Consider the following 144,179-nt stretch of genomic DNA (forward strand, 5'->3'; position numbering starts at 1 on the left):
TTCTTGGAGTAGATGAGTATATCATCGAGGTAAACAACGACGAATTTATCCAAATACTCCATGAAGATTGAGTTCATTAACCGAGAAAAGGTGGCTGGAGCGTTGGTTAAACCGAAGGACATGACGGTGTACTCGTATTGGCCATAACGAGTAACAAAGGCCGTTTTAGGAATGTCCCCGTTTCTGATTTTGATTTGATGGTAGCCCAACCTCAAATCCATTTTGGAGAAGACTGAGGATCCAGCGAGCTGATCATACAGGTCGTTGATCCTAGGGAGCGGATATTTGTTCTTGATTGTGACCAAATTGACAGGTCGATAATCTACAACCATCCGGTCCGTACCATCCTTCTTCTTGACGAAGAGGACGGGGCAAGCCCACGGAGATGAACTAGGTCGGATGAAACCCTTTTTCAAGGACTCATCGAGTTGTTTCTTAAGCTCGGCTAGTTCTAGTGGTGCCATCTTATAGGGTCTTCTAGCAATCGGGACGGTTCCTGGAATGAGGTCTATTACGAACTCCACATCCCTGTCAGGTGGAACACCTGGCAATTCCTCTGGGAAGACATCCGGGAAGTCACGGACTACCGGGACGTCCTCAAGGTCTGGCAAAGGGCTGACGTTAAGAGAATATAACCATCGCTTGGCTATTCGGGTCAAGACATTGACTATCTTGCCCGAAGGATGAGTGAGTTGAACAGTCCTAGAGAAGCAATCAATTTTGGCATGATGAGCTGACATCCAGTCCATACCCAAAATGATATTAATATCTGAAGATTTGAGAGCTATCAAAGACGCAAGGAAAACAAGTTTGTCGACTTGGATTTTATTTCCATAACTTACCCTGGAGGTTTGCCATCTAGAACCGGGAGTAGAAATTTCCATAGTGGATGGCATGTCACAGAATGCGGTGTTATGCAAACGAGCATAGTTCTCGGATATAAATGAATGAGAGGCTCCTGTATCAAAAAGAACAGATGCCGGGTGGCAATTAACAAGGAGCGTACCGAGAACGACATTGGGATCCTCTTGAGCTTCTTCGGCAGAGATACAGTTGACATGGCCACGTGTAGCGGTGGCCGGCTTGGCGTGGAACACTTTCCCTGTCGGCTTGCCACGGCCAACAGCTTTAGCAGGTTGGTTGGGGTTGGTCTGGGGACACTCACGCATATAGTGGCCAGATTCCCCACACTTGAAACAAGTCACGGAACTGGTACGTGGAGGAGCACTGTTGGTTGGACCACCATAGGGCTTGGCTGGTGCAGACTGTTGAACGGGGCGAGGCGCCTGGAAGGATGGCCTCGGTGTGAACCTGGGTGGCAGGGCAGTGTTGGGCACCCACACGCGGCGCTTCTGAGGACCAGCACCGGATGAGGAACCCACGTCACGGCCATGCTTGCGTGTTGCGTCATAATCAGTCTGACCAGTCTCAGCACTGATGGCCTTGTTAACAAGCTTCTGAAAAGATGTGCACTCATGCAGACGGAGGTCGCGGTGAAGCTCAGGACTAAGCCCCTTATGGAACCTTGCTTGCTTCTTGGCATCGGTAGAAACTTCCTCAGTGGCATATCGTGTGAGGTTACCGAACTCCCTGTTGTAAGCATCCACAGAGAGTCGGCCCTGAGTGAAACTGCAAAATTCCTCACGTTTACGGTCCATGAGACCCTCCGGAATGTGATGTTCACGGAAAGCCTCGCTGAATTCAGCCCAAGTAGTGACATGGCCCGCTGGGCGCATAGCTCCATAATTCTCCCACCAGAGACTGGCGGGGCCTTCAAGATGATATGCAGCAAAGGTGACCTTGTCAGCCTCAGCTACCAGCGCGGAACGCAGTTTGTGAGAAATACTGCGAAGCCAGTCATCAGCGTCGAGAGGCTTGACGGAGTGGTGGAACGTGGGTGGATGTAACTTGATGAAATCACTGAGTGACACCACGTTAGTCCTCTGATGGTGTGCTGTGTTCTGTTCAATACGCTCCAACAAACGGTTGGTCTCCCGCTTGTTTCTTTCGGCTTCCATCATAACCTCGGCTAGGGAAGGAGGATGAGGCAGATTTGCATTCCTGACTTCACTGCCTTCGGCCTGCTCTTGGGGAGCAGGGTTAGTGCGCGTGTTGACCATCCTAGGTAAACAAGACAATGATTTAGTCAGAATGATAAAATCCCGACATAGGACACAGAATGTAAGGAATAACTCGGAATGCAAGATGATCATCGGTATGACATGGTAGATACAGAAACTGCTTCTTTATTCCATCGTCATACACACCATACAAGGTTTAGTACAAGACCAAACAAGGCACTATTATGGTGAAAAGAAGATTACATCTCATCGGAGGCATCCCAAGCTCCTATACATTATTTTTCTACACCTCCGGAAGGCGGTACAAACTAGGTCATATCCCACGAGTCACGCAGGACGATAGACGACATAGCTGGTACGAACTAGTGATACTACCACTAACTCAGACCGATCCGTAGTAGTTCTCGTAGAAGTCACCTCCATAGCCTGGAAGCTCAACATGATCATCCGGGAACAGACGATCTCGCGGAGCTTGTGGACCATAGGGACTAGGATGAGGTCTTGGACCAACAGACGGTGGCCTGCGGGGACCACGAGGTGGGGTGATGCCTCCTACATCACGCCAACCCATCACGTCTGGCGGAGCAGATCTCACAGGATAGAGATCGCGCATATCCGAATATCTAGCTTGCACCGCCGGTGCAAACCGAGTCAACGTGGCCCAATGGTCAGCACGGGTATTGAAAAGCTCTAGCCTCAAGGCCCGATTTTCACGGTCCTTATCCTCGAGCATCTCAGCAGTGGTGCGAGTCCGTGAATCCTCCTGAGTGGGGTCAGCATAGATAGCCTGGAGATACCCTTGTGCTCCCGGAAGTGATCCTGGCATATACCGGAAATCAGAGTCCCGAAATAGGCCAGACCTGACTCGCATGATGGTCATCATAGAGTAGGCGGCGTCCTGCACCGCCATCTCAATAGTAACCCCGAGTCCATAGGAGCAGTGAAGGGGCTCGGTGGATCCAGGATAGGATGGAAATATCCTGACAGTGCAGAGATACTGGCTTTGATTAAAGTCTCGGAATTGCTCTTCGACCGTGTACTCAGGATACCAACGGTATCCAGCCTCAGTCATTACCCTGACCAACATGGCAGTATGGCCGGGTACATCTAGGCATCGAGTCAGGCGAACCACTTGATTGAGGTCGCGAGTGGCCATCTGAAAGCACAACCATAATGCAAAGGCATTAGAATTTCTAGCAAAATTTCGGCAGCATAACAGCTGTAAATGCTCAAAAAGGATTTTGAGACATTTAACAAAGGATTTCATGCACACTCAACATCATCATATCAAAGTTCTGAGTCCATCCTAACAACATGATGTGGTAGTAGAACTGTACTAGGCTTGTATCCATCCAACCTATAAGGTACTACTGATTAGTAACACGTGAACCTGATAGAGAGAATAGATCCTAATTCCTTAACCCCCGGTGGAAGAATAGACTGACTCAGATCAGAATGTCATAAGATAAAAGAGTAAAAGAGCCTTACGTTCCAACCCACAAACAATTCCCCTACATATAACTAAAGAACTTCTAGACTCAACATCGACCAGTTTGGCTTGCAGAACCTACAGGCAGTCCGGCTCTGATACCAACGCTGTCAGGACCCCGACTCGATGTCACATCGATCTAGCTTGTAACACCTCATATCACTTTGCGGCCTCACGCACGGTATCCCCACGGGTGTTGCCTTACCTTTTCCCGGGACCGTTTGCGCCTTTTGGCTCACGTATATGATAGTGTCGCTAGCATCCATATGATAAGGAGCCCGGGCTGACATGACTAGTTGTAAACCCAAAGTGGCGCAGACTTACAGGGACAGGCATCCATGACCCAGCTTCGAACGTGTCGGTCATCAGCATGTGGGTCCGGGCTGTAGCACTGGGCTAGCAAGACTCCGGTAAACCGGGCTGTAGCGGGCTAACAGGACTCCGGTACTCAATGCATGACATTTCCCCGAAGGGACAGACACAGGAACGAAGAAGGACACATGCCGGCCAGCCTAAGTGTTCCAGAGCAGTAGCAAGCTACCATGGCTCAGCGGTAACACTAGGAGACATTTCCCGGTAAGAGAGGCTACTAAATATAAACAACTAGATAGTCAGATCCCACACATACCAAGCATTTCAACATCATACACACAATATGCTCGATATGTGCAAATACAACATGGCATCACAACATGACTCTACGACACAAGTACTTTATTTAAGGCTCAAAGAGCCATACATAGCATACACATAGGTACGGGTCACACGACCCAGCATTCAAGTCATTCAGTCATACAAACCAGCAGCGGAAGTAGCTTGTCTGGGTACAGACAACTAGTAAAATAAAAGAGGCTTGGAAAGCCTAGCTATACTATGTGGTCCTTCACAAGCTCAGGATCACCACCTGGGCCTTGGCCTACTCATTGATGTCAACGTCTACGAAGAACCCATCAGAAGGGGTTGCAGCGTCTTCTGTAAAAATGTAAATTATAGCAACATGAGTACAAAGGTACTCAACAAGACTTACATCAGATCCTACATACATGCACATTATCAAGAAGGGTTGGTGGAGTTATTGCAGCAAGCCAGCTTTGACTCTTGGCTAGGCTATCCTACGAGACTCCAACTTGAAATGGTTTTGCGTACACGAGTCCACTACTCACCACTTCAATACACTACCGAGGATCCACCTCCGTCTTCCTACGGAAGAGCCACCCTCGGCACTCACACTTATCTTGAGGCTTTTAGTAGTTTCCATTTACTTGTCTATGAACTGTATAGGCGACCAAGTAGTCCTTTACCGCGGACGCGGCTATTCGAATAGATCATGATAACCCTGCAGGGGTGTACTTCTTCATACATGTTTCCACCACTTAGCGTCTGCACACGACATGTGCTCGGCAGACTTCAAGCGAAAGCCGACGTGGGTGTAGACCACGACCTACCTAAACACCTAAGTCTCTAGTCCAGGTTTATCGCCTATCCAGGTTCCATCCGCAGGGAGTCCGGCCGAGGCTTCCCATACGGCCCCGAACAATGTGAACAGGGTTCCCGAGATACCTAACGGGTATTCAGTACACCCTGCCACGTACCTACCGCATCACAGCCCACCCCTACGATCAGCGCTGTCCACGGCCTCCAGTAGGCTACAAACACCAGAAACTACTTGCAACTCCTGGACAGAGAGCTAGGGTGAATAAGAAGTCGAGCGGGGTCATATTTCAGGGCCTAATGCATGGTAGTAGCTGTATCTTAAATCACACATACAGATCTTAGTGCTTAAGGTCGGCTTCAATGAAACACCCACCATGTACTCCTACATGGCCTCTCATTGATACCTTTACCAAATCGTGTTCACCACACCACTCTCATTACCGAGATAATCATTTCACTCTAGCCCATCACCCAGATGAACCAGACCTGACACGACTCTAATCATAGCAGGCATAGCAAGGTAGGAACAACACATACATATGGCTCAATCAACTCCTACACATGCTAGTGGGTTTCATCTAGTTACTGTGGCAATGACAGGTCATGCAGAGGAAATGGGTTCAACTACCGTAGCACACAGCAGTTTGAAACGCGTTGTCTTAATGAAGTAAAAGAGAGCAGGAGCGAGAACATGGGATTGTATCGATATGATCAAATGGTTGGTTGCTTGCCTGATGGTTCGATGCACTGATACGGTTCTTCGTTAGGGTAATCACGGTACTCCTCGGAGGCAGAACCTGCCGCAAGAACACCGATACACAACCATCACCAAACAATGTGCAACAATATGATGCATGCATGAAACATGGCAATATGAGTGTGTTGGGCTAATGCAACTAAGACCAGAAGGGTTTGAACCAATTTGAATCAAAGATTCAAATTTCAAACTCAAACATGGCCCTTTAAAGTGTTTTTCCTTGTTCTGCATTAAACATCAGGTTAACTTGTTTAATCATGCATGAAAATAGTACAGATGGATAGATTGGATTTTTCTGATCATTTTTCATATATAATTTGTCTGATTTGGAGTTACAGAATAAAAGTTATGAATTTCTGAAGTTTAAACTATATTCTGGAATTTCCTATATTAGATTAATTCCAGAAAATCAATTACCGCGTCAGTCTGACGTCAGTGTGACGTCAGCAGGTCAACGGGACACGTCCGGGTCAAACCTAACAGTGGGTCCCGCGTGTCAGTGTGATTAGATTAGTTAAAGTTTAATTAAAACTAAACCTGTTTAATTAACAGGGCTGGGCCCCACCTGTCATTGACTCAGGAGAGTGAACCAGGGCCCACCCGTGGTCAAACCCAGGTCGGCTGCACCGGCGTTTAGCCGCCGGCGAGCCCGACGCGGCGGCGGAAGTGGTTTTGGCCGTTTCGGCCACCAAATAGGTCGCGGAGACCACCGGAGTGGAGCTGAGGACGAGCCGCAACTCTTGGTGGAGTCCGTTGGGGTCGGGGTGGCCGGAGTTGGCGCCGGCGACGACTTTGGCGGCCACCGGGGTTCGGCCGAAGTCGAACTTGACGCAAGAGGGGTCGGTGAGGTGCGGGGAGTAGCTAGCTAGGTGCTACGTGACGCGGTGAGCATGATGGACACCGTGGAGTGGTCGGAGGGTGACCGGGAGCACGTCGGCGACGAGCTCCGCGGCGGTGGGTGCGGTTGAGCTCCGGGAGGTCGCTACATGGCTCGGGAGCAAGAAAAGAAGAGAGGGGAAGATGGCTAAACTCACGGGGAGTTCGACGAGGCCCTTGGTGCGGCCGGGGACGGACCGGAGCGACGACGGTGTTGAAGGGGATCTCCGGCGACGGCGGTTCGGTCGAGGTCGATGCAGTGGGCTCGGGCCTTGCGAGCGCTCGGGGCTCGGCTTGCTCGAAGGAGAGGAGGGTAGCGGAGCTCCTGGACACAGCGGCACGGCGTGGGGTCGATGGAGGGCGTGGCTACGGCGAGGGGGTGGCGGCGATGGCGTCGGCCATGGCAGGGGAGCACGAGAGAGAGGGGTTGGGGGAGAATGGAGGTGTCCTGCGGGTTCACGGTGCTGCGTGGAGCTCATCCATCCAGCCCCGAGGCGAGGAGGTGGAGCAGGGCGGCAGCCAGCTGCGTGGCGCGCGCTGCGGTCGCCGTCGGGCACCTGCCTGCCTGCCTGGCCGGCAAGCAGCTCACTAGAGCGGCGCTGGGCTGGGCCGGCAGGTGGGCCGGGTGCTGGGCCGCCAGGTAAGGTTTTCTATTTTCTCTGTTTTCTGCTTTTTTTTAATACTTCTGCAACTTTGTTGAATTAATAAAAATACTTAGGCAACTCCTAAAATCACCAAACTACTCCTGGTCCATAGTTGGATTATTTCCAACATGAAACATTTTAGTTTGGAGATATTTGAGCATTTAAATACTTTATATAATTTTAAATGCCCAAATTCAAATATTTATGATTTAATTCACAAACCCTAAGATGGCCTAGGAAAATGTGCATCACTTTTGGCAGAGGTTCTGAACCAAGACAAAAATAATGGGCATTTTAGAAGGGCATTTCAGGTTCATTGAAAAAGTTTTTAGTAAACCCTAGTTGGTTTCAGAGGGGACTGGGGGTTCTGTCATCCCCATTTCAGGTTTCTGATGAAAGAATAAACATGATGCAACACTCTAATGCATGACTAGCTAGGGTGTGACAGTAATAGTGACATAGACGAGTGCCGGTGTACAAAAGTAGGGGCTCTCCTTTTGCACCCCATTACTTGTGCGCGGGCAGTCAGCGCCACGCCCACGGCCGCACTAAGCAGAGCAGAGGAGGGATGCCGGAGCACAAGATAGCAAGAGCAATGCCAAGACCAGGGGCGCAAAGAGAGCAAGATGGCGAGGTGGACTCCCCCGGCAAGACTCTTGCCGAGGTGGTTTCCGCGGCCCTGGCAAGATCCTTGCCGGGGCAACTTGCCTGATGCTAGCAGAGCGCGCCACCCTTGAGCCAAAGGGTTTCCGACGCCATCGACCACACTAGAACCAAGGCTCGGGAGGCACCTCCGTGGTGGCATGCAGATCTTTGTACAGATCATAAATACACCAGATCAGATGAGAACCAGAAGATGACGATCCTTGGCGAGATCCTTGCTAAGGAAATCCACGAGAACCCCAACAAGATCCTTGCCGGGGACGACCGCGGTGCTGCAGCAGGACCCTTGCCGGGCCCTCGGCAAGACCCTTGCCGAGGACGTCTGCGGGGCCGCAGCCAGGCCCACGCCAGCCAAGACTCCACCGCCGCTCCCATGCAGCTGCCAGCTCGACCAGCTGGACAGGCATCTGTGTGGCAGCGCGCGGCCTCTACACCAACTCAGCAAGCACCTGCATTGTGGCATGCAGATCTTTGTGAAGGCTCCACCACTGCTCCAGCCCAGCAGCTAGCCAACGTGGTGCTACAACGCCTCCTCATTTTGGACGTGCATCGGAGCCAGGTGAGGCAATGACAGCTGGGATGAGCTTCTTTGCCGTCCCCAATAAAGCAAGAGGGGCACGTTGGCAGCTGATACGTCTCCAACATATCTATAATTTTTGATTGCTCCATGCTATTATGTTATCTGTTTTGGATGTTAATGGCCTTTATTTTACACTTTTATATCATTTTTGGGACTAACCTACTAATCGGAGGCCCAGCCCAAATTGCTATTTCTTTGCCTATTTTAGAGTTTCGCCCAAAAGTAATATCAAACGGAGTCCAAACGGAATGAAACCTTCGGGAACGTGATTTTCTCAATGAATGTGATCCAGGAGACTTGGTGTGGGCGTCAAGAAACAATCGAGGAGGCCACGAGGTAGGGGGGCGCGCCTACCCCCCTTGGGCACGCCCTCCACCCTCGTGGGCCCCTTGTTGGTCCACCGACCTACTTCTTCCTCCTATATATCCACGTACCCCCACCAAACATCCAAGAGCACCACGAAAACCTAATTCCATCGCCGCAACCTTCTGTACCCGAGAGATCCCATCTTGGGGCCTTTTCCAGAGCTCTGCCGGAGGGGGCATTGATCACGGAGGGCCTCTACATCAACTCCATGGCCTCTCCGGTGATGTGTGACTAGTTTACTTTAGACCTTCAGGTCCATAGTTATTAGCTAGATGGCTTCTTCTCTCTCTTTGGATCTCAATACAAAGTTCTCCTCGATCTTCTTGGAGATCTATTCGACGTAATCTTGTTTTGTGGTGTGTTTGTCGAGATCCGATGAATTGTGGGTTTATGATCAAGTTTATCTATGAACAATATTTGATTCTCCTCTGAATTCTTTTATGTATGATTAGTTTATCTTTGCAATTCTCTTCCAATTATCAGTTTGGTTTGGCCTACTAGATTGATCTTTCTTGCAATGGGAGAAGTGCTTAGCTTTGGGTTCAATCTTGCGGTGCTCGATCCCAGTGATAGAAAGGGAAAATACACGTATTGTATTGTTGCCATTGAGGATAAAAAGATGGGGTTTATATCATATTGCATGAGTTTATCCCTCTACATCATGTCATCTTGCTTAAGGTGTTACTCTGTTCTTATGAACTTAATACTCTAGATGCATGCTGGATAGCGGTCGATGTGTGCAGTACTAGTAGTAGATGCAAAATCATTTTGGTCTACTTGTCTCGGACGTGTTGCCTATATACATGATCATACCTAGATATTCTCATAACTATGCTCAATTCTATCGATTGCTCGACAGTAATTCGTTTACCCACCATAATACTTATGCTCTTGAGAGAAGCAAGTAGTGAAACATATGGCCCCCGGGTCTATCTTCCATCATATTAATCTTCCAACACTTAGTTATTTCTATTGCCGTTTATTTTACTTTGCATCTTTATTTCTCTTTATCATAAAGATACCAAAAATATTATATTATCATACCTATCAGATCTCATTCTCGTAAGTGACCGTGAAGGGATTGACAACCCCTTTATCACGTTGGTTGCGAGGTTCTTATTTGTTTGTGTAGGTGTGTGGGACTCGAGTGTGATCTCCTACTGGATTGATACCTTGGTTCTCAAAATTTGAAGGAAATACTTACGCTACTTTACTGCATCACCCTTTCCTCTTCAAGGGAAAACCAATGCAGTGCTCAAGAGGTAGCAAGAAGGATTTCTGGCGCCGTTGCCGGGGAGATTCGCGCCAAGTTAAGTCAATATTTGACTCCCGACAACGAGCCATTTCTAGTGCCGTTGTCGGGGAGTCTACTCACAAGTCAAGACATACCAAGTACCCATCACAAACTCTTATCCCTTGCATTACATTATTTTCCATTTGCCTCTCTTTTTCCTCTCCCCCACATCACCCTTGCCGTTTTATTCGCCCTCTCTTTTCTGTTCGCCTCCCTCTTTCTTTTGCTCCTCGCACTTTCTACCGTTATGTCTGAAATTGGGGAAATTATTGTGGATATGGACAATAATAATAACATGGAAAATTCTGATGCTCTTGCTGAAGAACCCCCTATCTTACATACAAAAAATTCTGAATCAGTATGGTAATATTATTGGAAAAGGAGTTATCCAAGATTTCTTTACCTGTGCTAGTGCTTTGCCTTTTATGGGTAGTTCTATTCTTCATAGAACTAGTAGTCTTGCGGACGCTATCGCCATGCTTCTAGTTGAACTTGAAAGGCCATTTATGCACATGCATCCTTGCATACAAAGGATTTTCCTAGAATTTTCTAATATTAAGCATTCTTCTGTTAAGCGTGCCACTACTATATTTTTTGCTCATGGTTTCAGATTTATAATAAAAGAGTCCAAATAAATCTTTGCACACTATAGGGTGGACGCTGGCCGTCCTCTCATAGAGACAGTCCTCTTTGATCAAGAGGAAATAATGCGCTTTAAATCTCTAGACTTTGTTGCTTTTAATGAGAACCTTAGAAAAAAGGTTCCTACCAATGTTCTAGTTGATAGAATTTCCAAACTTAATAATGATTTTGCTATTCGAAATAATGAGCTAGGATATTCTCTCGAGTATAGGCTTATGAAGTTTTGTCAAAAGAATGCTTATAATGATGAATTGGTTGTGCAATATGAAGGGCCAAAGGAGGAACCTATAGCTCCCAAAATTGATCTTGGGGACTTCTGTCCCATTAAACTTAGCCCTTTTGATTACTTTTTCTTGCCTCAAAGAAAACTTGCTGCTGAACATAGAGAATATGAAATGAGTTTTCATGATCTATCCTATTATTATGGCAATATCTAGATCTATCTTCGCTTTTATGCCTAGCTAGGGGCGTTAAACGATAGAGCTTGTTGGGAGGCAACCCAATTTTATTTTTATTCCTTGCTTTTTGCTCCTGTTTAGTAATAAATAATTTATCTAGCCTCTATTTTGGTTGTGTTTTTTGTGTTTAATTAGTGTTTGTGCCAAGTAGAACTGTTGGGAAGACTTGGGGAAAGTCTTGTTGATCTTGCTATAAAAAATAGAAACTTTAGCGCTCACAAGAATTGCTGCCATTTTTATTTGGAGAGTTCTATTTAGTTAATTCGTTTTGGAGATGATTAATAAATAAATTCCTCACGTCCAGAAATTTATTTTAGAATTTTTGGGGTTCCATAATTTGGCGTTATCTACAGATTACCACAAACTGTTCTGTTTTTGATAGATTCTGTTTTTCGTGTGTTGTTTGCTTATTTTGATGAATCTATGGCTAGTAAAAGAGTTTATAAACCATAGAGAAGTTGCAATATAGTAGGTAACGCCAATATAAATCAAGATTGAGTTCATTATAGTACCTTGAAGTGGTGTTTTGTTTTCTTTCGCTAACGGAGCTCACGAGATTTTCTATTTAAGTTTTGTGTTGTGAAGTTTTCAAGTTTTGGGTAAAGATTTGATGGATTATGGAACAAGGAGTGGCAAGAGCCAAAGCTTGGGGATGCCCATGGCACCCCAAGGTAAAAATCAAGGACACCAAAAAGCCTAAGCTTGGGGATGCCCCGGAAGGCATCCCCTCTTTCGTCTTCGTCCATCGGTAACTTTACTTGGAGCTATATTTTTATTCACCACATGATATGTGTTGGAGCGTCTTGTATGATTTGATTCATTGCTTTTAGTTTACCACAATCATCCTTGCTGTACACACATTTTGAGAGAGACTCACATGATTTGAAATTTATTAGAATACTCTATGTGCTTCACTTATATCTTTTGAGCTATATAGTTTTTGCTCTAGTTCTTCACTTATATCTTTTAGAGCACGGCGGTGGTTTTATTTTATAGAAATAATTGATCTCTCATGCTTCAGTTATATTATTTTGAGAGTCCTTTAGAACAACATAGAAATTTTCTTTTAGGAATAATATAAAAACATTCATAGAAGTGCATTGAATACTATGAGAAGTCTGATACTTGATAATTGTTTTGAGATATGGAGATGGTGATATTAGAGTCATGCTAGTTGAGTACTTGTGAATTTGAGAAATACTTGTGTTGAAGTTTGTGATTCCCGTAGCATGCACGTATGGTGAACCGTTATGTGATGAAGTCGGAGCATGATTTATTTATTGACTAGCAAAAGAGCCCGTGCATTGCAACAGGAGAGAAAACATAACACACGCTCTTAACTCAACAACCATCACTCAAGACCACAATAGGCCCATCTCCTTTATTTTTGCGAGGCATCATATTTGTGTTGCCGCTTATCCTCCTCACCCTCGCCGGTGATGGCCTCGGTGTTCACACAAAACAAGAAAAAATGTGTGTTGAATATGGTTAATCCTAAGGCGTCTCTCTCTCCCTCTCTCCTTCATCTCTATCTCTCTCCTTCCTCTCTCTCTCTCTCTCGCTCGCTCGCTTTGTCTCACTCTCGCAATGAGAAATCTATTGTTTTCCCCTGCGACATTTTTCAGAGGTATGCATGTGTAGTTATCGATGTTTTCTTTTCTGGACATGGTTATAATGGGGTGTTTATTTGCAATCCGGATCGCCATCGGTATAAAAAAACGAATCTTGCGCTATAAATTATAAGTTTGCTTCCATAACAATATTTTAAAAATATTTAACATGTAAAATTAACATCATATTTAGATTCCACATATTTTTCTAATAAAATTTCATATATAATATGTTAAAATCGAAGTTATGGTTTAAAAGATACAGATAATTTAGAAAATCATTTGGTTTGACTCAAATATTCATATTCTACATATTTTTCTAATCAAATTTCATATATAACATGTTCATATCGGAGTTATGGTTTAAAAGATATGGATGATTTTAAAAGGCATTTGTTTGACTTAAATATGATCCATAGATTAATTACCTAAAACATCAGGGGGGTTTCGAAAAATGTAAAATAATGGTTCGGGTGTGACTTAAATCCGGACGGCGGGTTGATTTCAAGAAAATACAGGGACTTTTGTATAAAATATGAAAATAACGTCGTTTTAACTTAACACATGACAACGGGTTGAATTCTCTGAAATAGCGGGACTTTTCTGAAAAATGCCATGACGAACGAAAGAAACCGAGTTTGCTTTATTATTAGTTAAAGATTGTCTTCCTTATGAGTGGCGGTTGGGGACAAGCGATGGTCTTTTCCTACCAATCTATCCCCCTAGGAGCATGCGTGTAATACTTTGTTTCGATAACTAATAGATTTTTGCAATAAGTATGTGAGTTCTTTATGACTAATTTTTGAGTCCGTGGATTATACGCACTCTCACCCTTCCACCATTGCTAGCCTCTCTAGTATCACACAACTTTCGTCGGTACCATAAACCCACCATATACCTTCCTCAAAACAGCCACCATACCTACCTATTATGGCATTTCCATAGCCATTCCGAGATATATTGCCATGCAACTTTCCATCGTTCCGTTATTATGACGCGCTTCATCATTGTCATATTGCTTGCATGATCATGTAGTTGACATCGTTGGCAAAGCCACCGTTCATAATTCTTCATACATGTCACTCATGCATCATTGCACATCCCGGTACAACGCCGGAGGCATTCACATAGAGTCATATTTTGTTCTAAGTATTGAGTTGTAATTCTTGAGTTGCAAGTAAATAAAGAGTGATGACCATCATTATTAGAGCATTGTCCCAAGTGAGGAAAGGATGATGGAGACTATGATTCCCCCACAAGTCGGGATGAGACTCCGGATGACAAAAAGAAGGCCCAAATAAAAAAATGAGAGAAAAAGAGAGAAGGGCCAGTGCTACTATCCTTTTTCCACACGTGTGCTTCAAAGTAGCACCATGATCTTCATGATAGAGAGTCTCCTATGATATCACTTTCATATACTAGTGGGAAATTTTCATTATAGAACTTGGCTTGTATATTCCAATGATGGGCTTCCTCAAAATGCCCTAGGTCTTCATGAGCAAGCGAGTTGGATGCACACCCACTTAGTTTCTTTTGTTGAGCTTTCATATACTTATAGCTCTAGTGCATCCGTTGCATGGCAATCCCTACTCACTCACATCGATATCTATTGATGGGCATCTCCATAGACCGTTGATACGCCTAGTTGATGTGAGACTATCTTCTCTCTTTTTGTCTTCTCCACAACCACCATTCTATTCCACCCTATAGTGCTATATCCATGGCTCACGCTCATTTATTGCGTGAACATTGAAAAAGCTTGAGAACATCAAAAGTATGAAACAATTGCTTGGCTTGTCATTGGGGTTGTGCATGATTTAAATATTTTGTGTGGTGAAGATGGAGCATAGCCAGACTATATGATTTTGTAGGGATAACTTCCTTTGGCCATGTTATTTTGAGAAGACATAATTGCTTAGTTAGTATGCTTGAAGTATTATTATTTTTATGTCAATATTAAACTTTTATATTGAATCCTTCGGATCTGAACATTCATGCCACAATAAAGAAAATTTATATTGAGAAATATATTAGAAAGCATTCCACATCAAAAATTCTTTTTTTATCATTCACCTACTCGAGGACGAGCAGGAATTAAGCTTGGGGATGCTTGATACGTCTCCAACATATCTATAATTTTTGATTGCTCCATGCTATTATATTATCTGTTTTGTATGTTAATGGGCTTTATTTTACACTTCTATATCATTTTTTGGACTAACCTACTAACCGCTGGAGGCCCAGCCCAAATTGTTGTTTTTTTTGCCTATTTTAGAGTTTCGCCGAAAAGGAATATCAAACGGAGTCCAAACAGAATGAAACCTTTGGGAACATGATTTTCTCAACGAACGTGATCTAGGAGACTTGGAGTGGGCGTCAAGGAACAATCAAGGAGGCCACGAGGCAGGGGGCGCGCCTAGCCCATGGGCGCGCTCTCCACCCTCGTGGGCCCCTCGTTGCTCCACCGACCTACTTCTTCCTCCTATATATATCCACATACCCCCCAAACATCCAGGAGCACCATGAAAACCTAATTCCACCACCGCAACCTTTTGTACCCGAAATATCCCATCTTGGGGCCTTTTCCGGAGCTCCGCCGGAGGGGGCATTGATCACGGAGGGCCTCTACATGAACTCCATGGCCTCTCCGGTGATGTGTGAGTAGTTTACTTCAGACCTTCGGGTCCATAGTTATTAGCTAGATGGCTTCTTCTCTCTCTTTGGATATCAATACAAAGTTCTCCTCAATCTTCTTGGAGATCTTTTCGATGTAATCTTCTTTTGCGGTGTGTTTGTCGATTTCTGATGAATTGTGGGTTTATGATCAGGTTTATCTATGAACAATATTTGATTCTCCTCTGAATTCTTTTATGTATGATTGGTTTATCTTTGCAAGTCTCTTCAAATTATCAGTTTGGTTTGGCCTACTAGATTGATCTTTCTTGCAATGGGAGAAGTGCTTAGCTTTGGGTTCAATCTTGCGGTGCTCGGTCCCGGTGATAGAAAGGGAAACGACACGTATTGTATTGTTGCCATTGAGGATAAAAAGATGGGGATTATATCGTATTGCATGAGTTTATCCCTCTACATCATGTCATCTTGCTTAAGGCCTTACTCTGTTCTTATGAACTTAATACTCTAGATGCATGCTGGATAGCGGTCGATGTGTGGAGTAATAGTAGTAGATGCAGAATGCCTATATACATGATCATACCTAGATATTCTCACAACTATGCTCAATTCTATCAATTGCTCGACGGTAATTCGTTTACCCACCGTAATACTTATGCTCTTGAGAGAATCCACTAGTGAAACCTATGGCCCCCGGGTCTATCTTCCATCATATTAATCTTCCAACACTTAGTTATTTCTATTGCCGTTTATTTTACTTTGCATCTTTATTTCTCTTTATCATAAAAATACCAAAAATCTTATCTTATCATATCTATCAGATCTCTCTCTCGTAAGTGACCGTGAAGGGATTAACAACCCCTTTATTGCGTTGGTTGCGAGGTTCTTATTTGTTTGTGTAGGTGTGTGGGACTCGAGCGTGATCTCCTACTAGATTGATACATTGGTTCTCAAAAACTGAGGGAAATACTTACGCTACTTTACTGCATCACCCTTTCCTCTTCAAGGGAAAACCAACGCAATGCTCAAGAGGTAGCAGCAGCGCATTAAATGTGTTTGTCCGACGATGCCAGAGGATAGACTCTGCCACTGTATACCTTTCTACCTCCTGCTGTGCCACTGTGGCGACCCCTTTTGTCTATAAAAGGAGGCCCGAGGCGTACTGGAGAGGGATTAGGATCTTTTGTACTAGAGAGACATCGCAACTAGTTCAAGAACACAAGAACACTCAAATATACATCAAAGCAGGACTAGGGTTTTTCGCATCTCCGCGGCCCGAACCTGGGTAAATGATTTGCGTGCTAATCGCCAGACCTGCTCTTTGCACAACCCTGTGCCTGCCAACTGTAGAAGGGATCCCAGTGACTCCATAGGTGTCGTTTCCCACCAACATCTCTGGCGCGCCAGGTAGGGGGTGCGCAGTTGTGAAAAATCCAGTCTAGCAGTTAGTTTAGCAGTTCTTCATTAGCATGGCTCCCAAGAAGAAGATGATCACAGCGATCGGTTCGTTGGGGGCCGAACGACCCGTACCAGCGCGAGCGAGTGGTGGGGCGTCCATGGACGGAAGCTGAGGCGTGGCCCGTGAACACCTGCATCGCTCTGGCATCCAAAGCCTGGCGAGCGGCATCGTTCGTGCGCGAGACGACGTGCCGCACGCCACCAAATCCAAAGACGGAGCCGGGCCCCCCGCAGGCGGCGTAGGGCCCTCCAGGGGCGGTACGTCGACTTTTGAGGCACCTACACCGGCGCCCGCGACGCGCTCCTCCCAGGTTGCAGACGAGGAGCAGCGTCACCACGCTGGTGACCCTGGGTGCCGCCATGGGAAGAGTCACGTGCATCATCCGTGGGACGTAGAAGGTCAGCATGCACGCCGAGACACTGGCAAAAACGGCACGCGGCCGCTAGGCTGTGATAGAGCTCCTTCTAATGTGGTTAGGAGTCGGAGCGCGTCACGGTCCACGCAGCTTTCACCGCCACCCACACCAGCAGAAGCTTTGGTGTGCACGCAGTTGCTCGTCGACTTTCCTCCTGCTGCGGAAAAGCTCGATGAGTGGAGAGCCACCATCCGGAGCCTCATTGGCGTTGCCAACAAAGATAGGCCGCAACCAGCGGGGCCCTCAGGCCGGCGCTCCGTCGAGCCACCACGTGCCAAAGGCGGAAGGATTGGAGGTGTTGCGGACATGGTGCACTCTCCTCCCCCACGTCGATCGCCGCGGGTGCCGGTCCGCCGTGATGACGCTTGTGATAATATATCCATAGCGTCGTTCGACCCACGGACCCACCGCGATCAGCACCAAGTTCTTCGGGTGCGAGCCCGTGAGGACGCTCGAACCACCATCGAGCGCCGGCGCCACGCATGCCACCAATCAGATCGGCGGGCGGGGCCCACTATGGACCACCCAACACCGGGAGGCTCTGGCGACCTACCCTACAAGGTGGGTTGCTCGGCCTTTACCCGTGAGCTGCGGCAGTTCCAGTGGCCCTCCCACCGCACATTCAAGCCCGATGTCGGCGAGAAGTAAAACGGCAAGACACACCCGTCGGAGTTCCTCGGCATCTACACCATCGCGATGCAAGCTGCTGGAGCCCACGACGACAAGGTGCTTAGCAATTACTTCTTGTTGGTGCTTAAACCCAATGTTATGTCGTTGTTGATGCACTTGCCGGCGGATTCAATTTCTTCTTGGTCGGACTTGTGCCATGAGTTCGTTGGTGCCTTCACCGGAGGCCACCAAGCTCATGGCCAGGCAAGCGATTTGCATATCATCCCCCCAGATGGAAGGTGAAACCCTGCGCAAGTACATACAGAGGTTTAGCCGGGTGCAGTACAACATCCCAAATGTTCATCTCGCCGCCGTGATCAGCCCATTTCATTAGAATGTGCGCAACCGCAAGATGCGTGAAGAGCTAGCGATGAACAAGGTTAAAGATGTGGCCGAACTTTATGTTCTGGCCGATAGGTACGCTCGAGCTGAAGAGGGGAGGAAGTACCCTGTCGAGGACGCCGGCACGGAAACCGACTCCACAAATGAAGGCACAACCACCCTGACGAACAAGGGCCGACACCATAACAGGAAGCGCAAGGGCAAGACCGTGCTTGCCATCGAGGGATCCGAGGACACCGGCACTACCAAGAAGGCCAAGGCAGACGACCCCGACAAGGAAATTGCAGGGTGCGCCGCTTGCCAGGCCTTGGCGGCTGCCGACAAGCCAGGGAGCTCCGACAAGCAATATTGCAAGATCCACCGCACCAAGGGCCACGACCTCCAGAACTTCTGGCAAGTCGAGCTGCTTGTTGCGAAGCAAGAAGCCGAGTATGAGAGGCGGGACAAGGAGAAGGGCCGGGATGGTGCCGAGGGATTTGGCAAGAAGCATGGTGGCCAAGGAGGTCGCCGTGGAAAGGATAACCAGCAAGAGAGGCCCGCTCGGGGCCGCGACAAGGAGCAAGGAGACGATGATCATGACAAAGACGACAAGTCCGGCGAGCATGAGTTCCAGAAGGCTACAGAGGCCATGTGCGTCGACGGTGGCACCTCGCTGCACACCTCTCACCGCCGGCTCAAGCAGTGAGCGCATGAGATCACAATAGTGGAACCATTGGTCGATGCTCAGAAGCCGCTGAAGTGGTCCAGCATGCCTATCATTTGACACGGAGGACCACCTTGATGGCACAACTACGGTCGGGTGTTTGCCATTGTTGGTCTCGCCAACAATACGCAACATCAAGGTGACGAAGATGCTAGTTGACGGCAGGGCCGGTCTGAACTTGATCTCGCCCGTTGTGATCAAAAGGCTGCAAATTCCTGATGGAGACCTTGAAGAGACGGGCACGTTTTAAGGGGTCAACCCGGGGAGGAGTCAGCCGAAGGGTAAGGTCACGCTGCCCGTGACGTTTGGAGGTGAGTTAAACTACATGACATTGAGGTTTTTTTAATGTAGCCGAGATCCCCTTACCCTACAATGGGATTCTCGGCCGCCGGGCACTAGCCAAGTTCATGGCGGCATCGCATTACGCCTACAATACACTGAACATGCCTTGGCGAATGACCATGATGTCTACTACACAACCTTCTTCTTGTAGACGTTGTTGGGCCTCCAAGTGCAGAGGTTTGTAGGACAGTAGCAAATTTCCCTCAAGTGGATGACCTAAGGTTTATCAATCCGTAGGAGGCGTAGGATGAAGATGATCTCTCTCAAGCAACCCTGCAACCAAATAACAAAGAGTCTCTTGTGTCCCCAACACACCCAATAGAATGGTAAATTGTATAGGTGCACTAGTTCGGCGAAGAGATGGTGATACAAGTGGTATATGGATGGTAGATAAAGGTTTTTGTAATCTGAAAGTATAAAAACAGCAAGGTAACTAATGATAAAAGTGAGCGTAAACGGCATTGCAATGCTTGGAAACAAGGCCTAGGGTTCATACTTTCACTAGTGCAAGTTCCCTCAACAATAATAACATAATTGGATCATATAACTATCCCTCAACATGCAACAAAGAGTCACTCCAAAGTCACTAATAGCAGAGAACAAACGAAGAGATTATGGTAGGGTACGAAACCACCGCAAAGTTATCCTTTCTGATCGATCTATTCAAGAGTCCGTAGTAAAATAACACAAAGCTATTCTTTCCGTTCAATCTATCATAGAGTTCTTACTAGAATAACACCTTAAGACACAAATCAACCAAAACCCTAATGTCACCTAGATACTCCAATGTTACCTCAAGTATCCGTGGGTATGATTATACGATATGCATCACAAAATCTCAGATTCATCTATTCAACCAACACAAAGAACTTCAAAGAGTGCCCCAAAGTTTCTACCGGAGAGTCAAGACGAAAACGTATGCCAACCCCTATATATAGGTTCATGGGCGGAACCCGCAAGTTGATCACCAAAACATACATCAAGTGGATCAATAGAATACCCCATTGTCACCACGGGTATCCCACGCAATACATACATCAAGTGTTCTCAAATCCTTAAAGACTCAATCCGATAAGATAACTTCAAAGGGAAAAAATTCAATCCATTACAAGAGAGTAGAGGGGGGAGAAAACATCATAAGATCCAACTATAGTAGCAAAGCTCGCGATACATCAAGATCGTATCACCTCAAGAACACGAGAGAGAGAGAGAGATCAAACACATAGCTACTGGTACATACCCTCAGCCCCGAGGGAGAACTACTCCCTCCTCGTCATGGAGAGCATCGGGATGATGAAGATGGCCACCGGAGAGGAATTCCCCCCTTTAGCAGGGTGCCGGAACGGGTCTAGATTGGTTTTTGGTGGCTACGGAGGCTTCTGGCGGCGGAACTCCCGATCTATTGTGCTCCCCGAAGTTTTTAGGGTATATGGATATATATAGGAGGAAGAAGTACGTCGGTGGATCTCCGGGCTGTCCACGAGGCAGGGGGCGTGCTCCCCACCCTCGTGGGCAGCCCGGGACTCTACTGGTCCATCTCCGATACTCCGTGGGCTTCTTCTGGTCCAAAAATAAGTATCTTGAATTTTCAGGTCAATTGGACTTCGTTTGATTTTCCTTTTCTGCGATACTCTAAAACAAGGAAAAAAATAGAAACTGGCACTGGGCTCTGGGTTAATAAGTTAGTCCCAAAAATAATATAAAAGTGTATAACAAATCCCATAAAACATCCAAAACAGATAATATAATAGCATGTAACAATAAAAAATTATTGATACGTTGGAGACGTATCAGCATCCCCAAGCTTAATTCCTGCACGTCCTCGAGTAGGTAAATGATAAAAACAGAATTTTTGATGTGGAATGCTACCTAACATATTTATCAATGTAATTTTCTTTCTTGTGGCAAGAATATTCAGATCCATAAGATTCAAGACAAAAGTTTAATATTGACATAAAAATAATAATACTTCAAGCATACTAACAAAGCAATCATGTCTTCTCAAAATAACATGGCCAAAGAAAGCTATCCCTAGAAAATCATATAGTCTGGCTATGCTCTATCTTCACCACACAAAGTATTTAAATCATGCACAACCCCGATGACAATCCAAGCAATTGTTTCATACTTCTGATGTTCTCAAACTTTTTAAATGTTCATGCAATACATGAGCGTGAGCCATGGACATAACACTATATGTGGAATAGAATGGTGGTTGTGGAGAAGACAAAAAAAGAGAAGATATCTCACATCAACTAGGCGTATCAATGGGCTATGGAGATGCCCATTAATAGACATCAATGTGAGTGAGTAGAGATTGCCATGCAACGGATGCACTAGAGCTATAAGTGTATGGAAGCTCAAAAAGAAACTAAGTGGGTGTGCATCCAAGTCGCTTGCTCACGAAGACCTAGGGCATTTTGAGGAAGCCCATCATTGGAATATAAGCCAAGTTATATAATGAAAGATTCCCACTAGTATAAGAAAGTGACAACATAAGAGACTATCTATAATGAAGATCATGGTGCTACTTTGAAGCACAAGTGTGGTAAAAGGATAGTAGCATTGTCCCTTCTCTCTTTTTCTCTCATTTTTTTATTTAGGCCTTTTCTCCTTTTTTATGGCCTTTTTTTATTTAGTCCGGAGTCTCATCCTGACTTGTGGGGGAATCATAGTCTCCATCATCCTTTCCTCACTAGGACAATGCCCTAATAATGATGATCATCACACTTTTATTTACTTACAACTCAAGAATTACAACTCGATACTTAGAACAAAATATGACTCTATATGAATGCCTCCGGTGGTGTACCGGGATGTGCAATGAATCAAGAGTGACATGTATGGAAGAATTATGAACAGTGGCTTTGCCACAAATACAATGTCAACTACATGATCATGCAAAGCAATATGACAATGATGAAGCGTGTCATAATAAATGGAGTGGTGGAAAGTTGCATGGCAGTATATCTCGGAATGGCTATGGAAATGCCATAATAGGTAGGTATGGTGGCTGTTTTGAGGAAGTTATATGGTGGGTTTATGGTACCGGCGAAAGTTGCGCGGTACTAGAGAGGCTATCAATGATGGATGGGTGAGAGTGCGTATAATCCATGGACTCAACATTAGTCATAAAGAACTCACATACTTATTGAAAAAATCTATTAGTTATCGAAACAAAGTACTACGCGCATGCTCCTAGGGGTATAGATTGGTAGGAAAAGACCATCGCTCGTCCCCGACCGCCACTCATAAGGAAGACAATCAATAATTAAATCATGCTCCGACTCCATCACATAACGGTTCACCATACATGCATGCTACGTGAATCACAAACTTTAACAAAAAAATTTCTCAAATTCACTACTACTCAACTAGCATGACTCTAATATCACCATCTCCATATCTTAAAAAAATCATCAAGTATCAAACTTCTCATAGTATTCAATGCACTTATATGAAAGTTTTTATTATATCCCTCTTGGATGCCCATCATATTAGGACTAAATACATAACCAAAGAAAACTACCATGCTATTTAGAGACTATCAAAATAATATAAGTGACTCATGAGAGTTCATCTATTTCTACAAAATAAAACCACCAATGTCGTGGTTTTGTCACGGCAGATGTCCTAGAAAAAGGACTTAGTCGTGGAGCCATCGCTACGGGTTAGCTTGAAGGGGTTAAAGCAGACACAAGGACGCAAGAGAGTTTATACTAGTTCGGCCCCTTCAATGAAGGTAAAAGCCTACTTCTAGTTATGATGGAATTGATGGGTGTTTCGATGACTAGGGAGCGAATAAGCTTCGCCTATGTCTCGAGTCGTTGTCTGTCGTCCTTGAACCGCCGCTGGGTCATCCCCTTATATACATGGGTGACGCCTGCCGGTTCAGAGAGTCCCAACACCGGTTCATACTCGTATCCGGGTTGGTCTCTCCTAGTTCCTAACTCATATTACAAGTATGTGCACAAAGCTGATGTACGGCTACAGGTTGTAAACCTACTACGGGCCCTGGGCCTTTATTTGCCTCTTTGGGCTTTAACACCTTTGAACTACTGATGGAGTTAAACCGACCTAGGTAGGCCGGTTTATGCCCAGTAGTAATATCCCCAACATTAGGCCCCAGATTGATTTGAACATGTCAATCCTTAGCAAAAATCTTCGTCTTCAACATCTTCTTGTAGTTGTTGAACCGCCGTGACGTCATCTTCTCTGTTTGCTGTAAACCGGTGTGACATCATATGTCATAAAGAAAACATCCATGATATCTTCTTGTCTAATAGATTCGCAATGACCGAGGTGATCGCCCTACTTCCAAAATCTGCGGTCCCTTGATTCCCGCACCTGACACATGTCCTCTGCCTTATAAATAGGCCCGAAGGGTCATTTCTTTTCTTCCCTTCGTGTCGTTCCTCTTCGTCTTCCTCGCGTCGCCAGTCTCAGAGCTCCGCCGCCGCCGTCGTCTTCTGCATCACCCTTGGCCGCTGCATCAACTTGAACGCGCCAGAAAGCCGCGGCGACCTTCCATGTTTTCCTCAGCTCTGGTAGGTCTTCTGTTCTTCTCAATATAGATCTGATCTAGGGCTTCGTGTTCTTGCGGTGTTCATCACTTGTTCATACTCATGTATTAGCTCCTGGATGCACATGTAAACCCTTGCTTTGTGTAGCGGTAACTTTCAGTATCCGCCGCTAGTTTCCTGCCCAAAACCATAGATCTCACATATACTTCTGCTCATTGATTCAATACTGTTCTGCTTTGATCTTTGACTATTTTTCTTATTTTCTGAACTTGCTTCAGATCCAATGCCGTAATAAGATCTTGTGAAACCTATTTCTGCATAATTAACCATCCGCAATCTTAATTGCTTCAATGTTTAGGTCAGGCGGTTTAACCTTATAGAAAATTTTCCAAACCGGTATATGCCATTAGTCCCCTTGTTGAACCGCCAGATGTAGGTTGCTTCATGAAACTCCGGTTTAGATAGGGATGTTTCCGGTTTAACATTGTACATACCAGTGCATTTTAATCAATGCATTTTTGAACCGGGATCTTTTACCTTGTAGATTCCGTCATGGCCAAGCAAGTGTATGAGTGCAATTGGGTTCCTTCTCGCGTCACAGAGGCTGAACTGGACGATTTAGTCCTGATTGGTGCTTTAGGCAGTAAGGATACAATCCATTGGAGGGCTCCTGGCAAAGAATGCCCTCCCTCACCTCGAGAAGGAGAGGTTGTTGTTTTCGTAGATCACTTAGCCCGGGGCTTTAAGCCGCCCGGTTCTAAATTTTGCCGGGATGTCTTAGCCGATTTCCAGCTCCATCCACAAGATACTGGCCCCAACTCTATTACAAATATGTGTCACTTCCAAGTGCTCTGTGAAGCGTTCTTTCAAGAGGAGCCCACAGTGGAACTGTTCAGAGACCTATTCCATCTAAACCGTCATACTGAATTTACGGACGGCTCCAATACGGAGTTGGGTGGTGTGGCGATTCAGAAAAGGAAAGAGGTCACATACCCTCACGCAAAACTGCATAGCCACCCCAAAGAATGGAATCAGACATGGTTCTACTGCAAGGACACCTCCCCTGCTGGTGAGAATCCCTTGCCTGGCTTTCGACCGGAGCGGCTCAGCAACACACACCCTTCTCCACAAAGATTAACTGCACAGGAGAGAAGTAAATATGCTCCTCAGTTATCAAAGCTCAGAGCTTTTATGGCCAACGGTTTAACAGGGGTTGATCTTGCTCGCTGTTGGATATCATGGAGCATACTGCCTCTTAGTCTGCGCTTCGGTTTGATGTGCTAGTATACTGATCGTGTTGATGACCCACTGTGACACTCAAGACTCCGGCTCTCTGGTGAAGAAATCACAGAGGCTGTGCGTAAGATACTGAATGAACCGGAACACATCTACGCCAGAACCGGCCTGCTTCCCTTCTGTGCCACCAACAAACCGCCAGCTGTAAGACTTTGACTTTTCCCTTTACCGAATCTGTTATTGATATGTCTGGTCATTGTTTTTAATATCAGTGTCTGCATAATCAGGGCGATGATCCGTTTTGGAGCAAAAAACTGCCGCAGGAGAAGCCAGAAAAACCAGACAAACCGGAAAGAGCAGCCCGGCAAAAGACTAAAGCTGTGAAGAAGACTGCCCATAGGAAAAGAACCACCGCCTCTTCTAATCCGGCTCCTAACGTTGAGGTTGATAATCCGGATTTTGAGGTAGAGCTTGACTCACTTGGTTTATTTCTCATGTGTCTTATTGATGATGATATTTGTCAGGATGACGTCGAAGCCAGCCACGCGGATGTTGCCGAGGTAATTATTCTCTCTTCCGATTCAGAAACCTTGCCTTCACAAAAAATCCGTCAGGCAAACCGGAAAGTTAAATTTTCTCATCCTCTTGCTTATTTGGATCCTAAACTTCTTATGAAGACCCAACAACATGAAGCTCGCCGCACCACCCGGCACAGCGGCCAGGTAGTTACCTCCGCCGGTTTACCGAACAGTCCGGTTCGGAAACGCCATTCCGAGGTCTCTAATTTGCTTGTCAGTGCTTGTCCTAAAGCGGGCTGCTTTCGTCAACCTCTTACTGCATCTGACTCCAATAATCAGGTTACTTCCCACTCATCTTCTGGCGAGTCATCGGCTACTCAGCTCCCACCGCTCAAAATGGTGTTTGGGTAAGCTATACTTATTGCAATGTTTACAGTACATTGCCTTAGAACATATTCTGTATTTGATTTTGTTATCCTTCTCAGGGCCAAACCTAGGCCAAGCAAGAAGGCCCGCCTAGACAAAGCAGCCGAAGAGGATGTCGTTCTTGAAGCGGACAAGACACCCAACGCTGAAGTGGCTATTCCTGAGGATATTCCCAATGATCCACCGCAACAAGATGATGATCTTATTGCAGAAGAGAGACCCACTGACACCTCAGATCCTACCCATCAGCCTACAGATTCCATCCGGATTGAAAGCTCCACCGGTCCAGCAAAGCCTACTGACAAGCCAACAGCTCCAGTGCAAACCGGCGGTACCAAAGATGATGAGGTTGTCATTACTGGTACTGGCCATACTAAGCCAAACAATCCTGTCGCTTTATCCAAACATTCTGCCAAGGAAGAACTTGCTGCCTTTGGTAAGGGCAAGTGGAACGCTGATCTGACGACTTACGCTGCTCTGAACGCCCAAGATATCCATTCCGGCTATCTGAACCGGCTGTATACCAGCCGTGACTATGAAGCCGGTCTGGTTAACATGATGAAAGACAAATATGAGATAATTTCCATATGCTCCTTCTTGCTTGTATGCTTCCATTCCTGACTCTCCTAGCCCCCACGGGCCGGTTTGGAATATTCTTTCAAACCGGGACTTAAATAATATAAATCTTGTTGCTTTGAAATTTGCTGATGTAGCCCCCAAGGGCCGGTTCAACTTTAGCGTAGTTAAACCGGCACTTTAAGTAATTGAAACTGCCGTATCAGAATATATATGACCAAATAGCCATTAGCCCCCAAGTGCCAAGTTGAATACTTGTATTGATCTTGGGACTTTGTAAACAATCGAAAGATGAAGGGGTAAATCGGGGGCCGCTTTAGATCAAATATGCATTAGCCCCCAAGTACTAAGCACATAACTTGTTATGTGGTTGGTACTTGAATCCTTCTACCAGTTTGCTGAGGCATATATCTATATGCATGCAGGCGGAGCTGAGACGAAAGAGAACCAAGTCATCGATCTTCAAGAAGCCCTGAAAACCCAACAAGCTGAAACCTCCAAAGCAAAAGAGGAATTGGCCAGTGCTTTAAGCGCCATGGAACAACTTAAGGAAAACTTCAAAAAGAAACGGGTTGACTGGGCCACTGAGAAATCCGCTTTGATCAAACGAGCAGAGGATGCTGAGGCTGCACTAAAACCAGTGGCAGATGAACTAACCAGCATAAAGCGGCACGTGCATGCCATGACTGCTGCTATCTTTGGTAAGCCAGTTTTCCTACTGAATTGGCTCTGCCTTCTGACAAAGTCGCCGGCTTATTAACCCTTCATGGTATTTCAGGGACACGCATTGGTCACTTGGGGTCAGATGTACGGAAGAAGCTAAAAGCCGCCTATACATTGGTTGAACAATTGTATACTGGTGCCCAGCGGATCATCTGTACCGCCTCTCATAACAAACCGGCGCCTACTTTGATTCAAGATACTCTGATGAAATTGTCGGTGCTTCCTGCCCGGATTGAAGAGCTAAAGAAATCTGCTGCTTAAACCGGCGCAATCAATGCTTTAATCTGGGCAAAAGCCTGGGTGCCGGATTTTGATCCTGTTAAAGCGGCTCAGGGCTATCCCAGCTTGAAGGAAGACGGATCAGAATTCGGTTAAAAGGATCTGTGAGCGATAAACCGGGAGGTGTGTCCACTAGCTTGTTAGTTGGCTGAGGAAGCAGACTTGTCTCGTTATCAAGCGCAATATGACAGTCAGAACAAGCGAATAGCTGCGCCAATCCATGAATCGGAAAATCTGATTCCTCCAATCCGTAAGCATACTTACACTCCCGATATTGACCCGTCCTTGCTGATCCACGATGAAGCTGTTTTTCAAGCATTAATGGGAATCGACTGGACAACTATGGATTTGCAGCCACTGGGTAGGGATACGGAGGCTGAAGCGGCGCAGGACGACCCACGACCATCAGGCCAGGCTGGTGACCAAGCTTGAACCAGACGCCGGTTTAAAACTGCCTCTTCTTCGCCAAAAACAATTATATTATTATGGGCACCATGTTGCCTTGTAATAGGCTAGCTGATACCTTTGATGTTGATATGCCTTCGTGCATAATTTGTTCTCTCTGTGGCAATGAACTTTCCAAAACACTTTCTGAAATGAAAAATTCGTCAAGTGCCACCGTGGTTGTACCGTCAGGCGGAATATAATGTCTGCATATATGAAATCAAAACAAAATTTTAAGTATGACCAAATTTTGAGATACATAATACCTGCCGTCATTGAGCGTGAAGTTGGCTTGGCCAATCTTGAAGCGGAGTTTTGCAAACCCATACTGTTGGAGGAGATAACAGCTCCTGTATATATATATGACGTTGGTTTACCATGTAAACCGTGCCGGGTTACGATAAATACCGTGTTACTCCATAAGAGGATGTTAACAACGCGGATTAAACCGGTCAAATAGCCTCCGGATTGACGTGAACTGTGTTCCGTCAATTGAAAAAAAAATTGTCGGTTTAAGAAACACAATAAAAAGCAAAAAAAAAACCCTTCAAAGAAAAGTATGAAGCAAAAGCAACGAAAAAACGTTTGCCAAAAAACACTTATTTAAGCTGATCAAATGGCGTAACCATGGCCAAACATGACCAAGCTCCCGTTAGGTGTAACTATGGTTCTAGTTAGCCAGGTCCCCAAGTGATTCTTGTGGCATTTTATGCCGACCAAATGGCGTGGTCATGGTTCGGGTTCGACCAAGCCCCCAAGTGATTCTGTGGCCTTAGGCTGATCAAGAGGCATGACTGGTTCAGACATGACCAAGTCCCCAAGTGATCTGGTGGCTTTCGCCTATCAAGAGGCATGGTATTGGTTTGGACACGACCAATCCTCCAAGTGATATAACACGATGCTTTTAGCAAAGCGAATTCAAGGGGTAAACCGGAGGCCGCTCTAGAGCAACTCCGTGTAACCTCATATGATGTAAAAGAACAGATACCCCGATTTAGCTGAGGTTCCGGTTTATTTTACTTAATCATACTATATACATTGTATGTACATAAGTATAGCCAATGGCTCAGGTATAGTAAGGCCAAAGATGAGCTATATTCCACGGCCTGCTAGTCTCCTCCTCTGATGTACGTGAGTCCTTATGCTCTCGAATATCGATCAGATAGTACGACCCTTTGTGCAGATTCTTACTGACCATGAAAGGCCCCTCCCAAGGTGGGGATAGCTTATGCATATCAGTATGATCTTGGATAAGCCGAAGCACCAAATCTCCTTCCTGGAAGGCTCTGGTTCTGACTCGGCGACTGTGATAACGATGAAGATCCTGCTGGAAAATCGCCGACCGGGCGGCTGCGATGTCACGCTCTTCATCCAACCGGTCCAAAGCATCTTGTCGTGCTGTCTCGTTGTCCGCTTCAACATAAGCCGTGACATGAGGTGAGTCATGACGGATATCGCTGTGGAGAACCGCCTCCGCTCCATAAACCATGAAGAACGGTGTGTATCATGTTGATCTGTTGGGTGTTGTATTGATGCTCCATAACACAGATGGTAATTCTTCTACCCAACAACCCGGCGTTCTCTGCAAAGGAACCATGAGCCGGGGCTTGATGCCTCTCAAGATCTCTTGATTAGCTCTTTCTGCTTGACCATTGGACTGTGGATGTGCCATTGATGAAATGTCGAGCCGGATGTGCTCCCGTTCGCAGAACTCCTTCATAGCACCTTTGGATAAATTGGTACCATTATCTGTGATAATACTGTGCGGAAAGCCAAACCGGAAAATCACCTTTTTGATGAACTAAACCGCCGTGGCCGCATCACACTTGCTAACAGGTTCTGCCTCCACCCACTTTGTAAACTTGTCCACCGCCACCGGGAGGTGGGTCTTCTTATCTTTGGACCTTTTGAAAGTCCCAACCATATCTAGCCCCCAAGTCGCAAACGGCCAAGTAATTGGAATCATCCTCAATTCTTGAGCCGGTACATGAGCACGTCTTCAAAACCTTTGGCAACCATCACATCGTCTGACCAGATCCTTCGCATCAGCATGAGCAGTTAACCAATAGAAACCATGGCGAAACGCTTTAGCCACCAGAGATTTTGAACTGGCGTGGTGACCACAATCTCCTTCGTGGATCTCCCGCAAAATTTCACGGCCTTCTTCAGGAGACACGCAACATTGAAAAGCTCCTGATACACTGCAATGATGCAACTCACCGTTGATGACAGCCATGGACTTGGATCGCTGGATTATCTGCCGGGCCAGAATCTCATCTTCTGGCAACTCGCCCCGGTTCTTGTACGCCAGATAAGGAAGCGTCCAATCCGGAATAACATGAAGAACTGCCACCAATTGAGCCTCCGGATCAGGAATGGCCAAATCCTCTTCAACAGGGATCTTCACCGACGGGTTGTGCAGCACATCCAGAAAAACATTGGGTGGGACCGGTTTGCGCTGAGAGCCCAACCGGCTTAAAGCGTCCGCCGCTTCATTTTTCCGCTGGTCCACGTGGTCCACCTGATAGCCTCTGAAATAACCTGCAACAATATCCACCTCACGATGATATGCTGCCATGAGTGGGTCCTTGGAGTCCCAAGTGCCAGACACTTGCTGAGCCACAAAATCCGAATCACCGAAGCACTTAACTCGACTTAGACTCATCTCCTTAGCCATCCGAAGACCATGGAGCAAGGCTTCATACTCAGCTGCATTGTTAGTACAAGGGAACATTAAACGGAGAACATAACAAAACTTATCACCTCGTGGGGAAGTTAATACGACTCCAGCCCCCGAGCCTTCCAACTGCCTGGATCCGTCAAAATGGATGGTCCAATACGTATGATCCGGCTTTTCTTCCGGTGCTTGCATTTCCGTCAAATCATTGATGAAATCAACAAGTGCTTGAGACTTAATCGCTGTCCGAGGCACATATTTCAAACCGTACGGCCCCAGCTCTATAGCCCACTTTGCAATCCGGCCAGTTGCTTCCCAGTTCTGAATGATATCTCCCAAAGGAGCAGAACTGACCATCGTAATTGGGTGCCCTTGGAAGTATTGCTTAAGCTTCCGGCTTTCCATAAAAACTCCGTACACCAGCTTCTGCCAATGCGGATACATTTGCTTGGACTCAATGAGTACCTCGCTGATATAATAGACCGGACGTTGAACCGGATGCTCCTTACCTGCCTCCTTTCGTTCCACCACAACAACCACGCTGACCGCACGAGCATTAGCAGCAACATATAGCAGTAACGGCTCCTTGTCAATGGGAGCGGCGAGCACAGGCGGATTGGCCAATTGCCGTTTTAAGTCCTCAAACGCCTCATCAGCAGCAGATCTCCAGACGAACTGATCCGTCTTCTTCAACATCTGATACAAAGGGATCGCCTTCTCACCAAGGCGGCTGATAAACCGGCTTAACGCGGCAATCAGGCCTGCCAGGCGTTGAACATCATTGATACACTTCGGTTTAGCCAGGGAGGTGATGGCTGTGATCTTCTCCGGATTAGCCTCAATTCCCCTGTTGGACACCAGAAAACCCAATAACTTGCCCGCCGGTACACCAAAGACACACTTGTCCGGATTAAGCATCATCTTGTACGTCCTTAGGTTATCAAAGGTTTCCTTCAAATCATCAACTAGAGTCTCTTTCTCCCTGGATTTAACCACGATATCATCCATGTAAGCATGTACATTACGGCCAATCTGCTTGTGAAGACAATTTTGCACACACCGTTGATAAGTTGCCTGGGCACTTTTGAGCCCAAAGGGCATAGACACATAGCAGAAGGCTCCAAAGGGAGTTATGAATGCCGTCTTCTCCTGGTCTTTAACTGCCATTTTGATCTGATGATAGCCAGAATATGCATCCAAAAAACTTAAACGCTCACAACCCGCCGTAGCATCAATGATTTGATCAATACGGGGGAGGGCAAAAGGATCTGCTGGAAAAGCTTTATTAAGATCTCTGTAATCCACACACATACGCCAGGTGCCGTTTTTCTTAAGGACTAGCACCAGATTGGCAAGCCACTCAGGGTGAAAAACTTCAACAATAAAACCAGCTGCTAAGAGCCTGGCTACCTCTTCTCCAATCGCCTTGCGTCTTTCTTTGTTGAACCGGCGGAGGAACTGTTTCACCGGTTTGTATTTAGGATCCACATTAAGTGTGTGCTCAGCGAGTTGCGTCGGTACACCTGGCATGTCAGAGGGCTTCCATGCAAAAATGTCCCGATTCTCACGGATGAACTCGATGAGCGCGCTTTCCTATTTCGGATCCAAGTTGGCACTAATGCTGAACTGCTTGGACGAATCGCCAGGTACGAAGTTAACAAGCTTAGTTTCTGCTGCCGATTTGAACTTCAGGGCCGGATCATGCTCCGTAGTTGGCTTCTTCAATGGAGTCATGTCCGCCGGATCAACATTGTCCTTATAGTACTTCAACTCCTCGGTGGCACAAACTGACTCTGCATAAGCCGCATCTCCTTCCTCGCATTCCAAAGCGATTTTGCGGCTTCCGTGAACCGTTATTGTCCCCTTGTGACCCGGCATCTTGAGCTGCAAATACACATAACAGGGCCGAGCCATAAACTTGGCGTATGCCGGACGCCCAAACAGGGCATGATATGGACTTTGGATTTTCACCACTTCAAACGTTAATGTCTCCGACCTGGAATCATGATCATCCCCAAAGGCCACTTCAAGAGCTACCTTACCAACGGGATATGCTGATCTACCAGGCACTACACCGTGGAATACTGTATTGGATGGTTTGAGATTCTTATCTGTAAGTCCCATACGACGGAAGGTCTCATAGTATAGGATGTTAATGCTGCTCCTTCCATCCATGAGCACCTTGGTGAACTTATAACCTCCCACCCGAGGCGCCACCACCAGAGCCAACTGACCCGGATTATCGACCTGGAGTGGGTGATCCTCTCTGCTCCATATGATTGGCTGTTCAGACCAACGTAGATAATGGGGTGTGGCCGATTCAACAGAGTTGACCGCCCGCCTCTGAACCTTCCGGTCTCGCTTGTCCAAGCTAGTGGTAAAGACATGGTACTGCCCATTACTCAACTGCTTTGGGTTGCTTTGGTAACCTGACTGTTGCTGCTATTGGTTGTAACCACCCTGGTTGTTCTGACTATTTTGACCATTATGTCCGCCCGGATTACCATTAAATCCTGAACCGGAACTTCCTCCATCGTAACCCGGCCCGGACCGCGAGCCACTGCCAGATCCGTGATCATACCGGAAATTATTAGAATTTTTGAACTCCTGCATAATAAAGCAATCCTTCCAAAGGTGGTTTGCTGGCTCCTCCTTCGTCCCATGTCTTGGACAGGGCTGGCTTAGCAGATAGTTCAGGCGGTTTGGGTTGGGGTTGGGCGCTCCACTACGATTTTTCGGCCTACCCTTGCGCCGCTGGCCATTGTCCTGTATGTTGGTATTAGCCACAAAATCCATGTTGCCATCCGCTTTACGCTTGCCTCCTCCGCCATTGCCTACCCAGTGATGCTGCTGACCTTTGGCGCTGCTGTTCTTCTTCCCCTTCCCTGTCTTGTCATCATCAGATTCGGGATCCTTGGTACTATCAGAATCAGCATATTTTACCAAAGCGGCCATGAGGGTCCCCATGTCGGTGCAATGACGCTTCATCCGTCCCAATTTCAACTTCAGGGGCCCAAACCGGCAGTTGCCTTCTAGGGTTAATACTGCGGTGTCAGCGTTGATGTGGTCTGAGGAGTGCAACACTTGTGAAACCCGGCGCACCCAATGAGTCGTTGACTCTCCTTCCTCCTGGACGCATGAAGCTAAGTCCACTATCGACATAGGCTGTTTACAGGTATCCTTGAAATTGTTGATAAATCGGGCTCATAATTAGGCCCATGAACTAATAGAATTAGCGGGCAAGCTTTTTAACCAAGTACGGGCCGTTCCTTCAAGCATCATGGTGAAGTATTTCTCACACTCCGTGTCATCCACATCAAGCATCTCCATGGCCATTTCATAGCTCTCTACCCATCTCTCTGGTGGTTGATTCGCCGTATAATTTGGTACCTTGCGTGGGCCTTTGAAATCCTTGGGCAAGCGCACGTTGCGTAAAGCGGGGACGAGCCAAGGCACCCCCAAAGAACTAGAAGTAACACCAGGTTCGATCGAAATGGTTGGACGAACCGGCGTGAGCTGCCGAGCCTGATGCTGTGCGGCTAACTCGGCCTCCCTACGCGCTCGGGCCTGGTTCACCACTTCCTGAGCGTCATCAGCACCACCCGTCGGGTTGTTGTCCCGGGGTGCCCCACGTCGTTCATTACTCGACACTACCGGTTCATCCATATGTCTGCTATAGCTCCGGCTTGGACGAGGGGTCGAGTGGATTCGGTCGCGGCTGTACGAGTATGCTTCCTGTTGGGCCAAAGCGGTCCTCAGAAGTTCCTTGACCCGCCGTGTCTCTATTGCCTGTGGCGAGTCACCTTCAATTGGAATGGCCTCCAGCCGTGCAGCAGCGGCAACAAGATTGTCCATTGGGCTGGAGTAGTGACCCGGGGGTGTTAAAGCAGCCTGAGGCACAACGGTGTTTTGATGAGGCTGAACCGGTGCACCGGTCCCAGGGGCTTCTGCCCGGTTCCCCTCCAGCGGATTGCCGGCTCTTGGCCCTGGAGTGTTGAAAAGGTCTCTGGCCTTGAAAACCGGAGGTAAGCGGGACCGGTGCCTCCTCCTCATGACTTCATGTGATGCGCTCTAGTCTAACATAAGCCTGTAGGCATGTGCTTCTAAAGCAGCCCGCTCTGCGGCCATCCTGGTGTCCTCAGCCGCCAGATCCGCCTTGGCCTGGGTGATCTGTTACTTTACCTTTGCAATCTTCGTATTGTGAACGTCCTGATCTGGCGGATTAACTTCCGCCATAAGCACAGCCAACGCATCAAACAGCTCCGATAGAACCTGAGCCGGCGGGCGCACAGGGTCTCCTGCCCCGGCGGCCGTTGCTGCTGCTGAACCGAAAATCGTTGCCGCAGCTGTCGAAGAATGAAGCGTTGCTTGTGTTCCGGCCATGAATACTCCAACCCGGTTGGGCAGATCAGAGGGGTCTGGAATAATGTCGCCATCGGAACAGCTCCCAATCCGGCCATCTTGTAGCTAATAAAGAGATTCAGTTTCTCCGGTCGAAGATTCGTCACCGGAACAAATGACAGTCGCCCCACGAAATCTCGATCCGTCCTCATGACTTCCTCCATGGATGACTCCCACGAAGGAACGCTTCATGGCCAGTTTAACCCGGGCGGATTGCGCACGCTGAGCCGTCTCGACGAGGTCGATGCAGATGTCTGGCTCAGGGCCCGGTTCACCGATCTTCCCAATGAAAACATGAATGCTACCAAAGGGGACCCGGTACCCGTACTCAACTGACCCGGCCTCGGGGCCCCAGCCTGCATCGTCGATGTAGAGCCTGCCGCGACGACTCTTAGTCATCCGGCCTACAGCATAGCCCACGAGTCCTTCAAAGCGGCCCTCCAAGAACCGGAAACCATCGTGCGATAGCCCCACGGTGGGCGCCAACTGTCGTGGTTTTGTCATGGCAGATGTCCTAGAGAAAGGACTTAGTCATGGAGCCATCGCTACGGGTTAGCTTGAAGGGGTTAAAGCGGACACAAGGACGCAAGAGAGTTTATACTAGTTCGGCCCCTTCAATGAAGGTAAAAGCCTACTTCTAGTTGTGATGGAATTGATGGGTGTTTCGATGACTAGGGAGCGAATAAGCTTCGCCTATGTCTCGAGTCGTTGTCTGTCGTCCTTGAACCGCCGCCAGGTCGTCCCCTTATATACATGGGTGACGCCTGCCGGTTCAGAGAGTCCCAACACCGGTTCATACTCGTATCCGGGTTGGTCTCTCCTTGTTCCTAACTCATATTACAAGTATGTGCACAAAGCTTATGTACGGCTACAGGTTGTAAACCGACTACGGGCCCTGGGCCTTTATCTGCCTCTTTGGGCTTTAACACCTTTGAACTACTGATGGAGTTAAACCGGCCCAGGTAGGCCGGTTTATGCCCAGTAGTAATATCCCCAACAACCACCGTGCTCTAAAAAGATATAAGTGAAGCACTAGAGCAACAACAAACTACTCCAAAAGATATAAGTGAAGATCAATGAGTAGTCGAATAATTATGCAACTATATGAAGACTCTCTAACATTTAAGAATTTCAGATCTTTGTATTTTATTCAAACAGCAAGCAAAACAAAAGAAAATGACATTCTAAGAATGGCAAACATCATGTGAAGAAGCAAAAACTTAGGATCAACCGAGACTAACCGATAGTTGTTGAAGAAGAAGGGTGGGATGCCAACCGGGGCATCCCCAAGCTTAGACGCTTGAGACGCCTTGGGCATTCCCAAGCTTGAGCTTTTGTGTCTCCTTAATTCCTCTCATATCACGGTCTCCCTAAATCTCAAAAGCTTCATCCACACAAAACTCAACAAGGACTCGTGAGATAAGTTAGTATAAACCAATGCAAAAACCTTATCATACTCTACTGTAGAAAATCACTAAAATTATTATTCAACATTTCATACTAAATGCCTCTGCATATTTAATAGTCCTATCCTCAAATAGAATCATTAAAGAAGCAAACATATGCAAACAATGCAAACATAACAGCAATCTGCCTAAACAGGACAGTCTGTAAAGAATGAAGCAAGATCCATACTTCCCTACCTCCAAAAATTACGAAAGAAAATTCCCACTGTAGTAAATTTATCAGATCTTATTATGCAAAATGTTTCAACAATTTATCACATTCTGACTTTTCTAGGGAATTTTTGCAACAGCGGTAAACATTCTGTTTTCAAACAGCAACATGTGGACTTGTAAAATAGGCATAGTAAAAGGCTATCAATGCCAATTTTATTGAAATAAAAGATGCAAAACATTTTTCTAAATAAAAGCAAGCAAATACTAAAAAAATAAATTGACACTCCAAGCAAAACACATATCATGTGGTGAATAAAAATATAGCTCCATGTAAAGTTACCGATGAACGAAGAAGAAGGAGGGGATGCCTTCTGGGGCATCCCCAAGCTTAGGCTTTTGGGTGTCCTTGAATTTTGCCTTGGGGTGCCATGGGCATCCCAAAGCTTAGGCTCTTGCCACTCCTTGTTCCATAATCCATCAAAACTTAATCCGAAACTTGAAAACTTCACAACACAAAACTCAAAATAGAAAATCTCGTGAGCTCCGTTAGCGAAAGAAAACAAAACACCACTTCAAGGTACTGTAATGAACTCATTATTTATTTATATTGGTGTTAAACCTACTGTATTACAACTTCTCTATGGTTTATAAACTTTTTACTAGCCATAGATTCATCAAAATAAGTAAACAACACATGAAAAACAGAATCTGTCAAAAACAGAACAGTCTATAGTAATCTGTAACTAACGCAAACTTCTGGAACCCCAAAAAATTTTAAAATAAATTTTCAGACGTGAGAATTTATCTATTAATCATCTTCAAAAAGAATTAACTAAATATCAATCTCCAATAAAAATGGCATCAATTCTCGTGAGCGCTAAAGTTTCTGTTTTTTACAGCAAGATCAACAAGACTTTCCCCAAGTCTTCCCAACGGTTCTACTTGGCACAAACACTAATTAAAACATAAAACTCAATCATAACAGAGGCTAGATAAACTATTTATTACTAAACAGGAGAAAAAAGCAGGGAACAAAAATAAAGTTGGGTTGCCTCCCCACAAGTGCTCTCGTTTAACGCCCCTAGCTAGGCATGATGATTTCAATGATGCTCACATAAAAGATAAGAATTGTAACATAAAGAGAGCATCATGAAGGATATAACTAGCACATTTAAGCCTAACACACTTCCTATGCATAGGGATTTTGTGAGCAAACAATTTATGGGAACAATAATCAACTAGCATAGGAAGGCAAAACAAGCATAACTTTAAAACTACACATAGAGAGGAAACTTGGTATTATTGCAATTCCTACAAGCATATATTCCTCCCTCATAATAATTTTCAGTAGCATCATGAATGAATTCAACAGTATAACTATCACATAAAGCATTGATTTCATGATGCACAAGCATAGAAAATGTACTACTCTCCACATAAGCAAAATTCTTCTCATTCAGAATAGTGGTGGGAGAAAACTCAACAAAATAACTATCATGTGAGGCATAATCCAATTGAAAGTTAAAATCATGATGACATGTTTCATGGATATCATTATTCTTTATAGAATAAGTGTCATCACAATAATCATCATAGATAGGAGGGATTCTTTCATCATAATAAATTTGCTCATCAAAACTTGGGGGACAAAAATATCATCTTCATCAAACATAGTATCCCCAAGCTTGTGGCTTTGCATATCATTAGCATCATGGATATTCAAGGAATTCATACTAACAACATTGCAATCATGCGCATCATTCAAAGATTTAGTCCCAAACATTTTAATGCATTCTACTTCTAACACTTTGGCACAATTTTCCTTTCCATCATACTCATGAAAAATATTAAAAAGATGAAGCGTATGAGGCAAACTCAATTCCATATTTTTTTGTAGTTTTCTTTTATAAACTAAACTAGTGCTAAAACAAGAAACAAAAAGATTCGATTGCAAGATCTAAAGATATACCTTCAAGCGCTAACCTCCCCGGCAACGGCGCCAGAAAAGAGCTTGATGTCTACTACACAACCTTCTTCTTGTAGACGTTGTTGGGCCTCCAAGTACAGAGGTTTGTAGGACAGTAGAAAATTTCCCTCAAGTGGATGACCTAAGGTTTATCAATCCGTAGGAGGCGTAGGATGAAGATGGTCTCTCTCAAGCAACCCGGCAACCAAATAACAAAGAGTCTCTTGTGTCCCCAACACACCCAATACAATGGTAAATTGTATAGGTGCACGAGTTCGGCAAAGAGATGGTGATACAAGTGGTATATGGATGGTAGATAAAGGTTTTTGTAATCTGAAAATATAAAAACAGCAAGGTAACTAATGATAAAAGTGAGTGTAAACGGTATTGCAATGCTTGGAAACAAGGCCTAGGGTTCATACTTTCACTAGTGCAAGTTCCCTCAACAATAATAACATAATTGGATCATATAACTATCCCTCAACATGCAACAAAGAGTCACTCCAAAGTCACTAATAGCGGAGAACAAATGAAGAGATTACGGCAGGGTACGAAACCACCTCAAAGTTATCTTTTCTGATCGATCTATTCAAGAGTCCGTAGTAAAATAACACGAAGCTATTCTTTCCGTTCAGTCTATCATAGAGTTTGTACTAGAATAACACCGTAAGACAAAAATAAACCAAAACCCTAATGTCACCTCAAGTATCCGTGGGTATGATTATACGATATGCATCACACAATCTCAGATTCATCTATTCAACCAACACAAAGAACTTCAAAGAGTGCCCCAAAGTTTCTACCGGAGAGTCAAGACAAAAACGTGTGCCAACCCCTATGCATAGGTTCATGGGCGGAACCCGCAAGTTGATCACCAAAACATACATCAAGTGGATCAATAGAATACCCCATTGTCACCACGGGTATCGCAAGCAAGACATACATCAAGTGTTCTCAAATCCTTAAAGACTCAATCCGATAAGATAACTTCAAAGGGAAAACTCAATCCATTACAAGAGAGTAGAGGGGGGAGAAAACATCATAAGATCCAACTATAATAGCAAAGCTCGTGATACATCAAGATCGTATCACCTCAATAACACGAGAGAGAGAGATCAAACACATAGCTACTGGTACATACCCTCAGCCCCGAGGGAGAACTACTCCCTCCTCGTCACGGAGAGCACCGGGATGATGAAGATGGACACCGGAGAGGGATTCCCCCCTCAGGCAGGGTACCAGAACGAGTCTAGATTGGTTTTTGGTGGCTACGGAGGCTTCTGGCGGCGGAACTGTCGATCTATTGTGCTCCCCGAAGTTTTTAGGGTATATGGATATATATAGGAGGAAGAAGTACGTCGGTGGATGTTCGTGCTGTCCACGAGGCAGGGGGCGCGCCCAGGGGGTGGGCGCGCCCCCCACCCTCGTGGGCAGCTCGGGACTCTCCTGGTCCATCTCTGATACTCCGTGGGCTTCTTCTGGTCCAAAACTAAGTTCTGTGAAGTTTCAGGTCAATTGGACTCTATTTGATTTTCCTTTTCTGCGATACTCTAAACAAGGAAAAAACAGAAACTGGAACTGGAACTGGGCTCTGGGTTAATAGGTTAGTCCCAAAAATAATATGAAAGTGTATAATAAAGCCCGTAAAACATCCAAAACAGATAATATAATAGCATGGAACAATCAAAAATTATAGATACGTTAGAGACGTATCAGACCATTATCACCGTCCCCTCCGACAAGAAAGACGCACTGATCTGCGCCGACCAACTCTATTGGGAAGCAGCTGCAGTGACTGCCGCCAAGGCACTTGCTCCTGCCGCTGGAGTCCCGAGAGAGAAGAAGACTGGCATGACCTCTCGCACCCACTCTGGCAAGCGCGCCTCTTCGGAGTGTTGTCCTCCCATCGAGGACGTGCCAGAGAGCTCTACCAACAAGAGCAAGAAATCCAGAGCTGCACCACCAGAGACCAAGAAGGTGCCCATCAAGGAGGATGGCACGGGAGGGGCTTTCATCATAAGCTCCACCCTAGACAGCAAATAGGAAGGCACGCTCGTCACCTTCCTGTGGGCGAATGTCGACATGTTTGCATGGGAAGCATCTGACATCCCCGGCGTTCCTAGGGAGGTGATTGAGCACCATCTTGCTGTCTGTCCACATGCGCGGCCCGTCAAGCAGAAGATCAGAAAGCAAGCTTTGGAACGACAAGAGTTCATTATGAAGGAGATTAGGAAGTTGGAAGCGGCAGGCTTGGTGAGAGGAGTACTCCATCCAATGTGGTTGGCCAATCTGGTGGTGGTGCACAAGGCAAATGGGAAGTGGAGGCTGTGTATTGACTACACAGATATCAATAAGGCTTGTCCCAAGGACCCTTTCCCGTTGTCGCGCATTGACCAAATTGTTGACTCCACGGCCGGGTGTGATCTGTTATCATTCCTTGACGCATAGTTGGGGTACCACCAGATCTTCATAACAAGAGAAGACGAAGAGAAGACAACGTTCATCACCCCATGTGGCACATATTGATTTTTACGGATGCCTTTCGGGTTGAAGACTGCTGGCTTGACGTTCGCAAGGCCAGTCCAGATTGGTTTTGAGCCCCAGCTACATAGAAATACGGAAGCTTATATGGATGACATAGTGGTCAAAACCAAGGACAGGGCGACACTTGTGCAAGATTTGGAAGAGACATTTGCAAATCTGCGCAGGATCAACCTCAAGTTGAACCCTGAGAAGTGTGTCTTCGGCATTCCATCCGGCAAACTTCTAGGGTTCTTTGTGTCACAGTGTGGGATCAAGGCGAATCCAGATAAGATCAAGGCTATTGAGCAGATTGAGGTGCCCAAGCGGATCAAGGATGTGCGTCGGCTCACTGATTGCATTGCCGCCATGAGCAGATTCATCTCCAAGTCCGCTGAGCGCGCCCTTCCCTTTTTCAAAATCTTGAAGAAGGCGGGCCCAATGGAATGGACTCCAGAGGCCGAAGCAGCGCTGCAGGAGTTGAAGAAATACCTGTCCTCTACACCGATACTGGTTGCGCCCAAACCACAAGAGCCATTGCTGTTGTATCTGGCGGCAACGAATCAAGTGGTCAGTGCCGCGCTAGTGGCGTAGAGGGAGGTCGACGAAGAGGCAGTGGCAGTGGCAGGACTGGCGGATGGCAAGCCAAAGCTCCCTCCGGCAGGGCCTGGAGCTGGCAAGGCAAGGTCCCCGGCAGAGTCTGGCGCTGGCAGGACAGGGCCTACGCAACCAAACAAAGTGGTGCAGAAGAAGAGAATGATGCATCACCCAGTTTACTTTGTCAGCTCCCTCTTGCAGGGGGCTAGGTCAAGGTACTCCGATGTGCAAAAATTGCTCTTCGGCCTCCTTATGGCCTCGAGGAAGCTGCGTCATTACTTCCAAGCACACGAAATCACCGTTGTCACCCGTCTCCCGTTGCAATGGATATTGCACAACCCAGACACGATCGGGAGGATTGTGGAGTGGGTCATGGAACTATCGAGCTTTGGTTTGAAGTTTGAAAGTACTTTGACAATCCAGAGCAGAGTCTTAGCGGATTTCATTGCCGAGTGGACCTCAACGCCTGACGAAGAGATCCAGGAGACCACCCTCCCCAGCAAGCAGGCAGATTGCAACTGGATTATGTACTTTGATGGGGCTTTCTTGCTGCAAGGCACCGGGGCTAGTGTGCTGCTCGTTGCACCCACCAGAGAGCACCTCAATTATGTAATCCAGATGCACTTTTGCAAGGAGATGTCCACGAACAACACTGCTGAATACGAGGGGTTGCTTGCCTGTCTCAGGATTGTCGGTGTCAAAACTGGCGGATCTTGGGTAGGGGGTCCCAAACTGTGCGTCTAAGGTCGATGGTAACATGAGACAGGGGACACGATGTTTACCCAGGTTCGGGCCCTCTCTATGGAGGTAATACCCTACTTCCAACTTGATTGATCTTGATGAATATGAGTATTACGAGAGTGGATCTACCACGAGATCGAGATGGCTAAACCCTAAAAGCCTAGCATGTATGACAATGGTCATGATTGTTCCCCTCCGGACTAAGTCCTCCGGTTTATATAGACACTGGGAGGATCTAGGGTTACACAAGGTCGGTTACAAAGAAACGAATCTACTTATTTGATCGCCAAGCTTGCCTTCCACGCCAAGGAGAGTCCCATCCAGACACGGGTGCAGTCTTTGGTCTTCATATCTTCATAGCCCATTAGTCCGGACCATGGCTAACCGGCCCGACGCCCGAGGACCCCTTAGTCCAGGACTCCCTCAGTAGCCCCTGAACCTGGCTTCAATGACAAGGTATCCGGCGCATAGATCTGTCTTCGGCATTGCAAGGCGGGTTCCTCCTTCCGAACTCTAAAATGGTCTTCGGACGTAATGGTCTTGTCCGGACCTATAACACACACACCACACACAACCGCAGAGAATATAATATTTCACGGACCCCATCAGCTGACAACATTTTGTAAGATGACATCACGTATGTCCGGTCATTATATCGAACCGTTTTTTTCTGCCGTTCCGTGCTTCGAGATGCGGTTTCCATTGGCACATCTTGTCAAAGCAGAGATCATGTCCCCCTTATTGCGGGATTCTCATCAATACGGGCGTGGGTAATCCAACCATGCCGTCTATACAGACCTTGGGAATAGGCGAGTTTTAAGGTGAGTGGGAAGACGTTCGATATTTTACTGTCTTTATAAGGGTATAAGGACTCCCTTTCTTCTCCCATGCCTTGTTCCTCTGCCCTTCCATCCTTGAGCTCCAGTGCCCAAGTTCTCATCTTTCCCAACTCGAGCAAGCACTCAACCATGTTTGGATCCAGAGGTCAAGGCAAGTGGATGGCCTCCTCCGTCAAGGAGAAGGATATTACTGAGCTTCGGGCGGCCGGGTATCTGGCGAAGGAAATCGCCCATCGTCTTCCAGCCAAGGGGCAAGTCATCCCTACACTGAAGCCCAACGAGAGGGTGGTATTCATCCCTTATTTCATCCACAGGCTAGGGTTTCCACTCCACCCTTTCGTCCGCGGGCTGATGTTCTATTATGGGCTAGACTTCCATGATCTAGCCCCAAACTTATTCCTCAACATCTCGGCATTCATTGTTGTGTGCGAGACTTTTCTCCGCATCCAACCCCACTTCGGACTGTGGCTCAAGGTCTTTAACGTGAAGCCAAAGCTGGTGGATGGCCAGCACGCAGAGTGCGGAGGCGCCATGGTCAGCAAGATGCCCAATGCCATCTGGCCAAAAGGTACTTTCATAGAGACTATCAAGGAGTGGCAGAAACTGTGGTTCTACATCACAGAGCCCCGCGGTGCCACCTGGGCCGCGGCTGCCAAATTCAACTCCGGAGCTCCGATGCGGCTCACTTCCTAGATTGAGAAGGGCCCAAATTGGTCTCTGTCAGACGAGTTGATAGCGCTGCAAACACGCGTTCAAAGCATGGTGGACAAAGATATCAAGCTTGTCGATGTAATCCAGGTGATGCTAGTCCACCGGATTCTCCCGTGCCAAAGCCGAAGCCGCCCTTTATGGGAATTCAATCCGAAGAAGCACCAAACTCTGGAGAAGCTCTTCGGAACCACTTGCGAAGATGCCTGGAAGTTTCTCTTCAAAGGAAACGAGACGCCACTAGCCATAGATTCGGACTGTGGGCATGACGTTACCCACCCCGCCAACAAGGTAAGCCTTTAACACATCCTCTACTTTCTTGTTTCAAGGAGGATATCTGTACTTCTATTATCATTGCTTCTTCAGGAATGGATGGAGAGGACGAAGCAGATTCGGTGTTCGGCTCCGCTACTTGAGGAACCGATCATCCCGCGCCTGGCGAAGATGCTGGTGCTGGCGCCCTATATGGCACCGGAGAAGAAGGCCAATGGGAAGGCCAAGGGGGTCCGGAGTGGCCCCCGCCGCAAGGGCGCTTCGGACGTGACGTCCGAAGACAAGACCTACTCCTCCGCCGCCGAAGACGACAACAATGAGGAGGAAGAGGAGAGCGACTCTCCCCCTGATGGGGGGAGGAAGAAGAGGGCGGCCTCCACAAATCTGGAGGCGGAGGCGCCCAAGAGAGGGGAAGGCCCCCTTGCGGATAACTCCGCGTGGGATGTCGACAGCAGCCCAGAGCGAAGCCCCCAGACAAAGCCCCTAGACGCATCGTGAGTACTAAGAACCCGCACATGTCCATCTATCCAGCCTCTCCTTCTTATGGTATTTTATATGGCTAATCATGTTATTGCAGTCCGGCCCATGACAACTACCAGCGATCCTCATCAAGAGGCTCGTTGGGTTCGAAGGCAATGGCCAGTGAGACACCGCCGGCCGCTTACTCTCCCAAGGCCAAGGGAGACAATGAGGTGTTGTCCCAAAGGACCTTCCCAGGCCAGGGAGAGGTTCAGGAGGCTATCATGGTGGTGCTGGAGGGTGAAACCTCAGCCGCCGGACATATGGGGGAATAGACGCCCATGGAGACGGACGATGGGGGCCGTGCTCAGTTCGGCCCTCATTCGAGCACGGATCCGGAGACCCATATGGCCCCGGAGTCCGACAAGCAGCCTCCTTCAAGAGAAGGAGGCGTAGCCGTCCCGCCGGTGACCTCTGTCCAACCAGAGGCACCGTATAATCTATTGTAAGCGCTACGGGGCGCTTCCATTGTGGAAGAACACCGTATCCTTATGGGTATGGTGATTGAGAAGGTTCAGCCCGTCAAGAGCGGACTGACCGAAGCCTGCAGCGGCCTGCTGACAGGTTTTGAGATAAGCGGCGTTTAACCGAGAAAATCCCAATATAGACAGTAGCCCCTGAGACACCGTCCGGTGTTCGTAAAGAAAAGCCGGACAGAGGATCAATTAAATTTCGCAGGAGACTAACCAAAATGTGTCTGATGTGAATAAGCAGGCGTCGCTACTGTCCACGACCTCACACACTGCCAAAGTTTCCGGACTAAAGCAGAGACTGGAGCGGGCCGAAGAGGAGCTCGGCCAGGCGAGGAAGCAGTAGGAAGACCAGCAAGGTATGTAATGACTCGCTATGTATTCGGAAATAAGAAATGACGTATATTGACTGTAGTGTCATGATATGTGTAGGAGCGACAACCGAGGTCGAGGCCCTTAAAAAGGCCCTGGCCGAAGCCAAGGGTAAAGTGTCAAGGAGCAGGTCGCTCGTAAGAAGCTTAAGGCCAGGCTGAAGGAGGTCCAGCAAGAGCTCCTGGACGCTGTGAAGAAGTGTGAGACCTTGGAAGGTGATGTTTCGGCTCGAGAGACCGAACTCGCCAAGGCTCGCCAAAGCACGGAAGGGGACCCGGTTGAAGCCTAGGGTGCCCTCCAGGAGATCCATGAGGCCAAGAAGATCGCGGCGGGTAAGGCATTTAGTATGCAAAGCAAATATGTGAAGGAGAAGTATTTCCTACTAACCCGGATTCGGAGTTCTCCAGGGGAATTTGCGGATCTCCCGCGCAGCGTGTCCGATGCTGCAGAGTTCTTCCGAGCCGAAGAAGGGAGCTCGACGGAGAAGCTATTCTGGTCGCAATACCTTGCGCCAGAACATCCGGTGGCCTTCACCGATCAGCTAAAACAGTTGGTCGAGCTGCATAGGGTGGCTGAACTGGCCATGAAGGATTTAGTAATCCGACTGTGGCCTGCCGAAGCTATACCCAGCAGCTACTTTGGACTCGTCAAGCGGCTGGTAGGTGTCTGCCCTCAGCTGGACATCGTCAAGAGGTCGGCCTGCATCGAGGGTGCGCGCATGGCCTTCACCCGCGTCAAGGTGTGGTGGGCGAAGATGGATGTCGTCAAGCTTGTGACTGAGGGGCCACCTGAAGGCAAGGAGCACTGCACGCCGGAGTGGTATTTTGAAGACGTCCTGGAGGGGTCCCGCATTGTGGTGACGCAATGTGCGCAAGACATTATTTTCAAATGAATATATTCATGTTGTCTCTACCTTGTATAATGAAACAAATTTTGTTATGTAATATAATGTTTGTTTTAAAAAAATTCACCTCCTGTGCGGCCGTGTTGTGTGAAATCTGAGAGTTGGCCAGTCGTCGGCTTCTGCCCCCACGTAGGAAGTATGGGGGTGTTTGGGGTATAATCTAAACACTCTTGATCCAATTGTTTGGTCCTTGAAGGAGGTGTTTAGCGCATCGAACCAGGTAATCAGAATATTTGGCTTGAATACCCTCACTTAGCCATAGGAGTTTGATGATAAAAATTTAGGCGCAACCCCTGGTATTCGAACCAGGAAACTATAAACACCTGATTGGGAAAGTACCAATCCCTCGCGTAATGCGGAAAAAATCTCTAATGATTTGAGACCTCCGAAGAGCTGACCGGCTCTCGCCGCATCATGACAGTCAGTTTTCGGCTTGCTCTACTGAGGTGCTCACCCATGTAAACCAGGGCACAATCGCAGTAGTTCTCCCTTTACTACGTTAGCCGATATAGCGGAACGTAAGGTAGAAAGCACAGGGGCCGGGCAACCCAACTATTGACCAAAGACATGATTCAGAGCCAGTGCATATAGTGCTAAATTCAGGGTGCCGAACAGCGGAAAGTGTTCGGATTTTGTTGCCGTGTTGTGGGGAACTATGAAGCCCTGGCAAATTGGAACGTACCAAAGTGTACGGGCGCTATCTGATAAGATTATCAATAAGGAAAAGTGAAAACAGAAAAAGAGCAAGGGTAATGAGCCAAGGTCGCAGAATTTGGGCCGCAAACTGTTTCCGTTATAGTTTGATTAACACATTGAAGCGCATTGATACAAGTAGTGCAAATAAGCAATGGGCGAGGCCATGACCAAGAGAGAGCTGCGTGTGGGTCCTGAAAACAGGTAGACTGATTGTTGAAGAAACCACCTAAGAAATTCCCCTATACGTATGTGCTCCGTAACATCTTGGTATATTTATCCTTTGAAAGGACCGGTGATTGGGCCACTAGGGGTAACCTATGGAGAGAAAACCTGAAAAGGAGAAGAGGAAACAGTGAGAGTATGTGTGTCCGGGAGCGCTCGAGCCGTATTGTGGATCACAGGCTAGTTATGCCTTCGTCTATGCCCATGGTATCTTGAGTGCATAATTACGTACGCGCGGTAAGAACACCGCTACTTGATCGGGACAGGGACAGAGGCCAAATCACTAGTCGAGTTCCTGACGAGTTGGGCTGTCCTGTTGTAGAGTGGTCCGGACTCTCTTGGCGGTGTCCGGGTGCTCGGCCACCGAATTGATGTTCTGCTTAAAAAGGCCGCTCTACACTTCTGCTGATAAGGCAGCGGTGTGCTCCTCCGTATGGAGGGAGCGTTCTGTGTTTCCATTAACTGTTATTACGCCGCACGGTCCGAGCGTCTTGAGCTTGAGGTAAGCATAGTGTGGTACTATGTTGAATCGAGCAAACGCGGTTCGTCCGAGCAGTGCGTGATAGCCGCTGTGAAAGGGGACGATATCCAAGATTAACTCCCCGCTTTGGAAGTTGTCCGGCGATCTGAAGACAACCTCTATGTCGGATGTGGGGTTCCGGCAAACCCTTAAGGTTCGAACACTAGGGTGCGCGCGAAGTCTTTTCCTCCCACCGATCTATGCCCTAGCTCGCTAAGATCTCGCAGACGAACTCGACGAACTCGCAATACAGAAGGACACAAGATTTATACTGGTTCGGGCCACCGTTGTGGTGTAATACCCTACTCCAGTGTGGTGGCGGTGGATTGCCTCTTGGGCTGATGATGAACAATACAAGGGGAAGAACAGCCTCCTGAGGTTGAGGTGTTCTTGTGCTTGGCTAATTTGTGTGGGTGAGAGTGATCTGAATCGTCCTCCTTCTCCCCCCCCCTTCTGGTGGTGGCTAACTCTACTTATAGGCCCTGGTCCTCTCCCAAAATATTGAGCGGCAAGGGAGCCAACAACGGCGTGCTAATTTGAAGGGGGACAGCTAGTACAAGCCATCCTGACAAAAGTGGTCTTCGCCTACCAAAGGCTCTGGTGGTGACGCTGTCTTGGGCTCCACGATGACCTCCATCTTGCCGTCCTTCTGGTCCTGGTCTTGTTGCACCAAAATGGCAACCTTTTCCTGATGCCTCGGTACTCCTCGCCTGCGCTGGCCTCCTTAGCACCAAAGAGGAAACAAGGACGTTGCGCGCGCTGGTGCCCGCCTGGCACCCGCCTGGTGTCGATCGTCATGGCTCACGTCATGAGATCCTTGTGAGGTTTGCCTTGCCTTGTTATCTCCGCCCCTCGTGAGCCTGCCCGACTAGGCCACTCCAGAGGAGGTCTTGTGTCGTCCGCCTCGTGAGGCTTGGCCCCTGGCGAGGGTCTTGGATGCCTTGTTGATGAAGGTGGGCCGTACAGCCTACTGGATTCGCCACGCCGTGGGCCGCAGGCAGGCAAGTCTAGGGACCCCCGTTCCCAAAACGCCGACAGTAGCCCCCGGGCCCAAGGTGCGCTCGGGCTTGGCTTCGCGGCGAAGCCAAGGGTCAAGCACGGAGCACCGCGGGCCCCAAAAGCCTGCAGCCTCGGTTGACGCGTGGCGGTTCTTTGGATGTGGGCGTCTCTGCTTCCCCATGCTGCCTCGGCGACTGCACGACTTGACGAGTCCTTGCGACATGCAAGGGAAACCATCATTACCTGCGATCATGGGGGTGCCGGTTGGCCTTCTCTTGCTATAAACGGGGCGGAGGGCGGAGGCCCCGTTTCCCATCTCTTCCTTGCTCGCTTGCTTCTTCTTCCTCGCTCCATTGCTCGTTGTGCCACCAATGGCGCCACGAAGGAAGTTCTCACCGCCGAGAAGGGAAAGGCCCCTCGCGAGGGACCCGGCTCGCTGGCGCCCAAGCGCGAACGTGGCCGTCCACGCAAACACGCCGCGTCCCCTCTCGCGGCCCACTGTCAAAGCGACGCCATGGCATGCGGAGGGGGTCGTCCCAGCCATGGCGATCCAGTTGACGAGGGGAGGCGTGCTTTGGTGCCCCCCCCGTCCGCGCTTCCACACGATGGAAGTGTCGCCGGAGTTTGTCATCTGGTCAGAGAATCCGGCCGGCAACTGGCTCCAACTTCCGCGCTTCTTCACCGGCGAGCTGCCGGCCTCTGGTCCAGGCGGACTCTGGCTGCAGGCGGATGGTTGCTGCAGCAAGGCCTCTCGGGTTGCAGTCACGACTTCCGCCGCGGGAAAGATAGCCCTGGCCCACGATTGGTAGACGTTCGCCCGTGCGCGCGGCTTGGGCCGGCGGTGCACCCTCCACTTCAAGTATGACCATGAATCAACCCTCTACGTGAGGGTGTTTGGGGAAGATGGTCACCGCGCCGGGTGCTGCCCCGAGGCGAACGATGGTGAGGAGGTGCTCGGTCTCGAGGACTGTCGCGACGAGGATGAGGGCGAGCCTGCCCTCGGGGCGGTTGTGTCTTGTCCAGCTACGGTGGCTCTTCCTCCGATGATAGCTCCAGCAGCAGTGGCCACGACCAGCCGCCGCGCCCGCTTTGAAGGCGGCAGTGGGTCATTTCATCGTCGTGCCTCCGTGAAGCGCGAAGAAGGATCCGGCTAGGCTCGGGGTGCCGCTAGGGGTCTACCTCCGCAGATTGCTGCAACACTGCTTTTGTTTTGCTCTTTTTCCTGCATCAAGAATGTAACTAGTTTGGGCCCAGGGGGGCGTGTATCGAACTATGGTTCCTCGGTTCTGGCACCATGCGTGTTGTGTTGTTATTTCGTGCAAAGATAACTTAACCTGGTATATCCGGGACGCCCTATTCCTCACGAGGCGCTCATTTCCTCGTGTCCATCTTGCCTTGGTGGCCTTCATTTGCTCGGGAACTGCAAAAGCTTGTTAGGAAGTGTGTTAAAAGATTTGCCGTTCGCCCTGGCCCTGACCTGGCGCCTTGTATCATGGTACCCTAGGGGCACGGACTAGGAGAGGCACGCTAGCTTTTGGGCTCGAACGAGGGTGGCTCACGAGAAGGCAGAGAAGGGAGAAAATGCTCACGAGGGCACCTGCCCAGCCCCCTCGTGAGGCATGCGAGAGAGAGAACACGAGCTAACCCGAGCCGAAAAAATGCAGCGAGAGGTGAGGGGTTCAAATCAGCAAGGAATGCCAAAAGCAAATTTTGATAAGGAAAAAGGGAGCCAAATACGGAAAGCAAATGAAAAGCCGCGTCCGGCACCTAATCTAGTCTTCAAATCTTCTCACCAGCGCAGAGCTAAGTGCTGCCACTAGGCATGGGCGGGAGCCCCAGGGCCTGAGGCCGGCACTCCTGAGACTCCGGGGCGTGTACAGCCCCAACTCATTATTACGTGAGTGTGTCACGGGCGGCGATTCTTCACAGGCACCGGGCCTTCTTCACAGGCTCTGGGCCTTCCTTCTCGGGCTCTGGGCCTTGCTTCATAGGCTCTAGGCCTTGCTTCACACGCTCTGGGCCTTGCTTCACAGGCTCTAGGCCTTGCTTCATGGGTAAAACTTCTGGGGGTGCTGGATGTTCCAGGTGTTTTGGACTTGTACTCCGTCTTGTGTCTCCAGGCGCACGACCCCAGGCCTGGAGATGTGGACGACCTTGAACGAGCCCTCCCACATAGGTGAAAGCTTATGTAGACCTTCCCTGGAGAGGACCCGCCTCGGGACTAGCTCACCCATCTCGAGTGTCCTGGAGCGGATGTTGCGGCAGTGGTATCGCCGCAGTGCTTGCTGGTACCTCGCCCGTAGCGCAGCTTCGCAGCGACGTTCCTCCCCCAACACAAGGTCCATCCCCCGCGTAGCGTCCTGTTGCGTTTCGTTGAACACCAGAACCCGTGCGGAGCGATGCTTGACCTCGTGAGGGAGGACCGCTTCAGCTCTGTAGACGTGGAAGAATGGAGTCTCTCCCGTTGGGTTGGTGGCGGTGGTCCGGATGGGTGCTACGTCTTGAGCTTGCGTTGGTTTTCCCCGAAGAGGAAGGGATGATGCAGCAGAGTAGCGTAAGTACTTCCCTCAGTTTTTGAGAACCAAGGTATCAATCCAGTAGGAGGCCACGCTCAAGTCCCTCGTACCTGCACAAAACGATAGCTACTCGCAACCAACGCGAGTAGGGGTTTTCAAGCCCTTCACGGTCACTTACGAGAGTGAGATCTGATAGATAGAATATTTTTGGTATTTTTGATATAAAGATGCAAAGTAAAAAAGTAAAGGCAAAGTAAATAGCAAAACAATATTAAAGTGATGGAGATTGATATGATGAGAATAGACCCGGGGGCCATAGGTTTCACTAGTGGCTTCTCTCAAGAGCATAAGTATTCTACGATGGGTGAAAAAATTACTGTTGAGCAATTGACAGAATTGAGCATAATTATGAGAATATCTAGGCATGACCATGTATATAGGCATCACGTCCGTTACAAGTAGACCGAAATGATTCTGCATCTACTACTATTACTCCACTCATCGACCGCTATCCAGCATGCATCTAGAGTATTAAGTTAAAAACAGAGTAATGCTTTAAGCAAATGACATGATGTAGAGAGATAAATTCATGCAATATGAAATAAACCCCATCTTGTTATCCTCGATGGCAATGATGCAATACATGCCTTGCTGCCCCTTCTGTCACTGGGAAAGGGCACCGCAAGATCGAACCCAATGCTAAGCACTTCTCCCATGGGAAGAACTACCAATCTAGTTGGCCAAACCAAACAGATAATTCGAAGAGACTTGCAAAGATAACCAATCATACATAAACGAATTCAGAGAAGATTCAAATATTATTCATAGATAGTCTTGATCATAAACCCACAATTCATCGATCTCAACAAACACACCGCAAAAAGAAGATTACATCGAATATATCTCCACGAGAGAGGGGGAGAACTTTGTATTGAGATTCAAAGAGAGAGAAGAAGCCATCTAGCTACTAACTATGGACCCGAAGGTCTGAGGTAAGCTACTCACACTTCATCGGAGGGGCTAGGATGATGTAGAAGCCCTCCGTGATGATGGCCCTCTTCCAGCGGAGCTCCGGAACAGGCCCCAAGATGGGATCTCATGGATACGGAAAGTTGCGGCGGTGGAATTAGGTTTTTGGCTCCTCTTCTGATCATTTGGGGGTACGTGTGTATATATAGGAGGAAGAAGTACGCCGGAGGAGCAACGAGGGGCCCACGAGGCAGGGGCGCACCCTAGGGGGGGCGCCCCCACCCTCGTGACCGCCTCTTTTGTTGCTTGGAGCAGGGTCCAAGTCTCCTGGATCACGTTCGGTGAGAAAATCACGTTCCCGAAGATTTTATTCCATTTGGACTCCATTTGATATTCTGTTTCTCCGAAACACTGAAATAGGCAAAAAAACAGCAATTCTGGGCTGGGCCTCCGGTTAATAGGTTAGTCCCAAAAATAATATAAAAGTGGAAAATAAAGCCCAATATAGTCCAAAACAGTAGATAACATAGCATGGAGCAATCAAAAATTATAGATATGTTGGAGACGTATCAATGGACCACAGTAAAAACTGGAGCTCGTCGTGCCAGCCCCTGCCGCAGGCCTCCAGCTTCTTCTTGAAGGTCTTGGTCTTGAGGCCCCTCAGGACCTCCGCGTTGGCATGTTCAGCCTGACCATTGCTCCTGTGGTGGGCCACCGAAGCATAGCAGATCTGCATTCCAAGGTTAGCACAGTAGGTTTTGAAGAGGTTGCTAGTAAATTGCGAACCTTTATCTGTGATGATGTGGTTGGGGACCCCGAAGCAGCTCACGAGGCCCTTGATGAGCTTGACAGCAGAGCCGGCTGGGATGGTACGGATGGCTTCCACTTCCGCCCACTTGGTGAACTTGTCGATGGCAACGTAGAGGTAATGGTAGCCCCCTGCGCCTGAGGGAACGGGCCTAGGATATCCAGCCCCCAGACCACAAACGGCCATGTGAGTGGGATAGTTTGAAGGTCGTGAGTAGGCTGATGGATTTGCTTGGCGTAGAATTGGCAAGCTTCGCAAGACTTCACCAGCTCGGCTGCGTCGTTGAGTGCTGTAGGCCAGTAGAATCCACTGCGGAACACCTTGCCGATGACGGTCCGTGATGACGAGTGGTGTCCGCAGTCCCCGCCGTGTATGTCAATCAGCAACTCCCTTCCTTGGTCACTGGATATGCAGCGCAGTGTGACATCGTTCGGCCATTTCCTATATAACTCGCCGTCTTGGATACAGTATGATGTGGCTTGCTGGGCCACGCGCTCCGCCTCCTGTTCCTTCTCCGGCAACGTCGTGTGCGTTAATTACTCCTTGAATTCCTTGGTCCAGCATTCCTCCTGGGGCTCGAGTGCCAAGAGCAGCCGAGCTCCGGAGGTCGGTCCATAGGTCGAGGCTCTCGGCCGGAGGCTGGGGGAGCTCCTCCCGAGGCTGAGTCATGCTTGAAAGAGGTGGTGCAGCTGATGGCTTGAAGAGCCGCTCCTCAAAGACGCCTGGCTCTTGCGGTTGCCGCTTGGATGCTCTCCTGGCGATGTTGTCGACTTCCTTGTTGGTGCCCCAGGGCACGTGCTACAGCTCCAGGCCGAGAACTGTTTCACCATCTTTGCGCACCTCTGCGAGGTAGGCCTCCATATGCTCGTCCTTCGGCTCATACACCTTGTTGTAGAAGTTGACGAGGAGTTGTGAGTCGCCTCTGACGGTGAGGCGCTTCACCCCTAGGGCCGCTGCAGCCTTCAGGCCAGCTATGAGGCCTTCGTATTCTATGATGTTGTTGGAGACCTTCTCGCCGTGCTGAAAGCAGAGTTGCACGGCGTAGTAGAGCTTATCCTGGGTGGGCGAGATGAGCACTGCTCCAGCCCTCGCGCCTTGGTGTGCGAAGGCGCCATCGAAATACATGACCCAACCGTCCGGAGCCTCACTTCCTGGGGAGGTGGACCGGTCTTCTCCTTCCTCAAGTGTCAGGGCATCCGTCCATTCTGCCACAAACTCAACGAGTGTGGCCCCCTTGATGACCCTGGTAGTGCTGAACTCCAACTGGAACGCTTGCAACTCGATGTTCCACTCTGCGACCCTTCCGGCTGAGTTAGGGCTCCTAAGTATCCTTTCTAGTGGGTAGGCTGAGAGGACCTTGATGGGGTGGCCCTGGAAGTAGTGTCGCGGCTTGCATGAAGCCACCAGGAGTGCAAGCAGGGGTTTCTGGGGCATGGGGTAGCACGCTCTCGTGTCCCGTTGTATGATGCTGACAAAGTACACCGGGTGTTCGATGAGGGCCGGCACGCTGTCGAGGCTCGGGTCCTGCGGAGATCGGGGCATATCCTGAGGTGGAAGGGTCCCTGAGACCCGACTGTCCTCAGGAGCTTATGTGACGCCGCCTTGCTGAGCTTGGCCTTCCATTGCTGATGCCTTTGCTGCGCCTTCCTGACCCCGCGCTACTTCGGCCTTGGCCTGGCGGGGGGCGCCCTTGGCTTGGCGCTCCTCCCGAACCGCCACCAACGCCGCGCTGGCGGAGTACGGGGTGGCAACAAGGTAGAGTACCAGAGGCTCGAGGGGCCGCGGTGCCACCATCACTGCGGTCTAGTAAGGTATTTCTTGAGGTCTTGGAAGGCCCGGTCGGCCTCCGGGTTCCACTCGAACGGGCCCTTCCTCTTCATGAGCTTGAAGAACGGTAAGGCGCGCTCTCCTAGTTTGGAGATGAAATGCCCCAACGCGGTCACCCGCCCTGCTAGCTTCTGCATCTCTTTGGGGGTCTGCGGCGGGCTCATGTCCTCGATAGCCTTGACCTTCTCCGGGTTCGCCTCGACCCCTCTATGGGATACGAGGAATCCCAGCAGCTTGCCCGAGGGGACACTGAACACGCACTTCTCTGGGTTGAACCTCAAGTTCACTTGGCGCAGGCTCTCGAAGGTCTCCTCTAAGTCTTGAATCAATGTCCTTGCCTCGCGAGACTTGACCACTATGTCATCAACGTAAGCCTCTGCGTTCCTCCCGAGCTGCCACCCCAGAGCGATGTGCATCAACCGCTGAAAGGTCGTGCCCGCGTTGCGCAGCCCAAAGGGCATGTAGGTGTAGTAGTAGACCCCACATGGTGTCAGGAAGTCCGTCTTCTCCACACCTTCCACCGCCATCTTGATTTGATGATACCCTGAGAACGCATCCAGGAAGCACAGCAGGTCACACTTGGCGGTGGAGTCGACAATCTGGTCGATGCGCGGGAGTGGGAACGGGTCTTGAGGGCAGGATTTGTTAAGATTGGTGAAGTCAACGCACATCCGTTCCTTCCCGCCTTTTTTCGGCACCACGACAGGGTTTGCCAGCCATTCAGGGTATCGGACCTCTCGGATGGCACCTGCCGCTTCTAGCTTGCTGTCTCCTGGACGATGAAGGCCTGCTTCTCAGTGGACTGCCGTCTTGCTCGCTACTTCACAGGACGGATGTTGGGGCATAATCTTAGATGATGCTGGATCACCTCCCTCGGGACCCCTACCAGCTGATTGGGCTCCCACGCGAATATCTCCTTGTTCGCGCGCAAGAACCTCACCATGGCTTCTTCTTGTTCCTGGTCGAAACCGGCTCCTATGGTAAAGGTGGCTGCTGAAGGCCCTTCCTCGCTGACCGGCACCTGCTTGGTTTCCGCCTTGTCTTGGGTGAACAACTGCTTCTTCTTGGTGGGCGCGGCCTCCCTGTCCGCGGGGGTGCCGGCGTCGGTGGGCTGTGCTGCTACCGCGGTCTTGAGGGCGAGGCTGAGCACCGTCACGGCCTCCTTAGTGTCCCCCTTGATGGTGAGGACGCCCTTGCTCCCCGGCATCTTCATGAGGTTGTAAGCCGGGTGAGTCGCCGCCATGAACTGAGCGAGAGCCGGGTACCCGAGGATGGCGTTGTACGGGAGACCGATGCAAGTGATGTCGAAGTCCACTAGCTCGGTGCCATAGTTGTCGCGTGTGCCGAAGGTGACAGGGAGGCGGATCTGTCCCAGGGAGTTGGCAGCTCCACCACCCACTCCCGAGAAGGGCTTGCCGAGGCCGAGCCGCTCGAGTGGCGCGTGGAGAAGGCTGAAGGCTTCCACGGAGAGCAAGTTGAGGCCGGCACCACCGTCGATGAGGGTCTTGGTGACGGCCACGTTGCAGATGGTGGGCGTGTAGAGCATCGGGAGCATTCCGGAGCCGGTGGTGGAGTCAGGGTGGTCTTCTGAGCCGAAGGTAAGGTCGGCCTCTGGCGCAGCCCAACCCGGCAGAGCCCCCGGGCACCTGGAGGTGGCCCCGATCTGATGGAGGAACAGCTTGGCGTGGTGGTCTGACGGCGGTGCTTGAGAGCCGCCCAGCAGGGCCACGACTGCGTGGTGCGCCAGCACCACGTAGCGAGCAGTGAAGAGGTCGCGCAGCTCCTCCCAAGATGCCACCGTGGATCCGGGAAGGTTGAGCAGCCAGGCGCGTGGCTCGCCGGTGAGGGCCATGGGAAGCCAGTTAGCCATGACCTTGTCATCAAGCCCAGCTTTGAGGACGGCCTCCTCGTACGCCAATAGGAAAGCTGACGGGTTCGCCGCGCCGTCGTAGCGCGGCGGCATCTCCGGCCTGAACTTGGGCGGCCACTGCACCCGCTGCAGGGCGGGGGCCAGGGCTCGGAGCCCCCTGGCCCCGTTGTCAACGCTGACCGTCGGAGTCGGCGTCAGGGCGCCTGCCATGTGGGCGAAGCGCGGTGGCGACGGAGCGCAGATCGACGGAGGGGAAGCTGCGGCGCACCCCTACCTGGCGCGCCAAATGTCGGATGTGGTGTCCCGGAAAACCCTTAAGGTTCCAACATTGGGGTGCGCGCGAAGTCTTTTCCTCCCACCGATCTACGCCCTAGCTCACTAAGATCTTGCGGACGAACTCGACGAACTCGCAATACAGAAGGACACAAGATTTATACTGGTTCGGGCCACCGTTGTGGTGTAATACCCTACTCCAGTGTGGTGGTGGTGGATTGCCTCTTGGGCTGATGATGAACAATACAAGGGGAAGAACAGCCTCCTGAGGTTGAGGTGTTCTTGTGCTTGGCTAACTTGTGTGGGTGAGAGTGATCTGAATCGTCCTCCTTCTCCCCCCCTTCTAGTGGTGGCTAACTCTACTTATATAGGCCCTGGTCCTCTCCCCAAATATTGAGCGGGAAGAGAGCCAACAACAGCGAGCTAATTTGAAGGGGGACAGCTAGTACAAGCCATTCTGACAAAAGTGTTCTTCGCCTGCCAAAGGCTCTGGTGGTGACGCCGTCTTGGGTTCCACGATGACCTACATCTTGCCGTCCTTCTAGTCCTGGTCTTCTTGCACCAAAATGGAAACCTTTGCCTGATGCCTCGGTACTCCTTGCATGCGCTGGCCTCCTTAGCACCAAAGAGGAAACAAGGACGCTGTGTGCGCTGGGGCCCGCCTGGTGTCGATCGTCATGGCTCACGTCATGAGAGCCTCGTGAGGTTTGCCTTGCCTTGTTATCTCTGCCCCTCATGAGCCTGCTCGACTAGGCCACTCCACAGGAGGTCTTGTGTCATCCGCCTCGTGAGGCTTGGCCCCTCGCAAGGGTCTTGGATGCCTTGTTGATGAAGGTTGGCCGTACGGCCTGCTGGCTTCGGCATGCCGCGGGCCGCAGGCAGCTAAGTCTGGGGACCCCCATTCCCAGAACGCCGACACTCTAGTGTGATTGAGCCTGTACAGCAGGCCTCTACACCTAGAATGACTCCTTTAAAGGTAGTCTTTGTGGGTTTGATCTGTGATGGATTGATGCCCATTTTGCGCGCTGTGTCCTGATAGAGCAGATTGAGACTGCTGTCGCCGTCCATGAGGACTCGCGTCAGGTGGAATCCATCAATGATTGGGTCGAGGACCAGTGCGGCTGAACCGCCATGACTGATACTGGTCGGGTGATCCCGACGATCAAAAGTGATGAGGCATGACGACCATGGGTTGAATTTTGGGGCGACTGGCTCTATCGCATAGACGTCCCTGAGCGCGCGTTTGCGCTCCCTCTTGGGGATGTGGGTAGCGTATATCATGTTCACCGTTTTGACCTGAGGGGGAAATTTCTTCTGTCCCCCAGTGTTCGGTAGCCCGGGCTCCTCATCATCTTCATCACTTTGCGATCCCTTCTCCTTGCTTTCGGCATTTAGCTTGCCGGCCTGTTTAAAAACCCAACAATCTCTGTTGGTATGATTGGGTGGTTTATCTAGGGTGCCATGGATCTGGCACGGGCGATCGAGTATAGCCTGAATTGTTCTTTTGGAATGACTTCTTCGCTGTCCGGACTTAGAGCCACTGAATCCGGCATTAACCGCCATGTCCTTGGTGTTGTCATTGTTGTTTCGATGCTTGTGTTTATTGCATCGAGATTTGTCGTTACTATTTCTGACTTCAGGGGTGCCGACATCTTTTGCATTGTTCTTGCTACGGGCCAGCCAACTATTCTCACCGGCACAAAAGTGGGTCATGAGTGCCGTGAGGGCTGCCATAGACTTTGACTTTTCTTGGCCAAGGTGGCGGGCGAGCCATTCGTCACAGATGTTGTGTTTAAAGGTTGCTAGGGCTTCAGCATCCGGACAGTCCACAATCTGGTTCTTTTTAGTTAGGAACCTAGTCCAGAATTTCCTGGCTGACTCTCCAGGCTACTGAACTATATGGCTTAAGTCATCGGCATCTGGTGGCCGGACATATGTACCTTGGAAGTTTTCGTGGAAGGCTTCTTCCAAGTCATCCCAGCTGCCAATAGAGTTTTAAGGCAGACTGTTTAGCCAGTGTCGAGTTGGCCCTTTAAGTTTTAACGGGAGGTATTTGATGGCGTGGAGGTCATCTCCACGAGCCATGTGAATGTGGAGAATAAAATCCTCAATCCACACCGCATGATTAGTTGTTCCATCGTATGATTCAATATTCACGGTTTTAAACCCTTCTAGGAATTCATGCTCCATTACTTCGTTAGTGAAGTAAAGAGGGTGTGTGGCGCCTCTATATCGGGCCACATCGCAACGTCGCTCCGATGGAGTCTGTATGGGTTTTCGGCCCGCACATGACTAGGTTTGTCATGTCCGAATAGATAGCCGTCGTCACGTGTCGAGGTACGTCATCGCGATCCGTATATCAATTTGGTATGTCCTGCTCTATTGTTCAGGTCCTGCCAAAGGTCATATGTATGACCACGAGCTGTTTTATCTCTGCCTTTATAATGAGGCGGGGTAGGCTGGTATTTGGCTTGAGTTGCCGCTTTATCCTGACCTCGTGGTGGTCGGTCAACCCCATTGCGTGATGATGGTATGGGCTCCAGCACCTCATCATCGAACTCAGGTAGCAATTTGCACTTCGGGTAGCTTTTAGCTGGGCGCTCGAGGTCATATTCTTCGGCTGCTAGGACATCAGTCCATCTATCATTGCGCAGATCTTGGTCAGCTTGAAGCTACTGCTGTTTCTTTTTCAGGCTCCTTGCAGTGTCTATTAACTGGCGCTTAAAGCGCTCCTGCTCGAGAGGTTCCTCAGGTATGATAAAATCTTTGTTGCCGAGGCTCACCACCTCCTCGGAGAGCGGAAGGTAACTGCCGTCCTCCGAATCTTCGTTTATGGCTTGTTCATTAGGGCTAACTTTCCCATCTTCTCGATTGTCCTGTTCAACAGTTCGTTCGTCGGGATCTTCTCTGTCTTCGGCATCGTCTGGAGTGTTATTGTCTCACATGCCGTTGTTGCTGTCTTTGGTGCGGCGTGATTTAGAGCAGCGCCGCTGACGTTGGCGCTTAGGCTGTGTCCCAGGAGGTTTATCCTCGACTGGGTCTTCTTTGTCGTCGTCATTAGACTCTTTAGGTGTATCCACCATGTATACATCATACGAAGAGGTGGTCGTCCAGCGTCTGGTAAATGGCGGGTTTTGGCCATGCTCCTCATCTGTATCGTCGTCCATATCGTCGATGTCTTCGGAGCCGTAATCGAGCATGTCGGTTAAGTCTTCGACAGTGGCTATGAAGTGGGTGGCGGGTGGGAAGCAAAATTCCCTGTCCTCAGCTCCTAGTTCGAACCGAATATAGTTCGGCTATGAATCCCCCGCTAAGGATAGATTTTTTAATGAGTTCAGCACATCGCCCAAAGGTGAGTGCCGGAAGATGTCCGTGGCATTGAATTCAGTGATCGGTGACCGATCATGCTTGACATGCGCGGACGCACATAGTTCGGAACTTATAACCGGAAACGAGTCCAAGGTTCTGGTGACACATGCATTACCGGAAGTTAGGTCTGTGTGCGGCTCCAATGCCGTGGAGTCTACGGCTTCCATGGCGGGGTTGAGCTTCCTGTCCCCGGATGGTGCAACCTGCTCTGGATCTAAGGCCAGAGTGGCTACAGGTGCAATTTCCTGGGTATGGCCCGATGACAGATCTAAGTCATGTTCATCGGGGTGACGGGGAGAGATTGTCATGGTATCGTATCCATCAAAGATGAAGTCTCCATGGATATCCACGACGTAGTTCAAGCTCCCAAATCTGACCTGACGGCCAGGGGCGTAGCTGTCGATCTGCTCTAGATGGCCAAGCGAGTTAGCCCGCAGTGCGAAGCCGCCAAACACGAAGATTTGTCCAGGAAGGAAGACCTCCTCTTGGACAGCGCCGTTGTAGATGATTCAAAGAGCCATCAAACCTTTTGAGGACGGCATAGTGGAACTCTCAATGAAAGCGCCAATGTCGGTGTCAAAACCATCGGATCTCGGGTAGGGGGTCCCGAATTGTGCGTCTAAGGTTGATGGTAACAGGAGACAGGGACACGATGTTTACCCAGGTTCGGGCCCTCTCTATGGAGGTAATAACCTACTTCCTGCTTGATTGATCTTGATGAATATGAGTATTACAAGAGTTGATCTACCATGAGATCGAGATGGCTAAACCCTAAAAGAGCATGTATGACTATGGTCATGATTGTTCCCCCTCCGGACTAAGTGCTCCGGTTTATATAGACACCGGGAGGATCTAGGGTTACACAAGGTTGGTTACAAAGAAAGGAATCTACTTATTTGATCACCAAGCTTGCCTTCCACGCCAAGGAGAGTCCCATCCGTACACGGGTGCAGTATTTGGTCTTTGTATCTTCTTAGCCCATCAGTCTGGCCCATGGCTAACAGGCCGGACGCCCGAGGACCCCTTAGTCCAGGACTCCCTCAAGGATCACAACAGACCTTGGGATCAAGAAGCTCATTGTCAGGGGTGATTCACAGCTTGTCGTTAGGCAAGTCAACAAAGATTATCAAATCCCGTTGATGGAGGCCTACGTAGATGAGGTGAGGAAGCTGGAGGAGTGTCTTGATGGTATACAGGCGGAGCATGTTCCCCAAGTGGAGAACAACATCGCTGACTACCTGTCGAAACGCGCCGCCTTCAAACTACCTGTGGAACCAAGTACTTTTGTGCTTCGGTTGACTCAACCATCCGTTGAACCATCAACAAAGCAGAACAAGCGAAGAAAATCAGGTCCCGGCAAGTACTTTCCCGCCGAGCTCCCAGGAGCCCCCGGCAAAGATGTTGTCGTGGATGCTGAGCCTGCCATGGGGCAACGGACTCCAGCGGGGCGTCAAGCCCTGGCTGTAGAGATGGTCGCTCCCATGGCAGAGGAATTGCCTTTAGTCCTTGCTGTTGAGCCCCAGGCTCCGGCATGGGCACAACATACCGTCTAATTCCTCCAAATAGGGGAACTCCCTGAGGAGCAGGAAGAAGCAAAGAAAGTAGCCCGTCGGTCAGCCATGTATCAGGTCGTCGACGACGTCCTGTACAGGAAAAGACCAAACTGTGTGAAATTGAAGTGCATTCCTCGGGAGGAAGGACTGGAGCTGTTGGCAGAGATACATGGGGGCATATGTGGCTCCCACATAGGGTCAAGAGCCCTTGCCGGCAAGGCATTCCGGCAAGGTTTCTTCTAGCCCACTGCCCTCCAGGATGCAACGGCACTAGTAACCAAGTGTGAAGCGTGTCAGTTCCATTCAAAGAAGCTTCATCAACCAGCTCAAGCCCTTCAAACAATTCCTCTTTCCTAGCCATTTTTGGTCTGGGGGCTCGACATACTGGGCCCTTCCCCTGCGCTGTCGGGGGCTTTGAGTACTTGTACGTTGCAATCGACAAGTTCACAAAGTGGCCGGAGGTGGAAGCGGTATGGAAGGTGACAGCGCAATCAGCCATCAAATTCTTCAAGGGGCTAGTCTGCCGCTTTGGTGTGCCAAACAGAGTCATCGCCGATAATGGCACACAGTTTACAAGCCACACCTTCATGCAATACATCCAAGACCTCGGCAGCAAGGCCTGTTTTGCTTCTGTGGCGCACCCACGGAGCAACGACCAGGCAGAGAGGGCAAATGCTAAAGTATTGCGAGGCCTAAGGACAAAGACTTTTGACAGGCTGCACAAGAGCGGAAGGCGCTGGATTGATGAGTTGTCGACGTTTCTTTGGTCAATCAGAACGACACCAAATCGAGCCACCGGCAAGACACCCTTTGCCCTGGTATACGGGGCAGAAGCAGTTCTCCCCACGGAACTCACATACGGGTCGCCTCGAGTGCTCGCTTGTGACGAGTTTGAGAAAGATAAGTTGCGGCAAGACGACGCAGCGCTCCTTGAGGAAGATCGTCTTCGGGCGGCTGTGAGAGCAGCGCGCTACCAACAAGCCTTGCGCCACTACCATAGCCGCAAGGTCCATGCCCGAAGCATTGAGGAAGGCAACCTTGTTCTTCGGCGCGTTCAGTCGGCCAAGAATTCCAACAAGTTGACGCCATAGTGGGAAGGCCCTTATCAGGTAATACGAGTCACCAGGCCCGGCACAGTCCGCCTGGAGACTGAAGATGTTATTCCAGTGAGCAACTCCTGGAACATCGAACATCTTCTCAAGTTTTACCCGTAAGGCACGGTTGCCGCCCCCCGGCAAGCCACCTTTTGTATGAGCCTTGCCGGCAAGGCATGTAACCCTCTGTACAAAGCCAGGCGCACACCCTGATAAATGAAGCATTGGTGCCCTAAGTTTTAGCATGCATGCTAGGTTGAGTATCTCCCTCGGTTAGGGTTGATAGTGCTTAGCGGCGGCTAACCCCTAGCGTAGAGGTCGAGTGTGCGTCACTCTGTTCCTTTCCGTCCTCTTTGGTTTGCAGGGTACATCGACATTTCTGCTGAGCTATCGGGAAGAAAAAGAGCAAGCCGGCGCTCCGGCCCCGACAAACCAAGGTTGCCGGGGGCTGCAGACACAAGGATCTAATCGCGGCAAGCCAAGGTTGCCGGGGGATGCAATGTCAGATAAGTTTTTCTCCCCCACTCCGTGCGCCTATATGAACCTTGAACATATAAGGCTCCGCTCGCTCTCGTACCATCTTGCCCCTTCCGTCCCGTGTCCGAAAACTCTACTTTGGACCGGGACTTGGTTGTAGTGCGATGGGAAGAGGGCGAGCGAAAGGCCTAATCCTACTCGGCCCCTACCTCCACCAAGAGTGTGAGTGTAGACGAGCCATAGAGCAAGAGAACGACAAGGTCTGTTGCCGGGATACTATGTTTATCTTAAGATAACGAGGACGCGTTCCATGGTGTGGCCCTAGCCCACGCGCTAATGAAACCCGAAAAACACCCTTCCTTTCATTCATACGTTGCAAACAAGTACAATTCATACGGAATGGGTACACGAGCAAGGGGATTACAAATTTTGAAATTTAACGAGTGCCTGCAGGCTTACAAACTAGAAAAGGTAAGTGCCCCGTGATCCCCGTTCTTGCCCTTTTCTTCCCAGGTGTGGCAGGTGAAGGCAAAAAGGAGGGGATGGGGAACGCGCCGATGGAGAGCTTGACGAGGAAGGCCCTCGGCAGAGCGCGCGACGAAGGGAGGGGCGACGCGGTCAGTCAGAGACAAGGTCGACGTGCCCTCGCTCGATGTCCTCGTCGTCGCTGTCGCTGTCGCTGCCCTCCTCGTCACTCCCGCTTGAGAAGTATTCATCGTTGGAGGAGCTCTCCACGCAGCACCTCAGGCGAGTCCCAAAGTCTCCAAAGACCCTGACAGAGAACAGGCTGTTCTCCATTAATTTGAAATAGAGAACGAGCCCCGCCATCAGGCTGTGGATACGAGCAAAAGTCTTCCATCCGCGGCAAAGATACATGACGTGAGGGGCGGGAAAGTCGACGTCGACCCGCGTGCAGCCGTTCCTGCAGCCCCTCATTTGCAACCTCAGGGTCTGGGGTGGATCGAGCTCCATCTCCTGAGCGAATGGCACAGGGAGGCGAAGGCGATGGCACGGTGGCCGACGCAGCCTGATGAGGAACCCACGAGGCTGGTCCTCGACATGGCCCTCCATTAGGGGATGCATCGCTGGTGGAGGCAAGGCTGGTGCGCTGCCCCGTCCCCCTCTTCCCCGAGCGCCACGCCGGCCTCGGCCTTGCCCCTACCCCTTCCTCTCATGGTCGGCTCTGCCGCCACGAGCTCTTGGGAAGGAGGGACGCGTTGTCGAGTAGAGACCCTCACCGCCACCGTCGAAGGGCTGGCGCCTCCTCTCGCCATGACAGATGAAAGAGCGGAGCCGAGGTGGAAGGAAAGGGATGATGAAAGATTGTGGGGTGTCGTCCCCCTCCACTTCTTATAGAGGGGCGGGGTCGGGGCCCGGCCGCCCCACTTAGCCAATCCGACCATCAGGGGTGTAGAGAATCGAGGCCGCCCTGCTACTCCAATCAGCAGCGGCCCGTTTCCCCACCCCGTCATTCAAGGCCCGCACCCGCCGCCTGCCATCTTCGGAGCACGGGGGACACGTGGCGAGCAAGCGGAACTCGAGGGGACGGGTGAGGCAACTGTTCTCCACCCCGTGATCGTGGGGCACAGACGCCTTGAAGACCATGACCCGAGTCCACTCGGTAAATGAGCCACGCCTCTGGGTTTTCCTATTTTTATGGGGAAGGCATGAGCCGCCTCTTTACCATGATGTGACGCATGCGTGCGGAAACCGCCCCACGCATGATCCCCACATCACACACATGAAGGAAATATGCCCTAGAGGCAATAATAAAGTTGTTATTTATATTTCCTTATATCATGATAAATGTTTATTATTCATGCTAGAATTGTATTAACCGGAAACTTAGTACATGTTAGAATACATAGACAAACACAGTGTCACTAGTTTGCCTCTACTTGACTAGATCATTGAATCAATGATGGTTATGTTTCCTAACCATAGACATGAGTTGTCATTTTATTAACGGGATCACATCATTAGAGAATGATGTGATTGACTTGACCCATCCGTTAGCTTAGCACGATGATCGTTTAGTTTGTTACTATTGCTTTCTCCATGACTTATACATGTTCCTATGACTATGAGATTATGCAACTCCCGAGTACCGGAGGAACACTTTGTGTGCTACCAAACATCACAACATAACTGGGTGATTATAAAGGTGCTCTATAGGTGTCTCCGATGGTACTTGTTGAGTTGTCATAGATCGAGATTAGGATTTGTCACTCTGATTGTCGGAGAGGTATCTTTGGGCCCTCTCGGTAATGCACATCACTATAACCCTTGCAAGCATTGTGACTAATGAGTTAGTTACGGGATGATGCATTACAGAACGAGTAAAGAGACTTGCCGGTAACGAGATTGAACTAGGTATAAGGATATCGATGATCAAATATCATACAAGTAACATACCGATGACAAAGGGAACAACGTAGTTCTCGAACCCGTAGGGTCCGCACGCTTAAAGTTCAGCGATGATCGGTATTATGAGTTTATGTGTTTTGATGTACCGAAGGTAGTTCGGAGTCCCGGATGTGATCACGGGCATGACGAGGAGACTCAAAATGGTCGAGACGTAAAGATTGATATATTGGACGACTATATTTGGACAGCGGAAGTGTTCCGGATGGTTTCGGAGAAAACTGGAGTGTCGGAGGGGTTACCGGAACCCCCTGGGGAAGTATTGGGCCTTAGTGGGCCTGAGGGGCGAGAGAGGGCAGCAGCCCAAGAGGTGGCGCGCCCCCTCCCATGACCAGTCCGAATTGGACTAGGGGAGGGGGGCGCGGCCCCTCTTTCCCTCTCCCTCTCTTTCCTTCCCCCTTCATAGTAGGACTAGGAAAGGATGAATCCTACTCCTACTAGGAGGATTCCTCCTCTCCTTGTGGCACACCAAGGCCGGCTGGCCTCCCCCCTTGCTCCTTTATATACAGGGGTGGGGGGCACCCGAACACACACAAGTTGATTGTTCCACGCAGTGTGCGGTGCCCCCCTCCACCATAATCCACCTCGATCATATCGTAGCAGTGCTTAGGCGAAGCCCTGCGTCGGTAGCAACATCATCACCGTCATCACGCTGTCGTGCTGATGGAACTCTCCTGCGAAGCTCTGCTGGATCGGAGTTCGTGGGACGTCATCGAGCTGAACGTGCGCTGAACTCGAAGGTGTTGTGCGTCCGGTACTTGGATCGGTCGGATCGTGAAGACGTACGACTACACCAACCACGTTCTCATAACGCTTCCGCTTACAGTCTATGAGGGTACATGGACGATACTCTCCCCTCTCGTTGCTATGCATCACCATGATCTTGCGTGTGCATAGGATTTTTTTTGAAATTACTACGTTCCCCAACAGCTCAATCCCCCACGTCGCGCGTTCCACGCGGGTCATGGGGAAGCGCAGTAGACGGAGAAGTTACTGCAGTAAAAATCCGCCTCGCCTGCCCGCGCACCGTTCTGGGCCTAGCCCAACAACACATCATGCTTATGTGTGGCCTAGGCCCGGGGGCTCCTGTCGGTGTACAGAAGTAGGGGCTCTCCTTTTGCACCCCTTTACTTGTGTGCGGGCAATCAGAGCCACACCCACGGCCGCAGTAAGCAGGGCAGAGGAGGGATGCCGGAGCACAAGACAGCCAGAGCAACGCCAAGACCAGGGGCGCAAAGAGAGAAAGATGGCGAGGTGGACTCCCTCGGCAAGACTCTTGCCGAGGTGGTGTGATCTTGCCGGGGCAACTTGCCTGACGCCAGCAGAGCGCGCCACCCTTGAGCCCAAGGGTTTCCGACGCCATCGACCACACTGGAACCAAGGCTCGGGAGGCACCTCTGTGGTGGCATGCAGATCTTTGTAGAGATCATAAATACACCAGATCAGATGAGAACCAGAATACGATGATCCTTGGCGAGATCCTTGCCAAGGAAATCCACGAGCCCCATGCAAGATCCTTGTCGGGGACGACCGTGGTGCCGTAGTGAGACCCTTGCCGGTCCCTCGGCAAGACCCTTGCGGAGGATGTCTGCAGGGCCGCAGCGAGGCCCACGCCTGCCAAGACTCCACCGCCGCTCCAATGCAGCTGCCAACTCGACCAGCTAGGCAGGCATCTGTGTGGCAGCACGCGGCTTCTACACCAACTCAGCAAGCACCTGTGTGGTGGCATGCAGATCTTAGTGAAGGCTCCACCACCATGCCAGCCCAATAGTCGACCAACATGGAGCTACAACGCCTCGTCAGATTGGATGCGCGTTGGAGCCAGGCGAGGCGACGATAGCTGGGACAAGCTTCTTTGCCGTCCCCAATAAAGCAAGAGGGGCACGTCAGCAGCGCATTAAATGTGTTTGTCCAACGATGCCAGAGGATAGACTCAGCCACTGTATACCTTTCCACCTCCTGTGTGCCACTGTGGCGACCCCTTTTGTCTATAAAAGGAGGCCTGAGGCATATTGGAGAGGGATTCAGATCTTTTGGACTAGAGAGACATCGCAGCTAGTTCAAGAACACAAGAACACTCAAATATACATCAAAGCAGGACTAGGGTTTTACGCGTCTCCGCGGCCCAAACCTGGGTAAACGGTTTGCGTGCTGATAGCCAGACCCGCTCTTTGCACAACCCCGCGCCCACGAACCATAGAAGGGATCCTAGTGACCCCATAGGTGTCGTTTCCCACCGACATCGAGGATGAACAAATGACAAGGAATATGCAGAACAAAAGAGAGAACTACCCATCCAGAACAAGCAACAAAGACAACAAGTCATTCGAAGAGGGATGATCCAACACCATCATAATTTGTAGCCCTGCTTCAGCCACCAGTGATCCGGAGACACCAGTACTCCACCCTTTTGACGCAACAACCCAATTACCTATCAACCAGAAGGCTTGAACCACATCACTACCTGTCGAAATCAACACATCCAAGGATCAATGTCAATCTAGATGCCTTTGTCATTCTCACCTTCTTTTGGCTGCAGGCTGTATCGTTCACAATCTAGGGAGTTTGCTCCTGGATTTCTAGGGCTCGCCGTGTAGACATAGTTTTCCATAGCAAATAGAGCCTCTCTGCCATCAAGGTCCTTGCCAGTGGTGATCTCGTGGTTAATCGGATAATTGAGTCCGAGAAACAGAGATTGTGAACCAAGGTTGTTTACCCGCCTCCAACTAAAAAATCCGGAAGGCCCCAACAAGCTGGTATCCTGCTCATAGATGTAACAACCACTGTCCGGACACTCACGTATTTCACGGTGCTTGTATACAGTGGGGTTTTTGCAACATAACTTTTCCGGCTCATGTGTCCGAATGATCATCGGTCTTTTGTCGTCATCTGATCGAGCAAGGAACCATTTGTGCTTCCCTATTTTTGGCAAAGGCGGTGTGATTACAAAGTGCAGTAACTGTAGGGACACTGCATCATATCAAATAGGACATGCATTGTTAATGTAAGATCAGCATTGTTCAGAGTATGAGTAGGATAATGCAAGAAACAACATTGATATGTCCCTGTTGGAATTGGGAGGAAAATACAGGGAAATGTATACTGGGTTCAAAAATATAGAAGTGCCATGCATGGTTATACTCATGTTATCTCACAATCGATTCTTCACAGGAAACTACCATGCCAGGCATGTTATGTAATCATGTTCTGTCCTCACAAACAAATTCTTCAAGGAAACTAATAGACCATGCATTGATATATACTCATGTTCTGTGGGCAAAATTTTTGTGAGGATATTGTTCTAGACATTGATTGCTGAAGGGCGAATATAGGTATGTACACATGGTAAGCATTACAGGATTTCACTACATCCAAATATAGAGTTCTCCATACGCACATTTACTTCCCTAATGTATGGTTAGATGAAACCAACGGTGTGACGCATGTTTCTACATCATGAAGATGAGGAAACTAACATGGCCATTGATACACACTCATATTTAGTAGTATATAGATTACTATAAAATAAGGAGAATATCCATATCTTCCTAACCATTTGATTATTCAGGGGTACAAATTGGCTGTAATGGCATTGTCACAATCGCGTGAATTAACTCATTCCAAATAGAGCTAATTTATGGTGTCTCTAATACATTGCCATTGCTCTACTCAAATTTTGCTCAAACAGGGATATGCTAATCATCACAAAAAGTTCAAATAGTGTCATGGCGTCATCATTAACATCAAACGGAAACAACTTACACGCGCTGTCCCAAAAATACATGGTGCCATCTGCTTGTCGATTGCGTAGATGATGCCATTGTGTTCAATAGCATCACAGAAGTGTGTATCAGCTTTGACGATCCACTACGAGGTGAGCCGTCTCCAGCTAAATAAGGCACCAGCAGAAAGATAGGCGAGTCCGCGGTTGAACAAGGAAATTAGCTTGAAGTCTGCGTAATTCGCATCTCGTGTGGGAACTTGGCAGATTACAATCTTTTGCAAAACAAGGTGCGTCCAACTGACTTCGTAATCTAGATGACATGGACCGCGACGGCAAAACCCTATATAATTCAACGTAGGAAGAATAATCTCATGGGAGGTGTGGAAGTTCACAAGCACAAACTTTTTCTGGTCTTGTCTGACGGCAACCATCCAGTGGGAGCTCATGCCGACCCAGTACATACCTGCCAAGAAGTTTCGAGCGATGGTGATTGGATCGAAGTCGAGGGAAATGATGTATGGTGACCCGCTACATACCTAAAGAAATTTTGGCTAATGGAGGTCAGATTGAAGTTGAGGGGCATCATCTACGCCTCTGTATCATGGTGAGCAAATCTTGCAAGACTAGATAGCAGCAAGCAGGGTGTCTTGAAAATCTTAGGCCTCGCTTCGACAATGGTCATGTGCATGTCCCTCGAGCATGCAGCTAGCCACAGGGCACTCAACATATCCATACACGAACAGCAGAGGTCGATGATGTCACTGGGGATATTGCTCCAATCGCGGCTCATATGGATGCTGTGTGGTTCGCGTTCGGCCATGGTGGAGTTTGGAAGGTGGGGTTTTGGGGGGATTGATTTACGGGGGAGAAGGCTCTCGCTGCTGGAGCAGCTAGCGAGGGAATAGTGGTACTAGGGGAGGCGAGCGAGGCAAGCGTATGCGGGGACACAGTGAGATGATGAAGAATGACCTCAGGATCTCCGGCGAGACGAATATGGAGATGGAGTGGTGCTAGGGGAGAGGCAGGCAAGCGAGGCGAGGGTACGCGGGGGCACAGTGAGATGATGAAGAGTGACCTTAGGATCTCCGGCGAGATGGAGATGGAGAGGGAGTGGTGCTAGGGGAGAGGGAGACGAGGTGAGGCATGCTATACGATGGCGGTGACAGTGACTGCACAGTGCACAAGGTGAGGCTGACTTTGGTAACCTGGACATGCTGCCTGGACTGGTGTCACCTCGGGCGCAGGCTCTTGTCACTTCACTGTGAGGACCGGATGAAAAAAATTGACCATCAAGTGTACCACAGTGGTACTACTATTACTACTACTAGGAGTAGAAGGAACATGAGTAGTACTCCCCTGCTAGCATGCCTCTAGGTTCACTTCATGTAGCGATCCGACCTCAAACGGTCAAATCTCTGTGCATAAGTGTCATCCCTGGATCAGTAATGCTGACACACATAGTACTTGAAGGATTTATAACAAAGTGCAATCACACACTTATTACATCGAATGTCTCAAAAGAGAACTTCTTACAATAATATGGCTTAGGGCCATCTAAATAGGATAACTGCAGAAGCATCGAAGGTAAATGAGTCCATCAACTCCATCGGCATAGCTGAGTGCACGACAACGACCTAGCGCACCTTACTCTTTATCTGAAAAGTCTGCAACATAATATGTTGCAGCCCGAAACAGGTTAGCACATGGAATATGCTGGCAAAATAACACTGTAGAGCAATGAACAAGATAAATGCTAACGCTACATGCAAATATGGCTGGTGGAGGCTCTACGGTTATCATGTTTTTGCGAAAAGCCAGTTTTTCCCTACTGCAAAGGAATATAATTTATTTAACTACAAAGTTGGTTGATAAACATTGAGAATGGAAAACCCACATCAATCCCAATTAAATAGTAATTAACAACCCAACAATATTAATTTAGAGTGTTGAGATCAGATCAATAATTCAAGAACCAGATAGTCAAGATGTCCATAACCGGGGACACGGCTAACCATGATTAGTTTGTACACTCTACAGAGGTTTGCGCACTTTTCCCCACAATACTTGATCTCCTCCATTAAATTTCTCGCATTGCATGATGTTTGAGAAACGGATGACCGAGACACAGTCTTTCCGAAGAGGTCCCCTTAACCGATAGATAGGCCGGTACACCTACAATCCCCTACATCTGCTAGCCCATCATGGAAAGGATTCCCACAAGTTACTCAACTATGCCAGAGCCCATAATGGCGTGTGGCTGCACATGGAAGTTTCTAGCATGAATGATCTTATGATCCCTTTGAGCCTGGGTGGTGACCGTAGGATGACCACGCGGATTCCCTGGGATCTCCTTGGACAACACTAGATTCCCCAGGTGCCCACAAACAATCCACCCAGATGTGTGTTAAAGTATCCACCTTAGATAAACCCTTAGTTCTTAATAGTACTCAAAACTGTCATGAATCTCTCAAACCACACCATGTCTACGAGCATAGCATAGCAGTATAAACATAACATAGTAACACCCAGGGTTTAAATAAAGGACAATAGGTTCTACCTCATCAAATACTTCCCAATACCCACATGTTATCAAATCCTAACCATGCAGTGTCTGAGGGTTGAAACCAATGCATAAAAAATGGGTAATGAAGAAGTATGATCAAGGTGTTACTTCCCTTGCTGACGATCTACAAATCCTAGTGACTCGTAGTAGCACACATCGCACTCCGGAAATTCTATCACAAACAAACAATAGCATACAAAAGCACACACGCATAGATGCAAGCTTAAAACTCAGATGAGAAAGTCCAAACTGAAAGTTCAACTGAAGTGCTTCGATTTAAGAAAAGAATCAATCAAATCGGAGCTACGAAACTCAAACTACGATCAAAAGAAGTTTGAATTCAAATCTGCTTGAAACCAAACTTTAATTTGTCAAAATCATGTTCAAGTTGGTTAGCTGGAAAGAGGGGTTCGAGACGAAGATTTTGCCGTTGGTTTCACTGGATTTGGATGAACGGTTAAAAAGTTGCGAGGGTTTGAAGATCAGGGGCTAATCTGCAATAAAAATAATCACGGATAGGTCCCTGGCCGAAAATAAAATAAAAAGAAATAGACTGACGAACGAATGTTTGTTATCAGAGACAAACGAACGCGTTCGTGAACAGACGCATTCGGGCGAACGTCCGCTAATTAGCGAAGCCGAAAAAAACTGATCTAACGGATCCAAACGAAAACCAAAAAAACTGGGCGACGACGGCGGTTCTTACCAGTTCGTCGAAAAAGACTGGCGGCAATGAGGCGAGATCCTACGGGGTGGGGCTCCGGCGGGGCTGCGGCTCGGGCGGCGGGGTCGGCGGGGTGGGGCGACGGCGCGGGGCTGCGGTTGCGGCGTAGCAAGCGGCAGCGGCTGCTGCTGCTGCTATTGTGGAGGCGGCGGGCGGTGGTGGTGAGGAGAGAGGGGCCGGGGCTCCGGCTTTTAAAGCCTCGGGGGGCGGCTTGGGGAGGGGGCCGGCACGAGTGGAGTCCGGCTCGGTCTCCTGTTGGAGTCCGGCGGCGGCACGGTGGTGCGGTGCGGGCGGGCCGGCCATGGTCTGCTGGGCCTTCGGCCCAGTCGGGCGGGAGCCTCTTTTTTTAAAAAAATAAATTCCGTCGAAAAACAAAAATCGTAATAAAATATATGAAAAATTGTAAAAATTCCAAAAATAATTTTCACCGTCTAAATAAAATATTTAGAACAAAGTGAACATTTCTCTGGCCTAATAATGCAATTTTCAAAAATGCATATTTTTCTAATTCAAATAAAATAGCAATAAAAATCCAAATAAAATATTTATTTGATTTTAACATTTTTCCTCCAAAATTTCCTCTCTTATTTTGGAGAAGTCATTTTATCTCCTCTCATTTATTTTAATATTGGAAATATTTTTGGAGAGAAAAATTATTAAAATCAAAAAGGATTCTCTTTTCAAATTTGAGAAAAGTCAAATATGAAAATAAATGAAATCCCCAACTCTCTCCGTGGGTCCTTGAGTTGCTTAGGATTTCTAGGATCATCTACAAAATGCAAATAAAATAGGATATGCATATGATGACCTATGTATAACATCCAAATTGAAAATTTGGGATGTTACAAACCTACCCCCCTTAAGATGAATCTCGTCCTCGAGATTCGGGTTGGCTAGAAAATAGGTGCGGGTGGTCTTTCCGTAGGTCTTCCTCTCGTTCCCATGTGGCTTCATCCTCGGTATGGTGGCTCCACTGAACTTTGCAAAACTTGGTAACCTTGCTGCGTAACTCGGCTGGCAAATTCGAGAATCTTGAAGGGTTTCTCCTCGTAGGTCAGATCACTATCAAACTGAATTGCTTCCAGGGGCACTATATCTATTAGAGGAATATCAGCCATCTCTGCATGGCACTTCTTCAACTGGGAAACGTGAAACACATCATGAACTCTGGACAATCCTTTGGGTAACTCCAACTTGTAGGCCACTTCTCCCATACGTTCCGAAACTCGGTATGGTCTTACGAATCTCGGGGCTAACTTTCCCTTAACTCCAAATCGTTAACTCCTTGTAGAGGTGACACATGAAGATATGCTCTGTCTCCGATTTCATAGACTACCTCCATGCGTTTGGAGTCTGCATAACTCTTCTGCCTGGACTGAGCTACCTTTAGTCTATCGCGAATTAACTTAACCTTCTCTTAGGACTCCCTGATCAGATCCGGTCCAAACAACTGGCGGCCTCCAACTTCATCCCACATCAACGGTGTCCTGCACCTTCTCCCATACAAAGCTTCGAAAGGTGCCATCTTCAAACTAGCTTGATAATTGTTGTTGTATGAGAACTCCGCGTAAGGTAAATTATCATCCCAACTAGATCCATAATCTAATGCACAGGCTCTCAACATGTCCTCCGGAATCTGATTGACTCTATCTGTCTGTCCATCTGTCTACGGGAAAGGTTGTACTAAACTCTAGCCTGGTACCCAAAGTCTGGTGCAGCTGATTCCAAAACTTTGTAAATTGTGTCCCTCTATCTGATATGATGGTCCTCGGAACTCCATGCAGACATACGATTCTGTTCGTATATATCTTGGCCAACTTCGCACTCGTATAGGTGGTTGTAAGTGCATCTAGTGCCACCCCTAGTTGGTTTTGGAGTATTGACGACAAACCTAGTTGAGGGACTAATGTGTTTGTGAGAATTGCAGGATAACACAGGTAGAAGTCCCTCATTGATTCGGTTTTCCTACCTGAGATGACCCCTAAAAATGTATGAAGACATTGATGTCAAAGGTGGTATATGAAGATATTCTCATTGAAGACTATGACAAGAGAAGACATCGCATGAAGCCTATGGAGCTCGAAGACTCAGATCTTTCGTAGTTCCTTTTCTTCTTTATTGAGTCATAGGAACCATCGTACTGTTAAGTGGGGTCAAAGAGAACCAGTCAGAATGACTAAAGTGATGCTTAACCAAAACCTATGTCTTCGAGTGAAGACTATGAGAGCGAATCTTGTCCAGAGTGGACAAGTCAGCTTTGCTTGTAGCCCAAGTAAATTTGCCGTGTGTGTTTGAAATCTGACTGTTGGAACACGTGTCAGTTCCTTAGTGACCCAGGGTCATTTCGGACAAATCAGGTCGGGTTGCCTAGTAGCTATAAATAGCCCACCCCCTACAACCATAAATGGTTGGCTGCTCAGAGTTAGAGTATGGCTTTTGTCGCTTGAGAGCAACCCACCTCGAAGCCTTTGAGAGAGAATTCCTTGCGAGGATAAAGCCCTAACCACCCAGAGCCAAAGAGTGTTAGGCATCACTTAAGTCTTCTTGTCTGTGTGATCTGAAGACTTATTACACTTGAGGAATGTGAATCCTCCAGCCGGTTAGGCGTCGCGTTCTGAGCATCCAAGAGACATTGTGGATCGCCGGTGAACGAAGTCTGTGAAGGTTCGGGAGTCTACCTTGAAGACTTACCAGAGTGATTGGGTGAGGTCTGTGTGACCTTAGCTCAAAGGGAATACGGTGAGGACTGGGTGTCCTGAGCTGCGTGTTCAGGACTGGGTGTCCGGGACTGTGTGTCCTCAGGTTTAAATACCTAGCCGCCCTAACCAGACATATAGTTGTCACAGCAACTGGAACTGGTCCAACAAATCATTGTCTTCAACGAGTCACTGGTTTCATCCTTCCCTTCCCTTTACTTACTGTTGGTCCTTGTGAAGTCATTGTATGATTGCACTATCTTTTGTCTTCACTGAGTGACTGCGTGTTCTGTTTGGCTTCATAATATCTTCCTACGTGATCCTTACTACATTGCTGCTATTAGTCATTGTGCTTTCACTTCATTGAATACTTGACTATGGTTTGTCTAGTGTAGTCTACCTTCCGCTACATGGTAAGAGGTTTATTTCTATCGTTTGTCTTCGAAACTTCCACGTTTTGAAGACTTTCATAAAAATCGCCTATTCACCCCCCTCTAGTCGATATAATGCACTTTCAATTGGTATCAGAGCAAGGTACTCCCTTGTTTTGTGTGATTCGGTTTAACCACCTGGAGTTTTAGCTATGTCGACTGCAGGGATAATTAAAGTCTCCGCTGCGTGCCCCCTCTTCGATGGAACTGAATATCCCTACTGGAAGAATAAGATGTGCATGCATCTTGAAGCCATTGACGTCGACCTATGGTATGTCGTCAAGAACGGCGTTCCCAAGGCTGGAGAAGGTGTCACTGCTGCTGACGTCAAGAAGTTCGTTCAACTGGACTCTACTGCCAAGAATATCATCTGTGGTCATCTGACCAAAGGACAGTATGGCCGCGTGAGTGCTTTGGAAACATCTAAGCTAGTCTGGGACTGGCTCTCCAAGGTCAACGAAGGCGTCTCAACTCAGAGAGATCAGAGAATCAGTGTCCTTCGCAACCTCTTCAACCGCTTCAAGAGAAATGACAATGAGAATGTCCAGCTCACGTTTGATCGACTCACTGACATCACAAATGAGCTTCAAGCCCTCGGCGCTACTGAGATCACCAAGCATGAAGTCGTCAAGACACTCCTGAGATCACTTGACAGTTCGTTTGACACCCTAGCCCTGATGAATCAAGAACGTCTTGATTTCAAGACACTCGATCCGTCTGACATACTTGAGAGGCTCAACACACATGAGTTTCAGCTTTCTGAGAAAAGAGATATCTATGGTCCCAACTATGGGCGAACTCGTGCCTTGAAGGCAAAAGCTGTCTCCTCATCTGAAGAAGAATCTGACAGCAGTTCTGATGATCCTGAAGACATTGGAAAGGAACTTGCTATGCTTGTGAAGAAGTTCCAAAAATTCACCAAGAAGAAAGGCTTCAGAAAGTCTTCACGATCAAGCTCAAGGAATGATGAAGCTTCTGCACATGTCTACAAGAAGAAAACATGCCACAAGTGCAAGAAACCTGGCCACTACATCTCCGAGTGTCTGCAGTGGGACATTGAGAACAAGAAGAAAAAGAAGAGCAAGGAGTATGACTCTGATGACAAGAAGAAGAAGAAATACTCAAAGTCTTCTTCCAAGTCCTCCTCAAAGTCTTCATCACACAAGAAGAGCTCATCTGGCAAGGCATGTGCGTTTGTTGGCAAGGAAATGGATTCAGAGGAGGAGTCCGCTTCTGAGGAGGCAGAGGTGGAGTCTGAGGAGGAGTCCGATTTTGGCGTTGCGAGTCTGGCTACAGCATACGTTGCCAAGTCCATCTTCAACACTGAAGACAATGACTCCATCACCGACACCGATGCAAATGACAAGAACTACTCCGTTCCTACCTACTGCTTCATGGCACGCGGTGCCAAGGTAAACACACGCACTACTCACTATCAAACATCTAGTGACGATGACTCAGACTGTGGTTCCAAACCCAGCTACAAAACACTCGCTAAAATTGCAACTGAACAACAGAAAACCATGGAACACATTCAAAAACTGTTAGACAAAAGCGATGATCTGTTAGACGCTGAAATGACTCGATCTCAGTCCTTAATTGAAGACATAAAAAATCTTCACGTTAAGTATGAGGAACTTGAAAGTCGTCATGAAACGCTCTCAACAGCTCATGAAAGGCTTTCTTGTGATTATCTTCAAAGGAAGCAAGATCTTGAGAAATCGAGAGCGTCTCATGAAGATCTTCAGAAAGAAAACGAGTCGCTTCACGCCAAACAGATTAGTTCAGCTCAGGAAGAATTTGAACCACCATGTCTTAAATGCATTGAGCATGATAATGCTACTTCTGTTGCTGAATGTTCTACTGCTGCTACTGTTGCAATATCTTCAACTGTTGATGTGGGAACTAACCCCTCTGCTGAGGATACCACTGCTATTGCTGATGAGAATGCTAGGTTGAAGACATTGCTTGAAACAGGGATGTACAAAAGTCTTAAAGGGCATCAGACACTATGTGATGTCCTCAAAAGGCAGATCCTGAACCGAAACCCGAGGAAAGAGGGTGTTGGGTTCGTAAGGAAAATGAATGCTGATGGCTCTTACTGGAAACCTGAGCAGTACCCCAAAACCACATGGGTTGCTGCAAAGGAATCTTCAGCAGATCCATCCACTCTATCTGGCTTCACTTGTGCTAACCCCATTGTCATTGATGAATCCTTTGATGCAAACTATAAACTGTATAAGAATCAGAATGGTGAAGTGTTTGCCAGGTACATTGGTACTAACTGTAGGAATGGACCGCCTATGAAGAAGATATGGGTGCCGAAAAAGTGTTTGGAGAATCTTCCTGTGAATATCATCATGACACCACAGGTGAAGAAGACAAACCCCAGACCACAGGCTTCATACGGTCCAAAGGCTTCATACAGACAGAGGACTCACCTGAGTCGCACTAACGCAAATGTTTTGCAGGAAAACCATACTCAGGCCTATGAATATGAGTGCGGTTGATCAAACCGCCATGTTCATAAGACCAAGAACTATTCTGCTTATTCTTATGAGTACTATTGTCTGCCTGCAAGACTTTTTGCTAGGGCTCCAAAGCCAAAGTTCTCAGACGCTGCACTTAGACTTATTGCTTCTAAGCCACCCTTGAAGATGTGGGTGGCTAAGAAAGCTTAACTCTCTTTTGCAAGGAAGGGTCTCCAGCAGAAAACCAAAATCGTCTGACGCTATTCCTGGGGACCTTAAACATCTTGTAGGGCGCAAGATCAAATGCCCGAATGGTCTTATTATGTACTTCGTTCCTGAATCGCTTGCTACTCTCCCTATCAGTCCTAATCTAGATCTAAGCTTTCATAACCCATTGGTTCGTCAAATGTTTTTGCTTCACAATTCTCTTCGTGAAGCCTATCCCCCTAACTGCACTGTAGGGTACGACACCAGCGTCTTCAGAATGGATTATTGATAGTGGGTGTACCAATCACATGACTGGCAAAAGAAGCCTTCTTATGGACTCAACCTTACGTCCATCCGACAAGAGTCACATCACATTTGCTGACACTGGTAAAAGTAAGGTATTGGGTCTAGGTAGAGTTGCAATCTCAAAGGATCAACACATGGATAAAGTCATGCTTGTTGAATCCCTTGGCTTCAACTTAATGTCTATCTCAATGCTTTGCGATTTGAACATGATCGTAATGTTTGGAAAATATCGCTGCCTTGTTCTAATGGAATCTGACAAGTCTCTAGTGTTTGAAGGGTATCGGAAAGATGATTTGTACGTGGTAGATTTCTCAGCAGGACCACAGCTTGCCGTATGTCTTCTAGCAAAAGCTTCAGAATGTTGGCTCTGGCATCGGAGGCTAGGGCATGCTGGCATGAGGAACCTCCACACCCTTGCAAAGAAGAAGCATGTCATAGGCATCGAGGGCTTCAAGTTCAAGAAAGATCACTTATGCGGTGCCTGTGAAGCAGGAAAGATGACGAGGGCCAAACATCCCTCGAAGACAATCATGACAACAACTTGACCCTTCAAACTGCTCCACATGGATCTTTTCGGTCCCACTCATTACTCAACTCTTACTACTACTGCTTGTCTCTATGGCTTTGCCATCGTTGATGATTATTCTAGATATACTTGGGTGCACATAATCCTCTACAAGACTGAAGTGCAGGATGTCTTCAGATGCTTCGTGAATCGAGCAATGAACAACTATGGCGCCAAGATAAAGCACATCAGAAGTGACAATGGCACTGAATTCAAGAACACTGGCCTTGATACATATCTTGATACTTTGGGCATCACACATGAATTCTCAGCTCCGTACACGCCACAGCAGAATGCTGTCGTCGAACGCAAGAACAGAACACTCATTGAGATGGCCCGAACGATGCTAGACGAATACAAGACTCCAAGAAAATTCTGGCCTGAAGCTATTGATACTGCATGCGATACAATCAATCGTGTTTATCTTCACAAGCTTCTGAACAAGACATCTTATGAGCTCCTTACTGGCAAGAAGCCAAATGTCAGTTACTTCAGAGTATTTGGAGCCAGGTGCTGGATCAAGGATCCACATCACACTTCAAAATTTGCACCAAAAGCACATGAGGGTTTTATGCTTGGATATGGAAAGGATTCGCACTCCTACAGAGTCTTCAATCTCTTTCATTATAAAGTGGTTGAAACAGTGGATGTGCGGTTCGATGAGACTAACGGTTCACAAAGAGAGCACCTGCCAAATGTGCTAGATGAAGTTCCATCCAGCGAATCAATCAAACTAATGGGAACTGGAGAAATCATACCCTCTGAAGCTCAACCTGAAGAGGAACTTATCATCTCCGCACCTGATCAAACTGAAGACAATGCTCAGCCTAAAGACAATCCCACTAACAATGACAATGATTGACAAGAGCAAAATCTTCGCCCTGTACATCCTCGTGTTGCCAATGAAGTGCAGATTGAGAGAATAATTGATAGCATCAATGCACCCGGTCCGCTCACTTGTTCAAGGGCAACACAGCTAGCAAATTTCTGTGGGCACTTCGCATTCATCTCAATAACAGAACCCAAGAAAGTTGAAGAAGCCTTCATGGAACCTGAATGGATTCAAGCTATGCAAGAAGAGCTTCAACAGTTTGAGCTGAATAATGTATGGGAACTGGTTAAGCGTCCTGATCCTCGGAAGCACAATATAATAGGCACCAAATGGATATACCGCAACAAGCAAGATGAGCATGGTCAAGTTGTCAGAAACAAAGCTCGTCTCGTTGCTCAAGGATATACTCAAGTGGAAGGGATTGACTTCGATGAAACATTTGCTCCTGTGGCTCGACTTGAAGCCATACGCATACTGCTGGCCTATGCAAATCATCATAACATACTTCTATATCAAATGGATGTGAAGAGCGCTTTTCTCAATGGCAAGATTGAAGAAGAAGTGTATGTTGCACAACCGCCTGGCTTTGAGGATCCAAAACATCCTGATATGGTATACAAGCTCAACAAGGCACTGTATGGCCTCAAACAAGCCCCTCGGGCTTGGTATGACACACTCAAATACTTCCTGAAGAGCAAAGGCTTCATACCTGGTTCCCTCGACCCCACTCTCTTCACGAAGACATATGATGGTGAACTGTTTGTGTGCCAAATATATGTGGATGACATTATCTTCGGCTGCACCAATCAGAAGTACAGTGAATAGTTTGGATATATGATGCAAGAGCAATATCATATGTCCATGATGGGAGAGCTGAAGTTCTTCCTCGGTCTTCAAATACGACAGCAACGCAACGGCATCTTCATATCTCAAGAGAAGTATCTCAAAGATTGCCTGAAGAAGTTCGGTATGCAAGACTGCAAAGGCTTCACGACGCCAATGCCAGCCAAACATCATCTGGGTCCCGACGACAATGGTAAAGAGTTCGATCAAAAGGTATACCGCTCCATGATTGGTTCTTTACTTTATCTATGTTCATCTAGGCCAGATATTATACTTAGTGTTTGCATGCGTGCTCGATTCCAAGCGACACCAAAGGAGTCGCATCACATAGCTGTGAAGCGAATTCTTCGATATTTGGCTCACACCCCAAATCTAGGATTATGGTATCCAAAGGGCTCAGAGTTTGATCTGGTTGGATTCTTGGATGCTGATTATGCTGGTGACAAGGTGGATCGCAAGTCTACATCAGGCACATGTAATTTTCTGGGACGATCACTTGTATGTTGGTCTTCAAAGAAGCAGAACTGTGTATCACTCTCCACTGCTGAATCTGAATACATTGCTGCTGGATCTTGCTGCGCTCAGCTTCTGTGGATGAAGCAAACACTCAAGGACTATGGCATTCATCTGAAGCAAGTGCCACTCTACTGCGACAACGAAAGCGCCATCAAGATTGCCAACAACCCAGTTCAGCACTCGAAGACAAAGCACATTGAGATTCGTCATCACTTTCTCAGAGATCATGTTGTGAAGGAAGACATTGATATCATACACGTCAACACTGAAGAGCAATTGGCTGATATTTTCACCAAGCCCTTGGATGAGAAGAGATTTTGCAAGTTACGGTGTGAGCTAAATATCTTGGAATCCTCAAATGTCCTGTGATCAGGCAGACATCCTAACACTTATGCATATTGATGACTTAGATGTGCAACACACGAAGTAAAGTATATATTCAATCAATGAAGACATACATTCTAAGTGTGAACACATTAATGTGGAATTTGACTTCGGAGCGCCACGATAATTGTGCGCCGTGTCTGGGTCTAATACTTCCTATACGATGGGTAACGCCACCACCAAAGGTTCTGTTTGAAGTGTTTCACTCATGGCATTACATTTGCTATGTCTTCACATTTGGTTTGGCTTTAATCTCAACATGTCTTCATGATTATCTTCACTATGTTGATTATATATATATATATATACTAGTGTTCTGTCCTCTACAACATTCACTTATAGCCATGTCTTCTTGATGAATCTTTTGAACTAAGTGAATGTGATTGGACCCTAACCTCTCTATGCTTTCTATCTCAAACTCTATCTATCCAAATCATATGCATTCTTTTGAAACTGTCAAATGTCTTCTCTGAGTCCTTGTCAGCAGAAGATACAGAGACAAATATTAAGTCCACTTTCAATGCTAATTCCCTCACCTAAAACCCGGAGAAGTGGGAACGACCACCCGACAATCCAGGCGTGTGTGGGACGTGGAACAACCTCCGACATGCTGCATGATGGCCACGTGTTCCTCATATGTGAATCACCAGGGGCACCTATGTAAAAACACTGAGCTGCCCCTGTCCCTATAAATACACACCTTACCGCAGTCATTATCTCTTCTTCCACTCTCGCACGAACCCTAGCGCCACCGCTAGCCCTCGACGACGCCGGCGACGAAGCGCTTAGCTGCCGCAACCTCTCCGACGCCGTCTTCACGCCATCCGCGGACATCGTCTTCTCCGCCATCGCCGTAGGTGTCCTCCGTCGCCAAGTTAGTGCACGGACGATCGAACTGCTCGGCCTCCTCTTCCACTCCGTCTAGTAGTTCCTTGTGTGGTAAATAAAACTTCCTTTTTACGGCCCCTTTGATCCTACAGATTCGTCACTTCCTACCACAATTAGTTTCTGTTCACACATGTTGGATCCACTTCATACTGCCTCTCATATTATGCCTAGTATGTTCACTTATGCTTCACAAAGCAGTTAGATTCCTCACTTGTACTGATCTATGGATTCGTACAAATCTGGAACCAACTCCTTATCTATGAGTGAATGTCTTCGCACGATGAGGTCAATGTCTTCTAAACTGATTTATATTCAAAATCTTCTGAGAATGCATATGACCTCTTCCCCTTCCCTCGCACCTTAATGCTGTCACAGGTACATGTCCGTGGGAGAATCCCTTTGTTCTCATAGTCTACATTCATTTGCAGAATTCTTACAGCATCATATAAATTCTCCCGAAGCTAGTTCCTGTTTGTCCAGCAAGCAAAAGCCTCTAAAGCCTTTGAACGTGTTGAAGCCATTCAGTTTAAAGTTCATGGCTACAGAGAAATCTGCAAGGAAGGGAGGCAGACAGCATCATGGGGGAACATCAAGAGATTTGCCTGATGACCTCTCAGAGCTTTACAAGACAGATCCTGAAGAGGATTATAATCAGCGCAATACCCGAATCTAGTGGATTCGAAGATATTGGGAAGAACAGTGGTACAAATACAGATTCGTGACCAAGGAATATGTTGAGAAGAGTGCTATCAAAAGTCCTTGGGGTGATATTCTCTTCCGAGGCCTTCCACCCAAGAACAAAGCTCAAGCTATTGCTCAGGGTTTCTATCCGTGTATGGTCCGTGGACCTCAGCCTGAAGATGCCGACCCATCATCATTGTTATGGTGTCGTGACGATAATCTCTTCAAGCGCAACTTCCAGTACGCAAAGGCATCGGCCAAGGAAAACAAGAAGTCATTGGGACTAGACTTCAACCCTGGTCCTTCTGCTCCCCGGGCTGATGGCACACGCGATGCAGAACACAATGTCATTGGTCCTTTCTACAACTTGGAAGGTCTCATCACTCATATCGTGGTTCAAGGGACAGCCGTGAATGAGCCTGCAGATGACGCTGAATCAGATGAAGCGCCTGCAGCGCCGAAGCCAAAGAAACTGAAGCAGCCTAAAGCTTCAAAGCCTGCCTCTGCACCAAAGATCTCACGGGCGAATCCACTGGCTACTGCACCTCCTGAAGACAGTGTGCTGTCTAAAGATTTGTCCCGCATCTCCAAGCCCCAGAAAGTCAAGATGCCTCTGCCACACACCGGCCAAGAACTGACAGCTGTTGCTATTCTGTGCAACGATGCCATCGATCTGTCCAGTGATGAAGATCTTGTAGATGACGCTCTTGAGCAACTGATCAAGAGCAAAGAAGAAGCAAAAATCTTCAATGATCCGCCTCTCTTTGACGTGGCAATCATCCACAACTTCATTGCTGAGTGGTTTGACACGCCCAACCTCAGCTTCGAAGATCTGCAACTTCCAATTGGCCTTAGTGTCGCCTTCCATGGCGCCATTTCTTCAGAGTTAGCTATCGCCCAATGCATTGTTAAACTAAAGCAAAAGATTGACTATGAAAAAGCTCAGTTCAAGAAGCATATGGCCAAGCTCAGCGTGCAAGAGGTCAAGAACTTCAAGATCATGCTGCATGAGCTTAAAGAAGCCTTTATCAAGAAGCGTGAAGAAGCTCAACATTCTCGTGAGCGCATGAAGAGCCTGGCTGACAAGTGTTTGCAAGACTACAACAAGGCTGAGAAGCGCAAGGCCCTTGGGTGTCCGGGCATTGATCCCAGGATGGCTGCTAAGCAGAAGAAGAAGCCCACTGTGGCCGAACCCAACGCACCAAGGCAGGAAGCAGATCACATTGTCTTCCCAACTAGCATGACTGGCTCGAAGCCAAAGGTCCGGTCAACCGCTTCAGAGTTGAAGAAGACGAGGACTGCTGAGGCTGAAGCCAGAAAGAGGAAACATCATGAAGCCTCTGCTACTGCTCCCTCCAAGAAGAAGTGGAAGACCAAGAAGGAACGGGCTGCTCCCACAGAGCCCTTAATTGTTGAGCCCATCTCCATGGTTCTCCCAGCCACTGAACCCCAAGAGCGCCAACTGACTGTCCATGAGCCTACTTTCACAGAGGCTCATTAAGCTGAAGACTTTCCAGCGGCTGATCCCATCGTTGCTGAAGACATTGGTCACCATGACCATGTTGAAGATGATGTAGTTCTTCCTCAGATCGAGCACCAACAGGTATCATCGCCTGTGCTAATGCACATCAAACTCATCAGCATTGGTCGTCCTCTGACGCCAATTGCTCAGGATGTATCATGGGCTGATCACCCACAAGCACAAGAAGAAGATGACTTTGAGGCCCAGCCAACTCCAACTCCACAGGCGTCGCCAGTGTTACGCAGGCTTCACAAAGGACCAAGGCCTCCAGTCTCTGAGTCTGAAGCTAAAGCAGCTGAAGGCATTCCGGCTGCATCAGCCGATGAAGAAGAAACCCCAAGAGCTGCTACACCCCCGTCTCACCAAGAAGCTGTTCACGAGGAGAACGCGACTGTGACCGACCCTCCAGCTCATCAAGTGGAGGTTGAGAATCTTGAGGCTGCCATCGACGCTACTGACGCTGTCATGGCTAAAGCCAATGTGGAGCCTACACCAACAAAAGCACCAGAAGTCAGCGAAGCTAATGATACGACTGCTTCTGTTCTTGCGCCTGCTGCTGGTCCTCAGTTTGACTATCATGTTGAGCACAGGCCTCAGGTACAGAAGCCAATCCCAAGATTGCCCAGGTTTCCAGGTCCTGCATCAGCACCTGGATCCTTCAATGACAATGGCTTCAAAGCAGACAACACTTTCTTCAATAGCTCCAAGAACCCCTACTCAAGGGAAAGAATATCTTCTGATCGGTTCTGGAGCTATCCGCAGTGAAGCTATCACTCCTGCATTCTGTACAATCAAGGTCACATCTTCCCACATAAGCGTCTTGACATTGAAGAAATAGCTGGTCTTCCCTGTCTAGAAGAAGCTCTGGATTGCTTCAAAGAGGTTGGATTGTTGCCGTTTGTCACCGACCAAGAGCACTGGAATGAAGAGTTGCTGCTTCAATTCTATGCCACACTTCACATCCGTGGGTACAACAGAGATCCGAAGACTTGGGTCCTGGAGTGGATGACAGGAAATGTTCATCACGAAGCCAAAGCCTTGATATCATTGAGCTCACTGGGCTGCCCACTCCTGGCGATCTCTACGAACCTGGCTGTCAGCTTCACAGTGAAGCTATGGAGAGCATCTTTCAGAAGCCTGAACCAAACATGAGTGAGATGCTCAGTATGATGAAGCCATTGCCACAAGATGTTACATACCTAAGGAGTTCTTTGTTGAAGACCTTGAGTATCTGCCAAGGACTATTTATCACATCATAAGGCGAACTCTCTGGCCCATCAAAGGACATTCTCCACATGCCAAGCTGGAAGGTGCAATGAAGACTTTGGTCTTCTATATTCTTCATGGCAAATGCTTCAATGCACAGGACTTCTTCATCCGCCAACTTGCTGCATCAGGCTCTGATCTTTTTAGCTTGAAGTTCTACGCTCCATGGATAATGCGGCTGATTAAACTCCACTCCGCTATCTCCTATCAGCCATCTGCTCGCAATCATCGGATATTTTTGCCTAATGTGGATATGTCTATTGAAGCCATTTATCCTGAGCCTTCCAAGGAACCTCTTTGTCTTCAGAATGCGGAGCATCAAAGTTTTTCTCAGAACATTGAAGGAGTTGAAGCAGTCACTCGTGTATATCCTTTGGCTGGAACTACACGTGCACCACATCCTGCCCTTACTGAAGCCACCGATAGCACAATTACCCAACGACCCAAGAAGCGCACTCGTGTTCTCAATGACCGAGGGCTTCTGGTGGCTCTTCATCAGAAACAGGATAGGCATCATGACTGGATGAAGCGCCAAATGCAAAGCCTCTTGGTGGATGTCAACTGAATTAGCAATCTTGCCACCAAGAATGCCTTTGTTGCCCATGAAACCTCTCAACGCACATGGAAAGGGCTGACGCTTATGTGCTCTGAAGATGATCTTCAAGTGGATGGCTTCTCTGAACGCTTCAAGTTTGACTCCACACCTCCTCGAAGGGCAGTGCTGCGACGAACTCCATCTCTTGAAGACTCTGAGTTCTCTTCCTCTGCTGCAACTGTGAATGCCAGAGTAATCGAGGACGAAGACGATGCTACTTCACCACCACCTCCTTCAGCACGCTTCGACACTGCTCCAAGTTCTTTTGCACCGCCGAACACCACCGACGACCCTGCTGCTTCACCTACTCTTCATGGGAACGAGTAGATGCTCTATGTCTTCAAACCTTTTTGGTCCTTACTGATAAAAGGGGGAGAAGCATATGAGTTTGATAGTCTTCAAGCAGGTCCACATGGGCGGTTGATTTATATTTTTCCTAGTGTTTACAACTCTCGTTTTGATACATTTGGTTCTTTGAGTTGTAACACCTAAACTCGATGGTCGTCTGCTACTTATTTGCTACCTTGTGATGCGATGATAAATTCCGCATGTGCGACGATAAATTCCGCACTTAGATCATTTTGCAGACGTCCATTTTCCATTATGCATGTCATTATCTTCACATACCTTCTCATGCATAATGAATTGTCATCATAAGTTGAAGAGGATCTCCACGAGTACAACCTGCCATGTGCATTTGCATTCCAAAAGCAAATTACTCATATGCACATCTTCAGGGGGAGCCTTGCAGCTTATGAAGACAATTCCTTATCCTTCACAATTTCACATATTATATTCCCCGTTGAAAACTTCAACTAGTTTGTCATCAATCACCAAAAAGGGGGAGATTGTAGTGCATCTAGTGCCACCCCTAGTTAGTTTTGGAGTATTGATGACAAACCTAGTTGAGGGACTAATGTGTTTGTGAGAATTGCAGGATAACACAAGTAGAAGTCCCTCATTGATTCGGTTTTCCTACCAGAGATGACCCCTAAAAATGTATGAAAACATTGATGTCAAAGGTGGTATATGAAGATATTCTCATTGAAGACTATGACAAGAGAAGACATCGCATGAAGCCTATGGAGCTCGAAGACTCAGACCACCGTACTGTTAAGTGGGGTCAAAGAGAACCAGTCAGAATGACTAAAGTGATGCTTAACCAAAACCTATGTCTTCGAGTGAAGACTATGAGAGCGAATCTTGTCCAGAGTCGGACAAGTCAGCTTTGCTTGTAGCCCAAGTAAAGTTGTCGTGTGTGTTTGAAATCTGACCGTTGGAACACGTGTCAGTTCCTTAGTGACCCAGGGTCATTTCGGACAAATCAGGTCGGGTTGCCTAGTGGCTATAAATAGCCCACCCCCTACAACCATAAACGGTTGGATGCTCAGAGTTAGAGTACGGCTTTTGTCGTTTGAGAGCAACCCACCTTGAAGCCTTTGAGAGAGAATTCCTTGCGAGGATAAAGCCCTAACCACCCAAAGCCAAAGAGTGTTAGGCATGACTTAAGACTTCTTGTCTGTGTGATCTGAAGACTTATTACACTTGAGGACTGTGAATCCTCCAGCCGGTTAGGCGTCGTGTTCTGAGCATCCAAGAGACATTGTGGATCGCCGGTGAACGAAGTCTGTGAAGGTTTGGGAGTCTACCTTGAAGACTTACCAGAGTGATTGGGCGAGGTCTGCGTGACCTTAGCTCAAGGGGAATACGGTGAGGACTGGGTGTCCTGAGCTGCGTGTTCAGGACTGGGTGTCCGGGACTGTGTGTCCTCAGGTTTAAATACCTAGCCGCCCTAACCAGACGTACAGTTGTCACAACAACTGGAACTGGTCCAACAAATCATTGTCTTCAACGAGTCACTGGTTTCATCCTTCCCTTCCCTTTACTTACTGTTGGTCCTTGTGAAGTCATTGTATGATTGCACTATCTTTTGTCTTCACTGAGTGACTGCGTGTTCTGTTTGGCTTCATAATATCTTCCTACGTGATCCTTACTACATTGCTGCTATTAGTCATTGTGCTTTCACTTCATTGAATACTTGACTATGGTTTGTCTAGTGTAGTCTACCTTCTGCTGCATGGTAATAGGTTTATTTCTATTGTTTGTCTCCGAAACTTCCACGTTTTGAAGACTTTCATAAAAATTGCCTATTCACCCTCCCCCCTCTAGTCGATGTAACGCAATTTCAGTGGTTTTCACTGGAATAAAGTGAGCCACCTTGGTCAAGCGATCCACTACTACCCAGATAGAATCATATCATGATCGGGTCCTAGGGAATCCAATGATAAAATCCAAGACGAGCTTGTCCCACTTTTATTAGGATATCGGCATGGGCCGCAGTATCATGCTGGCTTCTAATGTTCCGCCTTCACTCTTTGACATACATCACACACGGCTACATACTCGGCTATATCTTTCTTCATACCAGTCCACCAGAAACGCTCCTTCAAATCCAAGTACATCTTGGTGTTTCCGGGGTGTATCATGTATGGCGAGTCATGAGCTTCCTGAAGTATTAACATTCTGATCTCTGCATTATTGGGTACGTATACACGGTCCTCAAACCATAAGGTTCCGTGCTCATCCTCTCAAAAACCCTTGGCTTTTCCTTTACTCATTTTCTCCTTTATCTCAGCAATTTCTTTGTCATCCTTCTGAGCTTCCTGAATCTTTCCCAATAATGTTGATTGAACCTCCATTGCTGCGACAAAACCTCTTGGAACTATATCCAAACGAAGTTCCTTGAGATCGTCAACTAACTCCTACGGTAATCCACCACCTATGAGGGTATTGACATAACTCTTCCAGCTCGAAGCGTCTGCTACGATATTGGCCTTTCCTTGATGATAATGCAGCTTCATATCATAATCCTTTATAAGCTCCAACCATCTCATCTGTCTGAGATTTAGCTCCTTCTGAGTGAAAATGTACTTCAAACTCTTATGATCCATGTATACATCACAGCGGTTTCCAATAAGAAAATGTCTCCAGGTCTTGAGCGCATGCACTACGGCTGCTAACTCCAAATCATGCGTGCATAATTCAACTCATGCGGTCGAAGTTGTCGTGAGGCATATGAAACAACTCTTCGTCCTCCATAAGTACTCCTCAGGTCCTAAGAGAGAAGCGTCGCAATACACTTGGAAATCCTTGTGTATATTCAGAAGAATCAACACTGGGCTGTAACCAAACATTTCTTCAACTCCTAAAAACTGGCCTCACATTCATCTGTCCATTTAAACTTACTATCCTTCTTCAGCAACTCCGTCATAGGCTTCGCAATCTTGGAAAAATTCTCAATGAATCTCCACTAATATCTCGCGAGTCCAAGAAAACTGCGGATATCTGCTACTGAGGTGGGGGACAGCCAATCAGTGACTGACTGGACCTTGGTAGGGTCTACTGCTATACCCTCTCTTGATATAACATGCCCAGGAAATCCAACTTCCTTCAAACAAAACTCACATTTGTTGAACTTTGCATATAGCTAATGTTCCCGGAGCTTCTCGAGAAGTAAACGCAAATGCTCCTTGTGCTCCTCTTCATTCTTCAAGTATACCAAAATATCATCAATGAACACCACAACAAACTTATCCAGGAACTCCATGAACACATTATTCATCATACTCATGAAATAGGTGGGGCATTTGTCAATCCAAATGACATGACCGTGTACTCAAATAGCCTGTACCTTGTGGTGAAAGCTGTCTTAGGTATATCCCGTTCTCGGATCTTCAGCTGGTGGTATCCTGATCGCAGTTCGATCTTGGAGAATACATTAGCTCCTTGCAGCTGGTCAAACAAATCGTCGATCATTGGTAGTGGGTACTTGTTCTTGATCGTCACTTCATTCAATGCATGATAATCAACAACCATTCTCAAAGATCCATCCTTCTTCTCAACCAAGAGCACTGGGGCTCCCCACGGTGATGAACTTTGTCGAATGTAACCTTTCTCCAATAACTCCTTAATCTGCTTCTTAATTTCCTCCAGATCATTTGCGGGCATCTGATATGGTCTATTTGATATCAGTCCGGTGCATGGCAACAGCTCTATCGAAAACTCAATGTCTCGATCCGGGGGCATGCCTAGTAGTTCCTCTGGAAATACATCCGGGTAATCCTTCACTACAGGCACTTCCTCCTGAACAACTCTTGAGAGGGAATTCACTTGGGTCCTATTTGGCACATGCCTTAACACATACTTAATCCGTTTACCCTCTAGGGTGGTGAGCAAAATTGACTTACTGGCGCAATCGATGTTCCCTCCATACATCGATAGCTAATCCATGCCTAGTATCACATCCAATCCTTGTGACTCAGAATTATTGGGTCTGAGGGGAAAACATGCCTACCTATGGTCAATGGTATCTGAAAACATCCTTGGCTTGCCATATACTCCGCTCCTAGCGAGCTTACTAACATAGGTGTCTTAAGAACTTTTGTGGGCAACTTATACTTATCCACAAACCCCCTCGAGATGTATGAATGCGATGCACCAGTATTCAAAAGAATGATTGCAGTAAATGACTTAACCAAAAACTTACCTATAACTATATATGGCTGCTCTTCAACCTCCCTCACGCTAACATGGTTCACCTGTCCCCTGTTGAAAGGGTTGGGCTTCTTCCCAGAGCTTCCATTTTCATTGCCATTCTTCAACTCATAACAATCATTGGTGTAGTGCCCAGTCTTCCCGCACTTGTAACAAGTGACATGACTCAGATCCTTTTTAGCGGGTGTTGCTAGGTTGGAACGGTTCTGGTTGTTGCTTGCCCCATTCCCATTTCCATTCTTGGGGCCACTGTGATTATGCGAACTTCCTCCATTATGGGTGTGGCCTCCATGGTTATGCACTACAAAAAAAGACACATCCGTGACATTTTGGGCCGAACGAAATTTTTTTCTGTCATACATATGACACTTCTATGATGATAATTGTGACAAAACCCGGTATCATCATAGATGTGGTGGGCTCCTACTTCTATGACAAAAAATCATGACAGAAAATGGGCTTTTTGTCCTGGGCGGGCCGGAGACGCAGCTGCATGACATTCTTTGGGCCGTCCATGACGGAAAAAACCGTGGTAGAAGCGAGGGGGAGGAAAATTTCGGGGAGTTCCCGGTTAAAGTGGGAGGTCGGGGCCGAGTGATGCGCGTTTCTCTCATACACGTACACGTGTGTGTGCGAGGCGTTGGCTCTAACTGAACCCGAGCGAGCCGTTGGGCTCTAACTGAACCCGAGCGATTGCACTGTAGGCTACGCGTTACTGAACCCGAGCAATTGATCGATGGCTGTTAACTGAACCCAATCGAGCGATTCCTTCGCTACTGCTGCTAACTGAAGCCGGTCGATGGGATGAACAGTGAGCGTTGCAGGGGGGTTGGATGAACAGTGAGCGGTGCTGTTGCCTCTGGATGAACATGACCCCGTGGTGTGGTGGAGGGCTGGATGAATAGTAGATGGTGGAGGGGTGCCCGTGGAGGGGTGGATGAACAGGACCCCGTGGTGTGGAGGGCTGGATGAACAGTAGACGGTGGAGGGGTGGTTGAACAGGACCCCATGGTGTGGAGGGCTGGATGAACAGTAGACGGTGGAGGGGTGCCCATGGAGGGGTGGTTGAATAGGACCCCATGGTGTGGAGGGCTGGATGAACAGTAGACGGTGGAGGGGTGCTTGAACAGTAGCCGGTGGAGTAGCGCGCGGTGGAGGCTGGATGAACAGGAGCCCGTGGATGAACAGTCGTAGGTGGAGGCTGGAGGAGGTCGACGGTGGATAAACAGTAGCTCGTGGAGGCTGGAGGGGGTCGATGGTGGAGATGAACAGTATCCCGTGGAGTCCCGTTTTGCGGTACGCCACACCCCTCCCGATGAACAGGACCCCCGTTTCGACCGTAGCGCTCCAACACAAGTCTGTTTCGTCCGTTTTGCGGCACGCCACACCCCTCCCGATCAACAGGACCCCCGTTTCGACCGTAGGAGGTCTGTTTCCTCCGTTTTGCGGTAGGCCAGACCCCTCCTGATGAACAGGATCCCATTTCGAACGTGGCCGGTCGAACACAAGGTCGTTTCCTCCGTTCTGCAGTACGCCAGGCCTCGTTTCCATCGCCTGTTTCGTCCAAGCCCTCCCGATGAACACGACGCATTTCGTTGCCACCCCATGAACACGACGCATTCCTTTGCCTCCCCATGAACACGACAACGACGCTGTTTCTCCGTTCCGACCCAGCCATGTACACGAGCCCTGGCCGTACATATGCACGAGTAGGCGTTCGAGACCCCGCCCGTATGTACACATACGTGGTCGTATTTTCTTTCTTGCACCCTGGCCGCTGTACATACGTGTACATGCAACGTGCGCGCCTCTACTACGACATGTGCGCGCCTCTACATCGACCAGTATATATGTACATACACGTTCGCGACCAGAATGACAATGCTACGTATGCTTCGACCAGGTGGGTCCCGACTGTCAGGGGCAAACATTTTTTCCGCGAAATACGATGCCCCATCCGGTGGGTCCCTGCTGTCAGGTGGAGGAATAATTATTTTGCGCGTAATAAGGAGGCACTTCCTTGCTGCGGCCGTGGACCCAGCTGTCAGCGTCTCCACGCACAGTACTCTTCCGATGGAAGTCGGTCATTGACCACATTGACCACACTGCGCCAAGAGCACCATGGCAGTGGACGACGGCGAGGCCTAGGAAGGGGACGACGTGGAGCCGGGGAAGACGCGGCAGTGGAAGCCCGCGCGGAGAGGAGTACGAGGGTTCACTGGTTTGGCTGCGGTGTGAGGTTGCCGTCGCCGCAGGGCCTGGCCAGCGGTGGGAATAGTAGGGGCGGTGAGGCCTCCGCGGCAGCACAGCCGGCCACGGGAGGCAGGAGCATGCGGCACGACCGGCGCTGCTTTGGGCGGCTGGAGCAAGAAGACCAGAGGTTGAAGAAGCACTACGGCCGTTGGATGGACATCGTATGGTCACTGGAGCTAGAATCGTTCATATTGACTAAGTTGACAAAGCCCTTCATCCCCGTCAACTTAGTAGGCCCACAAGTCAGCCTCCTACCAAGGTGGGTCCCAGCTAGGAGGGGGAGTATTCATTTTTTTGTGCGTAATAAGGAGGCACTTCCGGTGGGTCCAAGCTGACAACGGCGGGAACATTTTTTCGCGAAATACGGTGGCCCGTCCGGTGGGTCGCAGCAGTCAGGGGGAAACATTTTTTTTCGCAAAATACTGGTGACCCGTCCGGTAGGTCCCCGCTGTCAGGTGGAGGAATAATTATTTTGCGCGTAATAAGGAGGCACTTCCTTGCGGCTACCGTGGACCCAGTTGTCAGCCTCTCCACATACAGTACTGTTTCGATGAAAGTCGGTAGTTGACCACATTGACCACGCCGCGCCGAGAGCACCACGGCAGTGGCGACGGTGAGGCATAGGAAGGGGACGATGTGGAGCCGGGGAAGATGCCACAGTGGATGCCCACGCGGAGAGGAGTACGAGCGTTCACCGGTTCGGCTGCGGTGTGAGGCTGCCGTCGCCGCAGAATAACAGGGGTGTGGGTCACAAGAGGGATGCCCTGGCCGGCGGTGGGAGTAGTAGGGGGCGCTGAGGCCTGTGCGGCATCACAGCCAGCCACGGGAGGCGGGAGTAGGCGGTCCCGCCGGCACTGCTTTGGCAGCTGGAGCAAGAAGATCAGAGATTGAAGACACACGACGGCCGTTGGATTGACATCCAACGGTTACGTCTGCTAGAATGGTTTGCTGATGTATATAATAACTAAAAAAATCTTGCATACGCGTCAACTAAACAGGCCCACAAGTCAGACCACTCCCTCTTTTTTTAATGATTTATATATAGCTCATGGCAACTTCTTATGCAATTTAATGCAGTCGTTTTTTGGTTGGCCAGGGCCAATTTCGCATATTTCTATGGGTTCCAAACTATTTTTAATACCAAAATTTCCAGCCAGATTTAAAGTACTTTGAAGATATATTTAAATTAGGTTAATGCCCAGTGAAATAGGAATCTGAAAATGTAATAAAATTCAGAAATTATAAAGTAATTGCCAATTTGCCATCTGTTTTTATATTTACAACCCATTTCATATTAATTTCAAGATTTGCAGGCGTCTTGAAAGAGTTGCAGCCCATCAGGGCGTAGAAAAATAAGTAGGCCTGGATTGGGTATTCTTCAAAAAAAATAAACTCAGCTCATTTTCACAAAGAAAAAATAGCTGGGCTGGTCACATGGTGAACATAAAATATAAGCCTGGGCTAGACGGGCCGCAGCCCAGTTCAAACCCTGCTCCGTCTCAACAATACCAAACAGAAAAAATACTGCTCGAGTAGCTATGTCCCAGGTGTCAACCGATCTTGTGATGTTCTCTTGTCTATTGACTATATACGCTCCCAATGTCGTGGGTCCCAAATGTCAGGAAAACACTAGGAGGAAGCATTTTATTTTTCCATACGCTGACGTGGTGGGCCCCTACTGTCATCCTCTCCACGTACTTCTGCCGATTCCTGTTGTTTGTTGACCATGTTGACAACGCGAGAGGGCGGCGCCGCGGCGAGCGCACCAAAGCGCGCGGAGGACGTCGGCGTTAACGATTTAGGAGACGGTGGGGCAGCGATGCATGCGCTAAGGCGCAGCCAGTCGTGGGAGGCGGAAGCAGGCGGCCCCACCAGCGCTGGTTTGGTTTTGGTGGATGGAGGAAGACAGTACTGAAGAAACATGACAGACTATAGTACTTAACAACCTTATCTGAAACCAGCAGGGGCACTTAACAACCAAAGCTGAAAGCAGTATGAGTACTTATACAGGTTCAACCGTACAAAGCACGCCTCGAACAGTGCTACTTTGCCTACAGTTAACCAAGGGTGAGGCCGCCAAGCCCCAGGACAAGGCCCAGGCGCCACCCCGCGCATCCACAACCTTCTGAAAGCGGCTTCATCTCGCAACGTGGTCAATAAACAGGATATTCGCTTTAGAGCCATGGAAAAGCATGAACATAATCTTCTGTCCTATTCTTCAAGATGGACGGGCCTTCATTATTGGAGACCACCCATGAATAAGTATCTTTTCACCTCCAAGGGGAATTGAGTAGGTCGACATAAACATCATGTTGTGACCAAGCGAAAGTCTGACCCAACCATGGTCAGGCATCTGTATAGGAACAATAGAACTCGGCAGTTCCTGTTTCAAGAAGATCACAGCTGTAAAACTGTGTATAAGCAATAGTTTATGAACAACATATATAACAGAAAACAGCTCGTACCATAAGTTACTCGACACAGTTGGCCTGTTCAACGAGTGCAGCAGTGGCACACATATCCCACGTGGCCTTCCACCATTGCAATGCCCCACAAGGACCTCAAGACGATCAATAAAGTGTAGGAACTTGTTGATGTCGATCCAGTCAACTTCAGTGCCTAGTGACAGCCGATTTATTACAGAGTAACAAACGAGCAAACTGCTTTACTCTGAAAAAACCTACACGTGCCACCAATTATAAGAAAATATTAGTTAGAAGTAGCATCTTCATGAGAGATTCATTGCTACTTCTAAAGTTAAATTGTGATTAGATAGACAGAATAGGTGGATTAAGAAGTAATCGAGGCAACAAGCAAGAACTAGATACAAAACTAACATGGATGAACAATTGGAACAACGTCGGTGTGGAATATCACAGTGAAGATGAGACCAGGTTCTGCTATTCCAATCAACATTTGTGCGCCAACTTTCAGTCCATAACACTTGAGAAAGTTTATCCAAGTTCGGCCATAAAAAAGCAGCGGTCTTCTTGGTTCATGAACCCAACTCGGAACTTATATCCATGGCGTGTCTTCACTGTGACCATTAAACTAGTGTATTCAGTTATGGCAAGGCCGAGCATCTTGAGTACATGTGTTCTGGCAGAGCAAATAATACACTGCAGGAAAAATAATATGAGAACACAACATGTTCAAAAAAACCCCACCCTCCTGGATAGAAAAGAGGATTCTAGGAACATACTGTGCGCGTTTCAAAATTTTCTGTTAGGATGAGAAGGAATAAGTGTGGCGTCTCGCCGAGGACACAGAAACCTGTAGGGTACTCGCACTTTGGGCACTGCAAATGAAACACACTAGATTCAGTAGGAAGAAAAATGCATCAACGGCGGCGGCTGCCATCCTAGGATTACCTGCGACCAAGGGACTTGGGTTTATCAGGGATGGATGAAAAATTCGTACCTGGTTCTCCATGAGAAAACCCTATGCAATCGCCGAGAGGGGGTTTTCTCTGAATAAGCAGACGAGGGAGAAAGGGATTCAGGCCTAGTGAAATATTGCCGCTTCGTCCATCCAGCTTACTGCTAAAGCTGGAAAGGGGGGGGTTGTGATTTGATGGCTCATTGGGCATTACTGCGGCGCTACGACCAGGGTGTGTCTACCGTGAAGTTGTGGACTCTAATTCGTGCATATGGCACGTGGACCCCGTTGTCGGTTGCCCCACATATCATCGAAAGGAAGTAGAAAGACAGGAGTAACTAGTTACACATAAATATATTTTTTGACAGAGAGATACTCCCTCTGTAAAGAAATATACAAATCTTTTATATCACATGCTCACTTTGCCGAGAAAAATACTCCCTCTGCAACGCACGGGCATTATGGGGGTTCAGCTGAGAATATAATACTCAGATGTTTTTTTGAGGGATAAAAGCTGCTTTATTGAAGATTAACAGTCATAGGTATACAAATAATTTCGGCGGTTCCTGTGAGCCAAAGATGGCATCCACAGGGCAAAGAAGTAGCAGCTTTTGCGAGCACATGCGCTTCAACATTACACTCGCGTTTTTCATGTATGATCTCCATGGTTTGGAACATATTCTTCTTCATCTTGATCTTGTCCATAATAACTTTGCTGGGCCCCAAGTATGCCTCTCCGATATGCTTGACTGTTGCTGAACAATTGGTGCTAATTTGAACTTGTTGCAGGTTTAAGTCAAGAGCCAGAGATAGCCCCTCGCAACATGCCATTGCCTCTAGGATCTCTGGATCAGTAACACTTTCGCACACCAGTGCCGATGCTCCAAGGAAGAAGCCTGTATGATCCCGGCTCACAACTGCCAGGGCTCCCCTTTCACCATTGCGAGATAACGCAGCATCAACATTCATCTTCACCCAGCCCACAGCAGGAGGAGGACGCCACTTCTGCACTGAGCTAGTGCTTCTCGAAACCAGGTTCTGGACTTTGGGCCGCAGGCCGACCCTGCATGTTTGGGGGCCCATGTGTTCTACCTTAGCGCTTTTCATATTGCAAGGGATCGGTACGACACTGGTTTTAGATGCTGTCGCAAGGCGAATACACAAAATTGAATAAAGCACGGCAGTTGTTGGAATGAAATCGAACGACAGTTCCTAACCAGCAATCAGAGTTGCAATTCTATCAATGATATACCATGTGATAAATAATACTATCATATTACTTATACACACATGACACTTGTTTCACCATGCCAGATTATTACATCAAAATCTCTCGGAGGATAGATCAGTTAGGCAGTTGCGTGCTGCTACTGAAGAATTTCAAAGTTGATTTGGAGAAGCTCTCCTTGCTGAAAAATTTCGATTTTGACATCATCCCCTACCGCAAGATATGATTTAGATTTGAACCTTGACCATCCTTTAGCATCAATCATCATGCGACCATCCTTTGTACTTACGATATATTGAGCAGGTTCATTCACACCAAGGCTGTGCATGGTAAGAGAAACTTGGCCGCAGTCACCCGGATTGTTGAACGACTCCCTCGTTGCTCTAGGAATTCTCTACTTTCAAACAAGAAGACATACCCAAACAGTTAGATCAACACAGTGAATCATGTGAAACAACATGGAAAGAAAAAAAGAATGAAGCACATGGGCGGCCAATGCTTACCAAGAAGGTGGACATGTCGGTTTTTGTAAGGACTTTGGTATATGAAGTGCGAACTGCAGCCCAGTCTGTTGCTAGTGCAACTGCATGGGCCGGAGCAGATGCAAGTGCAAGTGTTGGTGCAGGTGCCGAAGTCGCTGCTGCCGAAGATGGTGCTCCTTGTAGAGCTGGTGCCGGTGTCGGAGCAGGTGCCGGTGTCGATTCCCGATCCTCTGGTAGATCAGACTGATCCGCTAATGCGGTCAGTGCCCAATCCTCAGCTGGATCAGACTGAGCTGCTGCCGCTGTCAGTGCTAGAGCAACTGTCGGTGCTCGATCTGTGCGAGACAGCGGCGATCGTGTCTGGTCTGCTATGATCAGCTATCTAACTTGACTAGGATCCGTGACCGTGATCCAGTCTTTTTCTTCATTTCTTTTAAACGCGAGAAGGACTAATTGTGGCATTTTTGTTAAACCAAACTGCAGTTCATCATAGGGATTCAGCTTGTACTCAGACAACAGACTGATCCAATTTTTTCCAGTAATATAAGTGATGGACAGTGCCTTCGTTACTGACATGACATAAGAAGTGAAACCTGCAAAAATAGCCATCGTAGAGCAAACCAAACGGTTTATTCTGTGATGAATGTCACATGGAAAAACCTGCATCATAAAATTGCAGGAAAAGAAAGAAAACATGACATTAAATCAATAAGATTTAGACAGTAAATCAATAAGATTTACTTGATGTGACACAAGTGAATCCTTACCAGGAAATCACTATGTTGAAGTACTAAGCAGAAGATTGATCGTTCAACTACGCGTGGCATACAGGGGCCCCGCCTACTCCCACAAGCAAGACAGTCCAAAGGTTGTGACAAATCGTATGGCCCGAGCATCCATGTGGCTGGAAATCCTGGTGGGTGCAATAAACCCTGCAATCCATACAGATATTGGAGTGTAACCATAATTGATAGACCGTCCTCACAAAAAATATGATATGGATACTTCAAAATATACAGACTGAATTGAGTGGACAGACATTAACATAGACCGTTCTCAGGACTGACCACACACCAAAAGCGGCAGTACTAATAAACAATACAGGGTTCACAAACACAAATCAAGTACTGAACAATAGTACTTACTACAGACAAGCAAAGTTGCACTAACTAAACTCTGCAGACTATTTTTTGCCACCGACCTACGGGATGAACCCCGCATAACTGACTAGGCCATGGACTTCGTGTGAGATGTCTACATGCACGATCACCATCTTGTCAACCTTGGAGAACCTAACAGAGTGGTATTTCCACTCATAAACATGATGATGAAGACAGGCCGCATCAGATTTGTTGGGAAGTTTTACAATAACCACACCCTTCGTAATCGAAGGCACAACCAGGAAATTGTTGTGGTCAAGTACAGCCTCGAGAACACGCCTGACAACAATGTTACAGGAAAACACTAGTTCAGGACACGTGGCGACAAGGACACATCAGCTGGATAGTTCAGTAGTAGAACTCATCATCAGGTCTTCCAGTTCACACGGCATGACTTTGAGAACTTCATCTCCACCGTGGACCTGGTTCTAATTCAAACAGAAACCATATTTTATTACTACCTCCGTTCAGAAATATAATATGATTTTCGATATTATACTCCATATGTGACTACATATACGCACAGAAATGAGTGAACAAAGACACTAGAACATGTCTTCAAAGGCATGAGAGCAGAGGGATTACATGCAATATCCATAACACAAGTTACTGAGGCAAATATACCCTCTTAAAAGGTAGCATTGATGTTCATAAAGTACTCCCTCCATCCCAAAATTCTTGTCTTAGACTTGTCTAGATACGGATGTATCAAGTCACATTTTAGTATTAGATACATCCGTATCTACACAAATCTAAGAGGGACAGAGGGAGTAGTTGAAAGTAATCTATAAGAAATCAGTGTCAACCTCTCGCATGTTTTGGTCAAAATAGGAATTTAGAACCGTCATTTGGCACATAAAAATCACATGCAAGATCACCCAGAAAGTTGTACTACTAGTACTAGTACTGCATGTTAGATGAAAAAACACGATCAAGATCAAGAAAAAGATCGTCAAGAAGAGATATTGCCTGGACTTTCTTAATGAGGAATCCCGGAGAGGGGGGCTTGGACAGGGCGATGGCTTTGAGCTTATCTGCGGTAGTCTCGGCGGGGTGCTTGCGCTTCTTCGTACCATGAGCCTTGACGGTTTTGGCCAGAGCAATAGACATCACTTCGGGCAGTGCTCCAGCGTCCATCAAGAAATTTTCAAATAGAAATAAAAGAAAAGAAACCATAATCACAAACCCAAAATAATAAAAGAGAGGGAGTTATAGGATCAGTCTCGTTGTTGCAAGACCGGGCCTTGGCCAGAATCAACACCAATGATGCGCTCACCTTTCCTTCTTTGGGAGAGAAGAATAATGGCAGAAGCAGGTCGGGGTTTTCTTGAAGAAATGGGGAAAAAGATGAGGCAGAAGTGAGGGTTGGGTAGAGAAGAAGCTGAGAGAGAAGAGTGAAATGATGGTTGCTTCGTTCGTCCAACTTACTGCTGGAAAGGAGGGGGTTTTGTGATTTGACGGCTCATTGGGCATTACTACGGCGCTTCGATCGGGGTAGTCTACCTTCACTCTACTATGTAGTAATTTAGTGCATGGCTGGTGGACCCCGATGCTGGCTATCCCACACGTCGGCGAAAGTGAGTAATTTAGTGCATGGCTGGAGGAGGATCCGCGCGGTAGAGCGTGTCCACTGTTTTTCAGAAGAAAAAAATGATTACAACAAGCGTTTCCACTCTTACGACGGAGGAGTGCGAAACACGGCAGCCACTTGAACATACACAGTGCTCCTACTACTAGGCATGTGCAGTGGTTCATACATCAGTACTACACAATCTTGTTGCTAGTGTAGTAAGATATGACGATAACAAATGATGTTGTGCGCATGTCAACTACTCCTATATGTAACATAGTACCGCTTTTTCGACTGTTCGGTCGAGAATGCACGGTGAGATCAATGTTAACAGAACTAGGTCCACAACGCACGGAGAGTACGGTGCTACAGTACTCCATGAAACATGAACCACATGAAGCATGAATAGTGTTAGGCAGGGTGTATGAAGGGTGCACGGGATGGGATCAAAAGTTCCCTTCTCGACCCACTTTTGGGTGTTTGGCAGAGTGCATGAAGGGTGTATGAGTCCACACTAGTAGGTTGACAAAAATACACGAAGAGGAAACAACTATATCGATATGAGAATGCAACCAAACACACCCACACGCTTTGTGCTACAGTGACTGATCTGCACCGTCTGAGTTTGATCCAACGGTCATGTTGCGTCGAGACATGGACATGCCCATGCAGAGGGTTTAGCCCGACGGCCGGCATCGTCGCACTGGCACGACGATAGGCATCATGCAGCCGCAACATGTGCGTGGCAACTTGGTTCACCAAGTGGCTGAGGCGATCCTAGACCTCATCACGATCGGCCCGCTCGCACTCCAGCCGGCTCCCCTGACGGCCTATTGTATCTCCCACTTTCTGAAGCAACACCGCTGATGCCTCGAGCATCTTTGTGGTGGACGCCTGCCGCTTTTGAAGCTCCGTGAACTCCCGCACATAACGGAGGAGCATGGCACTCCTCTCCTCCTTGAGCTCATGGAGCTCCACGTCCTTGGCCCTGAGCTCCGCATCCTTGGCATGGAGCTCCTGTGTCAGGAGCCTCACCTCGGACTCCATGATCTGATGCGCTGCCATGGCACCAGGTAGAAGCAATGGGGAGAGGAAGCAAAGGGGGCGAAACGGCCGAAAGGCAATCCAATCTACGGGAAGGCAGAGGGAGCGAGGAATCTTTCAGTTTTCACCACGGTAAAACACCAGTCGACGACTTCTCACATCAGGGAGCAGTGGGTACAGGCGGAGTCATCGTGACTAATTGCTGCCGCGCCTGCTCCCGTCAATCAAAAAATTAAAAATCCTGCCGTGCCTGCTCCCGTCAATCAAAAAAATTAAAAATCCTGCTGCACCCAAACACCAGAGAAATGTCGCGGTGGATATTTAAATTTACCTGCCGGATTTCGAAACGGACAATGGGGAAAATGACCGGATGCGTGAGACGATCATGAATGCAAATGAGATGCACATGATGACATGAGATGAAATGCATGACATGAACAAAATGAAAAATAAAAGACAAAACCCAACCATAGAGGATATAACATATAACATAGCCGGAAATGGCAAGAGTTGGAGTTACAATTATGGAATGTTGCATCTGGGGTGTTACAGCTATCTACGAGAAGGCGGAGGGAGCCAGCCGAGGAGCGGGGAATCTTTTGGTTTTCACCATGGAAAACACGAGTCGACGATTTCTCACATCAAGGACCAGTGGGTTTTACAGGCGGAGTCATCATGACTAATTGCTATAGTGCCTGCTCCCGTCAATCAAAAAATTAAAAATCCTGCCGCACCCAAACACCAGAGCAACGCCGCGGTGGATATTTAAATTTACCTGCCGGCAAGGAGATAAAAAGGGGTGAAAAAAAATGTGGCGGCGGCCTAGCTAATCGGTCGAACTAGCCCAACTAGCTATCCACCATGCTTCACTAATGTACTTGGCGGGAAAGGTGGTCTTTCATGATTTGATGACTCATTTACTTGCTTCGGCGCTACAACCGAGGAGGACCCAGAAAACGCGCGGTAGGGCGTCCCACGTCAGGAAGAATATATGCGTGCACCACCCGGGAGGATCCCCGAAACCGCGCGGTAGGGTGTGCCACGTCTTGGCACGAAGGAAAAATGTGCGTGTAAAAAGATAATTTATCAGATGTAGTAGAGTACCTATGGTTCGACCTCGGGACCCAGCTAGTCGGTTGAAAACACCCCACTAGCCACACAGCTTCATCATGCAAACATGGCACGGAGGATAGATGTGGTTAGCGCCGTCTCGACCAGCCACAACGTCTCTTTTTCTAGGTGATTCTTCTATTTTCCAAGTTTTTTTAGTTGTAATAACACCACGGCAAGCTAGCGCCGCTCTTCGTGTGTGACCATGCAAAGGTTAGACGATGGAGAGAAGAGAGACTGAGATCATAGACCTGGGACCCACCAGTAAGTGAGATAATGGTCATGCACGTGTTGACGAGGCACTCCCTCTACTCTACTCAACGCGAGTACTGTATAAAATCAAGTTATGGGACAAAGCCAACAACTGTTTGTTTTTTCAGGCTATCGACTTACGCTTTGTAGTCCAGGTTGCCAGTTCGAATCTCATCTTTCAGATTTGTTAGTTTTAGGTCCAAATTTGGTTAATGACAAGTGGGACGCCCGTGTGTTGTTCCGATATTTCAGTGTAGGATGGTTTTTTTTGAACAAACACTTTGCGCGGTTAGGCAAGTAACGGCACGAGTTACACGTTTTTTGCAAGTTTACGAACAAAAATGACAGCGAGTTTTTACACCGTAGAATATCACATCCACCCCGCAGCTTAGATACTATGGTGATACGAGTTTTTACACCGTTGGAAGTGAGATCCAATGGCTTGGGAGTAGTCTTTGTAATTATGCGCAATTTCCTAACTCTCCAAAGGTTTTTTTGCAAATAAAACATTCAAGCCTCGTGTGTGTCGCTGCATCTTCGATCCAACGGCTCCCCAGTGCTCATATTAGGTGCTCCCCGTAGCTTAATTACCCGCTACGGTGATTGGAGTAGTTGTGGGCTGAATGCTACGAAAATATAATCTAAACCGACCGGAATAAATGCCTACACAAATTAATCCAAGGTTGGAGTGCCCCTCGCAATGTAAATAGCTCCGACTTTGCGAGGGATGGAGAGATAGTAGCTTCAACGCGTGGAAGATACGGTGTGAGAAAGCAAGGTCAATCAAGAGACATATAGATAGAGAGACAAAGTGAGTGTGGTCCGACATTCATTGAACAAATATATATGCTCTGGAGAGATATTGTCCGATTGAGCTTTTTGGCAACGGTGAGGGCTGCAAGATAGAGCTTGAGAGATGATCCGGTCACAGACGTGTAGATATATTTTGTGCGTGAGAGGAAGCAAGGTCAACCGATCACATAGGGTCGCCGTGTGACCGAAAGAGTGAGATGGGTTGGAGAGAGTGACCTAGATAGACGATGTGCGTGAGAGAGTATACAATGTGAATAGGTCGAATTGGGCTCAACATGGTGATATATCATTTTTGTCCGAGAAAGAGCGAGGTTAATCGAGACATATGGAGAGAGAGAGAGATTGAGTGAGCGTGGCCCACCATGAGGTCAAAAGAGTGGTGGCGGCTTGGATGGACTGACCTAGATAGACAATCTGCGTGAGAGAGTATAGAGTATGTCGATCGAGGCCCGAACAGGGAGATATATTATTTGTGTGTGAAAGAAAACGAGGTTAAACGAGACTCAGATAAAGAGAGCGAGATTGAGCGAGTGTGGCCCGCCGTGTGGAAGAAAGAGTGAGACAGTCTCGAGGGAGTGACCTAGATATACAACGTGCATGCGTGCGCATGCACGAGAGGTTGGGGGCTAGATAGGCAATGCATGTATTTAGCGCGAGAGGGTGAGAGGGAGAGGGGGAGAGAGAGAGAGCTCGGCATGGGGTGCAATGGCGGATGTGTGAGGTAAATACATTTGGTAACAGAGTGGAAAAAGGGGTTGTGTAGTTGAGAGACTAAGAGATTGAAACATGGAGAGAAAGAATGAACGTGTGTTGGAAACCGATAGCTTCCTAAGGTGGTTAGGAGAGGAAGATTGACCGATACAGGAAGTATGTAGGGTTTGTGCGGGGGGGGGGGGCTAAAAACAAGATTTGAATGTACATAGTACGAGACTTAATATCGATGTTTCAATTCGGTGTACATTGTAAGATTTGAACTGAGGACCAGGCATATGGGTAATTATTTCGAATTCGTGCCATACTAAGTTTTGAAAAGTTGACATTGGCTCAGTTTGTTGTGCTATTTTGTAGGTCATATGTTTGAATCCATCCAAAAGTTTTCTCACTACCATGGTGTTCATCATATACATATGAATTTGTATTAAAAAAGTAGCGTAGATCCAGTGAAATGTGAAATCCACGTTAGAATTGGAGATCGCTACGTGACACACACTCTAATTCAAATAACTAACTACGTGACACACACTCTAATTCAAATAACTAATTATGTGACACACACTCTAATCCACGTTAGCGTGGGTACCGTTTCGATTTTTTTTTTCAAATAACTCCTCATTAATTAATTTATAGTACTCCCTCTATTCACTTTTATAAGACCTTGAAGACATTTCAGACAATGTGCAAAACAGTTCATTTTAAGTTGTCTGAAACGACTTACAAAAGTGAATGGATGGAGTATCTCATTTCGAATGACTAATTATTGCAAGGAAAACACGGGCATGGTAATACATACAGATTCGTTTGCATTCTCAAATGTAGGCGCACCAGGCAAACCAGGGTCGTGTCGGGGTGGACGCTGCTTCGGTGCCTTGAAGGCAACTGCCTTTGGGTCACTGACATGTGGGCTAGCCACCTGTTGGGCCCATATGTCATGGACACAAAGGCAGGTGCCTTAAGGCACCGAAGCATAGTCCTGTCGGGGTGGTCGCGTGTGTCGGACGGATGCGTAGCACCCAGCCACCCACCCCCCCCCAAAAAAGGATGACGACAATATAAGTTCGCGCTTCCACGTTTCGGATTGAAATATCTGGCAGCCCCAATTCCATCCTTGCAAAATCTCTCTTCTCCACCGTCCCCTTCCGCGCCCAGATTGCTGAAATCCCTAATTTGCCGCCAACCCTCGAATCGCCCCTCGTCTCGTCTCTTTCCCCACCGTTCCCCACCTCTGTGCCGGACGACAACGACGAAGACGACGGTCACACTTCACCACCGCACCGGAGCTACCTCATCTACGCCCTCGTCCACCGCACCGGGTGGTCCACCGACAATGTCGGCCACCGCAACCGACATGCCTCACAGACACCGAGTTCCACCGCATCAGGTGCGCTTCACCGACGCCGTCTCCCAACTCACCGGGGCTACTTCACCAAGCACATTGTCGCACCTCCGCCCCCGAGGCCGTTGGGGCTTCACCAATGGTCTCATCCACCGCATCGTAGCGCTCCGCTGCCACTCAAGATCTGCATCCATGCGCGACCAGCCAACGCCAGCGCATCACCCTCAACGGCTCTGAAGTGACCCGCACTCTAGCAAGGCGAGCATTCCCAAACGTCGGCCCAAACTAGGTATCCACACATCGCTCCCTTGTGCACTGTTTCGACGATGTTTGGATATCCTTTCACTGCTCTCTTAGCTTACCCGCCTATGCAACTCTGACCTTAACTCTTATTTCTTCTGGAGATATCATCTGAAACAAGCAAATCCATATTTTAGCAAAGCATGATGGCGCTACGGGATCTGGTACATGTCCTGCACAACCGTATAACCTTGTAAGTATCTGTCCTCTGATACAACATCAAGGTCGATTCCTCTTATTTGATCAACCATTCGCCGTGTCAGAAATGCAGAGGGTGATGCAAGGAGCACAAGGCCTGCACATCCAAGCAAGTGGTAACATGGACTTGTACATGGAACATCCCAAGCGCAAGCAGAGCTGCAGTGAGCCTGTACAACGAGCTAGCATAAGTCCCTGCATTTCATTTAATTCGTACTGTCATTCGTGTATGGTTTGTGTGCAGTGGCTAATCCACGAATTCAAGTTACGAGGGGCGAACATTTAACTTAAAAAATACGAAGGCACTTGCACTTCGGAAATCAACATAACTTGAGAAAGGTGAAGCTACATGCACTTTGAAAACCAGCTAATGATCCAAAGTAGTTCAGATTATAAAGACTAAATGATGCAAGCACCAAAAACACAAAATGCAACATGGTGAAAAAGGACTACAAACATGGTCTGTACCTGCTTGAATTATTCATTCTTTGGCTGAAAATATCGAAGTGTAATTGCACGTATAACCAGTGCGCAAACTACATGTCAATATATCTATCCTGCACAAGTACGCCAATAGTTTCAAACAACAGATTAGAAAAGTATTTATGCTATGTTTTCATGATACGGGGAGTTTCTGGTAGATGGCCTCGACGTTTCCTCAAGCTATGAAAATGCACTATAATTTGCTTGTCATCAATGCCTGCAAATCTCTGTCTCTCTCAACATAGTAGATCATCATTAGACACTAAATCCTTCAATGAGCTTGCAAAATGCTTGCATTAGATCCCTCATTAGACACTATATGTTCATCACCAGGAGCATGTAAAATGTTTGCATCAAATCCTTCATTAGCAGTCTATTCATTAGACACTTCAGGCTCAAGAACAACATGAACTTGTATGTTTGCACCGGAAACTTGATTAGATACATCAGATTCAGTCAGTTCAGTATTGATTGGGGGAGTTATAAAATAAGTAGAAATTTGTTTCATTTTCTCATAGATTCCCTACATACAAGCAGTTTTACAACACCGTCAGGTTTAACTATTGGCCAGAAATTGAAGAGTTGAATTGGATATAATCAGGGATGTGATGTACCTGCTCGTTGCGCATGCTACTCTTGCAAGCTGCGACTGTCCGTTTGCGCAAGCTCGATGCCATGCCCGTGTTGCCGCCGCTGCCTCCCACGCAGGCTACACCCAGGGTTGGATCTTCATCTTCTTGTCCTTCCGTTCGCTTGAAGCCCGACGACCGCCCTCCAACGAGGGCGCGAGGAAGTGTTGCGTCGGTCTGTCCAGCAGCGGCTAGGTTAGGAGCGAACCAGACTGGAGGCTGGAGCGAATGAATTGGGATTTTTCCTGCTGTCGATCGATATGGGAGGCGCTCGTTTGGGACGCGAGCGTGCTATAGGGCCTGCCTTGCACTTATGTTATTGGCCCATCCAAATTGAAACATTTTTCTTCATTTTTTACATTGACTGCTCGTGCGTTGGGATGAACAAAACTAGCATGGGCCAACCTGGACGACTCAAACTAGGTGCACACTTTCCAGCCACCTGAGGCGGCCGCCCATACCAGCCCCTATGGTGGCGTTGCCCCTTTTTGCGTGTATGATTGGATAGTGAAAAATATTCCAGTGGCGCTTTTGATTTACCCACAGAATGGTTGAATTGCTTGTTTTTATGAACTGAGTTCCCTAATAATGTGAAGGATGCTAGTCTTTTCATCCTATTGTAGATTGCTTAGATCTCGATATGCCAAAAGTAATCGCATGAAATATACAGTAAAAGCCAGTGTGATGTGTTTGGCTACAACTAGTCTGACTAGACGTCCTCATATAACATATCAAGGACGCACTATCTTGATTCTGTCATAAATTTGTCATGAATGTACATGCATGACAAAAAAAGCGACCTACTATGACAAACACGTATCATCACGAAAGTGTATTTTTTTGTAGTGATGGGTATATCCTCCCGAGTTCGGGGTAAAACGAGGCTTATGCGACGCTCCAGAATTATACTTCCCTTGTCCATACTTCCTTTTGCGGCTCTCTATCAGCTGCTGCTTCCCTTCAATCATAAGAGCCATGTCTACCAACTCCTGGTAGTTTTCAAATGTCGCTAACATCAACTGCATGCTCAGCTCATCATTCAGCCCTTCCATAAACTTCTCCTGCTTCGCGGCATCTGTGGCCACATCATCCGGGGCATAGCGAGTTAACTTACTGAACTCATCCACGTACTACCCCACAGTATGGTTTCCCTGGCATAAGTTGTGAAACTGACGCTTCTTCATGCTCATAGCTCCAGTTGATACATGTGTAGTGCAGAATGCTTGCTGAAATTGATCCCAAGTAACATTGGCTATGGGGAACGTGGTTGTGTAATTCTCCCACCATGAGGCTGCGGGTCCATCCAGTGGGTGTGCGGCAAAGCGCACCTTCTCAACATCTGTGCAACCTGCGGTGGTCAACTCCCTTCCAATCCTGCGTAGCCAGTCATCAACAACAATCGACTCAGTGCTACTGGAAAACACCGGCGGATTCAACCTCATAAAATGGGCTAAGTAGTCAACTGGAGGTGGTGGCGGCGGGTTGTTGTTGTTGTTGTTGCCTTGGTTCTAGACTAGTAGCTGCATCAAGGCATTCTGCTGTTGGATCAACTGGGTGAGCTCCGATGGGAAGACAAATCCGGGGTCACGTCTTGGAGGCATCTGATGGGTTTAGAGGGAAGAGATTAGAATAAAATGAGGTCTAAAAGGGAAAGCACTACCCATATGCTCATGAGACAATCACATTCATATCACACCACTCAATTCAAACAAGGGCATACAAACGTTCTAACTACTGTTAGAAAGTACTCGAACTATTGCTATATACATGGGGGAATACTACTGATAATATGGTGGTCATCTAGAAATTTTGATCGATGGAAGACTCCATGATATCCGCTCCAACTTCATCTTCGTAATCATCATCACTACTGTCGGGGTCAGAGTCGGTGTCGTCGATGATGATGTAGTCCTCGGGATGGTCGTCATCTCCTCCTAGTGTGGGGTCTCCCATGAATACTCCTAACTTCTTCTTCAGGTATTCATTCTTCTCTAATAGCACTACGATTTCCTCCTCATATCCATTGCATGTAGACTTGATTTCCTCTTCAAGCTCCATGTTCCTGGTCATCACCTTCTTCAGATCTACCATGGTGGCGCACATTTGGTTCTCCTGGCGGCGAATGTGCTTGTTTAACTCCTGGATAAAGGCTGCAATGGACTTGTCCCTCCTAGTGCTAATCATCTCCCATTGCTCATCTCGGCGCCCACATATCTGGTAGATGGTGTCCTTAAGATCCTTGTGATAAACTTTGTCGATGCGTCCCATGGCGATGTGAGCTGCCATGCTCTTTCCTAGACTCCAGGTTGGTGCATTAAAGGAAAACTCTATGGGCTCAGTAAGTGGCGTGAATGTACTTCCTGGAACATCAACTTGAATCACCCAACGCTCCTCTTCTGGTAAAGTGGCGGTGTAGGTCCCGATGAAGCTTGGTATTCTGAGGTTCAGGTACCTAGTGACTTCCTTCAAGTGTCGTCCAAAAGGGCTGTCTTCATCTGGTTGAGCAAACTTGTTCCTTGGGTCCGCCATCTATAGAGTGGAAAATGGAGAGGAGTTAGAAATGAGTAGAGAAGAGTAACCTATGGCTTATCTTAGTGGTCGTGTCCTACAGTCATTGTGTGCTCTGATACCATCTTGTAGCGATCCGACCTCAAACGGTCAAATATTTGTGCATAAGTGTCATCCCTGGATCGGTAATGCTAACAAACACAGTACTTGAAGGATTTATAACAGAGTGCAATCACACACTTATTACATCGAATGTCTCAAAAGAGAACTTATTACAATAATATGGCTTAAGGCTATCTAAATAAGATAACTGCAGAAGCATCGAAGGTAAATAAGTCCATCAACTCCATCGGCATAGCTGAGTGCACGACAACGACCTAGCTCACCTTAATCTTCATCTGAAAAGTCTGCAACATAATACGTTGCAGCCTAAAATGGGTCAACACATGGAATATGCACGGAAAATAACACTGTAGAGCAATGAACAAGGTAAATGCTAACACTACATGCATATATGGCTGGTGGAGGCTCTACGGTTATCATGTTTTTGCGAAAAGCTAGTTTTTCCCTACTGTGAAGGAATATAATTTATTTAACTACAAAGTTGGTTGATAAACATTGAGAATGGCAAACCCATCTCAATCCCAATTAAATAGTAATTAACAACCCAACAAGATTAATTTAGAGTGTTGAGATCACATCAATAATTCAAGAACCATGATTAGTTTGTACACTCTGCAGAGGTTTGCGCAATTTTCCCCACAAGACTCGATCTCCTCCGTTAAATTTCTCGCACTGCATGATGTTTGAGAAACGGATGACCGAGACACAGTCTTTCCGAAGAGGTCACCTTAATTGATAGATAGGCCGATACACCTACAATCCCCTACATCTGCTAGCCCATCATGGAAAGGGTTCCCACAACTTACTCATCTATGCCGAAGCCCATAATGGCTTGTGGCTGCACAAGGAAGTTTCTAGCATGAATGATCTTATGATCCCTTTGAGCCTGGGTGGCGAACCATAGGATGACCACGCGGATTCCCCGGGATCTCCTTGGACAACACTGGCTTCCCCAGGTGCCCACAAACGATCCACCCAGATGTGTGTTAAAGTAGCCACCTTAGATAAACCCTTAGTTCATAATCATACTCACAACTGTCATGAATCTCTCAAGCCAAACCACATCTACGAGCATAGCATAGCAGTATAAGCATAACGTAGTAACACCCGGGGTTTAAATAAAGGACAATAGGTCCTACCTCATCAACTACTTCCCAATACCCACATGTTATCAAATCCTAACCACGCAGTGTTTGAGGGTTGAAACTAATGCATAAAAACTGGGTAATGAAGAAGTATGATCAAGGTGTTACTTGCCTTGCCGACGATCTGCAAACCCTAGTGACTCGTAGTAGCATGCGTCGCACTCCGGAAATTCTATCACAAACAAACAGTAGCATACGAAAGCACTCACGCATATACGCAAGGTTAAAACTCAGATGAGAAAGTCCAAACTGAAAGTTCAACTAAAGTGCTTCGATTTGCAAAAAGAATCAATCAAATCGGAGCTACGAAACTCAAACTACGATCAAAAGAAGTTCGAATTCAAATATGCTTGAAACCAAATTTTAATTTGTCTAAATCATGTTCAAGTTGTTTAACTAGAAAGAGGGGTTAGATACGAAGATTTTGGCATTGGTTTCACTGGATTTGGACGAACGGTTAAAAAGTTGCAAGGGTTTGAAGATCAGGGGCTGATCTACGATAAAAATAATCGCAGATAGGTCCTTGGCCGAAAATAAAATTAAAAGAAAAAGACTAACGAACGAACGTTCGTTATTAGAGACAAATGAACGAACGCGTTCGCAAACAGATTTGTTCGGGCGAACGTTCGCTAATTAGCGAAACCGAAAAAAACCAATCTAACTGATCCAAACGAAAACCAAAAAACTAGGCGACGACAGCGGTTTTTACCGGTTCGTCGAAAATGACCGGCGGCAGCGAGGAGAGATCCGGCGGGGCTGCGGTCGGGCTGTGGGGTCGGCGGGGTGGGGCGACGGCGCTGCAGCAGCAGCGCGGCAAGCGGCGGCGGCTGTGGCTGCTGCTGCAGCTATGGAGGCGGCGGGCGGAGGTGGTGAGGAGAGAGGGGTCGGGACTCCGGCTTTTAAAGCCTCGAGGGGGCGGCGGCACAGCGGCGTGATGCGGGGAGGCGTTGGCGCGGGTGGGTCGGCCATGCTCGGCTGGGCCTTCGGCCTAGTCGGGTGGGAACCTCTTTTTTTAAAAAGAAAATCCGCCGAAATACAAAAATCCTAATAAAATATAAAAATATTCTGAAAAATACCAAAAACAATTTTCAGCGTCTAAATAAAATATTTAGAACAAAGTGAACATTTCTCTGGCCTAATAGTGCAATTTTTTAAAAATGCATGTTTTTCTAATTCAAATAAAATAGCAATACAATTCCAAATAAAATATTTATTTTATTTTAACATTTTCCTCCAAAATTTCCTCTCTTATTTTGGAGAAGTCATTTTATCTCCTCTCATTTATTTTAATATTGAAAATATTTTTGGAGAGAAAAACTAATAAAATAAAAAAGGATCTTTTTTTCAAATTTGAGAAGAGTCAAATATGAAAATAAATGAAATCCCCAACTCTCTCCATGGGTCCTTGAGTTGCTTAGGATTTCTTGGATCACAAACAAAATGCAAATACAATATGATATGCATATGATGATCTATGTATAACATGCAAATTAAAAATTTGGGATGTTACACTTCATCCTCCAGGTATCATCCATATTGCAAGCAAAACCAAATTCTCGTGCATGCGGAAGCATGAAGAAGGCCTTTTCTTTTCTTGAGGATAACCGCATACTTATTCCTTAACTAGGGAATGTTGTGTCTCCCACGCACGCGCCAATATCCATCTGAACCAGCTACAACACATTTTTTATCCGTTTGCATAGGTCCCACCTGTTAGGAGGGGTGTAGAAATAAAAAGGAATCATAAAATGTCTCTCCGCGGTGATTCGAAAGAGTGACCTCAACTAGCCAGTGGCACATGTACCGCTAGAAGGATGGGCACGTACACGGATGGGTACCACTCCTCAGTCTACCCGCATAGCCTTTTCATTTAGTCTACCTAGCCGTCTAATCAACTGCCTGCATGCCACTTCTCCCATTTACTTCTCCATCGGGAACCGATTTTCCTCAGCTTCTTCACCTCTGCTTCATCTTCATTTGCATCCAAACCACACTACATTCACATTGTTTTAACCTCTTCATATCCTCCTGGAGTAATGTCGAAGCCCCTTTAAATAATCATCTTCTTTAGTTAGACTAGCCGTCTAATCCTAATTCTCCAAACCATAGCCCTCTGGTCCAGCGGTTCCAAATGGCGAAAGAGATCGAGATGCAGCTTTTTAGCGCCCAACATGTCCTCGTTGAAGGCTCGTTGAACATAGTTGCCACAGTCACCGACCACCCATGGGTTGTTCGGAAGTGGATCAACAATGTATCCAACTCCCTCCAAAAGGTGGATATGAAGGTCATCGGTCTCGATGCAGAGTACACGAAGCATGCCACTGGGAAGATCCAACACGCCGCCGTCCTACACCTATGCCTCGAAGATGATGTTTTGGTGTACCACATCATACACGCGCCCTCCATACCAGGTGAGCTTCACAATTTCTTGTCTCGGGAGGACATATACTTCTGTGGGGCAGCCATCGCAGGGGACAAACAAAAGTTGGGGCCGTACAACCTTGATTTGAAAAGCATCATTGACGTAAAAACCAAAATAAAAATTCATGTAGAAGATTGTGACAAACCGACACCATCCCTATTCGACATAGCAAATTTTGTGCTCGGAACAAATCTCCAGAAGGTCGTCTGGATGGGAGAATTATCCCTTGACATACAAACGGATAAAATATGCTGCCCTTGATGCCTGTGTGAGTTTTCGAGTTAGCTGCAAGGTCCAGAGAGCTTGTTGTGAAGCCATCTCCCACAGAAAATGAGAAGAAGAAGAAGAAGAAGAAGAAGAAGAAGAAGAAGAAGAAGAAGAAGAAGAAGAAGAAGAAGAAGAAGAAGAAGAAGAAGTTGAACCAGCAGCAGGGCATTATGGATGGATGAGCTATTTCCTCTCTTGTAAAAAAATTATTCCCTCTCTGTGTATATTGATATAGATGGACTATTTCGATGGTGTGCATGTCTTTGGAACAAGTAGTAGCGTGGGTTCGCTTGACTATAAGGAACTATTTATCCGCCTAGCTTTCTCTACTACTCCTTCCAGTGATCGGTATGCAATGCATGTGTCTGTAGACATGACATCTTGTCCATGGATGTTGAACCACGGCGACCATCATGTTTCTTGTTTGTACCGCTGCCACACCCACACGCGATTCCCACAACACCACTCCAAACCACGACACCACGTCCCCCGACATGTGCCTCACCCCTCTCGGCCGCACCGCCCCTCTACCTTTGTGTGCATGACATGTGGGCCACCTGGAATGCGTCTAGCATCAAGTTTCTACCACAGCCACATGCGATTCCCACGATGTCGCCCGAACCCATGACACCACACGTCCCCCGACCTGTGGCTCACCCCTCTCGGCCCCACTGCCCCTCTGCCTTCGGGAGGATTACATGTGGACCAGCCACCTATCGGGTCCACATGTTATTGACTCAAAGGCAGGTGTAGTAAGGCGCTGAAGCTCAGTCCCAGTGCCCCAAGAGGGAAATGTAACTCCTGCACCAGGCCTTGTGGTGCTACCACTGCACAAACTCGTGCCAAACTCGAGATTTGTTTCTTTACTATACATGCACGCAAGGATTTAATGGACATTGTAATCTTAACATGTGATGGGGAGCTCTAAATTTGAATTTGAAACTTATAAAACGAAAAAATTCAAAACAAATAAATTGGGAGAGAGGGTGTATACCGTAGGATGTGTCCCATACGAAACAAGTCCCCTAGTTTGTCACCGCGAAGATGCGGTTAGAAAGTAGCACAGCGTCTTCGTACTCGTACGGCAACAAATCGGCCACAGACAGCATGGTCCACCTTTGACCACCATGTGCAAGGTTCATGCTATCTTCTTCAATCTCATCATGGTTCCATCGTACCAATTCAGGCGGTGGCCCATTGCATGGCTGATCCCAATGTTGGACAAAGGTTCTATGGGAATAGTGTCACTTTGTAAATGTTGTGCAAATTGATGTCGGTACCCTCCCATACATATGCAAGCCAATCTCCACTCGCACCAAGCCTAACCTGTGAAACAGTGGGCAGGGGGAGAATTAGGAAATGGACATGGAAGTAGTCTTTAGAATGCATTTACTACGTGATCAAACTCATCTTACCTGCTCATCGGACAAAATCCGAGTGCCCCTCAATGTCAGCATCTCAAGGGGCATCAACTTGCAACTATGGCCACGCCGCGCTGGAGAGACCCCCATGGAAACATCCTCGTGCATTACACGGAACATCAAGATGCATTTGTATGAGTAGTTTATCTTATGAGAGAAAATAATGAACGAGGGAAGGCCTTATTTGCAAATGTGGAGAGGGGTGTAGGTATATTTTTGCAAAATTGCCATAGTTTTCTTCATATCCATCAGATATAAGTTGGACAGCCTATATTGCAGGATGGCAGGCACACCATCATCACCAACTCTATTTTTATAAGATATAAGAGAGTAGTAGACTAGCAAGATGCCCATGCGTTGCACGGAACATCAAGATGCATTTGTATGTGTAGTTTATCTTGTGGGAGAAAAGGATGGACGAGGAAGGCCTTATTTGCAAATGTGGAGAGGGGTGTGGGTATATTTTTGCAAAATTGCCATAGTTTCCTTCCTATCCGTCAAATATAAATTGGATGGCCTATACTGCAGGATGGCAGGCACACCATCATAAACAACTCTTTTTTATAAGAGTAGAGTAGAGATAGAGATAGAGACTACTACTACCAATGTACTGGCCTGTGCATTGCAATGGATCCAAAGTAGTAGAATAATACTTGTTCACAGGCTTGAAATATAAACACTCTAGTTTTGATATACATATATCAGTAAAAATAAATCATGCTTCACTCAAAATATATTCCTAGGGCTGTTTTGATGAGGTGAGGGACGAGTGTGGCTTGTTTGAAGATAACATGTTTAAAAAAAATTGGAGCTGTTTTTTTACATTTTGTAGCGTGGCACGGCATCGGTGCACCTAAGCGTCTGAATTTTTTTGAGTTTGGGTTGGTGGCACACCCTGCGGCAAGATGCCCGTGTAGTCTTCTTCTATAACTAGCAAGATGCCCGTGCATTGCAGGGAACATCAAGATGCATTTTTTTACAAAACACCTGTTGTGATTGACCCTTGCAGGAGTAATCCCATGTGTAAAAACTAATGATATCTCGAGAATTTTATCAGAAAAATGATATCTTTGGAACAAGTTTTCTCTACTACTGCTCCTTGTAGTGAGTGGAAGTTGAACCACGGTGACCATAACGTTCCTTTTTTCTACCATTGCCACACCCACACGCGATTCCCACGACGCTGCTCCAACCCACGACACCACGTCCCCCGACGTGTGCCTCATCCCTCTCAGCCCCATCGCTCCTCTGCCTTTGTGTGCATGACATGCGGGCCAGCTGAGCTACGGTGACCATCAACTTTCTACCACAGCCACACCCGATTGGACGCGGTTTGCCTGCTCCGCTCCTGTCCTCCAATCCGTACTCCCGCACCATCAAACTTTCATCCAGCGGTTGTGACACATTTCTTCACGGGCATCAATCCTCAGCTGGAGTACTTCTGTACTATAGGTAGTACCTGCCGGTGTGGCCATCTACGCCTCCTAACGCCCCGACGCCCAGCTGTGGCACCCTTGCCACGACCATGCCACCACCGGCCGGTTCACCTCAAACGAGTGAGTCGCGAACCACACCACCACCATGAGAATGACATGTGGGCCAGCCGCATTTAAGGTCCACATGTCATTGACTCATAGGCGGGTGCACTAAGCCACCGAAGCTCGGTCCCATGGGCCCCGAGAGGAAAATGTAACACCCGCGGCAGGGCTTGTGGTGCTCCCGCAATACAAGCTCGTGCCAAACCCGGAATTTGTTTCTTATTACTACCAATGTGTCGGCCCGTGAGTTGCAATGGATCCAAAGTATATCTATTTAGTGGAGCGCACTCTAAACACATTATTTATTTATTTTTCTCTAACCTTTCGTAGCCATGCAACCAAGCCACATAAGCTTCATGGGTGCCCCCCACATCATATTATTCATACTACATTGAAAGAAAAAAGATAAATCACCCAAAACAAGATCTTCCCGTTTTTTGTTCCTACAATGTTGTGCCGTGCACGTACCTAGTTGTATAGTGGTAGTACTAGTTGTAGTACAAACTTCGTACTAGTAGGAGTAGTAGTACGGAATGCTCCTACTCTATCAACGAGCCTCATCTGACACCAAGTTTCTTGCCTTCCGTGCTACAACTAGATCTTCCCCTCGTTTTTGTTTTCCAACCCGGCGGCGAGCGGGGTGCGGTTTGCCAATAGTCGGTTTGCTCAACGGCGGTGCAACATGAAAGTGAAAATGCTAGGCAACACGCCTTCCTTAGCTATGTGGCGTGTCGGACGGGTCGTGGAGTACTCCCGATTCCTGGGCATGTGGGGGTGCGACGCGAACGCGGTAGGACTTTTCCTTTTACTAGCAATGTACCCGTGCATTGCGACAGATCCGAAGTAGTAGAATAGTAGTACTTGTTCACAAACTTGAAAGAAATCACTCTTGTTTTGATATACATATATACCACTAAAAATATATTACTTTTCACTCAAAATTTATTTCTCAGGCTGTTTTGATGAGGTGAGGGAGGGATGTGGTTGCTTTCAAGATAATAAGGGGTTTTCTACAAATTGGAGCAGAGAAGTGGGCTATTGTTGCAAAAATGCCACAACTTACCTCACAGCCGTTAGATGCAGATCTAATGGTCAGAAATGACGGATGGCAGACACACCACCATCACCAACTGAGTCTTTTATAGGAGTAGGAGTAGAGAAACATGTATAAATTGTAACATTTGGTTCTACTCCTTGGCACGGTCAATAGATAGAAATAACGATTGGAAAACGCTAGGGTGGGTCTATTTCCGCCAAATAAGCAGGGTACGTAGTAGCTAGGTTGGCGCATCGTCGGTTTGGTCACATGTGGTTCGACATGTTCTAGTGTTTTTAGCAAGATGCCCTTGCGTTGCACGAAGTTGATGGAAAAGGTAAGCACAACTTATAAATTGACGGATGGAGTACTAGTTACGGTGGTGCATATAATTAAGCAAAGGGATCGCACATGTCGGTATTGAATGGAATGAGAATGCAATAGCACAATAAAATTAAGGCCACGATGATGCGATTGCAGTGGTGGTTATAGGAGGCAAGAAGAAAGATGCATCCATCAATGTACGACCTCCTCCTCCTCAACTTAGTGCGTTGGGACACCGACCGGCGGCTAAGGAGCGGCGGCTTTTGTGGCGAGGTTAAGGTGCTTCTCAGCAAAGGCATCCAAGGTTTCCAGCCGGTTGAGGAAGGCCAACATCGTAGCGTCCTCACTGGCCTTGTAGATACCTATGTACACGATTTGCTCGTACACGTGGATGTGTAGGTCGACGAATTCTTGCAGGGTGAGGTGCCTCGCGGCAAGCGTGACCTCCAGGTGGACATTCTTCGTGGCGTCGGCGGGCAGTCACAGAGCCACCAGTACTTGAAAGAGGTTCCGGCCATGGAGGCCAATTAGGGTGGCAGGCAATGAGGAGCCCGGGTGCACGGGCTGGAGGAGTACGGCGATGTCATCCGCGAGCTTCTTAAGGACGATGAACTTGTTGGAGGTGGCAACGATCATCTGGTCCAACTAAGAGTCGTAGTTGGCGTCGACGGCGGCCATCCACCAGTCGGTCGCAAACACCGTCTGGAGATGATCCTCGACGCCATGCCGCAAGCTGGTGTCATGTACCATCTGGCACAGCCGCTGGCCGCTCGCGCGCATCGCCGCCATGGGTCTGGAGTGAGCACTTTTGCGCTTAGTGTAGGTGCTTAGGAAAATGCTTAGGTGCGTATGATGTGGTAGATGCATTGGAATGGAGGGACGCCTTTATATGAGTGCAAACTGCGTTGCATTCACATCGTGCAGCCTCTTTTCCCGATCCTCCTCCCATTACTTCCCTCATGCATTCATGATGATAATTGAAGGAGCATGCTTCATTGGCCGTTCAACATTTCGGGAACCGCAACCCCCTCCCTCGTCTGCATTAAAGTCGTATCGGGAACTACATAGCCCGCTGTCAAATCAAATAGTACTGCGCCGCCCGCTACACACCCGGCTGAACACGCCTCCTTGCCTCCATTAAACCCCTCTGTTAAACCCGCCTACAAACCGAGAAACCTACTCCAGCCAGACGGCCGTTCATGAGTGGGCCGGAATTAAACGCAACGCCGGCCGAGGTCCTCCCGTCCACCCTTAGTTTAAACGAGGCCAGACGCCGGCCAAGCTCCTACCGTCCGCCCTCTATTTAAATGAGGCCAGACAGACAGCAGGAAAGAATAGCATCCCTCCGCCGCTCCCCCATCTCCTCCTTCACCATTTTCTCCACTATTCTGATGGCTTCCGACGACCCATTCTCCGGCATACTACCCGGCTGGGTGGCCCGCGGAGACCTCCGAATATGGGCGAGGCCGCTCGGTGCTTCACCAACCTCGCTTGGCCCGACGGAGCTAGTTGCCGCCCCAAGCCGGCGCGTGGTTCAGCAACTCGTGGCTCCAGTTTAGCTCGATGAGGAGTGGCGAGTTGCTCCACGCCGGCACGGCGGCGAGCATGCCGATACGGACGTCATCGCTGTCGCGTCGTACGGCGCCACCAGTGTCTGCGGTATCCGCGCCTCCCGTGCCTGCGGCGGTGCCATGCAGGCAGAGACAGAAGCCGTGTGCATGGAGAGCGACGAGTCGGTGGCCAGCTTCTCTGTGTCCGCCGCCATCATCGAGGAGAAGTAGAATACGGGAGGCCGCCTCCACTTGGATCCCTTGAAGGCCACCACCGAGGTGATGACTGTGCATTCAGGTGGTTTCTTTGCTGCTTCATCTCTTCCGAGGACCTTCGTCGACCCCGCATGTGTCTGCCGGACATGAGGAAGACAAAGGGATCTGCGGGCAGCCATTTAGATTAGGTAATCCCTCTCCGGCTGGCGGGAAATATTTGATCTAAGAATGGATAAATTGGATGTATCTATAACTAAAATAAGTCTAGATACATCCATTTCTAGGACAAGTATTTCCAAGCGGAGGGAGTATTAATTATACCTATAGAGCCGGATTAGCACCGTTTAGTTCATGTAAATGTAATGAAATCCATCATGTTTATATGAAAATCCGGCTTTTTATACGAAATCCTTCTTGCTTATATGAAATCAGTCCGTGTTTGCATGAATTTCATCTGATTGGTTAGATTGTGAAAATGTATGTCGCTGGCGTTTGATGTCGTCCTCCGCGGAAGGAAGCAGGAGGAAATTTAACGGCTGCCATTGGAGACGCTCTTGTGCTAGAAATACTAGTCACATCCAATCCATTTGAGTTAATTACGTGTATGATTCTCCCTCCATAAAAAGTTAATTGCATGTACAGTGTACACGTGACTTGCAGGGTGGCTAGAGCTTCGTACAAAAAGTTAAAAAGAAACAAGTCCATCCTTAATCTTGTATTCTAAGTACTCTGTGGGTTCCACTATCAGTAGAGTAGCGAAAGAAGTATATATATATATTAAATAAGTAATATATAATATAAAAATCTAAAGTTAAAGATAGAATTCGAACTCAGGTCATCGCGTTGCAAGCATCCGGCGCTAACCAGTCCAACACATTTTTGTTGTGGACCATGCTGGAGATATATCTCCATGTCTACTCTTATACTCCCTCTGTTCTTAAATATTTGTCTTTTTTAGATTTGAAATGGACTACCACATACGAATGTGTATGTAGACATATTTTAGAGTGTAGATTCACTCAATTTTCTCTGTATGCAGTCACTCGTTGAAATCTCTAAAAAGACAAATATTTAGGAACGGGGGGTGTCGGAGTAAATGACCACGGGTAGCCTAGCCGGCTCCCCCTGGCACTTCAGAAAAAATTATAGGCTGATCGAGCCTTCAAGCATCCAAGACGCGGGGCCGCCTTCCTCCAGCCGACTGCCCCTCAGGCTGGCTGTGCGAAGGCGGCCCAGGCCTAAAAATCCCCAAGAAGAAAACCCCGAGAGGGCCGGATCCACGAAGCCGGCCATGAGAAGGCCGACTCCAAGAAGCCGCCCCCTCCCCCCTCAGCAGGTGGCCCAGGTCGTTCCCTCAAAGTCTGCACCCACATAACGGCGATGAGACGGGGCGTGGCTACAACGAAACCTGCCACCCCCGAATCGCGAAACGCGTCTGGCCACAGTACGCCGTACGGGGCGGCCATCACCCTTCCGGCGCGGCACTGTTGCCATGTTGACCGTGATGTCACCCACGACGAGCTGTCAGTACGACCCGTGGGCGGCGGGCCCCATCCGTCATGGAGACATCCGAAGGCGGCCGGGCCTCCCCCAGTCGGCCTGGGGTACGGCCGACTCCCAGTAGCCGGCCAGTCCACTCCCACGAAGGAGGCGCCCCATTAAGGAGATAAGACGAGGTAAGGCTACAGCGACAAGCTGCCCAACGGCAGCGCTGTAGCCATGCTTACCACGACAAAGCCCTCGTCACCAAGGGCGAGGCCACAGTAACCAGCACCCGACAGGACCCCCGAGCGGTGGGGTCGGCCTGTCGACCAGAGGGCCAGCAGCCAGCGGGGCCCACCAGTCGGCTGGCCCCACTAGTCGGCGAAGAAGCCGGCGAGCGTAGACACAGACGGCTAGGGCCCGCGCCCAGCCGGATTACCATTGTACCCCTTGGGGGTAGGCCTATATAAACCCCCCAGGGCACCCATGCATGGAGAGATCTTTTTCGAGAGTTTTAGGCACCACAACGAGGAGAGGAGTGGGCTTGCCTGGCCCTTCTTTATCCTTTCACCGAACAGCTCAAGGAGCATCTTGTAGCTACTTGTCGACCTAGTGATCATGCGGAGACTCCGCAGAGCAGCATTACGGGTAAGATTTGCCGACGTGCATGTCTTCGCCTTATCCCGTTTCCAGGCACCGGCGATGTTTTATTGGCTCCCACAATGATATGCCACCCATTGGCATATGTCGCACCAACCACCCAACATTTGGCGCCCATCGTAGGGCCAGGTGCACCGTCATCCGGAGACCTGTTCTGGACGAGAACCCTCTTCCTTCCCAGCGTGCGTAGCCAGCTCGGCTCGCCTGATGGCGCTTGCCCCGACGCGCTGCAAGACGTCGCCGATGCCTGCACGGCGAGCTGCCTCGCCGATCTTCTTGGTGAGGCTCGCATCTCCAATGAGCCCGCATCCGACGCGGGCACAGGCTACCCCGAGAGCCACCTCGACCAACTCCACGTCTCCGGCGAGCTTGCCGCGGACTTGGAGTCGGTTGGCTCCACTGACCCGATGCTTGTCGACTCCGACACGACATCACTTGACGCTTACCCCACCAACATGGTAATCATCAACGACACTCTTCCTCGAGCCGACAGCAGCGGCAGCGCCATCATCGAGGTACTGGTCATCAGCCACGGCGCCGCCTCTGGCGAAAACGCCCACGATGCCCTGCAGACGGCATTGCATGACTTGTCCGCCCCCATCCCGGCCAACACAAACGCCAAGACATTGGAGGCGCGCTGCCTCGCCCTCGTTGCAGAGGGCCAGAAGCTAGCCACCATGAGACGCCTCACCGAGGCTCACTAGCGCGAAGTCGACCGTGCCGCCTTCGGCACGCCGCCTCCCGACGGGCCGAGCCGCGTCGACGTCATCAAGAAACATGGCGCGGCTATCGCCGACATGCTGGGAGCAGACCGCCCAGTCTATGCCATGCCTCTCGAGAACCTGCGCGCCTCCCAGGTGGCCGCAGACGAGCTGAATGGGCTGGGGCCTGACGAGCTCCCCTACATGACCAGACGCATCTAGCAGCTTATCAACGCGGCCACAGAGTGACATGAAGCCGGTGCCCGCGCCGAAAGTCCTCCCTCGCGCCGAGAGCACGGCGTAACATCCCAAACTTCGACTGCGGGCAACACCCGCGCAAGAAAAGAAAAGGAGCCGGCTGCCAGCCACAGCCGGACTCGAATCTCCATCAAGCGTGACACAGAGGGCTGCCCTCGAGCCGTGGAGTGGCGGGGCGACCCCCCTCCTCCTCTGCCTCGTGGGGAGAGATACCCTACCCCGCCGCCTGTCACGCATCCGACTCTCAGCGGCTGGCTGGGCCGCCGCGAAGGAGTCGGCGAGAATGATGCCCGCCACTGGATCGACCGCCTAGCGCGATCCCTAGCCCAGGAAGAAGAAGATGATGTTGGCCCGCCTTGCTTCGGCCCCTACATCTGTGACGAGCCCTTCCCCAGAGGGTTCTCACTCCCAAGACACACGCCCAAGTACAACGGCTCCGTCAAGCCGGAGGATTGGTTGATCGACTACTCCACCGCGGTTAGCATCGCGAACGGCAACAGGCGTGTTGCAATAAAATATGTGCCCCTCATGCTCCAAGGCACGACGGGCACCTGGCTCAACAGCCTCAAGCCTTACAGTGTCAACAGCTGGCTAGACTTCACAGAAGCCTTCATACCTAACTTCACCAGCACCTACAAGCGGGCTCCCAAGCCCCGACAGCTCTCCTTGTGTGTCCAAGGGCCCAACGAATCGACCCGCGACTACCTCACGCGTTGGGCCGAGCTCCGCAATTCCTGTGAGGGAGTGCACGAGGTTCAAGCTATAGAGTACTTCACCGCCGGGTGCCGAGAAGGCACCCTCCTCAAGCACCGACTCCTTTGCGACGAGCCGACTACCCTTGACGAGCTGCTAATCATAGCTGACAAATACGCCACGGCCGATTCCTCAATGAAGACCGAGCTTTGAGTAGATGCCTCCGGGAAGGTGCTCGCTCCAAGTCCCAAGACGCCGGCAGGAGACTCCAGCCGACGCCCGTACCAGAACAACCACAAGCGCAAGGCTCCCCCGCCGCCTTCCACCAGTCGGCAGGTGGCCACAGTCGAAGACAAACAACCCGAAGGGCGGCCTACGCCCAAGAAGCAGAAGGGCAGCAGGCCGACTTGGCAGCCGGCTTTCTCCTACGAGCAAGCACTTGATGCCCCCTGCAAGTTTCACAGCGGCGTGAAGCCTTCAAACCACACAACCCGAAAATGCCACTGCCTCACGCGGATCTCCAAAGGCGAGGGGATAGCGCCACCTCTGCCTGCTGGTCAGCCGCCTCCGGCTCCTCCATAGCCGCCTGCTCGACCAGCAGTCGGGGCTGTTCAAGACGAGTACCCCGACGAGCATGCCACCTACGTCGTCTTTACAAGCCAACCAGAAGATCGGCGTAGCCGGCTCCGACAACACCAAGAAGTCAACGCAGTCGCCTCCAACAACCCAGAGTTCATGCACTGGTTAGAAAAGCCTATTAGCTAGAGCCGGACAGATCACCCAGAGGTGATGCCGTCTCCCGGCTCTTACGCATTGGTTTTGGATGCCATCCTCGCAACAGAAAGGCGAGTGATACGTCTCCGTCGTATGTACTTTTCCAAACACTTTTGCCCTTGCTTTGGACTCTAACTTGTATGATTTGAATGGAACTAACCTAGACTGGTGTTGTTTTCAGCAGAATTACCTTCGTGTTGTTTTATGTGCAGAAAGCAAATATTCTCGGAAAGTCCTGAAACTCCACGGAATACCTTAGAAAAAATAATAAAAAATCCTCGCCAAATATGAAGACCAGGGGGCCCACACCCTTTCCACGAGGGTGGGGGGCGCCCCCCTAAGGCGCGCCCCCCTACCTCGTGGCCCCCCTGGAAACCCTCCAATGCCAACTCCAACTCTATATATTTGCTTTCGGAGAGAAAAAAAATCAGAGAGAAGAAATCATCGCGTTTTACGATACGGAGCCGCCGCCAAGCCCTAAAATCTCTCGAGAGGGCTGATCTGGAGTCCGTTCGGGGCTCCGGAGAGGGGGATTCGTCACCGTCGTCATCATCAACCATCCTCCATCACCAATTTCATGATGCTCACCGCCGTGCGTGAGTAATTCCATCGTAGGCTTGCTGGATGGTGATGGGTTGGATGAGATTTATCATGTAATCAAGTTAGTTTTGTTAGGGTTTGATCCCTAGTATCCACTATGTTCTGAGATTGATGTTGCTATGACTTTCCTATGCTTAATGCTTGTCACTAGGGCCCGAGTGCCATGATTTCAGATCTGAACCTATTATGTTTTCATGCATATATGTGAGTTTTTGATCCTATCTTGCAAGTCTATAGTCACCTACTATGTGTTATGATCCGGCAACCCCGAAGTGACAATAATCGGGAACACTCCCGGTGATGACCATACTTTGAGGAGTTCATGTATTCACTATGTGTTTAATGCTTTGTTCCGGTTCTCTACTAAAAGGAGGCCTTAATATCCCTTAGTTTCCAATAGGACCCCGCTGCCACGAGAGGGTAGGACAAAAGATGTCATGCAAGTTATTTTCCATAAGCACGTATGACTATATACGGAATACATGCCTACATTACATTGACGAACAGGAGCTAGTTCTGTGTCACCCTATGTTATGACTGTTACATGATGGACCGTATCCGGCATAATTATCCATCAATGGTCCGGTGCCTACGAGTTTTCCATATACTGTTTTACGCTTATTTACTTTCTCGCTTTTACTGTTACAATCACTATAAAATACCGAAAACATTACCTTTGTTGTCTTTACTTTTGTTGCCGCTACCACCACTATCATATTGCTGTGCTACTAAACACTTTGCTGCAGATACTAAGTTTCCAGGTGTGGTTGAATTGACAACTCAGCTGCTAATACTTGAGAATATTCTTTGGCTCCCCTTGTGTCGAATCAATAAATTTGGGTTAAATACTCTACCCTCGAAAACTGTTGCGATCCCCTATACTTGTGGGTTATCAAGACCTTTTTCTGGCGCCGTTGCCGGGGAGCGTACCTCTATTCTTTGAGTTACTTGGGATTTATATCTGCTGGACACTATGAGGAACTTGAGAGATCCAAAAAACAAGATCTATCCCTCAACTACGAGGGGAGGTAAGGAACTGCCATCTAGCTCTACACTTGATTCACCTTCTGTTATGAGTAAGTTAGCGACACCTACACCTGCTTCTGCTATTCGTTCCGATATGTCGCATGTTATTGATGATGCCACTTCTACTATGCATGATACTTATGATGAAACTGCTTCTATGCCTGATACTATTGTGCCCCTTAGTGAATTTCTTGAAGAACAAATTGCTAGGGCTAGAGAAAGAGAAATTGATGAAACTGAATACGATGATGATCGTGATGATGAAAATATGCCTGTTATTCCTGAAGGTTATCTTTTTGATAAAGATTCTTCTTTAGGTATTTTAGCCTGCAAAGATAGATATGAGCTTAAAAGGTTATTAATTAAATGGAACAAAGAATCACTTAGAGATAAAATGAAACCCGATCCTGCTTTTGCTACTTCACCTATATGTGTTCCTGATAAAGATTATGAATTCTCTGTTGTCACGACCGGGTTTTCCGGGTAATTTCCAGAAAAAGACCGTCGTGCTCATCAGTCCCATGATTACTGTTAGCTGATGAGGCTCCAACTTGATACAGAAATTCCAGGCAAAATACAAAAAAATATGTGGTACAAGACCATTCTGGCCTGTGAGTACAACAATTGGGTTTCTAGTGGTCGATGGCGGAAGCGGTTTGTGAGACATCAGTGTCTATGGGACTCCATTTCCCACAGGAACAGCTGACCAGGTTAACTCCTATCTTCGCGAGGCTGCTATCACCGTTGCTTAGTTTCCAGGGCTGTCATCGCCACGCTCCTCTCCAAGCAAGCAATCTGGCCAAGACAATAGCCAGGGACAAGCCAGTGAGTACTTTGAATGTACTCGCAAACATTAAGAACACAGGTATAATATAATTGATAATCATGCACTGAAAAATTCCATGATCACATCGTCAGTCATAAATAAAACATCTTTTATGCATGCAAGTAGGTTATTTTCATGCAACATGAATAAGCAGTAATAGAGTGGGAATAAAATGCCGTAGTCGGGCGTCTGAGCGACACCACATAAAGGGCTTTAAAAGAAATGCCACAGTCGAGCGTCTAAGCGACACCACATAAAGGGCTTTAAAAGAAATGCCGCAGTCGGGCGTCTGAGCGACACCACATAAAGGGCTTATAAGATAAATAATCATAATGAATATCCAGGAGGTAGAACCGTCCCAGGGATACTCGAAATATAAATAATGCAACGGGTTAGTCCATCACAAAATAATAATCATGGTCCTCACAAGTAACCAGTCGGTATCCAAGTTTGGTTTAACAATATCTCCTCCGAAGACCGACACTAAGACCAACACTTGACCCATCCCAGACTGTAATCCTTAACCATGGACACGCTATTCGAATAGGTTTAATCTCTGCAGAGGGTGTACTCTTTACCCACGAGTAACGGATTCCTTTAGTCCATCGGGACTAATTCCATCTACGGCCTTTTAGTTGAAAACACGCCTAACTTGCACACACCAGCTTAACTCATCGGTGTCTGGAATCACCCACGCCACTTGTTAAGCAAAACTCTAAGTGGGGAGGCTACAACCTCGCGTAGCATGGGATCAAATTTATATCGCGCGCTCTAAGGGGTGGCCTCCCCTCTCGGTCCCAACCGGAAACACCCATGCCCCCGGACCAGGTGGCCTGCCTACCAGCTACAACCGGTATCTTCCACCATGGCCTCTCTGTATGGTGTGTGCTTGAAAGGGGTTGACGACTTACTGAACCATACCCTACCTGCGGCAGGGACAAGTGGTAGTACATAGCAAGTATGGGGGTTACTGGAACAAGAATCGATCTACGGTCGACTCAGGAGGTTTATAAATTCCCTGCATGACATGTATAACAAATATATTTCAACCAACAAAATCACCACTCAGTATACCTTACCATGCCATACCGGACGTAACCGTCCCGACGGAGACCGGCGATAAGCTCACGCCTACCCAAGGCAGAGGCTTTTCTCGGATTTCTTTCCGGTATGCATGCAAGGCAAATGAGGATGATTACCACACCAGTATATTCATTTCCAATAGCAAGGAAATAACTAATATGCATTCATGCAAACGATCATATCACATGAAATAACAAGTTCTCTGATATAAGGTGGTGTTATAAACGTGTCAACTAACACAACAAAAATATTATTCCGTGGTTCAGAATGCTTGCCTTTAATGGTGTGGAGAGGTGGGGGTGCTCTCCAAAATTTTTGAAAGCTTCCTTCTCTCCCAAAAATCCTATTTCCAAAAATATATTTGAATTAACACACATTTCAAAAACAGTACAAAAAAGTTGTTTGGAAAATTTTCAAATAAATCTTAAAATAAACTAGACCAAATTTGAGGGAGGTAGGAAAAAGAATCAACTCATTTGGAGTTAAAATTAAAAAGTTATAGCGAGTCAAAGATGTGGTCAAAATCTGTTATTTAAAAATAAAACAGAAAAGAAAACGTTTCGAATAAACACGTACACGTCGAAAGCGTATTTTGGATTTACGCTTCCACTTACTCCAGCATGGACGGCGCGCGTGTCACTGACAGTGGGCCCGCCTGGCCCACTGGTCAGGTTTGACTGGTCTATTTCTCCCTCCTCTTCCTCTGCCCGAACGGAGGCGGGGCAACGGTGGTCGTCGCCGGCAAAATGCGGCTCCCCGCGGGTTCCAGAGGGTCTGGATGGATCCGCGAGACCAAGGCGGTCCTCCCGGTGGTCGTTGGGTCGACGGGGGTGGAAGGAGTCGTCGGCGGTGAGCTTCGCGGCAGAGGGAGCTTCGGGAGTAAAGTGAGTTTGGGGCTACGGTAGTTCCCTATCAAAATTGAGTAGGGGGAAGGGCTCACGGGAGGATGAGGGGGTTCCTGGTGAAGAGAACGGAGAGGGGGAGGCCCTGGTGGTGCCGGAATGGCCGGGGCAGTGGCGGCGGCTGCGGTTGCCGGAGATGAGGAAGGAGGCCTCCCCGGGTCGATTGGCTGCCAATGGGGGTCCTCGGGAGATGGCTTGGGACTGCCTGCGTGCGGAGATGAGCTCGTGGCTCCTTAAATGGGCGAGCCAAGGCGGTTCCGCGGCAGCCGCAGATAAGGTTGCCGGCGACCGCCATTCTGTAGCTAGGGCGTCATGGCGGCGACGAGCGCTAGTGGACACACTCGTGGATGAGCTCGCGCTGTTCCAGGGGCCAGGTGGCGAGCGGGAGAGGCTCGGGCGGCGCCGACATGAGCAGAGGCTGTCGGGCGGCTGCGGCGGCTAGCTCTTGGCCTGCCGGGCGTGGCGAGGGGCGGCTTGGCGCGTAGCGGTGAGGAGGGACGTGCGTGGCGTGGCTCTGCAATGGTGGCAAGGCCAGGGGCGCGACGCGTCGTCTCGGGCGCGGCACGTGCAAAACGCGTGCCAAACGCACACTCTGCTCGCGTCCAGAGCATGCACGAAACATGCTCGACGAAATGCCATGGCATGCTGGGGGGTTCCAAACCGCAAGAGGGTTAGCAGGGTGGGGTTATAGGCTAGGGAAACACCATTGGACAGGCTGGTTTGGTCAGGGGATCAAGTTCATAGAGCAAACACAAACCCATGTCAAAACTGATCATGCCCATAAGGTGTTTGACAAAATTCTAAGGGCACTTAGGCAGGTCTTGGAGTGGCCAAAAACTCCAGATGGTGGTCTCTTTAGATGCATAAGAGGGTGGTGAGGTTAGTTTGTGAAAAGCACAAACTTGTTAGTGCAAGTTTTGCAAAACTACAATTCTGGACAGGAAATAAATGGCATTATTTCATGAACTAAAAATGATCCAATAAGTGCATGCTCCTGGACTTAGGGGTTTTGCAGGGAGGACTATAAGTAGGAGAAAGCACAAAGTCATTGGAGCAAAAATAAATAGGGTTGTAGTAGAAATCACAAGGCTGGACCAGAATGAAAATGAGGTTGATTCACTCAAATTTTTCAAATAACAGCACTAGGTTTTTGCATAATGTTGAATCATATGCTACTACCAACATCCCATAATTTTGGTGGAGGCCAGAGAGAAATATTTAAATGGGTTGTAGTGCAAAATTGCACTCTAGACCAGAGAAGGAAAATTGATGCAGAGCTCAAAATATTACATGAATAAAATATATTTTTGTATAAGTGATTTAAAAACAACACATGACATCTCCAAATTTTGGTTGGAATTTTAGGTGAATTTATCAAATGCTTGTACTTCAATTATGGCCATATAACCTTGGAAAACCATTTTTCAAGAAAATAAAGATCAAGCAAATTAATTATGTAATTAGTTATACTGATAAAAGGAAAGTTTTTCTTCAGAGATTAAACAAGTCCAATAACATATTTGAAAGGTTTTCATTTTGGGGAAAAGCTCCATAATAACAAGGGAGATAATGGTTCAAAAAAAATAAAAAGGGAGCCCAGAAAATAAAAGTTTTAATTCCTGGCAAAATCTAAATTAATAAAACAAGGCCAAAATTTTTGGGTGTCACAACACTACCCCCCTTAAGAAAAATCTCGTCCTCGAGATTTGTTAAAAGTTGTTTTAAGAAAAACTATAAGCAGTAAAAATGTGGCTATAGTGAGAGGGCAACAAGTGGTGAAAAACCACAGTGTGAATACTGGTGCTGCGTGGAAAAATCTACGGTTCGGGACAAAAACGTGAGAGTTCTACGCTGGATATAAATTTAGAATAACTTCTAAATTTAAATATACGCTGGTCGTACCCGAGAGCACAGTGCTCTCTCTGGCCGACAGGTGGACCCGGGGCCCACTGTCAGCCTCTTCTTCTCCCTCTGGTTCTCTCTTCTCCCTCTCTCCCGCGCGCTTTCCTGCGCTTTCTCCACCGGCGACGTCTAGCGCGTAGGGCATCTAGGCCGTACCGCGGTAGTGCGCGGCGTGCTTGCTGCCGGTGCAGCGTGCACTCACCTCACGGGCCAGCGCGCTGTCGGCACTGCTCGCGGATTCGTCTCCAAACACCGGCGATCGGCGACGAGCGGCGTTGGTGGACTTCGCCCACCGTACACCGAGCTCGAGCTATAAAACGGCCGGGGTGCCCCTCTCTTCCTCCTCACACCTAGCCTCACTTCTCCTCCTCCTTCTTCCTCCATTACTGCTTACAAAAGCTCGGGTTAGGCTCTAATGGCGGAGGCGATGCCGGACTGGTTTGCGATCCTGATATGCGGAGGGCTGGCGACACTGCTGGGGCTCTCCGTGCTCCTGTGCGCGATGATCCTCGACGATCGTTGCGATGCTACTGCTCGGGTGTTGGCTCTCCGCGGTGGTGGTGATCACGAGGAGAAGATGGGGTGTGTCGGGTGCTAACTGTTGTTAGGGGGTGATTAGTTGGATGTAACACCGTTGCAAGCTTTGCAAACAGTGTATGTGTTTGAATGATTATGGTTGTGAGTCTGCTGCCGTGGTGCTGTGTGAAATTAATTAATCCACGTCATGAGAAGGTGCAGATGTAGCAACTCAGGGAAAAGAAATCTCACTCCAGGATTTTACGAGGGAAAAATAGTTAATTTAGAGGGGCATAAACCATAACAAAAACTACACACATTAGTAGAAGCCAAATAATTGACTCGCCGTACAAACTCAGGGTATCACGCATAAGTCACACACATAAATAAATGTTGCAATAATGAACACCGCAGCGACATCTAAAATGGGAATGGTAACTGGACGGGGTCCCTAGAAAACTTCTCTGGTACTGGGATACACTCCTCTATATCGGGGGAAGTGGATTGACCAGTCGATGCACGTGTCTCTCCTGGTCGGGCCTTAGTGCTCTGCCGATGGCGATCTGAGGATTTAAATATGCAAGGCTCTGGAGATAACCCATCACACGTTGGGTTAAACGCTCTTGGGCGATGACGTACTGGACAAGGTTGGCCAGGACTGGGTCTCTCTCAATTCGTCCACCGGGAAAAGATGTCACTCCTCTGGGTGCTGCACGGCTCGGGAAGTAATAATACCCTCGTTCGCTGGCATAGGGTACCGCAAATCTAAGGCGAGCAAGCGCTTCATATGCAACACCTTCTATGGCCATATGTGGGGTTGGCATAGATTTCCCCACGAAGGAGACCTCCGTTGGATCTTGGTTTGAGTTTACGAGAGGGATGTGTACTGCTGCCCAATATCTCGAGGTGGAAGGGGTAATTCTCGATTTGAACAGCTCGTACTGGGGTGGCTGGGTAGCGCTCATGGTACTGCAGGTAAAATCCCGCAATATCTTGACAAAACTACCCGGGGTTGCATCTGGGGTTCTCAGATAAATGTTGGGGCTCGGCATGGCAAGAAATGGTTGTGAGGGTGGTGCACAAGGTGAGAGGTGCTTGGCAAGGTCACGCGGTGGCCTTTTTATAGCACCGGAGCTGGGTCATTTCTACCGTGGTGAATGGTAAAGAAAATTTTCAGGTCTGTTCCAAGGGTCGGGGTCAAGCCACAGATTCACACATTTCACTATAGTGATGTGTTACTGTGGGGTTGACGGGGTGATTTTTGGTAACTGTGTCCGGGATAGAAATCTTATACTGCATACTGGCGTATCCAGGAAAGGCTACCATTAAAACAGAGGCACGACAACAGGCGGCATTTAATTACAAGGCCACACGATTACAAAGCGAGGGTACACTGGGACTCGATACGACTCGGGTGACTTAGTCTACCTCGTTTACATCCAAGCGGGCGTGCCTTGAGGCTCCTCCACGGGTCTCGTCGTCGGAATTAACTGGAGTGGGTTGAGGGCCTGCAGGCTCGGGGTAGCAATGAGGACCATCTCGGCGATTGTTGGCCACAATCCCGTTGGAGTGTGCTCCCAATATGCGACGAAGCACTTCTGGGGTTATCGCAGCACCTTGGCCGATGGCTGGGGAAGGCCTCAGGGACTCGATCGGGTGTCCAAACAGCACGACTGGGTTGTCGGCGTTGGGCTCGTTCTCTTCTCTCGCCGGGGCTCGACGAACCAGCTCTCCACGAGCTGTGATTAGATCAATAGTGATTTGATCGCACAGTTCCTCTAGTGCACTTACATAGCGCACTAGGTGCAACAACGCAGGATTCGTCTCGTGATCTCCGTTGGCAACTTGGGGTGGTCTACCATACCCTTCACGTCTGGGGTAGTAGTGGAACGAGCGACAGTTAACTCTGGGCGACAAGTGCCGGAGATGAACTATAGCCTCTCGAGCAGCTAGTTGGATGGCTTGAGGTTCAAAGGAAGTTGTCCTTCCGGTGAACCTGTAGGGGCGCTCGGGCTCTAGACCCCTACCATAGATGTGTACAGTGGCCCAGAATTGACGGCTCTCACCGCTCATGGGTCCTTGGTACACAACATATTCTGGGGGCTCTTCTAACGCATAGGCACGATGGGTGAGGTTTGCGAGTATGGTCACAAAGCCTCCAAGGTTGGTTGCTGTGGTCTCATTGTGCACGACAGGGCCAGGCATTGTAGCTTGGTTTGGGGTAGAGGCTATGCTGTGCTGTGTTGGGGCTAGCGTGCCCCTTTTTATAGGAAAAGGTGACGGAGTCTTCCTTCACACGTTTGCGAGAAAGGACTATTTAGGATTCGATCACTGGTGCATGAGCGACAGGTTAGGTTGATAGGTTGGGCACCGACTGCCAAAAGGTGTTGGGTCACTGTGTGGCTATCTTGCACGAGAAGCTTGGCTGGGGTTTGGTTATGGTTTGGTGGTTTGGTTTGCCTAAGTTTATTGACCTGGCTAAGATAGGATTAGCCAATGGTCAGCCTGGCTCTGATACCAAGTCTGTCACGACCGGGTTTTCTGGGTAATTTCCAGAAAAAGACCGTCGTGCTCATCAGTCCCAGGATTACTGTTAGCTGATGAGGCTCCAACTTGATACAGAAATTCTAGGCAAAATACAAAAATTATGTGGTACAAGACCATTCTGGCCTGTGAGTACAACAATTGGGTTTCTAGTGGTCGATGTCGGAAGCGGTTTGTGAGACATCAGTGTCTATGGGACTCCATTTCCCACAGGAACAGCTGACCAGGTTAACTCCTATCTTCGCGAGACTGCTATCACCGTTGCTTAGTTTCCAGGGCTGTCATCGCCACGCTCCTCTCCAAGCAAGCAATCTGCCAAGACAATAGCCAGGGACAAGACAGTGAGTACTTTGAATGTACTCACAAACATTAAGAACACAGGTATAATATAATTGATAATCATGCACTGAAAAATTCCATGATCACATCGTCAGTCATAAATAAAACATCTTTTATGCATGCAAGTAGGTTATTTTCATGCAACATGAATAAGCAGTAATAGAGTGGGAATAAAATGCCGCAGTCGGGCGTCTGAGCGACACCACATAAAGGGCTTTAAAAGAAATGCCACAGTCGGGCGTCTGAGCGACACCACATAAAGGGCTTTAAAAGAAATGCCACAGTCGGGCGTCTGAGCGACACCACATAAAGGGCTTATAAGATAAATAATCACAATGAATATCCAGGAGGTAGAACCATCCCAGGGATACTCGATAATATAAATAATGCAACGGGTTAGTCCATCACAAAATAATAATCATGGTCCTCACAAGTAACCAGTCGGTATCCAAGTTTGGTTTAACAATATCTCCTCCGAAGACCGACACTAAGACCAACACTTGACCCATCCTAGACTGTAATCCTTAACCATGGACACGGCTATTCGAATAGGTTTAATCTCTGTAGAGGGTGTACTCTTTACCCACGAGTAACGGATTCCTTTAGTCCATCGGGACTAATTCCGTCTACGGCCTTTTAGTTGAAAACACGCCTAACTTGCACACACCAGCTTAACTCATCGGTGTCTGGAATCACCCACGCCACTTGTTAAGCAAAACTCTAAGTGGGGAGGCTGCAACCTCACGTAGCATGGGATCAAATTTATATCGCGCGCTCTAAGGGGTGGCCTCCCCTCTCGGTCCCAACCGGAAACACCCATGCCCCCGGACCAGGTGGCCTGCCTACCAGCTACAACCGGTATCTTCCACCATGGCCTCTCTGTATGGTGTGTGCTTGAAAGGGGTTGACGACTTACTGAACCATACCCTACCTGCGGCAGGGACAAGTGGTAGTACATAGCAAGTATGGGGGTTACTGGAACAAGAATCGATCTACGGTCGACTCAGGAGGTTTATAAATTCCCTGCATGACATGTATAACAAATATATTTCAACCAACAAAATCACCACTCAATATACCTTACCATGCCATACCGGACGTAACCGTCCCGACGGAGACCGGCGATAAGCTCACGCCTACCCAAGGCAGAGGCTTTTCCCGGATTTCTTTCCGGTATGCATGCAAGGCAAATGAGGATGATTACCATCACCAGTATATTCATTTCCAATAGCAAGGAAATAACTAATATGCATTCATGCAAACGATCATATCACATGAAATAACAAGTTCTCCGATATAAGTTGGTGTTATAAACGTGTCAACTAACACAACAAAAATATTATTCCGTGGTTCAGAATGCTTGCCTTTAATGGTGTGGAGAGGTGGGGGTGCTCTCCAAAATTTTTGAAAGCTTCCTTCTCTCCCAAAAATCCTATTTCCAAAAATATATTTGAATTAACACACATTTCAAAAACAGTACAAAAAAGTTGTTTGGAAAATTTTCAAATAAATCTTAAAATAAACTAGACCAAATTTGAGGGAGGTAGGAAAAAGAATCAACTCATTTGGAGTTAAAATTAAAAAGTTATAGCGAGTCAAAGATGTGGTCCAAATCTGTTATTTAAATATAAAACAGAAAAGAAAACATTTTGAATAAACACGTACACGTCGAAAGTGTATTTTGGATTTACGCTTCCACTTACTCCAGCATGGACGGCGCGCGTGTCACTGACAGTGGGCCCGCCTGGCCCACTGGTCAGGTTTGACTGGTCTATTTCTCCCTCCTCTTCCTCTGCCCGAACGGAGGCGGGGCAACGGCGGTCGTCGCCGGCGAACGGCGGCTCCCCGCGGGTTCCAGAGGGTCTGGATGGATCCGCAAGACCAAGGCGGTCCTCCCGGTGGTCGTTGGGTCAACGGGGGTGGAAGGAGTCGTCGGCGGTGAGCTTCGCGGCGGAGGGAGCTTCGGGAGTCAAGTGAGTTTGGGGCTACGGTGGTTCCCGATCAAAATTGAGTAGGGGGAAGGGCTCACGGGAGGATGAGGGGGTTCCTGGTGAAGAGAACGGAGAGGGGGAGGCCCTGGTGGTGCCGGAATGACCGGGGCAGTGGCGGCGGCTGTGGTTGCCGGAGATGAGGAAGGAGGCCTCCCCGGGTCGATTGGCTGCCAATGGGGGTCCTCGGGAGATGGCTTGGGACTGCCTGCGTGCGGAGATGAGCTCGGGGCTCCTTAAATGGGCGAGCCAAGGCGGTTCCGCGGCGGCTGCGGATAAGGTCGTCGGCGACCGCCATTCTGTAGCTAGGGCGTCGTGGCGGCGACGAGCGCTAGTGGACACACTCGTGGATGAGCTCGCGCTGTTCCGGGGGCCAGGTGGCGAGCGGGAGAGGCTCGGGCGGCGCCGACGTGAGCAGAGGCTATCAGGCGGCTGCGGCGGCTAGCTCTTGGCCTGCCGGGCGTGGCGAGGGGCGGCTTGGCGCGTAGCGGTGAGGAGGGACGTGCGTGGCGTGGCTCTGCAGTGGTGGCAAGGCCAGGGGCGCGACGTGTCGTCTCGGGCGCGGCACGTGCAAAACGCGTGCCAAACGCACGCTCTGCTCGCGCCCAGAGCTTGCACGAAACGTGCTCGACGAAATGCCATGGCATGCTGGGGGGTTCCAAACCGCAAGAGGGTTAGCAGGGTGGGGTTATAGGCTAGGGAAACACCATTGGACAGGCTGGTTTGGTCAGGGGATCAAGTTCATAGAGCAAACACAAACCCATGTCAAAATTGATCATGCCCATAAGGTGTTTGACAAAATGCTAAGGGCACTTAGGCAGGTCTTGGAGTGGCCAAAAACTCCAGATGGTGGTCTCTTTAGATGCATAAGAGGGTGGTGAGGTTAGTTTGTGAAAAGCACAAACTTGTTAGTGCAAGTTTTGCAAAACTACAATTCTGGACAGGAAATAAATGGCATTATTTCATGAACTAAAAATGATCCAATAAGTGCATGCTCCTGGACTTAGGGGTTTTGCAGGGAGGATTATAAGCAGGAGAAAGCACAAGGTCATTGGAGCAAAAATAAATAGGGTTGTAGTAGAAATCACAAGGCTGGACCAGAATGAAAATGAGGTTGATTCACTCAAATTTTTCAAATAACAGCACTAGGTTTTTGCGTAATGTTGAATCATATGCTACTACCAACATCCCATAATTTTGGTGGAGGCCAGAGAGAAATATTTAAATGGGTTGTAGTGCAAAATTGCACTCTGGACCAGAGAAGGAAAATTGATGCAGAGCTCAAAATATTACATGAATAAAATATATTTTTGTATAAAAGTGATTTAAAAACATCACATGACATCTCCAAATTTTGGTTGGAATTTTAGGTGAATTTATCAAATGGTTGTACTTCAATTATGGCCATATAACCTTGGAAAACCATTTTTCAAGAAAATAAAGATCAAGCAAATTAATTATGTAATTAGTTATACTGATAAAAGGAAAGTTTTTCTTGAGAGATTAAACAAGTCCAATAACATATTTGAAAGGTTTTCATTTTGGGGAAAAGCTCCATAATAACAAGGGAGATAATGGTTCAAAAAAAATAAAAAGGGAGCCTAGAAAATAAAAGTTTTAATTCCTGGCAAAATCTAAATTAATAAAACAAGGCCAAAATTTTTGGGTGTCACATCTGTTGATCCTGATATAATTACTTTGGTTGAATCCGATCCGTTTTATGGCTATGAATCTGAAACTGTTGTTGCACATCTTACTAAGTTAAATGACATAACTGCCCTGTTCACTAATAATGAGAGATCACGTTACCTCTATTTACTCAAAATATTTCCGTTCTCATTAAAGGGTGATGCTAAGATATGGTTTAATTCCCTTGATCCTGGTTGTGTGCGTAGTCCCCAGGATATGATTTATTACTTCTCTGCTAAATATTTCCCTGCTCATAAGAAACAAGCTGCTTTGAGGGAAATATACAATTTCGTGCAAATTAAAGAAGAGAGTCTCCCACAAGCTTGGGGGAGGCTTCTCAAGTTACTTAATGCTTTACCTGATCATCCTCTTAAGAAACTTGAAATACTTGATATCTTTTATAATGGACTAACCGATGCTTCTAGAGATTACCTGGATAGTTGTGCTGGTTCTCTTTTTAGGGAAAGAACACCAGATGAAGCTGAAATTCTATTGAATAATATGTTGACAAATGAAAATAATTGGGCACCTCCCGAGCCAGCTCCCGCTCCAATTAATGATCCTATTCCTAGACCAACTCCGAAGAAGAGAGGTGTTCCTCAGTCCCGAAGATATGCAAGAGGCAAAGAAATCTATGAAAGAAAAAGGTATTAAAGTTGAAGATGTTAAGAATTTACCTCCTATTGAAGAAATACATGGTCTTAATATATCGCATGTTGATAAAGTATATGATCTTAATCCTTTATTCATTGAAGAACCTCCCGATATCCCGACACAGGTAGTAAAGGTAAATTCTATCTATAGATTTGATGAAGGTGATATCCCTCACTATAAGTCTGCTAGGCAATGCTTTGATGAGTTTGATAATTTTATTGTCAAACAAGAAAATTTCAATGCTTATTTTGGTAGAAAATTGAAATATGATTCTGATATAATTAAATACTTGGGTGATTATATGGCTAATATTAGAGGTGAACTAAAACTTGTTAGAAAACATGCTTCTATGGTTACCACTCAAGTAGAACAAGTACTTAAGGCTCAAAACGAATTGCTCAATGAAATGAATAGTAAGAAAAATGATTATGTTGTTAGAGTGGCAACTAGAACTGGTAGAATGACTCAGGAACCTTTGTATCCTGAAGGCCACCCTAAGAGAATCGAGCAAGATTCTGAGAGAAATAATATTGATGCACCTAGTTCTTCTAAAAAGAAGAAAAAGAAAAATGATAGAACTGTGCAAACTGCTAGTGAACCTATTGCTGAACCACCTGATAATCAAAATGATATTTCTATGTCTGATGCTGAAACACAATCTGGTAATGAACATGAACCTAGTAAAAAATATTAATGATGATGTTCATGATGATGCTCAACCTAGTAATGATAATGATGTAGAAATTGAACCTGCTGTTGATCCTGATAACCCACAAACAAAGAATCAACGTTATTATAAAAGAGACTTTGTTGCTAGGAAACATGGGAAAGAAAGAGAACCTTGGGTTCAGAAACCCATGCCTTTTCCTCCAAAACCATCCAAGAAGAAGGATGATGAGGATTTTGAGCGCTTTGCTGAAATGATTAGGCCTATCTTTTTACGTATGCGATTGACTGATGTGCTCAAAACAAATCCTTATGCTAAATATATGAAGGATATCATTACTAATAAAAGAAAAATACCAGAAGCTGAAATTTCCACCATGCTTGCTAATTATACTTTTAAGGGTGGAATACCAAAGAAACTTGGAGATCCCGGAGTACCTACTATACCTTGCTCCATTAAAAGAAATTATATTAAAACTGCTTTATGTGATCTTGGAGCCGGTGTTAGTGTTATGCCTCTCTCTTTATATCGTAGACTTGACTTGAATAAGTTGACACCTACTGAAATATCTTTGCAAATGGCTGATAAATCAACTGCTATACATGTCGATATTTGTGAGGACGTGCCCGTTGTGGTTGCAAACGTTACTATTTTAATGGACTTTGTTATTCTTGATATTCCCGAAGATGATAGTATGTCTATTATTCTTGGAAGACCTTTTCTTAATACTGCAGGGGCTATTATTGATTGGAACAAAGGCAATGTCACTTTTCATGTTAATGGTAATGAGCATACGGTACACTTTCCGAGGAAACAACCTCAAGTTCATAGTATCAACTCTATTGGAAAAATTCCATCGATTATATTTGGAGGTTTTGAATTCCCTCTTCCTACTGTCAAGAAGAAATATGATATTCTTATTATTGTGGATGTGCATATCCCCGTTGAGGTAACTTAGTGTTATTTGAAATTTCTCCGGTTTCATGATTATCGGAATGAGTTTGTTAACAAGACTTGATCAACCTTGTTAGTGGATTCTTTTTGATAAGCATGAGATGGATGAAACTAGAAGCACAAACTTCTGTACCCTCTTTATATTTTTTGTAATTTAGTAGAAATAAAGTAAAAATAGTATTTCTCTGTCTGTTTCCTGACTTATCTGTGCAATATAAAAATATCCCGAAAATAAAAGTCCTTAGAAAGCCATGTGAAAGTGCGTTATATCGACTAGAGGGGGGGGGGTGATAGGCGATTTTTATGAAAGTCTTCAAAACATGGAAGTTTCGAAGACAAATGATAGAAATAAACCTATTACCATACAGCGGAAGGTAGACTACACTGGGCAAACCATAGTCAAGTATTCAATGAAGTGAAAGCACAATGACTAATAGCAGCTAGGTAGTAAGGATCAGGTAGGAAGATATTATGAAGCCAAACAGAACACACAGTCACTCAGTGAAGACAAAACATAGTGCAATCATACAATGACTTCACAAGGACCAACAGTAAGTAAAGGGAAGGGAAGGATGAAACCAGTGACTCGTTGAAGACAATGATTTGTTGGACCAGTTCCAGTTGCTGTGACAACTGTACGTCTAGTTAGGGCGGCTAGGTATTTAATCCTGAGGACACACAGTCCCGGACACCCAGTCCTGAACACGTAGCTCAGGACACCCAGTCCTCACCGTATTCCCCTTGAGCTAAGGTCACACAGACCTCGCCCAATCACTCTGGTAAGTCTTCAAGATAGACTCCCAAACCTTCACAGACTTCGTTCACCGGCGATCCACAATGTCTCTTGGATGCTCAGAATGCGACGCCTAACCGGCTGGAGGATTCACAGTCCTCAAGTGTAATAAGTCTTCAGATCACACAGATAAGAAGACTTAAGTGATGCCTAACACTCTTTGGCTCTGAGTGGTTAGGGCTTTATCCTCGCAAGGAATTCTCTCTCAAAGGCTTCGAGGTGGGTTGCTCTCAAATGACAAAAGCCATACTCTAACTCTGAGCAGCCGACCGTTTATGGTTGTAGGGGGTGGGCTATTTATAGCCACTAGGCAACCCGACCTGATTTGTCCGAAATGACCCTGGGTGACTAAGGAACTGATATGTGTTCCAACGGTCAGCTTTCAAACACACACGGCAACTTTACTTGGGCTACAAGCAAAGCTGACTTGTCCGACTCTGGACAAGATTCGCTCTCATAGTCTTCACTCGAAGACATAGGTTTTGGTTAAGCATCACTTCAGTCATTCTGACTGGTTCACTTGGACCCCACTTAACAGTACAGTGGTTCCTATGACTCAACAAAGAAGAAGAAAGAAGAACTACGAAAGATCTAAGTCTTCGAGCTCCATAGGCTTCATGCGATGTCTTGTCTTGTCATAGTCTTCAATGAGAATATCTTCATATACCACCTTTGACATCAATGTCTTCATACATTTTTAGGGGCCATCTCTGGTAGGAAAACCGAATCAATGAGGGACTTCTACCTGTGTTATCCTGCAATTCTCACAAACACATTAGTCCCTCAACTAAGTTTGTCGTCAATACTCCAAAACCAACTAGGGGTGGCACTAGATGCACTTACAATCTCCCCATTTTTGATGATTGATGACAATAGTTGAAGTTTTCAACGGGGAATATAATATGTGAAATTGTAAAGGATAAGGAATTGTCTTCATAAGTTGCAAGGGCTCCCCCTGAAGATGTGCATATAAGTAATTTGATTTTGGAATGCAAATGCACATGGCAGGTTGTACTCGTGGAGATCCTCTTCAACTTATGATGACAATTCATTATGCATGTGAAGATATGTGAAGATAATGACATGCATAATGAGAAATGGACGTCTGCAAAATTGATCTAAGTGCGGAATTTATCGTCGCACATGCAGAATTTATCATCGCATCACAAAGTGGCAAATAAGTAGCAGACGACCATCGAGTTTAAGTGTTACAACTCAAAGAACCAAATGTTTCAAAACGAGAGTTGTAAACACGAGGAAAAATATAAAGCAACCGCCCATGTGGACCCTCTTGAAGACTATCAAACTCATACGCTTCTCCCCCTTTTGTCAGTAAGGACCAAAAAGGTTTGAAGACATAGAGCATCTACTCGTTCCCATGAAGAGTTGGTGAAGCAGCAGGGTCATCGGTGGTGTTCGGCGGTGCAGAAGAACTTGGAGCAGTGTCGAAGCAT

Source organism: Triticum dicoccoides, chromosome 3A (genome assembly GCF_002162155.2).
Source record: "Triticum dicoccoides isolate Atlit2015 ecotype Zavitan chromosome 3A, WEW_v2.0, whole genome shotgun sequence".
NCBI classification, from domain to species: domain Eukaryota; kingdom Viridiplantae; phylum Streptophyta; class Magnoliopsida; order Poales; family Poaceae; genus Triticum; species Triticum dicoccoides.